We start from the raw sequence: 144,179 nt of genomic DNA, 5'->3' as shown, positions 1-144,179 counted from the left end.
ATGTGGTCGAACCAAGTGGAGCATAACATGGTGAGCACGGGGTGTCCGCGGAATTGGAGAGAGATAGCCATGAACCGAGTTAATTGGAGAAAAATTGTGAGCCATGTTGTAAAGACGTTAAGCCAAAATAAACAAATAAAAATAATTTAATTTGAGTAAACTCAAAAAAACATCCGAAAACAATCGAAAGTTGATAATTTTCAGAATATTTAATTTAAAAACACTGTATCTCGGGAACGATAGCAATTAGCAAAATTTTGCTGTACAACTTTTTTTATTGCAAATCATGGCTACTTTCATAAAATCGGGTCAAAAAACATTTATAACAATAATTTCAACAGTTTTAAAAAATCCAAGTTTTTTTAATTGTAGCTTTTTTTCATTAGTTTCCATTTTGGTATACTGTGCAATAAACTTCAATAGTTGCACGCTGTTATCTTTGAAATAAAATAAAATTTTTCTTCAGTACGTTCTTTCTTCATATAGCCCCAATAATAAATAAAATATTGCGGAAGACACCAAATCAATCGGACCTACAGTTTCTGAGCCATATTTTTTTGAAAATTTTCAAACAATATTTGTTTAGGCACTTTTTTATCCCATCTGTCTATTATACAGGGTCTTTCAGATTAAACGCTCACGCAAAAAATCGAATAGCTCCTTATAAACATTGTTTTTCGCTCCGTCGATGGTAACACTGCATTCCCCACTTCGGGACGATAATATTCGGCTACTCGTTCAGTCTGATCGGATGGTTTTTGGTGTCAAGATGTACAATTTACAAGAACGTGTATTTTTAGTGAAATCGTATTACTCGAGCAACCGAAGCCTTAATGAAACTTTGTCCTCCTATGGTAAAGAATTTCAACATTTCTCGTCGTCGATTACTTCCTCTGGGGGTACGTGAAGGACCGTTTCTATGTTAATAAGCCACAAAATTTGGAGGAACTTAAAGAAGAAATAACTCGGATTTTCAACAGCATCGAAGTCGTAATGTTGGAGTTGTGCATGAAGAATTTTGTTCACCGTTTAAAACGAGTTATCGAAAAAAGAGGTGGTCACATCGAAAATGTCCTAAAATAAGCTTTATTTTCGTTTTTAAAAAAAAAATCGGTTCACTTTTGAAGAAGTTATTAAAATTTGTTGCGTGAGCGTTTAATCTGAAAGACTGTATTAGACTCATTTGGCAATTCAGCTGTAACAGCGCCGAATTTATTCGTGTGAAAACTCGATGTTACAAATTCTCCCTTTTTGGTCATAAAAAAGCGTCTGCAAAATTTGAGCCAAAAAAATACCTAAAAATCGACCTTCGAATTCAAATTGAATCGCTCTGTTATTTAGTAAGTACTGGCTGGTGATGTCCACCGAAGATGATTGGAACGAAACATTCTTCGGTGCAATTTTGGTTGGCACATAACTATTGACCGCTGACTGCAAGAAAGAAAGTTTCACACGAATCAGTCTTCTGCTACTGGGCGGAATCGAATAATACAACGGACTTAGAGAAATATTTTCTATGCACGATACAAACAAGTTGAAATATTGTGATATTGGGCTTCTGTGACGCAAGTCATATAATATGTTATACGAATACATAAAAACTCCCTACATACATCCCATCTGGCCTAATTGACCAATAGACTTTCTGTCGCTCTGTTTAGATATACAACATCGAACAAAAATATACGCTATACTAACATGGTTCCTTAGGCTTCCGACCTCTCTTGGCGCCGGACGGTTTGGGTGTTGTATGAGGCTCAACTGCATAAGTCCAATGTTTAAACGGGTCCGCTGCGGCCTGTTTTGAATAAAAAAAATTCGAATTTCCATCGTTCAACCGTTTCAATTCCAAATCATAAATACCTTATTCATCCTCGTCACCAAAGCATCCCTGGTCTCGATACGCGTCTGCTCGGCGATATGTGTCACAATATTGTCGAACGCTTGGCCAGGCGAATTACCGAACGATTCACGCCAAACCAATTCGTTCAAAAACTGCTGAATTATTTGGCGCGATAACAGCGATAGTGTATTTTGAAACATGCGCGGTACAATGCGGCGCAAATAGTCCATAATGTTAGCATTGCTGTGTTTACCGCTCGCCTCTGAAGGCGATACCTGTTGGACAATCTTATAGCCCATGTTATTCAACGTTCCTTTATCGACAGTGAGGTCGGTCAGAATAACGCTGTCTTTGTGGACCCATCCGCTAAGTGGTTCCAAAATCTTCGAGAATCGTTTCTTATAATTGCGCTCACCATCGCTGAGCGGTTCAACGGCCCGTAAACGCACCAATTTTGCCTCAGGATCAAGCACGCCGAGAACCTCTACCTTAACCTGGCGTTGCTGACCATCCTGGAGAAAAATAAAATAAATACGAAATCGTCTCAAAACCATAAATCGTGTTGTTTAGTACATTCATCACTTACCTGTGTCGTAGTACCGAGTGAAATGACCCCAACTTCTATTTTCTTCCCAATGCCGCCCAGTAGCTTCATGTGGTGACTGAGTGCAACCGTGCAGACCGACCGCAACCAGGTGTACAGCCCCTTCACGTACAGATTATCAACTTTGACCCAGTTGACCACATTCGAAACATTCGTCTGACAGCTCCAGTGATAAATCAGTTTAAGGATAACCGACGGAGGATGCATCGAACCCTCGAACAGTGACCCGTTGAAGACGGAAATAAATCTCGTAGGGCAGCACTCGCTGATCCAAACATACCCTCCCGAGTAGGGGAATTTAGACGCATCCGAGTACATTCCGAGCTTCAGTGCTGTACCCCGATGAATCTGACAGAATTGTTCCGATTTAACCAATCCCTGTTGGATTAGCCACTCGGTGAACTTGGTGGCTGTGTGCATGAGGACATTTTTAACTTTCGCATCCAACTGAGGGCGATCGGCAGGGGCCTTCTCGGATGAACGCAGTGAAGGCCTCGCAATAACCACCAGTGACGGGAAAGTCTTGCCTTGAATTTTACTGAAAGATATTTCTCGGGAATCAGCAGCCGGCTTGCCCGAATCATCCTTCGTAAGATCGACAATAGCCGTCGGTTCTGCTGTAATCTTTTTCTTCTCCTTATCTCCACCGACCAACAAACCCCCAATGGAAGTAGCCTCCGTTGGTCGTACATTGCTGGCTGTAATGCTCTGAGGTTTGTCCTGCTTCTTGAGAGGCTTCGTTTCCACCTTTTTCTCGAGCATTTTTTTCTCTTCTCGCTTTTTGGTCTCCTTAGCGGCCGCTTCTCGCGCCGCTTTTTCTTTCTTCTTCATTTCTAGTCGCTTAGACAGTGGAATGTATTCTTCATCATCGTCGTCCGCAACGAAATCTGCCGAAGGACCAGCTTCCTCTTCAGGCTTATACTCCGACCTGCGGCTCTTCCTTTTGCCACTATCTAGTCCTGTGGGTGATGCAACCCGCTTCATGGATAATGATGGTGTTGCAGGTAGGGACGAGCCTGGCGACGGAGGTGGTTTCTTCTTCGGCAGAGAAGTGATTGGTTTCGATATTTGTTCCAAGCCGGGAACTGGGCCCAACACTTGGTATGCGGTGAACACTTCTCCGGAGAAAATATTCTTCCCGCCAGCATCCTTCACAATGTCTTTCAACTTGTTGCGAATATCATTGTGCTCTTTTTCCGCTTTTTCGTACGCTGCTTTCTGAGCGGGACTCAACTCGTCGGCCCAGTACTCGAGGTGCAATGTAATTTCGTCCTCCGGCAAAGGCGCCATATTTGTTTTTTATCTGCCGACAAAATATGCCTTTTGAAAATTACACTTTTCCGCAAAAGTGTTCTGAAATACCAATTAAAATTAAGTTCAGAGTTGTGTAACTTCACTTAGCTATCGATGGCACACATTTTTATAAAACAATTCACGCAAAAAATATTACTTTTTCACGATACACCAAACTTTTGCAGAGAGTCGCCCGCAACGCTTTTCTCCTGTTGGAAGCAAATACTGTTTTGGCATTTTACAGGGATGGACTGATTGGCACTGTTGTAAATTGAAGTAATAGATTAGTCTAAACCAAGATGCTGAAACGATAGGTGTTTCGCTCTTGAAACTTTCACGACAAGTCGTGGGACGAGTAGCAAGCCGTAACTTTCAGAATTATTTACTTTTTGTTTGGGTGTGTGGTTATGGTTTCATATGAATTCGCTGAAGAAAAAACTCAAGGAAAAAATAAGCAAATATGTATTCTTAAAAAATAGTGCACTCTCTTTCATTCTTTGTGTGGACACCGACTGGACAACATCGGTGCTGGACGAGCTGGACGACGAGGGATCAAGTGGCTATCTCAAGGCAATGAGGGTGGAGGTCTAGTGCAGATGTAGAGTAAAGTTTTTCCAAGGGCCTTTCTCAAGGCTAGAGCCGAATGAACTAAAAAGTTTAAAATCTCTATGATCAAAAACCAAACCAAGCAACCACTCTCTTAATCTAATTTATATCTCAAATATCAGCAGTATTGCCATGGTGTTAACAAAACAAAAAACACAAAATCCAAGGCTCAGGATTTTCCTTAATTAAAACATCCAACGCAACTGGTTACTTTTCTGTAATGTATGATAAATTGGCAACACAAAAGACAACTAATTTTAAAAGTAAACACGAACCTGTTGCAATCATTGTCAACTTTCCATAGCTCTAGCCTTAATGCAAAGCCAATTACTTGTAACAGCCCTTTCCGGATCTTCCATTAAAGCCATAATCAACTTTTTTTTTGTCTCCATCGCCGTAAGCTGATAGTACTCTTTTCCCCGCCGATGGGAGCCAAACAGAAGTACATTTTGCTTGGAAAGAAAGGCATTGATTGCGCGGCTAGAAGCGAGAAGATATACTAAAAACATTCTTCTGCACTGTTGTGATTTGACCGCTTATTGTAGATATCTGGAAAAATAGAAACAATTATGAGAAATTGTTATAATAGACATCCAGAAAATTGCCTAGCTACAATAAAGTGCGAGCAGCTTTTTTGCCAACGAATGCATTTGTCACCAAAAGATATGATTTGTTTTTTCATGAGCAATGGCCAAACAGCAATTTTGACATTGCTGTCCACCTATAGTACAACACCTCGGTCTAAACTGTGCATCATCGCCTTTTTCGGTGCATCATCACTGAAGGTGGCCGTACACTGTTTGTCCGGAGGTCAAATATTTGACACTTTTTGACAGATAAAGTTCGGATTGAAATTACTATCTACCATAACTACCATTTTATTTGCCACTCTTCATTATTAACAGTGGCAAACAATGTCAAACATCGAACATGGAAAAATTCGACTGGAATATTGAGGGTTACCTCACCACGTACCGTTAGGTTTGGCGAAAAGACCGAAAAAATATTTTAGGCATCCAATAACTGAATATTTGTGTGTGGTGTTTCGTGTCAAATATATTTGATCAGTACACGTTCATCAAATTTATCTGTCAAAAAGAGTCAAATGTGTATGGGCACCCTAAGTTCAAATACGAGTGACGAAGCTGGTGGAGTATGCGAATGAAATTGTAGCCTCGTAACCAGTGTTTGGATTTCGATCGAAATCGAATGATACACAATGTAGCATGCAAGTAACCTCTCACGAACATATAACCAAATATGAGTGGATCATTCAGATACTTGTATGAATGACAGTAATCACTTGTGTTACACTAAATGATCAAACCAAGAGAGGAACGAAGACTGTTGTTTGCATATTCGAGCTGTACCAAACTTCGCACACCATTTTCGAAGCCTGCATACAAGTTGAGTATCGTCCCGTTCTATTATAGCGAAATCCACTGCACAGACAAGTGCAAAGCAATAAATGATCCAAAAAAAATTACGTCATCATTCGTTCATCATTTGCGGAGAGCAACGAAAGGAAAAAGAGGTAAAACGAGAGAGTTTTTGTTTCTAACTGGAGCGGTGTTGCTAGTAAAACTATGCGGTCTATATGAATATATATATATATATATATATATATATATATATATATATATATATATATATATATATATATATATATATATATATATATATATATATATATATATATATATATATATATATATATAGACCGCATACATATATATATTTATATATTTCAAGGGATAGCAGCGTTAAAGATGGAAAATATAATCTGACTACCCTTCCCTTAGCCTCTATCGAGCTAAATAATCATATAGTTTGCACTCTCTGAGACTTAAAAATCTGGATCTCCTACATTAGCTGAATATGAATCATTCGCTTTGCGTAGTCCGAACGATCCTGTTGTTTTATGATGCATGGAGAGGTTCGATATGTATATGTTAGAGACAAAAAAGAAAATAAATTTTCTGCACCGAAAGCGTACTTGATGGTTTTGCTTGCGTGCTGGTGTATCATGAAGTTCGAACCAATGCATAGTTGTTTGGTTCTATTTTGTGTCGTGATTTGCAGCACGTAACAACAAAAGAATGCCGCTGGGAGAAAAGATTTCTGTATGATCATATTTGAACGAACGAAAGCGATTTTTGACGTAGGACTACGTCTAACCGGAAGATATAGGGGGTGAAATGGAAATCTAGGCACTGGACAAGTAGGAAAAAAATGCAAGATTTGGAACGCTTATAACTCGAGCATTTCTAAATAGATCGCAAAGGTTTTTGCATCAATTGATAGGAAATATATCTACGCATCTATCATAACGAATAACATTTCATTTTTCTTGAGATAAATAATTGAATAATTGTGAAATATCAAGCATTGTTAAAATGCCCTATGTGCCCATTTTTGATTGGTCCATTTTGTGCTCCTCAAATCGTACCGACCAAAACGGGCAACCAGAGCAGCAGCGAAATAGAATGAAGCACGATTGGAAAGGAAAAAGAAAAAAATGAACGAAACATTGGTCGCAGTCTCACACATGCGTAATTCTCGAGCCAGCCAGTCAGCTTAAAAATCCCCGCTCCGCTGCCGTAACGATCATTCTTTGTGTGGACACCGACTGGACAACATCGTGAGGGACAGTGAGGGATTGAGTGCCTTTCTCAAGGCAAGAGGGCGGAGGTGGTAGCGCTGGAGTAGAGTAATAGAGTAGAGTAGAGTTTTCAAAGTGCCTTTCTCAAGGCTAGAGACGAATGAACTGCAAAAGTTTAAAGTTTCTATAATACAATACCTTCCTTCCTTCCTTCCGTAACGATCATTCTCATCCAAACCGTACACCACATCGGTTCGCATCACAACACATCAACAAACCAACCCAAGCAGCCATGTCCAGACATGGTAAAGGAGGAAAAGTGAAAGGAAAGGCAAAATCCCGCTCGAACCGTGTTGATCTGGAGTTCCCCGCAAGGGTAGCTAGGACGAGCGCGTTAGTACCAGTGCACCAGTCCACCTAGCCGGCGTTATATAGTTTCGGCCGCCGAAGTGATCGAGTTAGCTGGCAAAGCTGCTCGCGACGATAAGAAAACCCGCATTCAGAACAGAACACATTCGGTTCGGTGGACATCAAGACAACAGGCAGTTGCAGCGAGTGGCGAGTGACAAACGCAATCGCAAAACGGCAGCTGGTAGCAGAAAAAAAAAAGTTTGTTCTGTATACAATCTGCTTTGGTGGCAAATCCAGAACAAGGCGGCATCGAGGGCGTTCGAAATGGTTTTTTTCAAAACCACGAGTATAAAAAGTTTTCTAAATTGGAACCATTCCATAAAACAAGGCGCTTATCAGGGCCATTAAACCTTTCAAAAAAGAGTTTACGAAATACAGTTCAATGCTTTCTAAAATAATATCCAAAATAATAATAAAACACAAATTGATTTTTTCATAATTTGTTTGCCAGGATCTGTATGAGTATGTGAATTTGGCAGTTGTTCTGAGCTTATTGATAGTTGGGGACTTTCCTGATTATTCAATTTTCACCAATTCTTTAATTGTTTCCAGATTGAAAGTACAGTAATTTACAATTAGTTCGACATTTAGCTAATTGGACGGACATGTAATGCGACATATTTAGTTGGACATTTTTGTAAACATAGAAATCCAAATTATGACCCCACATTGAAAGTCGACACTGTACCACTGTCATCGCAAATGTTCAATTACAGGTTAAAATCGCCTCCAATGCGACACTGAGTGGTGCTTCGGCACGTCGCATTGAATGTAATTTACTGTACAACATGTCACAAAGCTGGATGGAAAAAAAATTTCCAACTGTGAAAGCTGTGGCGAGTGGCAACAAATCGCTAAACAGGAAGGTTTAGCCGAACAAGATGAGGATATCGAGTGATAACAAAACAATAAACTCTTTAGATTGAAGATAATTTTGTGATCCTGAAAAGGACCCTTTTTAGCCTGCATGTGAATCCAACGAGCGAACAAATCGTAATGAATGTATTTTTCTTCTTCTTCTTCTTTGTTTTTAAGAGGCTTTAAACTTTGCAGTTCATTCGCCTCTAGATGTATTTTTTTGCCATCGCTGCCTTTTAACGCTCATTCGTTCGTCTCGTTGGACTTGCCCCTTTGGCTGAGTCTGCCGATTTGTCTCTATCCTGTGACCGTGTACCGCTAAAGTACAAAATGCGCGAATCCGCTGAAAAATATCTCATTCTCTTTCAAACCGTAAATCAGTGTTGGTGGTGGTTGTATGGCATCGTTTCACATCACATCACATCAACGGATTGGTGCCGGAGCACCAGTATACCTAATAGCGGTTATAGAATTTTGGCCGTCGGAGTGCTCGAGATGGCTTGCAAAGCTGCTCACGACAATAAGAAAACCCGCCTGCAGAGCACAGCCCATTTGGTTCGGTGGCATTAACTAGTTTCAGCGAGTGGCAAACGCAATCGCAAAACGGCAGCAGGTAGAAGAAAGAAAAAGTTTGTTTATACAGACTGCTTTGGTGGCAAAACCAGCCACCGTAAAACACGGCGCTTTTCAGGGCCATCAAACCATTCAAAGAAGAGTTATTAGAAGTTTTTCACAATACCAATGCATTCTAAAGTGACATAATATGACATATGATAAAAACTGATTTTTTTTTGTTTATGCTTGTTCTTGAACTTATTGGTGGTTGGGGTTTTTTAAATTGATCATTCAGTTTTCACAAACCCATGTATGGTTTCCGAATTAAAAGTGGCTTCAAATTACAACACATTGTATGCAGGATGGCATTAACGAATTTTCTCGGTTGCAAGAACTGCTTTCTTTAGTTGATAACTGATGTTGAAAATTGACTGACGTTACATCTGCATTGCATAGAGAAATAACTAAGGAGCAACACGATGAGCTATGTATTTCCTGCTGCTCTGTTCTTATTTTAAAGGACTTTAATCCGAAGGTCAACCGTCCCTGTATTTACTGTTGGTTTTTCAGAACGCTTATAGCTCGTTTATTTCTCGACAGATCGTAGAGTTCGTCTCAGTTCAACCTCAGTTCTTTTTCATTTTTATTTACTTTGTTTGTGGAGGCTACACATCTTACAATTCATTCGTCTCCGAAACCACAGCTTAAGGTACGGTAATGTGCTCAATAGTGAAATATATGATAGTGAACGAGCTGATGACCACCTGTGCATTCCCTATCACAGCCATCATTTTGATTGCACGATATGTGTATACGCCGAAAGATGCCCGACGTTGAACATTTAATAAGTACAAAGCCTTCAGAAAAAAATCAAGAATCATGTTTGTAAAAAAAAACACAAAAACACAACACCAAAGGTTCTTTTCAGAACCCCCAACATGTTCATAAAGAGTAAACAGTAAACTAATCCATTTTTCAGGTAGATAGGTAGGAATTCACGTAGGAGAAGAAAATAGAACAATATATTTAAAATATATATTTAGCAAAAGCTGTCCCCTTTGTATAGTCCTACGTCACTCCGGTTATGTCACCGACATTACCCACCCGTCTTTTTCAGTGAATGGATCAGTTGGCAAACATTGCTCGTAACAATTATCTACGTAAATAAATGCAGTGCAAAATTGTTAATTATGAAGTTAGCTACTACTCCTAAGAAGAAACACTATTTTCAGCGATAAAAAATCGTCTTTTAAATTCCGGAGTTCGTTAATTGGAGCGTGGCCCAGTTAAAAAGCAGTCATCCGTCAAAATTGTATGTTTGTTTTGCTCTGACGTTCCAATGAAATTTAAAAAATTAAAGATTAAAAACATTAGTAGAGTTGTGTTAAGGACATCACCGCATGGTTAACGTAGGACTATGAACTTATTGTATACAATTCGTATTCATTTCAATTTTCTCTTTATTACCTTATACCATGGACAGTAAGATTGAGCGATCTTGGATCGATATACAGAAGATCGATCTTTTCCATTCCGATTTCTGATTTTTCGGATCGATTCTTTGTACTCCGAAAAATCGAGAAAATCGATCTTTTCTTTTAGCTCTTTCCGATCTTTATGATCGTAGATAATTTTTTTTTGTAAATTTGTTTTTCAGTGAACCTTGGTTTTAATCACACCCAAACTCTCTGACAATTTTCATAAACATTGGGTTCCTTTCAAGGTTAGCAAATTAATGCTCGTAAATTTAGGAAACGCAGTTTTGTAGGTTCAGTTATTACAAAACAAGGGGTCACAAGTTATAATTGTGGTAAAAACAAATTCAGCGGAAGCATTCTATTCTAGAACTGGGACTTCTATCTGGATTTCGACTGAATCCCAGACTAATGGCACGGTTAGATTTTATGGGTTATATTGTCAGCGGAGTTCTGTATGCATATCGGTTTTTGAATTTATAATAATAATTTTCAAATGATTGATTAAATTAAATAATTGCATGACGGTACAAGATGAATGCCTTAGGTAATACAATTTTTGTTGGCTTCCTTGTTTCGACCGAAACAACAGTCGACGAAGAGTAGTCTTCAGAAAACACACGCAGCGCTGCGCTTGAGTTCAATTTTCATCAGCGCGCGTTCGAAACAAACACATGTTCTCTCTTGGTACGAAGTGCACAAAATTCATAAACACGACAGCGCAAAATGTACCTGGCGTAGAATTCAGATACTACAAACCTCTTCTTACTTGTGTGATGCGCACCTCATTTCATACACACACATATTAATTCCTAGCGCCCGCTTTGTCTTCGCTCATTCTAAGCAAAGCATAAAAACAACAGCGCGCTTCCATACGAACCGTATACGCTTGTGTGAAGAAAAATATCTCAACAGAGAAAGCAAACCAGATTCAAGCGCGCTGTAAAACAGGTATAGAAATACGGCGCAAAGCAAGATGCAAATTCAGCTCAAAACTCAGCGCAAAAACGGCGCTGACAACAAAACATTTCATCTGTGTTTCGGAGCGTGCTCATCCGCCAGAGCGCAAGTAAACACAAGGAGTGGAAGCTCAACTGAGTACAAAAATATTGTAACACATCAGTACTGAGTTGCATTATGAAGACTGACGGAGAGTGACTCTCACCCGCCTCTGACATTGTCACATTTTCTTTACTCACTTCTACTTAATTGACAAAACAGAACAACCCTTATGTTTCTATAATGAGGCCCCCACATCTGTTTTGCTGGATTGTCAGTATAAGAGTCGAAATAAGAATAAAACGATGACAAACTCAATAATTTAGTTCACTAAACCAGTTCAACAAATAGGTTATTTCCAACGCATGTTTGTATACCCGGTCAATCAAAGTGACAACCTCGGAGGCGATCTGGCGTAGAAGTAATATCCGTACCTCTCAAGCAAAAACTCACAAAAAATATACAGTAGAAGCTCGATTATCCGCAAAAGCGAGTTCTCTAGTAATTGTATGGACTTTCCCAAAATTTGTCATTTAGTAGTAGGTTCTTGCGCTTTTGTTTTGGTCATGGCTTTCACATTATCTGGATATTGGTGTACACGACTTTACAGATGGATAATTTGATGCTTTCTGTATTGATGAAACATCAAACAGATCGCAGTACATTTCATCCGCATTATTTGCTATCCCGTTTCCTGATGTATGATTATGGTTAGTTATAAATATGGGTTTGTGATGAAATATATGTGATTACCTGACATTTATTTGTGTTGCAAATGCTTAGTCTAGTATACATTGAATATTCCACCAGTAAACTGTGCAATTTTAATCCAAGGTTAGAAACTGAAAATTAAAAGGGAAAGGATTGTGTTGAAGTTTATTTTTATAAGATTCGGTCTATTAAGATTTCAATACAACGAATTGAACTTTTGTTTTCCCGCAGCGAAAACAAGTTCTCGATATCTTTGTGGTCGAGAATTTGTTTTCGACGAAGAGAAACAAAAGCTACATATATTTTAATCTAATAAAAACCAAAAAAACCTTACCTCCGAATGGCTTTGTTTCCTCAAGAAGAATGACGACTGCGAAATACGCACATTACAGTTCCTAGAAATGAAAACAATCAAGGTTACACATGCTATGAAGTAAAATGTACGAATCTTTAGTAGGGATGTATATTGCATAAGACATCCGTTTTACAAAGTTTTGGTAATATGTACAAAAAATGCGTACATTTTACCAATGTTTCAACTACTAAAGATTTGGTAGCTGCATTTACTAATGTTTTCCTCCAATGCTTTTATATTGCAATAGTACAATCTAGTACAACCCTATATAAACTGATAATTCAGTTTCGTTTTTTTCTGATGACCCTTGTATTGTTTTGTTTATGTTTCGGTCCATTGTCATAGGTTCATAATCATGAAAGGTTCTCTCGATTTGCTCCAGCTAAGATAACACGAGCCTTGAGGAATACACTTTATTGTTGATAATGGAAGAAACGGAAATATGCAAAATGTAAGCCAAATGTAAACTATAACCTTTATGTGTTTAACATAGCAAAAATTTCAGATGCAATATCAGTCCCTTCAAATATTGTTGCCCGCGGTGTAATATATTATACTGTTCATTGGTTTGTTACAAAGCCGAGAGCCATACACAATGTTCCGAGAGCTTCTACAGAGAAAACGTAATACAGGAAATGGCTCTCACCCGAGGAGACCACCAAGCTGAGCAGTCGACCAGGCAAATGGTCGATATTCTTAAACGTTTGGATCAAACCGAAAGGGAACACGAGGCTTCGGGTGAATCACCTGTTGACGACAACGACGACGATGAAATTGATTCCGATGATGGTGAGGTTGAACCCGAATTAATCGATAGAATGGAAGGAGTGAATCTGAACGACGCTGATGCGATCTGGAACCGTTTGACCGAAGAAGAGCGTAATGAGTTTCGTAGCATGCTTGAAAGCGGAGATGTGAGCCAAATCATGCCCATGCTGGAACCTTGGTGGTTAGTAGACTACAAGGTCGAGCTAGTTCAGTCGATCAGCACGCATACTCTGAGTAAAGGAGAACAAGAACTTATACAAAGGTGTCCACCGATCAAAAAGGGCATCAAGCGATTCAGCACGATTTCAAGCAAGACTCCATCGCCTTCGACAAAATGCAACATGGTCAATGTGCTGGGGGCGTATGTTTTTACATTTCGATATTTCAACGGAGATTTCGAGGGAAGTTTTCAGGAGGCAGCAAATTGTCTGATCTCGATCTGTGGATACCTCAAGCAGAGCACGGTGTATGACTCAGAGCTAGTGGCGATCGAATCTGTGTGCCAAGAATGTCTCCTGGAAAAATTACCAGCTGGTAAAGAAAGTAACTTCCTAGTTAGGCATGATGTAACGAGATTACAGAATGGACCAGCTGATTGTGGAGTCAAGTATAGAAAATATTTCCTACAAGCGGCCCTCTCTGACAGTCATCGATTAATAAACGGTGCAAGAGATGAATGTACGCAGTCGCCATCAACGAAACCAACAAAGGGAACGTTTAGCAGTAAATACAGAGATGAATACAACGGGGAGTTAAAATATTTAGACCCAACCAAGCTTAGAATCTATTTGAAAAAGATTGAATTTATGCTCTCGTTTGTTAGAGACAAATTGTAGAATGTTTGTTTCTGATTGAAGGTACCATTTGTGATGAATCACAGCCCAAAGACTTCTTTAGTTTGTGGGATTCGAGTCGCAAGTGAGGAAAAATATTTTATTTCAATTACAATTCTTTATTCTCTTGTTCTAGCGTCGACTGATGGAAGTTAACTGAAACTTCTCAGTCTGAAAAACTAACTGCCTAAAATATACGATGGTATGTGTGTGCGTGTATACTTGGTGCGAGGGGCTAATCAATTCGAGCGTTTCTTCACAAGTTAATACCCCACTCATTCATATTAGACGCAACTATGAAGTTATCTTTGATTAGCATGCATTAAATCACAGGCCACAGACTGTTCAGTGAGAACATTAGAATAAAATCTAACGATAAAGGCTCCAATTTCTAAGCAGAAATACGATGACTTTTTTAAAAAATAACTTAGAATAATTAAGAAAAATTAATAATAATTAAGAAATTAAGAAAAATCTGGTTCTAAATCCATCTATGTTTGAATTATGGATATGTATTTGGATTGGGCGATCTTTACAAAAAGGTCGATCTCGACTTATCGATTTTCTAAACGGCGTAGGGATCGATTCACTGATTAAATCGGTGCCGGAGAATCGATCTTTGAAAAATCGAATGCCTTTTTTCCAATTTATTTACTTATTCTATATAAGTTTCATATTTCAACATGGAATAAACATTTCACATTTCTATTCAAACATCAAAGGCATTTTATTTAGATTCTCAGCATAAAGGTCTCAAACGGAAATTATTATTAGAAATTTAGTAACTGATATTCGTCCGGAACTCCGCTGACAATAATCCCATAAAATTTAACATTGCCATACATTTAGCATTTAGAATTTAGTCGAAATCTTGCTAGTAGACCGCGTTCTAGAAAAGAACGTTTCGTCTGGACCTGATGTCACTAGTCACCAATTTCGTCACAACTTTCACTGTCAGCCAAGTGAACGTGATGGTTTGAATACCTGTGACCTCTAGTTTTGTAATGACTAAACTTACAAAACTGCTTCTCCTAAATTTACGACGTTTATGACGTTTATGAAATTTGTCAGGTGGAGGAGATGAAATGTTCTCTGAAACCAAATTTACAAAAAAAAAACGTTCTAAGACCAGAAAGGATCGAAAAGAAAAAATCTATTTTCGCGATTTTTTGGAATACAAAGTATCGAAAATCGGAGACGAAAAGATCGATCTACTAAATATCGACCCAAGATCGCCCAATCCAAATATAGATTCAAATCCCCTTGCTTAATTTACTCGCCTATCTACTAAGTGCGTCTATTCATAGTTCTTTGGCCACGTTTCTCTCAGCAAGATACCAGTGAACCGTGGAATGGCGCGGGGAACTCCATTCGTGAAAAACCAATGATAAAAAATTAGGTCTGGGAAGTTTTGTTCAGCCTGTATAGAAAGACGACCCGACTCATAGTTTTGCGGTACGCGGTTAGGTATGAAGCGAACAAGGTATAATGTAATCCGCGATCTTAGTAGTGTCCTTCGTAACAGTATAGACCTAGATCTGTAGGGAAGTAGGGGTCCATGTATGTTTGCAACATCAAAACAGAATCGGGTACTCACGACTATGGATCTCTATAGAATTTGGTGGGGGCTTTTGTCCTGCTGCGATTCATAACGGAAGACCCTGCCCTATGAAGTAGTTTCAAAAAGGCATTTCTTCTCGATTTCTTTGCAAACGGCTTCGATTCGGTGGCTGTCGATTAGGCGACAGCGCGTCAATTATGTTCGACTTTGCATTGTGTCGCTCTCAAGGCAAGACTGCATGTAGCGTGCATGAATGCAGCAGACTACATGTTCCCCCTGTGCACACCCGGCTTAGCATTTGGTTGACATGGTTATTGGTAGAATGCCGCATCGCAGAAGTTTCCTAATGGTGTGAAAGATACGGCTCGCATTTTTCTGAAACAAAATAAAATTGAATAGAGTTTTAATGTAAAGTGACCAGATGGTCAGAGGTCTAACGCGGGACACAAAAAACAAAACGTTATGTATATACGTTATGTGAACATGAACCATAGTTTAGCGGGTCTAAACTGATCAGTATTATTTCTTTCTGAGTATCGGCACTCAGTTGTGATTTTTAGGTGGTTTAGATTTTGTTTACGCCCTAAAATTACTCGCTCAAGCAGAGCATTTACGCCTGGCAAGCACGATTGAAATTCTTCAAATTATCGAATGGAATACTCGAAAATTCCAATTCATTTTCCATCGATTTTAGTGTTAACGTATGCATTCAAAATGGTGATGAAAGATAATTTATAGGAACAAATTTTCTTTAAATCTCACGTTTATTAAGTCTACAACAAAAATGATTCAAGGCTATTGATTCGCAGCAGTAGCACTATCAAGCAACTTGATGATTTTTCTAAACTGCAAGCACCACCCCACAGCGAAGGAGTTGGACATCCTGAGGCACTCTGTGTCCGCCAGACATAGCCGATGTGGTATTTACAATATCATCTCTTTGTCGCTCCTTAAGCCGGGAGATCGAAGCAACCGGTCAAACGGCGGAGAAGAATCTGGCCAAAATGGTCATTTTTATGCGGAAGCGTCAGACGACACCGGCCGTATCTGAGCAGCAGGTAATCACCCAGAAGGAGTAGCTTGAGGTGCTGGTGAAAAACTTCTTTCCGGCGAAAGAAGTGAAAAACTTCTTTTCGTACTCATAATGAAAGACGAGACGTACTTAATGCTAGAATTCAACGAATGGCAGGGGACCGGATACTTTACGTTCCCCAGTTAAGCGATGACGTCGAATATATCATTCACATCAAGTTCTCGAAGAAGGTCCTTCTCTGACAGACGTGAAGGGAATGTCCAAGCCGTTCTTCTTTCGAGTCATATGGTGAACGGGGTACAGGCAATTACGAAGTGCTTGCCAGAGTTGGGAAGGTGATGTGGTCTTTATGCCGAACCTGGGATTAGTCCATTATGTCAAAAGATCACTGAAGGATAGATCGGCTGGAGATAAACATAGTCGCGATGACCACCAACCTTCCCAATATTCCCCAGCTGCGCCCGATAGAAAACTTTTGAGCTAATGGCCAAACTAGAGAGACAAACGACCCCCAAAGCCACGAAAAGGAAAAATAACACGCCGATGTACATCTTTTCATCGGCCATGGTTCAGGTTCCGGCCAACTTCCGTAAGACCGCCCAGCGCTTCATTTACGATACTTCATCACACAACTCTGCCTCTTCCTGTCGAGTTCTAGTTTTTCCGGCTTATTTAAAACGTTAAGCCCTGACCGAGCTAGGGGACCAAATATGAACTTTTCGTCGGACTCACGTTGGTCCCTGCGGATCAATAGGGGACTTTTATAAAAATCATTTTCCAATTTAGTTGCTGTCGCTTCCAGTTCACACTCTCTAAACAAAAAGCCCAATGTCGGTGCGATGGAACCAGCTCAATGTATTAATCTTTGGATGTATTAAAAGCGCTTTTGAACAGTCTGCCAAATAAAAGTTTTTTTTTGAGGTTCATCCATTCAAGAAAATCAACATGATCAAATTGTGATATTGAAATATATTGATATCGCGGGACATTTTCGTTCCTTTTGCCAAATGCGGGACGTTTCGCGGGACGGAATCTTACCCGGGACATTTTGTTGTAATGCGGGACGTCTGGTCAGTTTATTTTAATGATTACGATTTTCTACCAGATTTGATAATTGAAACGATAGAAATTGGAAAAGCTCAACTTTTTGAAGGATTCATAAGGAATACGTGCTTTTTCAAAAAATATGATGGCTTCGTTCTGCACAACAAATGTGTGATCGCACGAGCCACAATATTCCCGTAGGCCCATACTTTGGTTTGTCATTAGATGTGCTTTATCTCTTCAGTTCAGTTCAAAGTCTTTTCTATTTAAATTACAAAAATTGCAAAAAATATATTGTTTCCGATTTTTATACCAGGCTTGAGTACATTAATTTGAGTATTATTCTGCAAGTGACGTGAGATAACAAATTCACACGCTTTATTCTGGAAGTCATCTCTCATTTTAGCTCCTTTTTTATACTCGATTCGAGTACAAGGTACAGTAAAAGCTGTTATGTAATACCGGGACATTTTTCATTACAGATTTACCGGTAATTTTACAATCAAAAACCGGTAATTTCGGTAATTTTGATTTTTACATCATAGATAACATTGGCCTTTATGCCGCTTCAAAATATTACTCGAGAATCAAGACAAGGTCGAAAAACTAGCAGAATTGCGTTGATTTTACGACCTCCGAACTTCAGTTCAAAAATCGATGCTCGAACTGAAAACGAACACAGCATAAGCTTCAGCGATGAAGAACTGACAGCGGTGGAGAAATTGGTTGATGCCTTCGAACCAGTTCTGGGCGATGTTGAACTGCTATGCCGGAAGAACTGTACCCTTGATGAAGCTGATGTCGAATAGCAATTTATGCTAGAACAGCTATCGGAGCCACCATCAGAAATTTCGAAGCAGCTGCTTGAAGCCCTGATTGCAGAAAAACGTTTGGTATATTTAGATTTGTTCGCGTATATAAATAATCATTTTCGTGGTCATGACAAAACTAATGATGACTTCGGTATCTTCTATCAAACGTCACGGACTGCATTGATCAAGCAGGAATTTGAAATTGTTCGTAACATGATGAAATTTGACGATTATGGTATTGATTCGGTAGCTGGACAACAGGACGAAAAAACTACACTAGACAATGCAGAACTTGCAGAACAGTTGAGCATCAAGTAAAAACTTGAACGACGATTGCAGCTATCAAAGCTATCAACCAAGCTCAACGTCTATAAATGGATTGATGAAAACCCTCAGACAAGGCTTTTCGTACAGAGGGCATCAGAGGTGAATACATGTCAATGGTATTCGATGCTCTTCGTACTGTAGGCCCAATATCATTTGACTCTGAACGTGCGTTTTCCTCTTCTGGAAATTTTGTTAATGAGTTCCGATCTAGATTGGAAGGCGACCAAATTAGCATTATTTGTGTTCTTAAGTATTACTTTAGGGGGTCTTCTTTGCCACTTGGTTACGCGTTCGCTTACCAAGCGATCGATCGTGAGTTCAAACTCAGGGCCCTCAATTGACCATCTTTGTGTTGTTATAGAATAACTACGTCCACGCAACCATCATCAGCGATGGAAATCGATCCACGGTCGAAATGAGATCGATTCATCCATACAATGCTCTGCTCTGCAAGACACATCGGGCTGCTGTTCTATAAATAACTCAACAATGATCAATATCAACTGTCTTCGCTGTCCGGTCTGCTGAACAATGGAAGAACAGAAAGAATACCCTTACGCCTAAATGGCTACTACTGTGTGATTTACCATAATGTAATGGAACAGAATACTTAACGCCTAAATGGCTACTACTAACTACTGTGTAATTATAATTTATAGAAACATAACCATATGTACATGTACACGATTAAAACCCGGCTCTGTTACAGCTAAAATGCTAATGAGCCTAATAAATAAATAAATGAGATAAAAAAAAAGTATTACTTTAATCAACTAAGAAGCAAAAACATTAAAAAAAATTCTTATAAACTAATCATTATCAATAAAAGCCGTTTCTTTAAGAAAATGGTTTATTTTAAAGTATGTTTTACCGGTTTTACCGGTAATGGAATTACCGAATAACCGGTTTTGAATTGTGGGACGGTAATGCAATCCCTAACCGGCACCCCATGGGGGTAACACCTGCTCCCTCATTCTGTCTTTAAATATACTTGACACCAACTGAACCAGTTTGAATGTGGCAACCGCCAAATTCTAATTCTAGATGTCATTATTGAATATAGTTCGAATCGCTCAACTGATTCCGGAGATATGGTCGGAACAAGCTCCGGTGAACATGGAATATGGAGAAGGAAGGAATTTGATATTAGGCAAATCCATCATGCGCCTCCTCAAACCACACCACAATTCAATTACTCCATGGAATCTAGGTCCTAGTTTCGATCTTACCATCTTTCACAAAACGTGATCCTGTAATGTAGACCTGGAGATTCCAAAGTCTTAAAAGCACGTTTGACAGAAACTCCACCAATGATAGCCTCTTTTGCAAGGTGAGGTTCTCCTGGGAACCACTCTCACAATTCGATTTCCTTTGGAGCTGCGATGCATCGGAAATGTATGGAAAATATGTCCCAATAGCCTTCAACTAACTGGAAATCATGCCTAGCTTTCTCCACTCAAAGGGTGACGGTCTCACCCCAACAGCATACATTTTTAAGGAGACTATTTCTTTTAACTTATTGCTTTAGCTTAACTCGAATCCCAGTAATAGTTAACAACCCAGGGGACAAACTGAAGAACAACGAAAAAGGATTTGAAACCTCGTTCGAGAATAAAAGCTTAAATTCCACTGCCGAAAAATTACATCCAGTTGCACATTATCAGCACTCGCGTTTGTTTTTAATCATATTTTATCATTTGACGAATCACGGTATATTGGAATTGATTTCAAACTTCTAAAATAATAAATACTAACATGTACAGTGTTCAAAAACATAGTTAATTTGAGTTTTCTAGTAAAGCGGTGCCGGTCTTACCCTCAGTGACGGGCGGTTGTCGGAACAAAGCGAGAAATTGTGTTATCTCACGTCACTCGCGGCGCAGAGTAAGGGGGATTATCTAATGACAAATCATAGCTTTCCAGGTTTGTTCTGCATACGCTGGAGCCTCCGGACCACCTATTTGATTGCGGGATGAATAATGTGTTCATAGACAGATTGGTTCTTCAGGTTCAATTTAGATGACCTGCATATCATGGATACATCGATCTAAAAGGTATGCTGCATCTGTTGATGATTCTGTCAATATACCTGGATACCTGGAGATCAGTGGTCTGTCTAGTATTAGTCCGAGGTGGTTCACCTCATTAGGTCACTGCACAATGAAGTCGCCAATACTACTAGCAATTCTACAGTCTAGTCTTGGCGACATGGAGTGCGAAGACAAAATGGCTTGGTTCTTCGCCTTGTTGATTGCAAATTCTCCAACTCGCGAGATACTCTGTCATAACATCCAAGCCTCCTGCGATTTAAGTGGAAGGGCACGTGTGACGCAACCCTCATAAAAAATTGCCGGATCATCTACGAACTATGACAATAGAATACCATATGAGAGGGGCGGTTTGTCTGATGTTGCTGTTGCCTCAGCGCATTCATCTTTTTGCAAATAATTTTCAACTGAATTCTGAGACGAGATCAGCGGAAGGATTGGTTTCGGCTTCTTTTTAAGCCCTTTAGCTAGTGAAAGGTTTGGGATGGAAATGGATTTTTCGAAGTTTCTGTTGGAAATAATTATTCTTAAGATCTAATATTGTTGCCTGTTTCACTAGAGTGATGCTGATTGACAAGTATTTTTCTTATACCGGTCCCAAGTTCGTTAGTACGGACTACCACGGACCTTCGGTAAATATTACTCAATCTAAAGCCGGGTTCAGACGGTGCGAGTAAGCATACGAGTCGGTCTAGTCAGTTACTGCAGTGCAGCTACTCACACCGTGTGAACACATCATGCCAGTTATTGTCATGTGTGATCCGGCGTGCGAGCTACTTCAAAGTTTTTTGAATTTACTCGCACTTGCATGCTTCACAACGTCAAAAACAGAATTTAGCGTTCGAATCAGTGATGCCAAATGTAATGAAATGTCTCTATTTTTAAGATATTTGAAAATATGTGAAGATATTTATAGACTTGAAAATTATTGGAAAAACAAATAAAACCCTCATAGTTTCTAAACGAAATAATTGTTATTTCGTTTTGCACGCTGGCGGGGCACGCTTTCTTTTTGAGATAGTTTTCTTGAGAATCTCTAATATAGAATCATTATCAGATCACAACTTACAAAAAAAAGTATTGTTCTAAGAAACAGAATACATATTCGATTTAAAAAAGTACATTTTCATTCATTATTAAAATTTTTGAAGCGTATTTATTGCACCTGCAAATCGACTATCATTTTCATTTCACAAAATAAATAAAATTAAAAAAAAAAATCTTTTAGACTACCATTTATAACATCACATCCTTTCGGAATTATCTGAGCTATGGATGTTTTCGAGATTCTAAAAAATATCGACAACAATCCCAACGATATTCCAAAACAAAGGCACATCAATGTCATTTCTAATTTAACTCTTGCAGGTACAGCATCCCTCATGACTGTATCTTGGCGTTGTATTCGTGGAGCAATTAAATCCAACAGTTTTTTCACTTGTTCAGGTGTTATTATCAACACTGCTCTGTAATCTCGGGGATCCTCATCGTAGAGTTCCTTCAATATTGTATTTGTTGCTCCTTTTCTTTGCATCTAATTCCTGGCCCGAATCCTTTTCTCTTTCTGCTTTTTCGGATAGTACCTTCAGTTCAAAGAAATTCAGCACAAAGTATGTATTTTTAAACACGATCAGCGTTTGTTTTGCTATAAAATTGTGTGATGATACATTCAACTGAAAACCTAAGATGAAAACTGCCAATAAAGAAGTCGATTTTGGACCAATCATTTGACAAATTCGGACCTGATTGCTGTTTCTGACTATTTGATGGACATTTGAAAAGTCGCCTGGCATCCCTGGTAAACCCGTGCCGTAGTATCTAGTTTCTCGCCAGCAGCTCACACTGTGTGAACGGACAAGGCGAGTCAACCAATTGTCAAGCGAGTCCACCGGGTCAGTAGCTGCTCATTGTCAAGTCAGCTACTAGCAACGTATAAATGGGCCTTAAGAAGCTGTTTGACTGTGCTATCGATATTGAGATAGGTACTCACCGGATTTTGTTGTAGCGGAACTACTCTGTTACGGTCGGAGACAATCGTTTGCTGGAAGGATTCCAGCGCCTGGCCTATCTTCACAAGGGAGTCCAGAGGATGAAAAATGTTGATGTTGCTATCGACAATCCACTGGAACTCATTCCAGTTGGCTCGAAGGTAATTTCGCCTAGCTTGACACCCAGATTCAACACAACAGGGTTGTGCTCGGAGAATTTCTCCGCAAATATGTTATAATGACCGGACTGGAAATCCTCCGCTAGGGTTATCGGATGCCTATGAATATAATGCTGTTGAAATTTGCCTCGTTGTAAACCGGGATATTTTGGTGCTTAGGGTGGGTACTCGTCGAAGCCTTCATGCAGATCAAGATAAATTTCAGGCGTTTGAGGTATTCCTTGCTTGTTGCTTTGTGTGATTTTCCCCAGTTGGTGAACTTCGGATCAACTTCTTCCATCAACTCGCTATCATCAGGCTTATGGTTTGCTCTACATTTTATGCAGCTGGGGGTCATGTGGCAGTTTTTGGTCAGATAACCAAACAGAAAGTGTTTCATACATTGGGTGGCGTCGTGGTGAATCGGCTTGTACCGGTCCCACTTCACTACAATGTATAATAGAGCCCTTACGTTCAGCAGTTTCCTTAGGCCGGCTCGCTGCTGGTTCGGGTGGGAAGAGCAGAGATGGGGGGATTACGTAGGACCACCTTGAGTGTTTTGTTGGCCTCGATGTTAACGGCCACAATTTAAATTGTTTCAGAATTTATTCGGAGGTTTTCTTGCATAATCAACGACTATGAGGGGTTCGTGAAATCGTTGAGATTTTTTTTTTTAACGTATGTGAGGCTGTATTTGAGGTATTTAAGGCTCTATGTGACGATCTTCCGACACCAGGATCGCTGACTTCTGTACGACATTTTAAGATGATCAGAGCTACCGATTATCTTAAGATGTCCTGCAGGTGTCGGCGATTATCGTTGGTGACAATGTATTTCTCTTTAGCGAAGCGGTCTAGCGGGCTCAATGATGCTCGTAGCGTTGAAAATACCGTCGATGATGGTAAAAATGGGTCAAAATAGATAGTTTTCGAATTTTGTGTTGAATAACTATCATAAATTAGAGTAAAACACAATTTTGATGACGTAGAAATGGTCTCTAATGATGAACACTCGTAAGTGTTCAAGGAATTGTTGAAAAATATTTATTTTTCACTAAACGACAATTAAATGAAAGTTGACCCTATCTCACCCATTAGAGGGGATGACAATGGGTCAAAGTAGTAAATATTAGGCTGTCAATTCATTTGTTCATAAAATTAGTTACAATCATCTGTTTTAAGTCAAATATGCGCCGTTTTGTTCGATGACTTGTTCCCAACGAGATGCCAACTTCATAATACCCCTGTTATAGAAGCTCGCTTCCTTATTGGCAAAAAAACTCGGATAGCCAATTTTCATAGGCCTCTTTTGTGGCTAACTTCTGACTACCTAGCTCGATCGCCATGGACAAAAACAGGTGGTAGTCACTTGGTGCAAGGTCCGGACTATACGGTGGATGCAAAAGAACCTCCCATCCGAGCTCCCGGAGCTTCTGGCGCGTCACCAAAGAAGTGTGTGGCCTGGCGTTGTCCTGATGGAAGACAATGCGGCCTCTGTTTATCAAAGATGGCCTCTTCTTCATGAGTGCTACCTTCAAGCGGTCCAGTTGTTGGCAGTACAGGTCCGAATTGAGCGTTTGGCCATAGGGAAGCAGCTCATAATAGATTATTCCTTGACAATCCCACCAAACACACAGCAGAACCTTCCTGGCCGTTAATGAGGGCTTGGCCACCGTCTGAGTCGCTTCAGCGGGCTTCGACCACGACCGTTTGCGCTTCACGTTGTCGTAATTGACCCACTTTTCATCGCCAGTCACCATCCGCTTCAGAAACGGGTCGATTTTGTTGCGATTCAGCAGCGATTCACATGCGTCGATACGGTCAAAGATGTTTTTTTTTGCGTCAACGTGTGTGGCACCCATACATCGAGCTTCTTTGTGAATTCAAGCTTCTTCAAATGGTTAATAACGGTTTGATGACTTATCCCCAGCTCTTGGCCGATGCTACGGCTACTACTATGCCGTTCTTCCTCGGCTAATTCAGCGATTTTGTCGCAATTTTCGACAACAGGCCTTCCGGAGCGTGGCGCATCTTCGACGACCTCTACACCAGAACGAAAACGTTGAAACCATCGTTGTGCGGTGGAAATGGAAACTGTATCGGGTCCATAAACTGCACAAATTTTATTGGCAGCTTGAGATGCATTTTTGCCTTTGTCATAGTAGTACTGTAAAATATGTCGGATTTTCTCTTTATTTTGCTCCATATTTGCGACACTATAACTCACGAACGACTTAACCAAACAAAACACTGTCAAGGACTATATTATAAAATACCTTTCCAACATGCTATAGTATGACTCGATACAATGAATACAACCAGAACTACGCGTTTACAACGACACCTCGCGGAAATACCGCAGGACTTTTTTGACAGCCTAATATTACTTTCTATTAAGAATTGTGTTTAGAAATCAATTTCTCAATAATTTCAAGATAATTTAACAACATGTAAGAGTCTTGAATAATTATTTGAGTTACGAAAATAGTGTCAATCCACCTAGAAGTGCGATGGAAATGTTTATGTACAGCCATTCCATATCAAACCGATATAGTGGTTCTCAGATTTTAGTGAAAAGTGGTAGTTTTGTTTTTTACCGCAAAACATTAGACCCGTATTTTTTATCATTAGGGTGATCATTTCCATTTTAGCCCATTATGCCCAAAAAATACCATTTTTTTCCCTTTTTTTCCAAAAATATATTTTTTTTAAATTCATAACTTTGGAAATACTGGACCGATTCAGATGATCGACACATCAAATTAAAGCCAAAATTAGCTAGTCTCTTTTGGAAAAATATTACACTTGCAGAAATTTTGAATTTTAGTTTTGTAATTATTGATTGTATTTTTTTATAGTTGTCCAAGGGCGCTATATTTTTTCTTGAAAGCTATGATTTTTTTAGATAACATATTCAAAATTCAGAGATGCGTTATTTTGCGATTTTTCAAAATTAACTGAGGTACCGGAAAATCATTTCACGTTTTTCTCAAAAATAACTTTTTTTTTTAATTCATAACTTTTTAACTACTGGGCCGATTCAGATGATCGATATACCAATTTGAAGCCATATGAAATACCATATATGCATGAAAACTGTATTCTAGTCGCATATATATGTCCAGTCGCATAGGAATGTTGAACGAAAACTGAAAACATGTTAACTTTGCAAAATCACACGAAAACGAAAACTAGCTCATTGGCTTTAATTTGATATATCGATCATCTAAATCGGTCCAGTATTTCAAAAGTCATGAATTTTTGAAAAAGATCATTTTTGGAAAAAAAAAGGGGGAGAAGTTGATTTTTCGGACCACCATAAAATGGAAATGGCCACCCTGATGAAAAAAAAAACGGGTAATGTTTCACGATGAGGAATAAAACTACCAATTTTCATAAAAATCTGACAATCACTATATCGGTTTGGCATGGAATTCAATTTTGTGCTTGACCCATTCTCACTCCCATTCAGTGTAAATGAGATTATATCGAAAATATTGAAATTCGAATGGATTTTTTTTATGTTCAAAATAAGTAATGACTCATCTGGCAAGACTTTACAGAATAATTCTATCCAATATTTACAATTTTAGTAGTTTTGTATAATGCTAGGCATGAGATTCTTTCTGAGGTGTTAATTGATGGCTATTTACACATCAAACTTTGAATTATTAAATTATTAAATAATAACTATGTGTACTACAGTTAAGTATTATGCATTGGAAGTTGTGGAAATATGTCTCTTACTAAACTGTTCAGAGCTTTCAAAAATATTCGCAATATTCGTCAACATATTACTAATAGTAACTTTCTCCATTTTTGACCCAATTTTCAGCCCCATCGACGATAGGGAAAGTGGGGGCATAGTGGTCACCCTAAGGAATGTGCCCATTTCCAGCGTCTACATACCGATTCAATTCCCGTTTCTCGAAGAATATTATAGTTCAACTCATTGTTCTTCAAGATAGCAAACGGCTTTAAATTGAAAAAATCAAGATAGTACACTTTTCATCATTAGAAAAAAAAGTGAAAAATCGAACTTTATTTTTGCTTGGAGGTAAAGTGGTCACCTAGTGGGGGCAAAGTGGACACCCGTCCATATCAAGCTAAATGGGATAGATTTATGCGTTTTTTTTTCGTCCAAATTTGTTCAAGTCGTATTTGTTGTAGTAGGTACATGCATCAAATAAGCTTGGCCTATTCACCTAGAGTCTCAATTTAAATTTTCTCATGCATACAAAAATGTAGTAAGAAACACATACCGTTCCGCATAATGAGGCCTGGTTTAGTTGGAGTCGCATATTTATCCATTGTCATAGCCACAAAAGGATCTTCTTTAAGAGCAGAATGTGATGCGGTATATCAGCTTTAGTAAACAGAACATTGTAAGTTGTTATTCCCCTATGACCACTTTGTCCCCAAACATCAAAATGATTTCTATGCTAATTAATCGCTTAGGTTAAAAAAAATATCTGTTCACCTCTCCTAGAATATGTGAACAGTTGTCCAAACTCATTATTTGTCCAATATATCAGATTGAATAAACTAAATTTCACGAGAAATTCCTTAGATACCATGCGCACAGAACTACGGCCTTATGGCTATCGAGAGAGCAATTTCTGTTTTTATTTATAATTTGATATCCGACAGCTCTACTGAAGTACAGGGTGACTCAAAAGTCATTAAAATCTTCGAACATAAGGTGATTATTATTATGGCAACTATAGTCAATAGTTATATTACCAAACAATCAGGTGACCACTTTGCCCCCCATGACCAATTTGCCCCCTCTACCCTTACCTCTTTTGTCGTTCGTCCACTCCTTCTTCTTGGTTCACGGATGACTTCAACGAGATGTTGTTTAGGTATCTGTCTGCCTGTTTGTGATACATTCTAACGGTACTTGGCCTCTCAGCTCGTCATCAAACGATCGTTTGACTGTATCGTTTACGAATATTGATAGGGGATTTTTTCCCTGTTGGGTATAAATCACTTTGAACTATTGTGATACGCCCCATTTTTTTCTACTGCACTTCAAGCTTTTCTAATGCTTATGCCAATAGGTGTTAGAATAACATGTTTAACCCTTAGAGTACGGAGTGGGGTTTTTTTAGGATTAGTTTTTCTTTAATAACTTCTCGCGTTATGCACAAACTTGTGATTACAGAGCAAATGTTCCGAGGTTTCGCTCTCGGCATTGCAAAACCGACAAATATCATCCTGTACCTAAGTTTCGAAGATGTATTCGCTCGGACAGTGTCCTATTATAAGATCTGTTAGAGAAATCTGAGATCTTTCTCATCAAGACTCAGCAGTCTTAGAGTAACTTTAATACTCGGCGTGATCTTTTTTTCGACTGGTTGAGTTTTAAGCCATTCAGTTGGTCCGATCTTCACATTTCTTCTACTCACTCTACACCCTTTACAGACAGGTGGCTTAGTTGCCGTAAGAGGCAAATACATTCCCAGACAATTTTTGGAGAGCATTTAGAAGCATTAAGAGCTTTAAGTGTCGCATGACTATCTGAGAATATGCATTGCTTATTAAGCAGTTAGATGTCCTTTTGAGGCAGACATTTAAACATTCTATTATTGCAGCAATTTCTGCCTGAAAAGCTGTTGGCCAGTTTCCCATAGCTACAAAGATTTTTGTTCTGGGCCCATACACTCTGGCACCTGTTCTGATTCCCATTTTCGACCCATCAGTATAGAACATCTATTACAAACGATGGAATTGCGATCATCCCATACTAATCGAGAAGATTTGATCACTCTGTATGGAATGTTAGTTTTAGGTACCATCCAATCACGGTTTATTTCCGAGGATGGTCTAACGAGTAAAATAAAGTAAAAAACGAGTAGCAACACATTCCAGTCGCAGCTATAGCCTACTTTCCTTTTTTCACAAGTGATATCCCCTAAAAATCAATAGAGAAGACGCTTACTTTACTATACATCCTCAACACTTAAAAGAGAAGAAAGCCCACGATTACCAACACATATCATTCTATGGTACCCATGGCCATTTCTTTCCAATCACTTCCTAGCTTTCCTAAAGTTGAAATATGTACCTTGTATATTTTTAACCTCATCTTTTCTCTCCGTCCCATACTTAATGTTTCAAATTTTATACATTTTACGTTTTTTATGCATAGCATGTAGATCGTTTCGCTCCTCTAGTCGCTTCCATGATGATAATTTCACACAATGTGTTTCCTTCGATTATGCTTGTTCTCTGGTGATTCATTTTGAACCAATAGTAAACAGTTCAAATGCATCGTTTGTCGGGTTCAATTAATTGCTGCAATGATTGTTGTTGTCAACGAAAGACGTTATTTCGAATCTCATGATATTATGCAGCTTTCCGTTCGTTACTTATCATCTGGAGCGTTCGCACAACGTTTATTGATTCGTTTTATTGTTTTCAAATTTTCTAGGAAAAAAAAAGGTTTATCACCTTAACGTGACCTAACTTTGCGAAAGGTAATTGGAGTAAAGAACAACAACAATACTGATGGATAAACACTACCGGATTCAAAACCAAAAAACAACAACGCACGCTTTTCACTAGTCAGTGTGTGTGTGTGTGTGTACAGTGTTAGTCGTTCACACAACAAAAGTGCTTCAATATGAAGTTACACGGAATTTTGGGTCTCTCGCTTAGTTTATTGCCCTCACAAGGCGCTGCTACTACTTTTTTTTACTAGGCTTCCATTCTCCCGCAAGAAATGTTGCTTTCTCATTGCTACGTTTTGTTTCTTTGCTTTCTAATTAGGCTAGCTGAATACCCTCAGTTCTGTAAATAAGGACTGGCGAATTGGGAAGAACAATTAATACCATGAGGTGTACAAAGATTCAAAGCCACGAAAGTGGTACCGAATGAAACGAGAGTGTAAAGATGTTTCGGACTGTGTTGTTTGGGTTGATTTCTGTTAGTTGAAACAGTCAACAGAAAATATAGAACTAACAAGTAACCTTTAAATAGACCGTAACAGTGCTTCTATATGCGTTAAGAATTAATGATAATAATAATAGATGCTAAATATAAAAAAAAACAAAATAAAAAAGCTACGGTGAAGAGAAATCGTGCTTAAGAGTTAGTGATGAGATTAGAATTTCTGGCTCTTATGGGGTACGATTTTGTTTCACTTTAAATAGCATTAACATTCATATAAAATTGGAATTCTCTCAACGGCTGGAAGCGATAATTTGAACGCTGTTGTTTCTTAATCAGTTATCTGTTCCTACACTTTTTTTTGATAAAAAGGGGAATAGATGTTTGGCACCTACAAAGTATTTTTTAAAGTTTAGATTTCTCTCGCTCTAATAACACTGGCTGAGTATTTCATCCTAAATATACAAAAAAAAACTGACATTTTCGTATCCTTCGGGAGGATATACTTTCGGTACTTTGAAAGAAGACACGGGGAACACTACCGTATCGTTTGATTCGCGCTACGAACAGATCGTTCAACAAATAGTCCTCTCTCTCGATGGAATTGAGAGATAATCGAACCATTCAACAATTTGCTTTCAAGGGCTCTGACGCTCACATTTTTGGAAACATGGCCAATATGGCGGCGCATATTTTCTGGGGATTGGTTTCATCGGGATACATCTGCATCACTGCCTGGACTTGCTCCTCGGGGAAGATACTGGCCAGGTGATAGTGCAGTCGGCGTCGTTGATCCTGCAGTTGCTGATGGGCTTGCGATGGGGGTCCTATTACACCGGATGTGGCGCTGCTCGGATTCCCCACTTGCTGTTGGGGTGGCCACAAGTTGATGTGAGGCTCCGAAGATGATGCTGGTGGCGGACCTGTGTGCCACGGACGGGATGGATCTGGAGCTGAAGCTATGCGTGTGACATTCTGAAAGAAAAAACTCTGGTTCAGTATCGATAGGTTGATGGGTTCAGAATTGCTACAACCTCGTGCAAATCCCATTGGGCTGCTGCTGGGTTTGACCGCGCACCTCCGCTCAATGAAGGCGCCAGTGGTCTGTGTGGCGAAAGTTGCACGGCCGAATGGTGCTGTGATTGGTGCTGACTGACATTTCGCTGCATTTGATAGATTCGGGGGTCGCATCCTGCGGGATTCAGTGTTAGTTGTCGTTGCAGTTTACGGTGTAGATTCACGCTAGGGTCCATGCTGCGATCACATGGATCCACTTGTTGCTGCGGCTGTATTGGTTGCGTCTGTTGTTGCTGTTGTTGCTGCTGCTGTTGCCGATTCCACAGTGATGCACTGTAACTATTCGAATGGTGGAGCTGCTGATTGTATGTCTCCTTAGTGATATTTTCTATGCTATGAGATTTGGGGAATATTTGCGAATCGACTACTGTGTGCGGCAGCGGAAGTGGCGAAATGTCCCAGTTGGAACGGTTTGGGCCTGTCATATAAGGATGCTGTTGTGGCGCGTGATGTGACTGTGATTGATGTAGCTGCTGTTGTAATTGATCCCCCGGATTCATGCTGAATAGGTTACTATTACTGCTGGTGGTCGTACTGTTACTTTCAGGAGGTACATTGGACCTTGTGCGACCTACGATTAAAGCGCATGTTACACAGATTGTTTACATACAGATGTTCTGAATACTTACACAGCGCCTTACGTTTATCATTGATTGGACTAGTTTCACTGCTACTGTTGGACAACGGTACGCTAAGAGACTTGCCTTGAATCACGGTTCTCCCACCGGTTGGACCACTACCAGCTTCACCTACGCTAGCACAGCTTCTGGCCTGCAAGTGGCGGGCAGCGTATTCTGACAGTCGCTCAGTCACCGATTTGTGCGGCATGCTGCCCCGCTCGGGATGATAAAATTTACACTTGTTGCCGTAAGTACATTTCTTCCCGTAGGGGCATGGGGGCGGTGGATCGCCCTTCCGAGGCTGTACACGCAGAAAGTTGTCCAACGTTGGTCCGGAGCGCCCCAGGGGGTCATCGGGGGGCATGAAGCGATCATTCACGAACGAGTACATGAGCACCCGCTCTTCTACCACTTTCTTGAACTCGGAACTCTCCTGCACTAGATCACGATAGTTATCGTTTGACACTACGATACCGTCGTTCTCGGCAGCGAGCTGGAAGAGAGAGATAAACAAACTGTGTTGAAAATCTATAATGAATAAGCGGACTCGGCGAACTTCGTCCCGCCCAAAATTATTTTTTCTGATATTTCCTGAATGAAGTTCAAGTTTTCTTACCGAGCGAACGTTCGTGGGTTTAATCGCAGAACCCTCTAAAGGGCGAACACGAAATTATTGCGACACCGAAAATGTCATGCCAATTTTCTTATAATGTGTAGAATCAAACCAAAATTTTAGGGTAGTTTTATACATGTATTAACTTTAAAAATCAAAAGAAAAGTTAATCGATGGAGCCTTCAGTGTAAAATTGAACGCATTTTCGCTTGATGCCCTCCATCAAAGTATTTACAGTGTCATTCGGTACCAGTTTCTCAGTTTTTTTTCCATTTTCTTAACATGTCCATCTCGTCTTTGACTGTCTTCTTGCTCTTCCGAAGTTCCCGCTTCATTATTGCCCAGTACTGCTCCACAGGGCGCAGCTCCGGACAGTTTGGCGGGTTCATGTCCTTTGGAACAAAATGGGCAGAATTGGCCTCATACCACTCTAGGACACTTTCAGAATAGTGGCATGATGCCAAATCTGGCCAAAATAGCGGAGCTTCGTCGTACTGCTGCAAGAACGGCAAAAGGCGCTTCTCGAGGCACCCAGATTTGTAGATCTCGCCATTTACTGTGCCCTTTGTCACGAAAGGCTCACTCCTCAGTCCGCAAGAGCATATGGCCTGCCAAACGAGATATTTGGAGGCGAACTTCGACATTTTCTTATTCTTAAATTTGTTGTTCACATCAAACTTGCTCTTGCCGGTGAAAAACTCCAACCCCGGAAATCGGCTTTTATATACGTTTCGTCGTCCATCACACAGCAACCATATTTTGTCAGCATCTTCTCGTGGAGCTTCCGTGCCCGAGTTTTAGCCGTCGATTGTTGCCGCTCATCGCGGTTTGGGAAGTTCTGTACCTTGTATGTATGTAGTCCAGCTCTCTTCTTTGCATTCTGGACGTAGTTTTGCGACATGCCGATCTTTTTAGCCAAATCACGGCTTGAGACGTTGGGATTTGCTTTAATCATCCGCTTCACCTTTCCCTCCGTCTTTTTGTTCTCCGGTCTCGGTTTTCTTCCAGCTCCTTTGCCGTGGTCCAACGTCAACCGCTCCTGGAACCGCTTCAACACTCTGGAGACGATTGAATGGTGAATGTTCAACATTTTTCCCATCTACCGGTGCGACAGGTCAGGAAATCCCAGGTGTTTGGAAAGAATTTGTTCTCTCGACTCGCGTTGGTTCACCTCCATTTTCGTTGAATCGAAAAACACGACTTCGAGTTTGACAGCATGTAGACAATACACATCAATGAGAAAGTGTGCAAAATTTGGTTGATTTTTACCCAATTATGCCCTGTTGAATGTGTCGCAATAATTTCGTGTTCGCCCTTTATTGATTGATCTTTACAATTTCCATTTGACTCTTTACAATTCTCATTTACTATAAATTTCCTATTAATTCTACCAAAACTCACCATTATAATGTGAATTTACTTTCAGACAAAATTTTCGCTCAAGATTCTTGATTCATTGGCAAATAACATGTAGGGTAGATAGGGGCAATATGACCAGGCGGGGCGAAATGGGCCACCCTTCGTTTGGGGTTGTTATCGAACCATTAACACTTATTTTCCAACAATTGAGTTAGAAATATGCTTATTAAGTGTCTCCGCAAAAACCGTATTCGAATTCAATTGTTTCAAAAAGATATTGGAACAAAACTCACTCTAACTGATTTTGACGAAAACCATATACGAAAAGCAATCAACAAAATAAGCGCTGTACGCTTCATACTGAAATTTATGACTATGCTCTTTATATCAATTCGTGCTGGTATTATTTTTGCACATTTCCACTGTTTTCTTGCATTGCTTTACCGTTTCATGAAAAAGATCAGTTATTTTTATTGAGCGTAAATATACGGGGCGGAATGGTCATACCTGCTTGGGGCAGTATGACCATGTATTTTTTTCAACATAACCTGTAAATACAGCTGTCAATATTTGTAAACATAGTTGGAAATAGCTAGATGTGAAATCATGCTGCGGAATTATACCAGAACATCCGATCGTAAAAAGTGGTGAAAGAACGGCTTGAACGCGGCAATCGAAGCGGTGAAAAGTGTTACGTCAGTGCGACATGCAGTCTTAGTGCATTGTGTCCCGCGAGAAACACTTGAACGTTATTTACATTGTGCAGATCCTTTGCAGCTCCAGCTGTTCGGATCGTTTGGTAATGTTTTTACGACGGAGCAATATTCTCGCTATGGAACAGCGGTTCTACGGTGTTACGACAAGAGAAATCCGGAAGCTGGCGAATGATTTGGCCGAAAGAAATGACATTCCTCACCCTTCCAATAGCCAAATTAGCCAATCTATGGTTGGCTGGTTTTCGAAAACACCACCCACAACTCTCTCTTCGGACATAAGAAGCAACCTCCGCCGCCAGGGCACAAAGATTCAATCGCATTGCATTCGGGAAATTCTACGATTTACTGGAGGACGTACAACAGAAATACAACATTCCACCAGTATTGCAATTCTACGTCGATGAGAATTCAGTGATTCCAGTAACTATCTCTTGTCAATAGGAGAAGCAAGTAAACTAAAAATTATTATCTCCATTCAACAAGTGCAGACCAGAAATGCCAAAATTCATTGCGCGGAAAAAGGCAGAAGAGCGCTATAACTTTAGCTGAGCGCTAAGTGCTGAACACGGAAAAACAATCATAGAATCTTCCACAGGACTCCCTATGTTGCTACTGTCGGTACAATTCAGTTCCTCTACGGGCGGCGATGGATGGATCCAAGACTATCGATGCCACTAGTTGGTACATAACGGCACAGATATTCTCTGTTCCTGCTTTGAGCAACGAAAAATTGCAGTCCAATCATTTTGATCACATTGTTATATTTTGTACATGCTAACTGAATAAAACCCAATGAAATATACGTGATAGTTGCAAAATAGAATAAACTTTACTTTTATGAACTTGTTATGTTATTTCCTAGCGAAAACATGCTCAAAAGATTCAATCAACTAACATGGTCATATTGCCCCGCATGGTGGCCCATTTTGCCCCGTAGTGCTTTCGATTGACGGAAATGGAACACATTTTTGAAAGTGTAAATTTTCCACATACATCTTTTCTAAAGCATATTCATAAAAATTTACATCGATCAATAAGGTTCCAAAACGTGAGGTTTTAACATGTATAATAATTTATAAATGTTTCTACGTGTTTAGGACGTTTCGTTCTTAGACCATATATGCCCTATCTACCCTATCTCATGACATGAAATACGCGTTTGATACAGAAAAGTAAATTTTCATTCATAATTTTTATTTTCCACCTGAGAATCGAATCATTTTTGGAAAAAAAGGGAAAAGCCGATATTTCGGACCACCCAAAAATGAAAATGGGCATCCTATTGAAAAAATAAAAAATACGGGTCTAATATTTTGCGAAAGGGACTCAAACTACCACTTCTCACGAAAATCTGAGAACCACTATATCGGTTTGGCATGGAATGGTTTTATATAGATAGATAGAAAAAAGAAGGAGTGCCTTATTTGGCCTGAATCCATTTCCACCTTCGAACAAAAATCAATTTTGTTAACGCAATCATCGAATGGACTAACAACGCTTATCATGATGTAGTTTCCGAACACATGGGAATTCAATTTTCCAAATTTTCCGACCTTCATTCAGAGTTTTCCGAAAATTTTCCGATTTTTCTCTCCACTATATAGATATATTGGCAGAGACAAATACAACAAAAATAAAGACGACTCAAATGGAACCATTCCTCCCTAGGGTTAGCAACACATTTGGTCAGAGACGCCAACCTTCCTGATTTATCAGAATTTCCCAGACTTTTTAGCACGCTCCCTGATATCCTGACGAATACTCAATTTATCCTGATTTTTCTGAAATGATCCTGATTTTGGTACTGTTTACGTTATTCGTAATAAATATACTGGTTTCCATGCCAAAGTTTTCTGTCATGATAGTTCTCCGGCTCGCGCTCGCGGAATATATATTACATTAAGTTAAACTTTGTACTTAACTTTTTTATCTCTACTCTCAATTGTTTCGTGGCTTCCCAAAACATTGCCAGAAAATTTCATTAAACCAGATTGTCTGACGAATTTATGAAATTACAACATTACAACGAGATTAAGTTTGAGGAACAACATTGCTTTATTGAGGATAATGTGTATGTAGATGTATCCCCAGAGTTATTAATGTAGGAATACGTTTCAGAGTGTAAAATTACTCAAGAGAAAGCTTTTGAATCCACAGTCGATATGAAAAGATTTTATATGTAATTTGTTCGTCTGATTCAAAGTTGAATAAACATAAAAGATGGGACTACGGTAAATATATCTATAACCGTACTAAATATCATTAAAATTAGGGAAAAGTCTAAAAAAAAAGTCTTCCTCTGCTGATATGCTTTCCTCATTTGTTCAGTAAAGATTTATTCCAAAGCATGGATGATGAGTTCAGTGGAAATTTGAATATTGATTTCTCTGCAAATCTCTGTAGTGATGCTGTAGGTTTATCGGAAAAAATATAAACTATCAAAAAGTCAGGCGAAACACTAGCATTTCCGCTTATGCGAGAATTTATACCAAGCTTGTTAATTCTTTTAAATATCCGGCCTTCGCCCGAAGGAAGGAAGAATTATGGATATAAAATTAAATTATAATGCTTTGATTGAAAATGATGTTTTTGTTTTCCCAAAAATCGATATTAACTTTTGGTTTCAAAGTTTGGAGTAAGTTAGAAGAGCATTTAATCGCAAATCGTACCAGTAATACAAAATGCTACGCGACTATTAGAACGAACGAGTCGTAACTTTGAAATTATGTATATCCTTTCGATATGCGTTAATTTTTCACGAAGTTACAGCATGTCAAAAATCGCTTGGAATTTCCGATTTCGCACTCTGTTCCCCTAATTTTTTTTGTCGAGTGTTGTGCGAGCCGTTCGCCACGAATAATTTATCTCAGTGCATCAGCAAATGCACCCCGATGAATTTATCAACACATCGCTGCAGGCAGTACCATCATGACAGCGAGAAACTGCAGCCGCACGAGGCGAAGAAAAAAAGTGGCCATGTTTGGAATTCTTCACTGTGCTTTCGATGCGTATAGTCGTGAATTTTATCCAATCAAACAAATAAAATGTATTTTACGAAATATATAGTTATAACCAGAAAAGAAAGTTGTTTTCCATCATGATGTGCGATTCCGTGATTCCGTATTAAGTTCCGTGGTATAAATTAAGGAAAAATGTTAAGTCGTGAAACATTACAGTCCACTCGTTAATTAAGCAACAAGTGTAGTCTCAAGACCGCATTCACTGTTTTGTGATATGGTGCATATAGGGTAGATAGGGGCAATATGAAAAGGCGGGGCGAAATGGGTCACCGTTCGTTTGGGCTTGTTATGGAACCAATAACACTTATTTGCCAACAATTGTGTTAGAAATACTCTAATTAAGTATCTCCGTGAAAATCGTATTCAAATTCAATTGTTGTATAAAGATATTGAAAGAAATATCACACTGACTGATTATCACGGAAAACATAAACTTGACTGCGCAAAACAGTCAACGAAATAAGCTCTGTACGCTCCATGCTGAATTTTATTATGAGTTTGCTCTTTATATCAATTCGTACTGGTATTATTTCTGAACACTTTCACTGATTTATTGCGCTGCTTTGCCGTTTCATGTGAAAGATCGGTTAATTTTTATTGAGCGTAAATGTATGAGGCGGAATGGGCATACCTGCTTGGAGCATTATGACCAGGTATTTTTTCAACATAACCTGTAAAAACAGCTCTCAAAATTTGTAAACATAGTTGGAAATAGTTAGGTGTGGAATCATGGTGCAGAATTATATCAGAACATCCGATTGTAAAAAGTGGTCACAGATCAACTTGAATGCGGCCACCGAAGCAGCGAAGAGAAGTACGACAGTGTGACAAGCATCCTTAGTGCATTGTGTCCCGCGAGAAACACTTAAACGTCATTTACGTTGTTTACGTCCTTTGCTGCTCCATATTTGTCAAAAGCAATTAGCCGGAATAGATTGACTGGCTAGTTTTCGAAAGTGTCACCCACAAATCTCACTTCGGACCCCAGAAGCAACCTCCACCGTCAATACTAAATGATTCAATCGCGTTGCAGTCGGGAAATTCTACGATTTACTGGAGGATGCACAGCAGAGATACAACACTCCACCAGAAAGGCAATTCGCCGTCGATAAAACATCAGTGATTCCAGTAACTATCTTTTTTCCATGGGAGCAGCAAGTAAACTAAAAATTATTATCTTTATTCAACAGGTGCAGACCAAAAAATCAAAAATCCTAGCAATGCGGAGAAAAAGGCATATGAGCGCTAGGTGCTGAGCAAGAAATAACCATTATGGAATATTCCACAGGACACCTTATATTGCTACTGTGGGACACAAATCAGATCCTCTACGGGTGACGATAAACGGAACCAATGCTATCGATGCACAGATATTCTCTGTTCCTGATTTGAGCAACATAAAATTGTTGTCCAATCACTTTGATCACTTTGTAGTTTTTTACACATGCAAACAGAATTAAATCCAATGAAATATACGTGAAGGTTGAAAAATAGAATAAGCTTTCGTCTTATGAACATGTTACGTTATTCCTCTACGAAAACATGCTTAAATTATTGAATCAATAAACATGGTCATATTGCCCCACATGGTGGCCCTGTTACGTTAGTTACGGAGTTAGTTCTTGATAATAAAATGAAGTGTCCGTTACCAATCTTTGTGACTTTGTGTCAAAGATATCGATAAATAAATTAGAAATTTAGAAAATTTTCTGAACAAATATACATTGTCGGTGCCATATTCATTACTATATGTTGATATGAACGACACTCATCTGTATTAGCATCAGACGGGAATGCAGTGTAAAATCATCTACAATGTTGTCGAAATGATGAATATCAATTCTCCACCCCCCAAACCGCTAGATCTAATCAAGCTTCATCGCAATACGTACCAATTAGCGAATCAAACAACCACAATTACTACTCCTAATGAGTCAACGAAATTAAAGAGCGCAAGCCCTGCTGAGCAGATGACTAACCATTACTCACCTTCAGAATGTATCTGTCATCGTAGCACACCATACGCTTGCCACCGACCAGCCTGGAGGGCGTAAATACCAGCATCCGTTCCTTCTCGAGCTCATTCAGGATCTCTCCGTCCTTGACCGGATTGTCTGGCCGGGTACTTTCCTTGCGCCACTTGGGCACAAACACCGTAATGTCCCGGTGGCCTCGATTTTTGAACCAATCCACACACAGCCGGATGCCTCGACACGAGAACACTTCCTTATTGCCGTGGCTCATCGCCACATTGCTACCGTCTATCACTATCGGACGGAGAGATTCTTCACTGGCACTGGCGCTAGCTCCGACCAGCGTTGAGCTGCTTCCGGTGCCTTGGTGCAGCAGCAAACCCGGGCTGCCATATTCAGACGTTGGTGCTAGTAGCAGTGGATCGCCAAGACCACCGTCCGTGGTAAACTCTCCGGTTCCTTTGGTACCGGATTGGGATCCTAATTTAATCAACTCGGCAAGCAGCTCATTCTGGGCGGGATTGGGCCCTAGCCGCTGCAGGGCTGCTTGCACCAATCGTTCAGTGTAACCTAATTTCAATGCAAATTCTACGCGTTGTGTGTATCCAGGTGATCGGTCCTGGTATTGCTGTAACTGCTGCTCTGATTGACTGACATACTCGGCAAACTCCTGGCCCAATGTGTCACTGGTTGTGCGAGACACTTGCTGATGGGATAAATCATCACCCTCGCAGTCACTGTCATAGCTGGAGTCCTCTGCTTCGGTCACGCACAGCGAGTCCAGGTATTGCTAGAAAAAAAAAAGAAACAAAAACAACAAATGCATCAATAAACGAAGAAAGCGAACAAATACTTTTAATCGAAACCTTGCTACATGAGCGCAAAGTACACATTTGTAGATCCATTGACAGATGCTTTTTGAGATAGCGATCCTCTCCAGCAGAGGATAAAGAAGGGGGTACGAGCAAACAAAAACGAACACGCTGCCGAAGCCGGATGTTTGCTTCTCGGCATTTGGGAAATGTTAAGATTGTTTTGCGTCGTCACCTGCCGTGTGGATAAGCCCTGGCTAAAGCGTGCTACACAGCCGCTGTTTTGCAATTAGTGTGAGGTGCAAACGATATGGGGGGAGCGTGTTCTTCTTTTTTTTATAGTTACAAGTAAATTCCGCAAAGAATGGAACTTTGAAAGGTGGCGTACTTTGTCAATCAATCTTGATCGAGTAAGGTTCTGCAATTTGATCCAATTAATGAACTATGGAACGGTGCTAGGCACTTGTCAGAATAATTGTATTTAATGGGATGCGAGATAATGAAGAATATAATAATCCAGTGCTTCATATGAGTTAGATGTTTTCCAACATATTCTTCAACTTTTAATTTATTTTTTTTCAATTACATTTTATTTTTTGGCATACTCTAAAATGTCACAATGAACCTCTTAGAAAAATGAAAATCGACTCTCCTCTCAGTAGCTTCGATTCGACTAGGCGTACTTCGGCATTCACCGTCAACATAATTTTTGACTAGAAAATGAATTGACGAGCGTTGAGAACGAGAATGACTGATGAACTGCTCTAGTCAATAATTGACGTGACTAATGAATACAAATCTGCCTCTTAATTCAACAAACTTCAATCCGACTTCTACTTCCTCTTGATACGAATCTCTTTACCCGCGTACACAATTTTATTTTTGCGTCCATATAAAGTGAAACGAAAACTTGATTTCGGATGCAAAAAAGTAGTTACACCATTAATGGACGATTTATTGTCTAGGGGCTGTCCACATACCACGTGGACAACTTTAGGGGGAGTAGGGGTTACGAAAATGTTCACGCTTGTCCATGGTGAGGGGGGAGGGGGTTTTGATAACGTCCACGTGGACACGTTAAGTATTTTTTAAAGTAAAACATTCATGTTAATAGTCAAAATTGAATGAGATCCGTTTTGTATTTATACGATTTTTTGAACTTCACGCCCGCCCTGAGTACTCAGTATTCATCAATAAAAAGACTGAACTGCCTGAGAGTGCTGCTCGGTCAAACATCCATAATTTTTCATATGACAGAACCTCTTTCCTGAAATGTATATTCTGATGGGATCACAGGATCCATCAATCTCTTCCAATCGGTAATAGAGGGCCATTAAATCCGTCAGGATAAAGACACCCAATAACACAAAGAATGTTGGATTTTTTGTAGTATTAAAAATCATCATGCAGGTTGAATTTTGCTCTTGATGACAAAACGGTTTGATTTTTTTTCGAGAACTCTCAAGGATTTCTGAACATTGAAAGGAACAACAAATTCTTCCATGAGTGTACGGGCCGTATCTCTGGAGATCTATTTCTTGCAATGGTGTTGTTCTTCATTGATGTCTGGTAATTTTTGTAATACGCTTCTTTTGAGTTGTCTGGAAAGTTCATGCTGCTACTGCTGATTAATTAAAAGAAAAGATTAATCTTAGTAGATTCGCTACAGATGTCGAAAATCACCGTTCATGAGAAACGAAACATCACGAAAAATATGCATGCAACAATGCATGGACTACATATTAACTTATATTACGGAACCCGATCAGATTTGACATATCGCAATCCGAACGAAATAAACATTTGCATTCTGCATTTCAAGGTTGTAACATTTGCACAATCCGATAAGATTTGACTCGATCAGATTAAGGGGCTTAGAGGCACGAATTTCGGACGTTTCTTCGAGCTCCGAAAAAAGTAAAACAAAGAATATTTTTACCATCCATTATATACTATCTTTCAACAATAAAACAAAAATTGAACGGAAAAAAATCATCCATAATTAGACGCTGATCAAGTGAGGGGGCTCAAAAAAAATTGTGCCATGGCGTACACGATTCCAGCTCTTCTGGTTATCTGAAACAAACAAATCGAACAGATTCTGAATCAGTAAAGATGCCACTATCGGATGAATCTCGGACAAGTCAAAAACGTGTTTTTTGACAAAATGGCGGAGATTTGAAGAAAAAAATGCTGTTCAAAACAGTTTTTTTCGAGTTTCTTGATTTTTTGAAAATATTAAAATTACGAAATAATGATTTTTTATAGATTCATGCGATAGAGAGATGTATACAGATTGTATTCATATAAACATAAATCGGATGAGTAGAACTTGAAATATCGTGTAAGTCCGTTTGAAAAAACATGTTTCGAGAAAAACGCGTTTGAAGTTAATTGTTATGGCCGTACTAGATAAGATATCGCATCACTAAAATGGCTATAACTTGGTAAATAATGAGATTTTCAAAAAGTCTGTTCTATGGTATATTCTTAAATGTCTGAATTAGAAAAATTTGAAGAAAAAAATTGATTTTTTTTCAAATTTCTAGACTAGAATACCCTCCCTCTAATTTCATTTCGGAATAAGGGTTTTTTTACCGAGAAACACTTCAAGGGACTTATCTCATACTGCGATTCGTTTCATAAACGCGACGAAAATACATATTTGTAGCGAATTGTAAAGGGCAAATCATTCGCAAGAATGTTGAGTTAAAAAAAAACTTAGCAAGTGAATGGAACCCCGAAGCAGGTTTTCGCTTAAAGAATGTTATGGCTGGGTCTGGTAGGACTGGAAGGAAATCTGTATCATGAGCTTCTACCAAGCAACTAGTTTCGATGAATTCCAACAAGTATTGTTAGCAGCTGAACGTATTAAAATCAACGATACAGAACGCATCTAGGGCACTTCTAAAACTCCACCCGCCTTACTCACCAGATATTGTATCTTCAGATTATTAACTGTTTAGATTCTTGTAAGAACTTCAACTTACTGCATAGCATTAGTTCTGAGAGGATGGAATTCTCAAGTTACATGAAGGAAGCTGAAATATTCAGGAAAAACCGGTGCATCTATGACCGAAGAGATGTATGTCTACAAAAATATGCTTTTGGTTTTTTCCTTAGAATCGGCATGAATTTTTCAGGACAATATTTAGCATGATTTAACAATTAAGGGTTGTAGGTCAACGGAATTATCGATCACGATGATACTGCAGTTGTTTTGTTTTTACTAGGATCATTAGAGCCATCAGGCACTACCGAACCTGTAAAAGCGAACGTCATTAATGTTTAGACGAGAAAATTCTGTTTTCAAACAAAGTGCTTGATTTCATTGTCTGATTTTTTGAAAACTCAAACATCCAGCCAGCTCCAATAAAAATACTCGAGAATAAGTTCACAATCGATATTCTAAAATGGATATGGAGATGACGTAAATGAAATTCGGAAGAAAATAAAGAGCTCCCGGACAATGTTGAAAAAAATCGAAGATTTCAAGACAAATCGATACCATTGGTAAGGCTATAATTTTTATCAATAAAAATATGGAATAGAAAATATAAACAAACTTAAAATGAAATTTAAGCGAAAAAATAGATTTTCTTGATTTTTTATTCAAAACCGGAGGAATGTCCACGTGGACAACAGGGGGAGGGGTATAAGGAATGTCCACGCTTGTCCACGGAGGGGGAGGGGGGTGTCTAAAATCATGCTTTTTCTGTCCACGTGGTATGTGGACAGCCCCCTACTCACCGTGAACTCAAACCAACGAACTTAGACAGTTATCAGGTATGCTATGAAGGTCCTCGCGTTAGTATTTTTTTCCCCCTTTTGGGTGTGAACTACTGCGCCAATTATTTTGAACTATTGTGGTATACCCCTTTTTATACTACACTTCAAGCTTATCTACTACTTATTGATGAAGGAGTAGACTGAAAGCTATAGCGTGATAGGTGCCAATCGGGAATAATTTGATAAAATTTATAATCCTGATCGGCGACGCAGACCAAATTTCCTTGGGCTCCAGAATAGCTTAATCAAGGTATTGAAGTCTGCGTCTAGTTAGAGCTCCGCAGTTACAGAGCAAATGTTCCGAGGTTTCGCTTTCGGCATTATAAAAGCGACAAATATCATCTTGTGCTAAACCTATGTTCTTAAGATGGTATTTACTCGGGCAGTGTCCTGTTACAAGACCAGTGAATGTGCTGAAGGCTTTCTTATTAGGGCATAGCAGTTGTTGAGTAATTTTAATACTCGGCGTAATAAATTTTTTCCTCTGTTAAATTTTTGCAGCCATCCAATTGGCTGTCACTTCCCGGTCTTTCCATTTTTTCAGCTCGCTTTTCAACACACAGTCAGAAAGTCCACAGAATGGTTCTGGACCAGTGAATGATGAGTTTCAGCCGTTCCATATGTATTTCGAAATGTATTATAAATTTTCCACAATTCTCCCTTAAAAACGAGGACGACACTTAGTTCATGCAAATCTTCGTAGATTCAAATCAAAATATAACATGAATGAAACCATGCAATGTGATTGGTGACACAACAAAACGAATGGCAGAAACCCAAATTCAGCTAAATGACATGAATCAATTTTTCATTTTTTTTTCCGATTTCTTTATTTTTCCTAATTTACATTTTTTCGTTTTCCGAATAAATATGTTTTAATTTATCCTTACATTCTCATGAATATTTCAAGAAAATCGATAATGTGTCATCACCAACGCTTACCAAAATAATTGAGCATTGCATGCGGACTAAGACAAAAATATGATTTTTTTTGATTATTTTTCTAATTTGTTAATTAATTTTTGGCGTATAAGTAAAGATAGTAAAAATTAACTAAAAATAATTCATAGTGTAATATTTACATCGGGAAAATCGACAGTTTCACGTTCGGAACAAGAAAAAGCGCGTAGGAAAATTTTTGGACAATCGCCTCAAAAATCCCACGCCTCTTATCGATAGACAGATAAACAGCTCGGAATTACTCATTTAATATATGTATTCTATGTGATCGAGAAGCTCAAGAATTATCAGACAGCTTATCGAAATAATTGTAGCGGAAGGAAATGCAGGTCCGGAGAAGACCGGAACAATATTAAAGCAATCCGAGTGTTGAACCCAAAATTTCAATGCGACATGTGACATAAAAGTTGTGCAAAAAACTGTTGGATGCAATAGCGAATTCAATTCGGCGAACCGCTTTGGCACGACAAATTTTGCTGCATGGGTTATTAGGTTTCCGAATATCACTCACCAATACATAAACACATAAACAAAATCGAGAAAGGAAAGGGATAGAAAAGAGAAAACAATAAATACAATGGAATGTATTGTAACTATAGATTTCGAAAGGAATAGAAGATTAAAAGGTTATAAAGGAGGCACCCATTACCAAAAAGAACCACGTTCATTACAACTTTGGAGGCATAGGAGACCCAAACACATTATACAATCAAAAACCAATTTTCATACCGAATTATCAAGAACCAGTTGTAAAATATTGTACATGAATAGTGAATAGTAGTAGTTGATATTGTGGATAAATAAGTTGTGTAATTGGCGTTTAAACTGAGCGAAGTGTTTTTAAAAATTAAAATTACCATCCGATTGATTGCGAGGGAGGAATCAATTCACAGGGCAAGTACCCAATACCTGGAGGATACAAAAAGTGAACCAGAGCAACAAACAGAACACGGTGTTCAAGATTCGCACAAGGCAGATGTAGCTTACAAACCCGTTCTGCATTTCGATGGACGACAGGCCAGACCTGCTTGGGGTCTCACGAAGGCCCGACACTGTTTCGATCGGATTTGGCATCCTGCCCGACTGAGAAACGATCTGGCGTACTGATGGCATCCGTACCTCTCAGGATAAAAGTAACGAGTTCAATTCTCACTCCCGAAATTCTTCCAAAAATGGAAGTAAAGTGACGAACGAGCCAAAAAGTTTTGAAGGTGTGTGTTATAGAGTATACAGGAAAAAAATCTGTCCGGCTTGTCTTAGACTGTTACAAACAAGTCGGAGCTTACTAATGCCCATCTGATGAAAAGTTCATGATAAAGGGCATTTTGGGAGTGGTGGTTCAATAAAGGAATGTCAAAACATAACTATATAATAGAGGCGAATGAACTGAAAATTTTTAACCCTCTCAAAGCCAAAAAGAAGAGGAAGAAGTATATAGGTGGTACTTGGCGACCTATTCTATGAGTACAGTCTTCATATGACAATACGGAAAGTTACAATAACCACTATATAACAACCCAGAAAATATGCAAATTGAAGAAATGAATGAGAAATGCAAATTCTTCGCAATAATCCCGAAAGTTTATTCATAGTCGGGATTCTTGTGGTGGGCAGGAATCATTTTTTTTCAATTCTCTTCCGTCCACACTGAATCGAGATGAGATGGGCTATTAATCGGGAATTTCCGTTTGCGTCATCTCGGCTAAATAAAACAAACAGCCTCCTCGTGACGCAAATGGGATGGTTGGATACACCCCTTACAGACAGATTCACTAAAGAATAGGGTAAACGTTGTTGGTTTGTCAGATTTAGGAGATTTTCACGCAACTAGTAAATGCAAATCGTTTTTTCTTCATGAAAATCACATATAATCAAGACGGATTTACCGGATTTCGGAAAAAATCCGGATTTGAAGCGAAATTTCTATTAAAATACAGGAAGTATTTTGAACGAAATAAAAAAGAGACCTATGGCCTAAACACGAGTTATAGATGTGATTGCGGAATAATATTTTTCAGTACATGTCACATAATCCAAAAACTGTTTCCAGATGATAAATTTCTAGAACATAATAAATTTCAAAACAGAGTAAATAAAATTGGTCTATATGTGAACCAAACTTCAGCACATGAGAACATGTATAAGTAAATGCTAGGTTATCCGAAAAACGCCAAACGTTGTTACAGTACGTCTTGTTTGTATTAGGTTTACAAGACTTTAACGAATCTTAAAATATGTGGCAATGTCGTACTATTGGTACAATGTCGGACAAAACATTAAGACAACTCTAATGCAAAAAATTCAAATTAATTTCGAATGGCAATTCAAATATACTAGTATGACAACTTTGAGAAACGCAAGTTTAACGCAATCAAAGCAACTCGTTTTAGCACCGTTGAAAACCGGCGCGACAAAATTTAGGACCAGTTCCTTGTATCGGTTGTTTCGACATATTTTTGAAGAAAATTGATTGTTTCTCGGTGGCATTTTGTGTTTTTCGGATCCTGTTAAAATGACCGCGAATGTTGACTCTGCCATAAAGCGAGCCTCCAATAAAAATCCCTTCAAGGCCTCGAAAAAGATCCGCGATGAATTGAACTTGTCCGTGAGCTCCCGGACAGTTCAGCGGTGGCTGGTGGCTAGGCGGTAAAAGCCCCCGGAAGATCCCAATGCTGACGCCGAAGTATCTGATGGCGCGGCTAAAGTTCGCGAAAGATCACTTCGATTGGATGGGTCCGGAGAAGGAAAAGCAGTGGCGAAATGTACTGTGGTCGGATGAGACGAAGGTAAACCACATCGGCTCGGACAGAAAAACTAAGGTCCATTGCCCAATAGGCTGCGCTTACATGTCACAATATACCAAGGGACATTCAAGCATGGAGGAGGGAACATTATAGTGTGGGGGTGCTTCTCCTACCCTACGGGGCTGGCACCCTGTACTCGATGGATAAGATCATGGATCAGTGCCTCTACGCCCAAATCCCAAGGGATATTACCCCATAGAGAACCTATGGGAGATCGTGAAAAGGTCGGTGAATGAATAATCAGCAACTGTGGGATAGGATCCGGGTTTGTTGGTACGTAACCCCGGTCACCATGTGCCAGAAGCTGGTGGAATCCACGCCGAACCGGGTGTGTGAAGTGATGTGTGTCGAAGGTTACATGACCAAGTACTAACCCTAGATGAATTTCACGGTATGAATTGTCTTGTTTTTTATTTTTTTTAACATTAATTTTAAAACCGTTCCTTATTTTTGTCGCGTCATTTTAGTTGTTAAGTATGTTTAAAACGCATTTTTTAATGAATGGCTACTGTTTTAACTACAGATGTTATAAATTTCTTCGAACAATGAAAATAAATTATTATAAATTGATTGATTGGATTATTTTTCCCAAAATTTGCTACTTTCTTTTTTTTTGCTTGAGCAGTGGTCTTAATGTTTTGTCCGACACTGTATTATGTGGCTGTTGGTGACATATTTGGAAGGCAAATTATCAAAAATCGACTTTTCAGAGTGCCAAAAAGTCAATTTTAAAAAAATCGATATAACAGTGAATCTCGACGTTTAATGCAAAAGATAAACATTTGGCATCAATATTTTTTGAAAACCCCTATTTCCGGTACTAGCACCCCTAAACATCTGGTTTGTCCCAGAAAGCGTAAAAATCGCACAGGTATTCCGGTCTAACAACGCCAAAGCACAGTAGCCTCGACAGATAGTAAAACTCTTTTATCCAATTCTTCCAAACCTCAAACACCACCACGTCACGTCATCAAATTGCATCCGTAACTTCATAACCTCAAACAATTAACACAAGGATGCATTAGCCACTGTGCTGAAAAGCTATATAATAAACAAAAGAACATCTTTAGAAGGTCGTACGCAGGTGCAAGCATTGAGCTTGACGGAGAAGGCAGCGCAAACATAAAAAAAACTTATTCCATTCAAAAATGTGCCATTTGGTGCCTTAGTCAATCATGCGAATTCATTGGGTCAGATCCCCAAACCGGATGTAACTCGAAGCTTTTTGTCTTGATAATCAACTTTTAATTATTCCTAGTTCCCTCCTTCTTCTCCTCCTCTTCCTTGAGTCCATAACTTCTGTGCGGTATAATTACCTTCTGGCTGTAGTTGGTAGCGATAAGCATCTTCTGAAGGTTGCCGTTGGCCGTTACTCGTTTCAAGTAATCCAATTCTCTCGTCAAAATAGGAACTTTCTGTGTCTTCTTTTCAGTCGCAAATTAATATTTATCGTAGGTACAAGATCCGCTTCGCAAATAACCCATTCACTGTTGCTCGGTTGCCGCCTTCGTTTGAATGAGCAGTCCTCCCCAGATCTCAGCGAGTCGAGTCGTGGACGCACAGCAAAGAGGGGGGGGGGGGCTGCTGCGTGTGAGTGTGGCCGCGGGTGTGGATGGTGAAGAGAAGAGGTCAGCGCAGCAACGTCTTAACCGGTTTTCGCGTTGAGGAGGATTCCCAGCCCCAAATGCACACCCCCTCTCAGTTCGCTATGCTTTCCCAAACCAAATAACACAAGATCCGGAGCCGTTGAACCTGCCGCAGTGAAGTTGCCGATGGGAACTAAGCGCGAACCGTTTGCTTCACGCGCAGCCGTAACGAAGCGGGAACGGAAGGTGGGGTGTCGGTCTTCGAGCTTTAAGCGCCAAACAAAAACAGGCAAGCCCTGTAGGTGAAGGGAGGAGGGGATCTAATGACGAGATCTGATCAATCTCAAATGCTCACAGAGCGTCGACACGATGGATGGTTGATGATCTTATTGTTGTTGTGGGGGTTGTTTCGTAGCGGCTCTCTCGCATGCGATTACGTCGACCCAGTAGATTCCAATCTCCGTCGCGGGCGCGTGACGTCAACGGATCACTCTCAATCAAATTCTCATTCACTTCATTCCATATGGGCATAAATAGACACGTTCGTATTTGCATACATCAAAGCACCCCTCTTTATTAGCATTCAATTGATATGTTGGTAGGATGGAAATATTCAACGAAAATATTTACACTACACTTTACTGTACACTTCTCTCGTTACTTATTTTGTTTGCGCTACCGATTCTTCTTCCTTGGTTGATTATTGCTCACGCGGCGAAACAACATCCTCTTTCGGTGCAGCCACACTAGGACTGATTACTTCTCCTTTTCACCGCACTGCACTCACTTTCTAGCCCGTTTTGCATTTAATTTTATGCTTTTTGCATCACTAATTCCGAACGCTCGATTTTTCATGCATTAATATTTCGCATTTCTGTCGAACGGCTGCCGCGGATTCCAGGACCGACTCCACCAAAACTGTCCGTGGTAAACGACGACGACGCGACACACTAGACGAAAGAGAATATATGACAACGAAAAAAAAAACATGAAAACCACCAAATTCAAAATCCAAGTGCGATTTGAACAGCACTTCTTGAGCAACAGAGCACAACTGTTTTCATTCATTTGACGTAGCGAAATTTTAATTCAGCTTTCTCGCCCTCGTTCGGGGAGAATCCGAAGCGGGCCGATTGTGCGATCGTGGGGGTTCGGAAACGTTACCTCTCCCACCGAATCTCGTGGAACTTCGCTCGTTGGATGATTGGAACGGGGATCGAATCAGTTGGCCGCATGCTGTTGACTATGCGATGGAACCATCTACCCGAAAAAAATTGGGCTCGTGGAACCCAAATGACGTCGATTCGGTACGATCGATCTTCGAATTGCAACTAGCATACGATCAAATATTCCTTCAGACTTTCTTCCTCACGACCCATCCAGATCATTTTTCAAACCAGTTTTGGGTTCAATATGTCCGCAGGGATAACAACGCGTTATAACCGACAACAGGTAGACGTATCACCAAACAGTCCGTTGAGAATCTACATCCGCGATCAGCATCATCACCGTTACCCGATGCTATTTTATTTTTTGTGGTCGTTGTCGGTGGTGCCTTGTTTGCGTATCGCATACGACCCTCTTCGCAACCTCGCCGCGCCATGATGGTGAGGTGTGTGCAAGGAACGAAAGATCCCCGCGATGCTCCCCTGTCAGGCTTACGAATTTGATGCAGTTGTGAGGGTAGATGATCGTCAGGTTGGAAGAAGTAAATAGCACATGAAGCTACGTTTTCTCCCGGATCATGACTCTGTCAATTTAGTATGTTGCTTTAATATGCCATAGTAATAACTGAAAGCCGGCGACGCCTTCCTGTTGGTGATGGGGCATCCAACGATGGCTCTGGGTAGTCGCGAATCACACGCAATCACATTGATGTGTGATATTTATCCTTACACAGCGCAAGATCTATCAGCGCAGCTGCTGTTGCGCTGAATTATTGATTGAGCGTGGTGTTGACAGATGATTTTCTTGACATTCGGTCCCAAGCCATAATGCGGGAACTATGTTCGCCCAAAAAATATCTGTAAAGTGAATCGCTCGAAAATGGAAACAGTATTCTAAGATATAACACGATGTTACTATCGGTTTTAAAATCATTGATGATTTGTATGTTTTTTAAGCTCAAGCTTTATGTTCATGAGTCATTTAACGTCTGGAGGCAAAAAAAAGATCTATCTCGAAACCATGTTACTAAAATAAAAATGTTGAGCACTCAAAATGAAGGTCATTTATTGCACTTTAAGGAAAAAATAGCGAAAAACAAATTCCGATTAGGTTTTTTTTTTACATCTCGATTTTTTCTTCGGATACTCATCATATTTTGGTCACTCTGTTGGCTAACCTGGGTGGTCATTTTGTTCCATCATCTTTTCATCTCTGTCGCATCCTAAATCACCTTTCCACTCTTCTTCAACTCCTGTTTGACAATTGCCTAATATTTATCAACTGGGCGGAATTGAGGGCAGTTGGGTGGATTGATGTCCTTTTCGAAAAAATCCACCACGTTGTCTTAATACCACTGTAGTACTTCTCCGTTGTAGTGGCAGCTTGCCAAATCAGTCCAAAACTTGACAGGTTCATTGTGAGCTGTAATGTACGAAAGAATACATTTTTCAAGCACTCCTTCTACATTTCGGATTCCATAGTCTTGCTCTTCACAAACATCATTTTTTTTGATCCGCAGTTGCAAATACCTTACTAGATCCGGAAGGTTGTAGTCTCCCAACACCAGAACACAATCGGCATTGACCAGACCAGGGACTCTCGAATTATTGCGGGCAAGAGATCCCTTTTCTAGAATTAAGTGATACCATCGATCCCCATAGACAAATTTCATTAAAAATTTAATGTTTATTTTATTCATACAAAATATTATCAATTTGACCCCTTGGGATTTTCGTAAAAGTGAGACTTTTATACATGAATGTTAAAGTTTCTGGAACAACTTTTTTCGTTTTCAGAATATACTTTTTTTTTAAATTTTATTCTGATTTCGACAAACACATTAATTTTCAATAAATGTAACATTCAAACCGCCTGACCAATTTTCGATTTTGACGTAGGACTTGCAGGAAGATATGGCGGGTAGAATGAAAATATAAACTCTAAACATGTGAGAAACAATGAGAGATTTCGAACGCTTATAACTCAACCATTTCTTGATCGATCACAAACATGTTTGCATAAACTGTTTGGAAATATTTCAATAACGAAAATTATATATTTGAAAAAAATCTATTTAATGATTGTAGAATGTTAGGCGTTATCCGAACGCGAAAATCCCATGTTTTGATTTGTTCAATTTTTCCCCAAGCTAGCCGTCTATAAGGAGCAAGTGAAGTTACACTAAAGCGCAATTTTTTAAATATCTACACTATTGCGAACAGAGCCAAAGCTACTATCAGGCATCATTCTAAAAAAAAGACAAAGAAGCGGCATAATAAATATTCCCCGTAGCGGTAATTCAGACTCTCAGAATTAACATGTACTGTTGATTGTTCGCTGTCTAGAGCGACACTGAAACGCCAAACTTGCTGAATATCAGTAATTTTTAGTATCTCTTAGTAAAAAATTACATTTCAAACGCTTCAAAACACACTCAGAGCAGCAACAGAAAATTCGAACCGAATCAGATGCGTAGTGATGGCGTCGACAGCAACAACTGCTGAACAAATTTTCACCTTCAATTTTCGAACGAAGAACGCAGCTCTCTGAAAAATATTTTATTCACATCCGGCTTGAAATACGCTGCCCTTTGATGCCGTTTTAAGCCGGCAACAATGCTCGAATTCAAGAAAATAAATTGATCCATCGGAAAAAACTCACCAATAAGTAATTCCCGATTTATCAATCTAGCCAACGGCAGTAAGGCTTTCTGAATGGCCTTTCTCAAGCCCGAGTTTTTAGTTTAGTTTTCCAAATTGGCCTTTTTTGAAGCTAGAGGCGAATGAACTGACTGAATGAACTGTAATTCGAAACATCATTATTGTTACGGACAGCTGAGGCTTATCGCGAATCGAGTTAGAGATCCATAAGATAAGCACTATTTGAGATTATATTTAGAAAAGACCTCCAAGCGAGGTATAGAAACGTTTAGAAAGGACCAATGTAAGGCAATTAAAAGATGTAAGAGCTCAAGTGTTTTGTTAGGCTAGAAAACGCTTGTAGTTCGAAATTATTGCCGGTCATAAATTCAGAATGGACGAATATTTAAATAGCGTCCGGTAAACAATTTAATGCATGCATCATTTAGGATGCATTTTTATTACCCTTTTCCATCCCTAGCTGCGCTCAGCCAGATACACCAGCAGGGTGTAATAAAATAAAAGGATGTTATTTAGAGCGAAGGATGGAAAGGGGAAATCCAAGAATAAGATAGGCGCACCGACGAGGTGCTATAAACTTAAGGTATTTTCTTAGGGTAGTGCAGCCGTCTCAGACTGCACGTTACCATACGCTAGAAGAAGGGACAAGGAAGGTAGATGATCTAAACGAAACCGATATGTTATCGGTTTTCAAGAGAGAGAGAGGAGATGTTCCTCGTCAATCTTAGTTTAAGGAACCATGTATATATTGTGAAACTTTTGAATAAATTTTTTAGTATTGTAACAGAACTCACGCGAAAGCGTTAAAATTTTTCTTTCAATAGAGAAATTTTTCATGGTGGCTCCAGAGAGGAGCAAGTTTTTCCTTTTATTTAAGTACAAAATGTGTTAATTTGCGAACTCTTCTCGGCAGTGGATGCCAGAGGTGATGTTCGTGAAATCTTCTCAGCAGTGAATGCGAGAAGTGTGAATTTGTGAATTCTCAAAGGCAGTGGATGCCTAAAAAGTGCATTTCTTTCGTGAATTTTATCAAAAGGCAGTGGATGCCTAAAAAGTGTATTCGTTTCGCGAATTTTCCTAAGGCAGTGGATGCCTAAAGAGTTTATTATTTTCGCGAATTTTCCTAAGGCAGTGGATGCCTAAAGAGTGTATTATTTTCGCGAACTTTCCTAAGGCAGTGGATGCCTAAAGAGTTTATTATTTTCGCGAATTTTCCTAAGGCAGTGGATGCCTAAAGAGTGTATTATTTTCGCGAACTTTCCTAAGGCAGTGGATGCCTAAAGAGTGTATTATTTTCGCGAACTTTCCTAAGGCAGTGGATGCCTAAAGAGTGTATTATTTTCGCGAACTTTCCTAAGGCAGTGGATGCCTAAAGAGTGTATTATTTTCGCGAACTTTCCTAAGGCAGTGGATGCCTAAAGAGTGTATTATTTTCGCGAACTTTCCTAAGGCAGTGGATGCCTAAAGAGTGTATTATTTTCGCGAACTTTCCTAAGGCAGTGGATGCCTAAAGAGTGTATTATTTTCGCGAACTTTCCTAAGGCAGTGGATGCCTAAAGAGTGTATTCTTTTCGCGAACTTTCCTAAGGCAGTGGATGCCTAAAGAGTGTATTCGTTTCGCGAACTTTACTAAAGCAGTGGATGCTATATACACACATAAATATATGTTAATTCAAGTACCAGAAGGCAGTTATTATAAATATGACCAACTGCCGCAGCAGCACGTGGTCGTGGAGTTAGAAGCAAGAGGTAGCAGCAGTATCCTCGGCACAATCGGAGAGACCATCGCTAGAGATACCAGGAACTGTCAACCAGCGGAACCAGAAGCAAGCGGTGGCATTAGATGCAGCAGCACCAGCATTGGCACTATCAGAAGTGACAAGAACAATCCGAGCCAGAAGGTTTGGACCACTCAAGAACCAGTCGGCACCAGCAGCAGCAGTAGTATCCCAGCACCAGATGAGTTAATCGAAAAACAGGTATAGAATTAATCTATATTAAGAATTATAGGGGTTGCGATAGCAACCATGGGAGTTTTTAAAATAGGGGCCAAGAGAGCAAAGAAATGATAAAGGAATAAATTCGTACGGTCAAGTGAGCCAACATTAAAATATAAACAATAAAATTAGTAGGAATATGGAAAACACATACAAGATGATTACCACTAAATACTTCACACGTAATGTGAAGGGTCACTGTCACCTATGTCACGAGTCTGATGAGGAACAGATGATTTATTGTTGCGAGTGTGAGCGATGGTTCCACTTGAGTTGCACTAATCTAAAGCAAGCCCCTCTAACGGGTGATCGGTGGATCTGTGTCAAATGCACAGATCTAGAATATAATTATTCGAAGAAAGTGCGAATAAGTGACTTAATAGGAATACTCGCTACTAGCATATATCCTAGTGGGTGGGGAAATTATTATAAGGAGGATATGCCAACCAAGCCGCCTCCATTTAGGGTAATTAGTGAATTGCATAGGCGAGTAAATGGCAATTCTGAATCTGAGTTTAGAAACTCAGAGGAATGCCATCAATTAAAAATGCCTCCTCCTTGGAATCCTGATCTAGTTGATTGCAGGAGGAAAGGTAATGATTCAGATGACAAAGTATTTGAATCATCTAAAGTAACCAGATTAATTGCACCTCCTCCGTGGAACCCTAAGTTGGCTAGGTATATGAGGAGGAAAAATGACAATTCATCTGAGTCAGAAGATTCAGATGATGAAGACAAACTTGAAGTGATACAAGTTGAAATGAATGAAAAACTAGGAGATGTTAGTCCTCAGAGCGGTGAAGATGGCTGCTCATTCCCAGTGAGGAAAGAGCCATTTAAAACCATATCAGTCGCAAAACGCGAATCTGATTATGAGAATAGTTTGCCCGCAATAGGCAAAACGGGTATCATCACAGATGTATGGGCTGTGATAGAAGAAAATACGAAAACCTCCACAGAAAGAGGAATTATGGCGGAAAAGAAAAAACCATGCGTGATGCATGAAGTCAGGGCGGATGAGATATCTGCAAATAAAGAAATAGCGGATTCCAATAATGGAAACGCTAAAAATTTTAAGATAGAAAAACTATCTATCAACCTTCAAGATCCAGAATGGGAAAGGCCAGCTACTGGATTAATTAAGAATTCTGTTGCAACACTGATTGTTGAACAGAAAATAAAATACCCAACTGAAAAACGGTTTGAAGAAATAGAACCACCTGTAGCAGTAGAGGAAGTAGTCCTCAGAAATAGAACAAAAATATTAGCAAAATTTTATTTGAAGACGAAAGCCTGGCGTGAAGGTTTTAAAAAATTCCTTAGAAGTGCAAAGTTCATCCCAAAAATTGGGAGCCAATGTAAAACCAAAAGTGTTATCATCAAGATGGATGATTCATCACAAGATGCTAACATACAATTTGAAAACTCAACAAATATAGAGATTTGTGTTATTGAGCCTCCGAGGAAGGTAGCGCCAGAAATAACACCAAAGGAATTGTTTATAAATGAATCTTCATTTCTTCCAAGGAGAAATAATTCCCACAATAGAAAATCATATTCAGTCGATAATTATAGTATTGGAAATCTCGATAAATACTGTACCCCAGATTACCAGTATCCTCGACGTCGTATCAAAAACGACTTCCACTCTGTAACCGCGAGTTACACTATTGTACCATCATTAACGAAATATGATGAATATTCTATTTTGCAAAATTTGTGACATGTTGACAATATTTAGTCATAGGGCAACACATATAAAATAATGCGATCGTTATAGTTAAAAGCCATAGATTCGTATAAAATAGGACTACTTATAACCAAAAAAATTATGGCTCTGAATAACTTTCAAATCTTTAGAAGACTGTTTCCTAAGTATTAGGGGCGTCTATTTACCTGTATGACAACGAGAGCAATACATCTTGAGTTAGCGCAAGATATGAGTTCGGATTCTTTCATTATATGTTTCCGCAATTTGCAAAATTATGGCCCAGATAGGGAAATTATTACCGTAGATCAAAACTATAAACTCTCTAATATAGAGGTTGGAAAGTTTGTTTTTCAACGTTTGTAATATGTTGATATTCTTTATATCTATATAAAGTATAGAAAATCTTAAGCTTGATAAAATATAAAGACGAAAATCTTAAAATGGAAATTTAACAAAACTGTTAACTGAATTAATTAGAAAATATTTTTAGGCAAATGATTTGCTTGAAGTTCAGCAAGTGAGCTGCTGAAAGACTTTAATACAATTTAAGATACAATTGTTTCGTTATAAAATGGACCCAATAAAATGATAACTTGTAAGGTCCAAAATATCAATTAGAGCAAAAAAGAAGAGACTGTCTGGTCAAGCGTCAAGCATTTGGAATGCTCAAAACATTACATAGATGGGTTAAAAGTATAGCAAGTATTCTGCTGAAAAATATACATTGACCACTAAAGAAAAAATTATGGCGCAGCAAGTGATATGCTGAAGCCAGTTTCTATACGAATGATTGGCTCAAAGCTCAGTAAGTGAATTGCTGAAAGGAGCGATATCAACTGTAAATTAGTTGATGGTAGAAAAAATTAAAAATACAGCTATGAAGAATTTGGAAGACTGATTTGTTAGCAAGTGGATTGCTTAACCTTCAGCAAGTGATTTGCTGAAGGGGTCAAAACCAAAAGTTTCTTTTTTAAGCAAGTGAATTGCTTAAAACTCAGCAAGTGGATTGCTGAGAGTAACAACATCACCAGTAAGTCGGTTGATGAAATACAGCATGTGAGATGCTGAAGAAAGATTTTTTAAACAAGTGGTTTGCGAAGCTCAGCATGTGAGTTGCTGAGAATATGATCAATGCATTATTCAAATGAATATTAAAAGCATAGCTTCCAGTCTTAACTGAGGGAAAGATTGGAGATGGTTAACTATACAATGTAGATGACATTATGAGTTATTTGAATACAAGTAACAGGAAAAAAAAATTGAATGAAATTTTTAAATGTATTTCAAAGTATATCACACTATGAGAGCATGAGTTGCATGCATAAAGAAAACGACTTGAAAAAGTTTATGTGAGCTACGATCAGTCGTATTATATGATTAGCCGGAACAGTTACATGAGAACTGAGGCTTTAAAATTGGATTTAGTATTCAGAGACAAACTTTAATGTTAATACTTGCTGAAGGAACGGTAATTGTACTACCAAAAGATTAGCACATTGACTAATTATTTCAAAAGGATGTTTTGAGAAAAACAATATCAGCAATGTAACAAGACAACTAGCAAAGGGATGTTGGATTCAAGATTCCTTTCTTGGCAACGAGATAACTTAGCATTAAAATAGAACGTTGTGTTTGATGAAAGAAAATCTTATAAGAGAAAAGAAAATGTAATTTGCATTTCCTTTAATGGAAAATATTATATAACACTGAACCTCAATGAATAATTTTCCAAAAAGAAACTTGAAGTTAGTTTATATAATTAACGGTTATATCAAATTACTAGTGAGAGCAATTATTCGAAATTTACGAATGTTTACGATTAGTTTGCATAACTGTATGCAGAATAAAAATGAAACAAAAAATACTATTATTAATAAAACAAATAATAAGTTATGTTTTCTAGTATAAACTTGTAAGTGTAAGTGTAAGGAAAAGATAATAATGTGAGTGAAATCAAATCACACAATAAAACACAGAATAAAGCGATACAGCTACAGATGGAAATATGTTCAAGCAAATGTATATGATTTAGAACATGTAGAACGACTATCAAAAATTTAAATTAAAATGTAGAAAAGAATGATAATACTGAAGAATTTGGTAAATCTATGTAGTAGATTTACGGAGTCCGGAATGTTACGGACAGCTGAGGCTTATCGCGAATCGAGTTAGAGATCCATAAGATAAGCACTATTTGAGATTATATTTAGAAAAGACCTCCAAGCGAGGTATAGAAACGTTTAGAAAGGACCAATGTAAGGCAATTAAAAGATGTAAGAGCTCAAGTGTTTTGTTAGGCTAGAAAACGCTTGTAGTTCGAAATTATTGCCGGTCATAAATTCAGAATGGACGAATATTTAAATAGCGTCCGGTAAACAATTTAATGCATGCATCATTTAGGATGCATTTTTATTACCCTTTTCCATCCCTAGCTGCGCTCAGCCAGATACACCAGCAGGGTGTAATAAAATAAAAGGATGTTATTTAGAGCGAAGGATGGAAAGGGGAAATCCAAGAATAAGATAGGCGCACCGACGAGGTGCTATAAACTTAAGGTATTTTCTTAGGGTAGTGCAGCCGTCTCAGACTGCACGTTACCATACGCTAGAAGAAGGGACAAGGAAGGTAGATGATCTAAACGAAACCGATATGTTATCGGTTTTCAAGAGAGAGAGAGGAGATGTTCCTCGTCAATCTTAGTTTAAGGAACCATGTATATATTGTGAAACTTTTGAATAAATTTTTTAGTATTGTAACAGAACTCACGCGAAAGCGTTAAAATTTTTCTTTCAATAGAGAAATTTTTCAATTATCGTAATACTTATGAATCCGAACACGCTCGTAAATTCACAGAAACTCTCTTCCAGCAAACAATTATAAAAATCAATTTGCTGTTGATTACTTCGGATAATATTTCAGAATGTTTCGTTTGAATGTTTTGGTGACCTCGAAAAAAACGCGTTTGCGTGGTTTTGTATAAGCAGATGAAGATGGGTAATTCATGATTCATTCTTGTTCTCGCTAGAACAATAGATGAGATTTGTGTCCTTATTACCAATGCACATAGCGCACTCAGTATGCATCGTGAATTTTTTTTTTCTTGTAATGGGGCCCAAGGCTATTACATGTTTGTTCCCCCACCATGTTTGTTTGAGCCATGATACATTTATTTTGGGTCAATAAGTAACAAACATCACTCATACACCTATTTTTCGGCTGGTTCGTCACTTTTACTTCCATTTTTGGAAGAATATCGGGAGTGAGAATTGAACTCGTGATCTTTGCGTGAGAGGTAAAGACATTACCACCAGGGTTGCCAACTATAATTAGAAAAAATCAGGAAGAATGAAAATAAAAATCAGGATGATTCAGGATAGCTCATAGTGGGTTGTCCGAAAAGTTAATATCGATTTTTGGAAAACAAAAACATTATTTTCAATCAAAGCATTATAATTTAATTTTATATCCATAGTTCTGTTTCGCAATCTTTCGCCATCTTTCACACAGCTTAAATATACTATCCTCCCAGAACATGTTTGTTTCCATTCCGAATCCCACCAGAACAGAGTATATCTTCATTCGGACGAAGACCGGATATGTAAAAGAATTAGTAAGCATGGTATAAATCCTCGCATAAGCAAAAATGCTAGTGTTTCGCCTGACTTTCTGATCGTTTATATTTTTTTCCGAAAAACCTACAGCATCACTACATTCAATTGCAGAAAAATCAATACTCAAATTTTCACCGAATTCATAATCCATGCCTTGGAATATATCTTGACCCAACAAATGAGGAAAGCAAGGACTTGTTGATTTTTTTCTAATTTTCATGATATTTAGTACGGTTATAGATATATTTACCATAGTCTCACCATTAAAGTTTATTCTACTTTGAATCAGACGAACAAATTACATATAAAATCTTGTTATATTGACTGTGGATTAAAAAATTTTCTCTTGAGTAATTTTACACTCTGAAACGTATTCCTACATTGATAACTCTGGAGATACACCTACATTCACATTAACTTTTAGTTTAACTCATAGTAGATATATACATGTGCGAACCGGAAAACTATCATGACAGAAAACATTGGCATGGGAGCGTGCTAAAAAGTCTGGGAAATCCTGAAAAATCAGGAAGGTTGGCATCTCTGGTTACCACTACGCCAGATCGCTCCTCATACACCTATTGTCTTTGGAAAATTTGTCGAGAAATTTTTCGAAATTTTTAGTTTTACGTCATAAAAATAGGTAATTATTCGTATTCGGATCATCTATGGGATTGGGATCCCAACCCTGTTGTCCCTTAAGGGGGTATTCTAGTGTAGAGACACGAATTTCGGACGTTTTTTCGAACTCCGTAAAAATAAAACAAAGAATATTTTTACTATCCATTATATCATTATTCGTTTATCTATCTTTCAACAATAAAACAAAAATAGGACGGAAAAAAAATATTCATAATTAGAATAGTTACATGCTGGTGAAGTGAGGGTGTTCAAAAAAAAGTTGTGCCATGGCGTACACGATTCCAGTCCTTCTGGTTATCTGAAACAAAAAAATCTAACAGATTCTGAATCAGTAAAGATGTCGCTATGGCATGAACCTCGGACAAGTCAAAAACATGGGTTTTAACAAAATGGCGGCCGTTTGAAAACAAAAATGCTGTTTAAAACGTTTTTTTTTTGCGTTTACCGATTTTTTTAAAAATAGTAAAATTAAAAAGTTATAATTTTTTATTGGTTCATGCGATAGAGAGATGTATGCAGATTATTTTCATATAAATTTGACATAAATCGGTTCAGTAGAACTTGAGATATCGTGTACGCCAGTTAGAAAAAAACTAGTTCCGAGAGAAACGCGTTTGAAGTTCATTGTGATGGCCGTAACAGGTTAGATACCACATCACTAAGATGGCTCTAACTAGGTAAATAATAGGATTTTCGATAAGTCCTTTCTAGAGTATATTCTTGAATGCCTAAACTACAGAAATATGGTAAAAAAAATTTCGATTTTTTCAGATTTCTAGACTAGAATACCCCCTTAATCGTGACTCCGGCCCTATACACTGCTCTCATTGTTGAGTTTTCACCCCAGCAGATGTTTGTTAATGGTTTGTTCCAAAAATAATGCATCACGCATTATGGCCTCTCGATGCGTAAAGAAAGATCCAAGAACATACGCTCATTCCATCACCTGCCCTGATGACGATGATGATAAGATAACGAAGCTCCACTTTCACCGAGACCAGCATAACAAGCTATTGTGAATAACGTTCGGAGACGAACCATCAGCCGGCGAATTGCAGTGCGTTTCCACCGAGCGCAGCTTGCCTAACCGAGCACGCGATCTTTTATCCGGATGTTCCCACCACGCACTGCCACCCCTGTCAACGCCGAAAGGTAAAAGTTCACTCTGCAAATATCGAACCGGATCCACCGTAACTTCTGCAGGCGCAACGTGAAGCTTTCGCGGCGAATGTTGCGAAGCTAGGGGAAGAAAGTGTTGAAACCCCGAGATCGTGACATCCGTCTTTTTCCTTGCGCTTTGGGTGTGTAGTACCACCGGTATGCGTACGCATGTGTACGGCTGTCCGCGTCTTCGGCTCCGGATCGTGGAAGAGGGTAGAAAAAGGTACTTTCATGTACTGCTCTGCTGCAGCGTGTTGCAGTATGTACCCCAGGCAAACGGACCTCGCAAGTCCGGAGAAAGTGAAATCCGTGTGGAAAAGCAACAGAAGAAAATATGCTCTCACTAACCTCGCGAGCATCGGTGTGGGTGCTTTACTCAGCCATGCGGATAGAAGCAAATCACTCATGACCAATTTTAACCCGGTCGGTGATTGATTTAAATTTACTACTGAATCGTTTTTATCACTCATAATGTTTAGTTTCGTGTCTTTCGAGCGATATGATGGAATCAAAAGCTATTCTTGGAAACAAAACCACCCCAACAACTGAAAAGGCATTGAAAGCACAAACCGCCACTGATGCCATCTATAAAATCATTAAGTTCGATACTTCTCCTCCAAATAATAGTATGACGTATGACTGCGATCGCGAGCTAAAAAGCGGTGAGTGACAAAACAGCATCAATCCCCCGATTAGAGCAAAGCCTAGCTCCGGGAATGATCTTCTTCCAAAATCGCAGCACAGTGTAAAAAGTCACATCATCTGAGCCAGATTTGCATAAACAAAAGTATACATTTTGTCGGGTGGCGGTGGCTTCAGTTGCGAAACTGAATTAGAAAACCGAGCCTCGACTAAAACACCTTCGGTGAGGCTAAAGTTTTCTCGTCAAAGAATAGAGGAAAAACCAAAATTGAGTTACACGAGTCTCGACATTTCAAAAGTACGTGAATCGTTTGAAAATTCCGTGCTAAAATGAAAACTACTTAATTGTTTAGGGTAAACCTTTTTAATTTTTTATAATAGTTTTCAAAAATAGTCTAGGCCTGTACACCTTATTCGTCCAACACTGCTCGGTCTGGGCCGTGCATGTGGCCAAGTAGGCGGAAAGCTTATTTGTCTTTTGTTTCGCTCGCTCGTATTAATCTTATATTGCTGTACCATGTATATTATACAAATGCTTACCAGTATTTGAGAGTCATGACATTTTCGGTTATGTTATGTCTCTATTGATGCAATAAATCGGGATGACAAAACATGAGCTAAAAATTAATTTTGAGTGTAGCTTGATTCAAACGGATGACAAACACAAACAAACAGAGATGCTACTAACTAAACATAACCTCGATACGCGCCAAAAGTGCCATCTCTCTGACTTTGCACGCACTTTTCAAACGATCCTCGTATGTGTGATTTGATATGTTTGTGACCAGCATTCATCAAATGAAGCACCCCTATCTCGCGAAACCACAGAATCGTTCCGGGTAGTGTACTTTTTCAATTAAAGTCAGTTTAGGGCAAATAGGGCCCAGAACGAGAAAATTGAACTCATTGGCCCATGTTTGTATAGGAGACGTAAACGACAAAATGAACAAAATCGACTTTTCCGCTGTTTCGCATTCTACACAATGTGATACGTTTGCTCAACATGCAAACAAACATTTTTTGTTCGAAAACATTTGAGCAATTTTGAGAAAACGTTTTCGAAAAATCACTGTTTGTCCGCATAACAGACGTTGTTCCATAGAGCTTTCATGCATCTTTCGAAAATCAACAATTGTAAGTATTATGAGCTATAAGCTAAATCTACATTTGAATCACATTCTTTGTAGACATGTCTGTCACGATAGTGTCTTCTTACTTAGTGTTTCCTAATAAATGAATATAAGAAACCATTAAAAAGCTGCTCATATAATTACTATTTTCTGTACACGATGAACAAAGAGAAGCAATTGAATTTTTTAATGTTCTAATTACCTAAATTTCTGCATTTGAATCTTCAAGTAGAGAATGAAACAATCAGATCAGTTGTTAAATTCAAATTAATATTGGTTCTTAGCATTATAACTCCTCGGATTTAACATTGAAATATTCCACATATTCAGCATTGACTCATACCGTTGGTGTAAGTCACTCCACCATCTTTATGCGATTGATCGTGATATCGGTATATCATGTTGCTAAAATTACCAACATTGCAGATTGCCTTTACAAATTCAATTAATTGAAAAAAACACGAACCTGCTGTTCTTATCATATCCTAGAATATTTATATTCAGGAAAAAAGTACTATCATACACTCGTTACAAATCAAGGGCACCTTTTCCAGACATTTCACTAAATTTCTTCCAAACCTTTTTTGATTTTATCCGATAACAACTGAAACTACCGACGGAGACGTTTTGACTATTATCGGAATTGTAAATACTAACGCTACAAACAGAGCAACCTGATGATTACGGACAAATGTTCATTGAAACGATTGATTGTCCGCATAAATAGACGCAAGCGTTTTCCAAATGGAAAAAATATGTTTTAATCCGCAAAATCACCTAGGCCCTCTTTTTGCCGATAATATCATTCAACTGGACAGATCATTTCATCGGAAATTTGCATGGTTATGCTTGTAGGCCAAAAACAACAAGAATGCGTTTTCCCAACACTAATGGTGTTGTCGATTACGTCTCCTATGCAATCATGAGCAGCATAGTAGAGGTTCGAAAATGCGTAGAAGTATTTGGCGTAGGATTACGACTTTCGGGAGCATATTGGGGGCAGCAAATCGGAAATCTAAATATCGGTTACGTTACAAAAAACGTCCAATTATGTGCGCCTTTTTGTGCAGTCAATTCTTGATGGATTTAACAGATTTCTGCAACAATAAATTTGGGCAATCTAACAACAAAAAATCAAAAAGAGGCTTTGAACTTGAGGTTCGCGTTGATGAGAGATACATTTAGGCAGCTCGCAAGGCGTTCCTCTAACACGGACTACAATATGGAACAACGTGCCGAATTCAACACTGTATCCTCTTCAAATCCTACGTCAATCATGTCTCGGAAACGACCCTCCAACTTTTGCAATCAAACATGATTTTCTATCACCTCCGGAACGATTCTAGGTCAACCACCCTGTATACAAGGTATAGACAAACATGAGACTAGCTCAATTTCGTCAGTGTTCAAGTGATCCCAACCCTACGAAATATATACCAATTCAGATGACCTTGTTTGTGAAAAAAAAATTCTCCCTATGGTCGAGTATGCGAAGGTTGCACAACTTAAAGTAAACCAATATCTGGTTCTCACTGGTTTCCGCGTTTCCGCGTGATCGCGATAAACCTAATAGAACAAACAAGCGTATTGGATTGGTAATACCCAAACCGATAACGGTAACCTCTTATCTGTCAATTTAAATTTGAGACAGAAACAACACAACTTCTCCACTGGTTCGGAACAGTCGGGTTAAAATAAATGCGGAAGTTCCGATCCACAGATTTATTGTTACCGCAAAGACTGACACGTTTCATGCGAAAATCGATACGAACGATGATTGCTAGAAAAACTAAAGTGATAAGCATCGTAGCCGTAGGTTTTGGTAGATAATGTAACCATTGCTAGAAGATCGCCACGGCTATCTTTCCAACATATGATATGCAGCAATGTGCAAATACTTGTCTTGTGCCCGATCTTCAGTCCAGCAAAAAAAGACAATAAATCAGCCGCAACTTTTCCAAGTGATTTCCGATAGCCATCGGTTAATGTTCTCTTATCAAGAGAGATCTGCAGAAATCGGATGCTGGTAATACGATGATACGAATGCTGGGCTATACGGTGGATGCATCAAAACTTCCCAACTAAGCTCTCTCATTTTTTTGCCCTCCATCAATGATGTGTGTAGTCTCACGTTGTCATGATGGAAGACAACACCTTTTCCTGTCCTTGATTTCTGGTCGTTTTCTCTTTATCGCTTTGCACGGTGTCTCTGATGGAATAATCCTATTTAAAAAAATATCTTATGATTAAAAAATGAAATTCTCTATCGGCGGGTTTAGAATATTTTTAAAAAGTTTTGGCTTGGCTGGTTTGAATCAAGTTTAATGAGCTAATGAATAATGTTTAATGATTTGCATTTTAAGAATTGGATGTAAATATTCACTCACGAGACACGACACGGGACTTATAGTCCTTACAAACATTGAAAGTGTTAAAATTACCCTTTTCGTCAACCAGTTTCGGGCTCGATGTTGCCCATCTACTGAACAGTAGAGATGGGCAAATCGTTCACGAACGGTACGAAAGAACTAGTTCGCCGAGAAGAGTGTACGAACGGTCGTTCTTTTTCAAAGAACGGTAGTTCTCCCCACGAACTGATTGCGAGTGAACGGTTTGTGAACGAACTGATTCCGAAAGAACGGTTTGCGAGTGAACTGTTGGAGAGCGAACTGATTGAGAGTGAACTGTTTGTGAACGAGCTGTTTGCGAGTGAACCGTATGGGAAAGTACTGATTGAGAGTGAACTGTTTGAGAACGAACTGTTTGCGAAGGAACGAGTGAAGCTGAACTGATTTTCGCTGGACAGAATGGATAAATATAACGAAAACGCTTCTAAGAAACATAAAACGATATTGTCATTTATGAGCAGGGTTTATTTTTGTCAGGTATACTCAATTTCATGTTAAAAATTAAATTAGATTTTCGTAGTTTTGAAGGGAAAACTATATATTTTCAATTTCATGTATTCTTTCAATTCCGCGTAACATGCATATACTTCCTGATTATCAAAAAACCTGGAGAAGCTGGGGCGATTCATGAATTGGGTAAACATAAAATCTAATACTGAGGACAAGTTGAGAAAAAGTTTTTTCGTTGCTTTCAATCCATTTTTTTGCCTATTGCGTGTACGTGATATCGTGATTGTTTGTATGATTGATTGTTAGTAAAAATCGCCGTTATGAAATATGATCTTATATGGAACCTGTGTGTTGTCCAAACAGAAAATATGAAAAGTTGCGCATACTTTGTGCGCATCAAATTATTACATATACTTTTGTCGGTCGATTAATGTATTTTCACATACAGTTTGCTACATTTAAAGAAGCGCTTATCTTTCCCCACTAAATTTCAAATATATAAATCCCATACGTATACTATCCAATCCAACGATATCAATGATTAGCTGTCTATTGGTGGTGGATTCCAGCTAACATTCTATGTTGTTCTCAATACCGCTGAACGAAAGCGCGAAAAAATGGTTCAAAAGAACTGATTCACTTAGATGAACGGTTAGTGACTGAACCGTTCATCAAAGTGAACTGTTTTGCCCATCTCCACTGAACAGTGTCCGACTGATTACGATGGAGTACTAACCAGGGCCCGAAATCTTCGAAGGTGAAAAATGAGGACCGACTCTACTCTCAGCAGCTTCGCTTCGACTAGAACTGCTTCGGCAGTCGCCGCCAACAAAAAGCGACTTGACTAGAAAATGAATTGCGTTGCGTTGACTAGAGAGGATGACTGGTGAACTAGTCCAGTCAGTGCTTATTTTAACTGACTTGACTAATGAATACAAATCTGCTTCTTCGTTCAACTGACTGCAATCCACACTTCCATTTCCCCCTGACACTAATTCATTCCCGCGTACAGATAAAGAGGAACGAAAACATGATTTCTGATGCAAAAAAGAAGTTACCCCATCAATGGACGGTTATTTTTCAAGTATGCTATAAAGGCCCTCGCGTTAGTATTAGTTAGTATTATATATAGCGCACACACACTGCACGTTATTTTATACGTGTAAGTAATTTTCGTGTACGATACAAAATAATCTAGCCCACCTGTAGCGTATGTCAAACCACGTTGAACTCAAATATCGATGCATGCACATGTACATGGGAGAGAGAAAAAGAGGAACGTATTCATTTTGGGGGAAGTCACTTCAAAATGCAATGAGGGCAATTTGACTGGGAAGAATGAAATGATATAGTCGAGTCGGTAGAGGGAGATAGCGACTAAACGCCCGACTGACTGTTCAGTCGTATTGGCGGAGAAACTGCGTGAAGAAGCCAAAAGTCATCACTAACTGACTATGAATATAGTCAGTCAGTTAGTCAGCTGACTATCCTCGGTTGACTATGACTATGCAGAGCCCTGGTACTAACACACATGCGTACCGTTATCATTATTGTCAAAGATGCATTTTGCTAAGTTGTCAAGATCTATAAGTGTTGTATCCTAGTCCCGCGTCGCGTCTCGTGAAAGAATAGTGAAAAATGTCCTTACGTTAGCACAACCAAAACTAAATTGGATGTAACAATCGGTGCGACCAGAGGGCTGATAAGCTGCATATTTTGTGACCAAAATAGAAATCATAACCTTTTTTTGTTTATAAAATATTTCCAAACAAATGCATCAGATTGTATGTTGTACAGTCATAAGATGGTTAAATTATGTTACTAATACACTACTATACTAAGGGGCCTGGCTGGGTAAGGAAGTAAAAAGTACCCTCAAACAAATCACTAGCTTTATGGATAATATTATATTGAATACCAAATAAGAAGTTTTGGCTATTTTGATCTATGAATCTATGGCAAAAAACGTACTTTTAAATTTTTATGCACGCTTCGAGATAAAAATTTGAAAAAAAAAGCTGACTATATCGTAATGCATTGAAATCCGTATACTTAAGCGTTTAAGATATGGAAACTTCAACTACTAAAAAATTGGTTCGACAACTCGCAAGCAGATCGGACAAGTTTTTAATCGATCCAACAAAGGTGTTTTGTTCACATCGAATAATAGTGTTCTTTTTCACCGGTTGCGCTTGCGAGTGGAGCGAAGTTTAAAGTGGTGCGCGCTGAGGATCCAAATCAGACACATTCATCACACACGCCACACAGCCGCGGCAAGTAGAAATTTATTTTTCTTTTGTTTCCCTATCATTCCTTCTATCTTCTGTGCACGATTTACACCATTGTTCAACTTTGTGTTAACCAAATCGGCAAACGTTGGCATTAGGGGTGATCATTATTTCTTATATACCGTTGAACTTTTATTGGAATTTTTTTTTCATTTTATCAATTCATTTAACATAAAATAAATTGAATTTAATATTCGCATCATAACCCTATAAAAAATATTTTTTTCACTCATTTATTTATTTTGATTATCATTATATTCTGTTCATATCGAACAGTTGACCGATTTTTTGATATGGCTGAGGGCGGGAAGGATCCCCCATCGACGCTATTGAATATTTCCGATACCGATCCTCCTCCTGAAGAGCAGGAAGATGAAGCTGAAGTTGAGGAAGAAACTTCTGTATATGAAGTTGGAAGTTCCGAAGATGAGGACATTGACGAAAAACAGGATTTTCGTCCAAAAGAATACCATGAAGGCTCCAAAGGCCCATTCATTGTATACTTTAGACGAAAATCTAAACCTCTCAATGTCATTCGTATCTCGAAGGAACTTACTCAGAAGTTTTCTGCAGTTACCGAGATTACACGGATGGGGCCAGACAAACTACGAGTTGTCGTCTCAAGCAGGACCCAAGCGAACGAAATCACGCGCTGCGACCTCTTTGCGATTGAGTATCGCGTAAAGAGGTCGCAGCGCGTGCCCTGTTGCAACGTCGAAATAGACGGCGTAATAACCGAAAAGGGTTTGACTCGAAAAGAGATTATCGATGGTGTCGGTCGCTTCAAGAACTCTTCACTAAAAACTGTGAAGATTCTTGCATGCGATCGACTGAAATCTGTGTCACAAAAAAATGACAAAAGGGTTCTCAATCGGACAAACTCTTTTCGTGTGACTTTTGAGGGTTCCGCCCTTCCAAACTACGTTGCAATAGGTGCACTTCGTTTACCTGTTCGGTTGTTTGTACCCCGGGTAATGAAATGCAACAAATGTATGCAACTCGGTCACACGGCCGCCTATTGTTGCAATAAAAAACGTTGCGCAGATTGTGGAGAGAGCCATGATGAGAATCCTTGCGCGAAAGAGCACAAGTATCTTCATTGCGGCGGGACTCCTCATGATATTATTCAATGCCCGGTGTACAAACAACGAGGGGAAAAAATCAAGCGTTCCTTAAAGGAACGTTCCAAGCGGACTTATGCAGAAATGCTTAAGAGTTCCGTTCCAACGACTCAGGACAATCCCTACTCCATTCTGCAGAACGACGAGCCTGTTGCTGACGCTCCCAATGCAGGAAGTTCCGGTACATCGCAGGGTGCCGTCAGGAAAAGAAAAATTACTTCTTTTCCTTCACTCCCCAGAAAGACGACCGAAACTTCCCAAGTTGGAATGAAAACTCGAATTGAACGTGCTGAGAATAGACCGAAGCAAGTACCTCCTGGTTTAAGCTGTTCTTCCACGCACCAGGGGTCCTCAACACTTCCCGGAGCAGCACCCACCCGGTCTGTTCCATTTTCGCGGTCGAGGCAACAGCCACAATCTGGTTTGCTTGCGCTTTCTGACCTGGTGGACAACATTTTAAATGCTCTAAATATAAATGACCCTCTTAAAAGCATAGTATTATGTTTGCTTCCGATTGTGAGAACATTTTTGAAAGAAAAATGTGGTTTTTTAGCAGCGTTCATTTCCCTCGATGCCTGATTCAGTGCAAGAGGTCAAGGATTTGACCACTGTAATACAGTGGAATTGAAGAAGCATCATCCCTAAACTAGATCAATTTAAATTTTTAGTTCATAGTTCTAACTGTGATGTATTTTCCCTCTGTGAAACATGGCTTTCTTCAGCCGACGAGCTGAATTTCCACGATTTCAACATTATTCGCCTCGATCGAAATGACTCGTTTGGTGGCGTACTATTGGGGATTAAAAAATGTCACTCCTTCTATAGAGTCACTCTCCCATCGATGATAGGCATTGAAGTTGTCGCTTGCCAGACACAAATCAATGGCAAAGACTTCTGCATTGCCTCGATATATATTCCTCCAAGAACCATGGTCGGCCGCCATCAGTTTTTTGATATCATCGCGGCATTGCCGGAGCCGCGGCTAATCTTAGGTGACATCAACTCCCATGGAACAGCATGGGGGTCACACTATGATGACAGCCGTGCCACGTTGATTTATGATCTGTGCGACAACTTGACAGTTTTAAATACAGGGGAAGCAACTAGGATAGCCAACCCTCCTGCACGGGCAAGTATGCTAGACATATCACTTTGCTCTTCTTCATTATCCCTGGATTGCACGTGGAAGGTAATCCAAGATCCCCACGGTAGTGATCACCTGCCAATAATTTTATCGATCGCCAATGAATCAGGTTCTCGTGAGTCAGTCGATATTGCGTATGACCTCACGAAAAATATTGACTGGAGAAAATTTGCAGAAATAATATCTGAAGCACTTGTTTCAATGCATGAACTTCCTCCACTCGAAGAGTATAACTTTATATCGAGTTTGATTTACGAAAGCGCACTTCAAGCTCAAAAGAAACGTGTTCCTGCTACCACTTTCCGACGTCGTCCTCCATCACTTTGGTGGGACAAGGAGTGCTCAAAAGTCTACCTTGAAAAATCATCCGCTTTCAAAAAATTCAGGAAAACTGGATTAGTGGAATGGTTTCGAAAGTACCAAGCTCTAGAAGCCAAACTAAAAGGTCTGATTAAAGCAAAAAAGCGTGGATATTGGCGGAAGTTCGTTAATGGTTTGTCAAGGGAGACAGCTATGAGCACTCTTTGGAATACGGCTAGGAGAATGCGTGGCCGGAACCATACAAATGAAAGTGAGGAATACTCTGACCGTTGGATTTTCAAATTTGCAAGAAAGGTTTGTCCCGATTCCGTTCCTGCACAAAACGTCGTACGCGACATTCCGCTCCAAGGCGATTATGAGAATTTTTCGATGGTAGAATTCTCAATTGCACTTCTCTCATGTAACAATTCAGCTCCGGGGTCGGACAAGATTAAATTCAACTTATTGAAGAATCTTCCCGACTTGGCAAAACATCGTTTGCTGAACTTGTTCAACAAGTTTCTGGAGCTGAATATAGTCCCGCATGACTGGAGACAAGTGAGAGTGATAGCCATACGAAAACCCAACAAGCCGGCTTGCGATCACAATTCGTATAGGCCGATTGCAATGTTATCCTGTATTCGTAAATTGTTAGAGAAAATGATTCTACTTCGTTTGGACAAGTGGGTTGAAACGAACAATTTGCTGTCAAATACGCAGTTTGGCTTCCGCCGAGGTAAAGGGACGAACGATTGTCTCGCGCTGCTATCTTCTGAAATCCAAATCGCATTTGCTCGCAAAGAACAAATGGCTTCCGTTTTTCTCGATATCAAAGGGGCATTTGATTCAGTTTCCATGGAAATTCTCTCAGAGAAACTTCATAATCGTGGACTTTCACCAATTCTGAATAATTTCCTGTACAATTTACTCTCAGAAAAGCACATGTTTTTCAATCATGGCAGCTTGAAATCTTCTCGTTACAGTTTTATGGGCCTCCCACAAGGCTCCTGCCTAAGCCCCCTCTTGTACAGTTTTTACGTCAATGATATAGATGATTGTCTAACTAGAGATTGCACGTTGAGACAACTTGCAGACGATGGAGTTATTTCCATCACGGGTACTAATCCCGCCGTTCTGCAAAATTCCTTGCAAGATACCCTGAACAACCTGTTCACGTGGGCTCTCAAGCTGGGTATCGAATTCTCTACGGAGAAAACTGAAATGGTCCTTTTTTCTAGGAAGCACGAACCCGCCCAATTCCAGCTTCACCTATCCGGCAAAACGATCAAGCACTCGATGTTTTTCAAATACCTTGGAGTATATTTTGACTCTAAATGTACTTGGGGAATACACATTGCGTATTTGAAACAGAAATGCCAGCAAAGAATCAATTTTCTCCAAACAATAACCGGAACATGGTGGGGTGCCCATCCAGGAGACCTCATTCAGTTATACAAAACAACGATATTATCAGTGTTAGAATATGGCAGTTTTTGCTTCCGATCAGCTGCCAGGATTCATATTCTCAAGCTGGAGAGAATACAATATCGTTGCTTGCGTATAGCCATGGGGTGTTTGCATTCGACACATACGATGAGTCTCGAAGTTTGGGCAGGAGTACCCCCGCTTACTCTTCGGTTCACAGAATTATCTCATCCGTTGCAAGATCATGAATCCATTGGTGATTGATAACTTCGAAAATCTACTCCAACTGACTCCTCAGTCAAGTTTTATGTCTCTATACCATGAGTACCTTACCCATGAAGTGCACCCTTCACCGGGCATCTCCAACCAAGTTTGCTTCCCATACTTTTGCAATTCCTCTGTCAATTTTGATCTGTTCATGCGACAAAAGATCCATGGAATCCCAGATCATCTACGCTCCGATTACATTCCGGAGATATTTTCGGCAGAATATGGGAAAGTTGGATCTGATAAAATGTTCTTTACTGACGGTTCATACATAAACGGGTCCACTGGCTTCGGCATCTTCAATGAAAATTCCAGTGCCTCTTTCAAACTCAAAGATCCTTGTTCCGTGTATGTCGCTGAACTGGGTGCGATATATTACGCATTAGGGATCATTGAAACATTGCCCATCGACCACTATTTTATTTTTTCAGACAGTCTCAGCTCAATAGAGGCAATCCGCTCAATGAAAGTTGATAAACGCTCATCTTATTTTCTAACAAGAATAAGACATCTATTGAGTGTTTTGGTCGAAAAATTATTCAAGATTACCTTAGCATGGGTTCCCTCTCATTGCTCGATTCCGGGGAATGAGAAAGCGGACTCGCTAGCTAAGGTGGGCGCTTCAGAAGGCACACTTTTTGAAAGGCAAATTACTTATAACGAATTTTTTCACATTCCTCGTCAGGACACACTCGTTAGTTGGCAGCGCATGTGGAGTGAAGATGAGTTCGGTCGTTGGTTACACACGATTATCCCTAAGGTTTCGACGAAAGCTTGGTTTAAGGGATTGAATGTCGGTCGTGATTTCATTCGTGTGATATCTCGGCTTATGTCCAATCACTACAACCTAAACGCGCATCTCTATCGAATTGGGCTCGCAACAAACAATCTTTGTGATTGTGGCGATGGCTACCACGACATCGAACATATTGTCTGGTCGTGTATCCGGTTCCATGCTGCTCGCTCTCAGCTCTCTAGAGCACTGAGAGCAAAAGGCAGACAATCGGATATCCCCGTCCGGGATATCTTAGGTAGCCGTGATCCTGATCTTCTGCTTCATCTATACCTGTTCCTCAGGAACGCCGATGTCAACGTTTAATGATTTTTCCTTCGTTGTGTCCCTGTTTCGTATCCCTCCTATTCGATCTATAAACTTTTACTTAGTCGCGGCAATACATACACACACTCTTTACAGATACACGGGCCAAAGGTTGTGCAGTCCACTGATGATTCAACAAAAGCCAAAGGTTGTACCGCTCATGACAACTCTACACGAGCTGATGATTGCGCCGGCTAGTGACCATTCTATCCTGGATTCCTCGAGAAGACGCACCACGCTAGATATGGGGTACAGACTAGGGGGGCGTTGCTGATTAATGGTCAGCTGCATCCCAATAGGAAGTATCCCGTGTCGGGCACAGGTACAGATCATTGAAGACAGCAACATCACAATAACGAAAACACTTGTAATACTAACCTCGAGCCAACCGCGAGTAATCGGTTACATATTACTAACATAGTTATAAGGCAAACATTGTCGAAATATTGAACTCCCGGCCCCGTCAGGTTGACGCCATATGAGCCTTAATAAAAATATATATGTTGGATAAAAAAAAACTACTAAAAAATATTGATAGCATAAAAAATTACCATTCCTATAGTATTAGAAGATTTTCATGTAAGTTATGAATCATAGAATTCCACTAAATCATGTTATATTTGTTCGAAACTTGTAAATTACTTCATTGTGCTGTGTTTTTAAATCTAGACTCTTTTTTTGTTCATGATTTCAATACTGGAAACTGTTGCTTTTAATACCGGGCACTCTTATGCAACTCCTTCAATAATAAATTTCATTTTAAAAGTTTTGCGACATTTCATATTTATGTTTCCGAATTTTTGAGATCCAGTACTGGTTTAATTTCTATTCAAATGAATTCGTATGTGTATTTTGATATTTGTATCTTATTTTGCTGTAGGTATATTTGTGCAAGACTACTGGCCTCAGTAGTCATGCTGTACTGCTGTCCGCTCTCTCTCATTTTCTCTATTTCTTTCTCTTTCTCTCTCTGTCAGAATGAACCGATTGCATTGCAATTTAACAATAAAAATATTAAACCTGAAAAATATCAACAAATGCAAAATTGGATAATTCTACAATTATATCAGATGCCGATATGTTTAATCTTACAAATTCAAATCTACGAACACAATAAAAACATCGATTTCATGAAAATAAATTGGAAACATTATGAAATACGAAAAAAAGTACGCTCAATCCTTGAAAAATTATGAAAACCCATCACAAAAAAACAAACACGAACACATTTAGGGTTTGAAAACCTCATTTCAAAACTCCTAAACTTCGAATTACCGAGAAAAAAATTCCGCACAATGCTTTTGAATTCTGAAAAACAATCACATGCCAAAAACACGAAAATTTAATAAAAAAATATGTTTTAACATGTTAATCTAAAAATAAAAAAAATAAGAAAAAACACTGTGGTAGATTCACTTTAGGTATTTTTTCAAATTTTCATTTCCAAGCCTATTGATGTGTGGTAAAACATTGGTATTACACTACTTGCACAAAATGCTCCGCCATGGGCCACATTGTCTGCCGAATCGATCCAGTAAACGGATCACGCACACGCGGTGGTATCTATCTGGCTTCTCGAACCGAATGGCACGCAACGAAATCGTAAATGATTATTACACAATTTGATACTCTCCGCACACGATGGGTCCTCGCTTCCGGCGCGTGTTTACGAATCAAGCATCAATCATCGTCGGTCAACATCTTATCGGTTGCGAAAACGTAACTTCCATCACTACGAATGGTCGAAAAGCGACAGCAAATATTTACGATCCGCGCGCTGCTTATCAGTTCAGATTTGTGGCTACTATTATGGCTCGTATCGGTTTTCTCACGGCAGGTGTCAGTCTATACGATGAGCGATACAATAAGCTGTCGTCAAATCGGAAGATCGGAACTTCCGCAGGAAGTCCATTTATTATACCCCGTGTCTGTTGCGAACCTGTTGAATCAATTTTAAAATGCTAGATAAGAGCTAGTAGAGTACAACCGTCGTCATCGGTTGTTATCGGTCGACCGGGGTTGAATCAATTGTACTATCAACTCAAGACACGTTTGTCTAGTTTATCACAATGTAGCTTGTTTGCACCGTCATACCATGTGAAACCGTTAGTAGTACGATTAAACCCGATATTGTGAGGCTCAGTTTTTAGAGCCTCACAATATCGTTTTTGGGTACCGAGTAAAGGAAAAATACGTTGGTTGCGTTTGTCATGGATATAAATATGGAGTGGGAACAAGGTTACTTACTATCCTCTTTGTTATATGAAGTAGTTAAAAGAATGATAATGTCAGAAATTCAAAGACAGAAATGCATTGAATTGGAAAATTTTTCTTCAGCTAATCACGCTATTCCTGTTTTCCTATCGAAACCTCAAGTTTTCTTAACGCGGGAAAAGGAGTAGTTTTTTTTTAGACATGTAACCCATTATGGTATATTGACTACGCTTCTTATTTTACTTACAAAACAATTGAAAATGTTCAACAGTTCACTTGAAGAGTTTAATGACATATTAAAAAACAACTTTTTATCAACTTCGACTTCATTCATTGAATTCCATTCGAATGTTCTATCAACCAGGGCTCGGCAAAATCATATTCAACTGAGGATAGTCATGGGACTATGGAGCCATCGGTCTTCGCATTACGAGAGGGCCCGAATTATTGTTGATTCATGTTGACAGAGGAACTGCTGGAAGAAGCAATTGCGATGTGAGATGAGGATGGTCACGCTCACACGCCTATGCTATTCTCACCCAATCTCGTTTCTTTTCTGTAGCCGGACTGAACGGAGAATTTGGAAGATGGATGCCATTGACTATGGATTTGATAGTGGAGAATACGAAATGTTTATAATGGTTTAAAGCAGCTATACTCAACCTGCGGCCCACCAGGTTGACCCGCCTGGCCCATTACCATTTTGTATGTGTAACAATCATGAAAACCTAAGAAATCATCTAAGATACATGAGATGAGAATAATGGAGATCGACCCATTACACATTATTACATATTAGTTAGTTGTCTAATACCCCTTAATGTTAAACAATTATATATCTATTAAATACATTTAATCCGATCATTAGGGCTAACAGTTCGGCTGAAAAGTTTATAAGGTAACACATTCAAACTTTTTTTTTGCAAAATTCAATTTTATTATTCAACATCATTGCCTCAAGCTGGGTATCGAATTCTCTACGGAGAAAACTGAAATGGTCGTTTTTTCTAGGAAGCACGAACCCGCCCAATTCCAGCTTTACCTATCCGGCAAAACGATCCAACTCTCTATGTTTTTCAAATACCTGGGTGTATATTTTGATTCTAAATGTACCTGGGGGAGACACATTGCGTATTTGAAACAGAAATACCAGCAAAGAATCAATTTTCTCCAAACAATAACCGGAACATGGTGGGGTGCCCATCCAGGAGACCTCATTCAGTTGTACAAAACAACGATATTGTCAGTGTTAGAATATGGCAGTTTTTGCTTCCGATCAGCTGCCAGGATTCATATTCTCAAGCTGGAGAGGATACAATATCGTTGCTTGCGTATAGCCATGGGGTGTTTGCATTCGACACATACGATGAGTCTCGAAGTTTTGGCAGGAGTACCCCCGCTTACTCTTCGGTTCACAGAATTATCCTACAGATTTCTCATCCGTTGCAAGATCATGAATCCATTGGTGATTGATAACTTCGAAAATCTACTCCAGCTGACTCCTCAGTCAAGTTTTATGTCTTTATACCATGAGTACCTTACCCACGACGTGCACCCTTCACCAGGCATCTCCAACCAAGTTTGCTTCCCATACTTTTGCAATTCCTCTGTCATTTTTGATCTGTCCATGCGACAAAAAATCCATGGAATACCAGATCACCTACGCTCCAATGTTATTCCGTCGATATTTTCGGAAAAATATGGGAAAGTTGGATCTGATAAAATGTTCTTTACTGACGGTTCATTCATAAACGGGTCCACTGGCTTCGGCATCTTCAATGAAAATTCCAGTGCCTCTTTCAAACTCAAAGATCCTTGTTCCGTGTATGTCGCAGAAATGGGTGCGATATACTATGCTCTAGGGATCATTGAAACACTGCCCATCGACCATTATTTTATTTTTTCAGACAGTCTCAGCTCAATAGAGGCAATCCGCTCAATGAAAGTTGATAAACGCTCATCTTATTTCCTAACAAGAATAAGACATCTATTGAGTGTTTTGGTCGAAAAATTATTCAAGATTACCTTAGCATGGGTTCCCTCTCATTGCTCGATTCCGGGGAATGAGAAAGCGGACTCGCTACCTAAGGTGGGCGCTTCAGAAGGCACACTTTTTGAAAGGCAAATTGCCTATAATGAATTTTTTCACATTCCTCGTCAGGACACACTCGTTAGTTGGCAGCGCATGTGGAGTGAAGATGAGTTCGGTCGTTGGTTACACACGATTATCCCTAAGGTCTCGACGAGTGCATGGTTCAAGGGATTGAATGTAGGTCGTGATTTCATTCGCGTGATATCTCGGCTTATGTCCAATCACTACAACCTAAACGCGCATTTCTATCGTATTGGGCTCGCAACAAACAATCTTTGTGATTGTGGCGATGGCTACCACGACATCGAGCATGTTGTCTGGTCGTGTATCCGGTTCCATGCTGCTCGCTCTCAGCTCTCTAGAGCACTGAGAGCAAAAGGCAGACAATCGGATATCCCCGTCCGGGATATCTTAGGTAGCCGGGATCCTGATCTTCTGCTTCATCTATACCTGTTCCTCAGAAACGCCGATGTCAACGTTTAATGATGTTTCCTTCGTTGTGTCCCCGTTTCATATCCCTCCTATCCGATCGATAAACTTTTACTTAGTCGCGGCAATACATACACACACTCTTTACAGATGCACGGGCCAAAGGTTGTGCAGTCCACTGATCATTCAACAAGAGCCAAAGGTTGTACCGCTCATGACAACTCTACACGAACTGATGATTGCGCCGGCTAGTGACCATTCTATCCTGGATTCCTCGAGTCGAGAAAGACGCACCACACTAGATATGGGGTACAGACTAGGGAGCGTTGCTGATTAATGGTCAGCTGCAACCCAATAGGAAGTAGCCCGTGTCGGGCACATGTATAGAGCATCGAAGACTGCAACATACCAATTATGAGAACACTTGTAATACTAACCTCGAGCCAACCGCGAGTAATCGGTTACATATTACTAACATAGTTGTAAGACAAAAATTGTCAAAATATTGGACTCCCGGCCCCGTCAGGCTAACGCCACATGTGCCTTAATAAAAAATATATTTTGGGAAAAAAAAAATCATTGCCTTCGAGGGCGATACAGTGATTATAGCAATATTGCTACTTTTCGATACCATTTTTATAGTAATCTTTCGATTTTTCCAAAATAGGCCTCAGTTTCGGTAATCACTTCCTCATCGGTCTTAAATTTCTTGCCAGCGAGTATTCTCTGCAGGTTTGCGAACAGAAAATAGTCGCTGGGCCAGATCTGGAGTATACGGTGGATGCGGAAGCAATTCGAAGCCCAATTCATGCAATTTTGCCATCGTTTTCATTGACTTGTGATTTTTCTATTTTTTTTTCACAATAACAAAAGTTGCAACACTCTCAATGCTGTAACTCATGAACCGGTCGATTGCTGTCAAATTTTGACACGTATCCATTGAAATATGGTGCTTTGTGATAGTCAAGTAGATTTTTGCAAGAGGCGCCATCTAGACGTCAACATTATGAAGTTTTCAGCCGAACTGTTATTTTTGTTGAAGTTAGTGAATAAAAATGGAAATATGAAAATGGAAACATTATCTATTTTTTGACATGAGGCTACATTCGTCTTTCAGTAATTGTATCAAATCAGAAAACAGGCCAGGTTTTTAATGAAATAGTTTTGACTTTAATAATTAGTCTAGCTTTGAACGGATTTTGATGGTTTGCATTCCAAAAGAATCGGAAATTCTATGAATTTGTTTTCCGTACATTATACATTACGGTTATGATTAATATTGATGAAAATTGAAAGAAAACACATTTTCATATCGTGTTCCCGTAGCCGAGGTACAATATTTAAACATCACTGCTAATCAGATGAGCGTGAATCGATCCCTCACAATGCAAATGCAGCATTCGTTCTTCTGACAATGTGGGTAGAGAAAATATTGCAATCTAATAGCGATTTCGTTTTTGTTTAGTTTCAACCTAGGTTCGCACTCGGGTTGTGTGGGGAGAATTTCTTCAAAAAGGCCTGATTTAGGTAGAACGAATGAACAGTTAGAAGTGCAACGAAGTACTTTTGAAATCATTTACTGCTGCTTTTGCATTAAAAACAATGTGATAATTGGGTAATTTGTCATCAATTCATAAAATCCGGAAGGTTATGGCATGGTTTAATGAATAGGGGCTTCAGATTCTGGACTGATCAGCTTGTTTACCAGATCAAAACCCTGTCAGGAACTTGTGAGGAGTTATCCGGCGGATGGTAGATGCAGCTTTCAAGCAGTATGAGTCATTTGAAGAGCTTAAACGAACAGTATCCTCTGCGTAGTATCCACACTACAACATGGCGCAGCATGATCATAACCACCCCGAATGGGTTATTTGGACTGATTGAGAACTAACTACGAATTAGAAAATTATCGTAATTCATGTTAAATTGACGTCAATTTTGTAAAGGAGTGAGAGTTTTCCATCTGGTTCTATAGTTATGAAACACTGGAGTTTTAGTTTTTCTAATGTCTGAACACAACAATGAAGTTGAAATGACCAGTCTTTCAAATGAAGATAGTTATTGTATTCTACACTATATACAGTAGAACCCCCATTATCCGCGAGCGGATGATCCGCGGTGCGGATAATCGGGGTTCCACTGTATTTCATTTCATCCAACTTCTTACATATATCTGGAAACTCAAAAAAATGAGGTGTTGTATAGTTGTGAAACGCAGTGAATAACGCACACCACCAAACCGCCTCATTCGTGAACCTCAAAACGTATTACAGAGTCAGGGTGGAACTAACCCAGGTTCAAGAACGAATTCGCCTTAAGCTTCGCTGTATTATATTCAATGAATATAAAAAAGCCATTGGCGACTTCAAATTACCAGCGACCAGACTGTTTAAATTACTTTTCCAAATTGGTCTCTTTTAAGGTTAGAGGCGAATTAACGGATAAATTTTAAAGTCTCTATGATTCAAAACATCATCATCATTACCATTCAAGTCGTATTGCTTCAACTATAAGACAGAAGTTTTTCTCAATGCTAAAGACACACACAGCGCCTTTGTTCGAAGAATGAAAGATAGATATCGCACAATATGGGGCAATTTTGTTCAGTGGGGGCACCGTGTCGATTTGCATGATGTCTGATGAAGGTCATAATTGAATCTGTACTGGGGTGTTCAAAATTTCCAAAACGCGAGTTTTCCGTTCGGGTGGCAAAGTTTCGAGCGTTAATATATGTTTGTCGGTTGAATAAAGTGGTATGTCAATCACTTCATTCGAATTATAGAAGATGTATGACTAATGCTGGCTATTTATTGGCCCGAATACTTTTTCAATAATTCAAAACTGCTTGTAAAGCAAACAATTAACATCACAAAAATCTATAAATATGAGTACCTGCTTAAAAGTCTATCTTAGTCATAATTCTCTAAATAATGTGCTCGCCCTGGTTTTATTTTGCTATTGTGTTGAACTTTTTTTTTCACCACAGAATGCATCTTCTATATATGCAAGTAACAAGTATAGTGTAAAGCAGAATCAAAGCAGAAGAGTAATATTCCATAGGACGTATGTTGTCGGTTTTCATACCGTGGAAATTGTAAGAATGGTTGATTTTTTACTTTATCAAATAGATAACGGTAAAGGTGGAATAAATATAAAATCGCCTGGAGCCGCACTGTGTGTAATATAAGAACAATGTCGCGATATAACGGGTGTTAAATAAAAAATGAGAATTTTTTCAATCACATATAAAAAAAATTATTTTTTTTTCATCGATTTCAGTATTTTTTATTAATAACATAATGTATTTTCTTCAAAAAAATGTCAGTGAATGTTTGAGTAAGGGCCGTGGTCTGCTGTTCGACGCAATATTGTCGCGATGCTCTCACAAGAACGATGTACGGTTCTACGAAACGCATTTCCAGCAAGGAAAAAAGTTCACGGTGGCACATTTTAAGGAAGAAAATGTACCTGTCAGTACGGTATATCGTATCCTGGGTTCCCTGAACGTAGAGCGGAAGGTCGGAAGTGGTCGTCCGGTGACGATAATGATGAAGCAGAGGAAGACATCGTTAAAGAAGCTGTTTGACAACAAGGACGCAACCAGCCTGTGTGACGCCGGTCGGAAATATGGCTGCTCCCACGTATTGATCCATCGGACCCTCAAGATGGAAGGAATCGTCTGCAAGAAGAAGACGAGGTCGCCGGAGTACACGGAGATGCAGATTGAGACGGTTAAATCACAGTGTCGGTGGATGACCAAAAAATACCGCGGGACGTCTTTCGTTCTGGACGACGAAAGCTATTTTCCGCTGTCCAAAACGCATATTCCAGGAAATGATAATTACTATTCCAGCGACAAGTCATCCACACCGCCTGAAGTGAAATACAAGTTCAAGCACAAGTTTGAAAAAAGAGGTTATGTTGTACATCGCCATTTCCGAACGAGGCTTTTCAAAGCCTTGATTTAAGCCGAGCGGTCTGGCAATCAACCAACAAATCTATCGAGAAGAGTGCCTCGATAAAATCCTGCTGCCGTTCCTGAACGAGCATCACGCGGATGGGAAGTACGTCTTCTGGCCGGACAAGGCGTCTTCCCATTACGCCAAGAAGACGCTGGCGTATCTTGAGGAGAAAAAGATAGCGTTCGTGCCGAAAGATCGTAACCCAACAAACTTGCCCCAGTGCCGCCCAATAGAGAATTTCTTTGGCTCACTCAGTGCCCTAGTGTATAAAAACAATTGGAGGGCCAAGGGCACGAAGCAACTGACTACAAGAATCCGGAATTGTATCCAGAAAATGGACGGAAGTGCCGTACAACGTTCTTGTGAGAGCATCGCGACAAAGTTCCGTCGAACAGCAGACCACGGCCCTTACTCAAACATTCACTGACATTTTTTTGAAGAAAATACATTATGTTATTAATAAAAAATACTGAAATCGATGGAAAAAATTTTGTATGTGATTGAAAAAATTCTCATTTTTTATTTAACACCCGTTATACTGAGTGCGTGTTTTGTTCTTGAGAAAACAAGAATGAATCTTGAATCAACCATTTTCAACTGCGTCTACAAAACAACGCAAACGGCCGCTGTCGTTTTAAAAAATTCGATGCATTCTAAAAAGCTATTTTATATTTATTTGAAGCTGAAGAGAGCTTCTGTGAATTGAGTAGTATGTTTGGATTTTTATCGGTATAATCACGTTGTTTTGAACTATAGATGCTTTAAGCTTTCTCAATTAGTTCGGTTCTAGTATTAAAAAAAAACAATTTGAAAAACTCAACTAAAAAACGCCTCGAGAAATACCATTTGGTCGCTAGCTGGATGTTATCAGTCATCGTTAATGACTTATTTGTGATTATTGAAACCTTTCCTTCGTTGTGTTCTTTCACATTCTATTCTATCACTTCGCTATTTTCCTTTTTCTACTGTTTTACTTTCTTTCACTTTTATTTCATTTTAAAACAGTTCACGTCCTATTCGTTTGAAGGTCTACTTGCGAACTGCCATTCCAGTGGTTGTCCTACGTCCATCTTGCGGTTATATATCACAGATATAACCCACTTCTTGTTCTTTTGCATCAGAAATCAAGTTTCACTTTATATGGACGATAAAAAAAAGATTGTTTAAACGGGCTAACGTAAACAGGATACCAGGTATCAAAGATGCCAACCTTCCCGATTTCCCAAGATTTTCCAGATTTGTTGGCACGTTCCCTGATATCCTGATAACCAATCAATCCTGTCTGATTTTTTGAAAATAATCCTGATCTTTCCTGATTTTTGCACTTTTTTTATATGAAAATCATCCGTATACAGAGATTTCATTGTTGGAAATGAGTTGGGTAAACGAAGTAAATCACCATTTACTAACCCCGAAGGCGGTCTTCAACCAAAGAACGTCATATTCTGTGTCCGATGGGATAGAGAATGAATTCTTTATTATGAGCATCTACCAAGTAGTACACCGATAAAATCCCATATGTCTTTTTTTCTGTATTATAGTAACTTTCAGCACTTTTTAGCTGGTTCGTCACTTTACTTCCATTTCGTTGCGTGAAAAATGGCGAAAGATTGTAGGATAAACTGTGCATATAACATTGAGTAAATGTATGTCTGCCTATAAAAAAAGATGCTTTTGTTTTCCCAATAATCGGCACGAATTTTCCGGGACAACCCAACATGAGCTATCCTGATTTTTTTCTGATTTTTATTTTTATTCTTCCTGGTTTTTGAAAATTATAGTTGACAACCCTGCCAGGTATGTTATTCCCCGCTTTTTTCATATATTGGTAGGCAAAGAAAAAAAAACAAAAAAATGACAGACAATATGACAGTTGTACAGTATGTTTAAAATTAGATTCTTTGTATTGGAGAGTGTGTGTATCACACAGGCGATGTAATATACCTGGTATTCTATTTACGTTGTACGCGGGCAACGAGGTATATGTCAGGGTGGAGTAGTAGTGGATTGAAGTCCGGTTGAATGAAGAGGCAGATTAGTATTCATTCGTCACGTCAATAAGAATAACTATTTGCTAGAATTGAATTGACTAGAAATGAATCGACGAGCGTTAAGAGCAAGGATGACTGATGAACTAGTGAAGTTGACGGCGGATGCCGAAGTAAGTGCGCTACACATACAGCGTCACCGTTACCGTCCCGTCAACTATTCTCTTGCACTTATTTTGCCGACGTCAAAGCTACCGGTGATTGTGTATGTGAATGTTACCATACGATTTCCATGGGAGAATATTTGTCATTTCATTCCTATACGTTGATTTCACGGTGACGGGACGTTGTATGTGTAGCGCACTATAGTCCTACTCACAGCGAAGCGAGTCGATTTTCATGTTTTTTCTTCGAAAATGTTGAACCCTGCTATCAACACACGAAGTTCTCGTTTTGCATTGTTTTCGAGACTAACAAAAATGGTTTCACTAAATTGATCATTGTGATCTATGAACTTACGATAAAATCGTTGAAATTTGATGCGCATCGTTTGATAATTAAAACCACAGAAACTTGCACTGCCCAAAGGCCATGTGCTCGGAGACAGTGCAAGAGTTGAGCGCTGAAACGCTCAGCCAGTCATCTCCTCTTGTATGAACCACCTAGATGAGGGTGCGTCTGTGCGTAATGTGGATGAAGGTGCCCTGCACCAGCCACCTCTAGAATTCCGTTGCGTTCACAAGGCCGCAAAAAATATTATTGTTTACACGCTCAAACTACCTCTACCTCCACTTATGTAATTTATGCAGGAAATCCGAATGGAAATTACAGGTACATCTGAATGTTATGACAGTAGCAGGTCAATCTTTACGATCCCTAAATGAATACCCAATAACCGATATGAAAATCTTGAATGTGACTTCATTGATGAACAAGCCTACAAAAACATTACCATAAAATGATCTCGATTCTGTTTACTCTTTGCACATCTCGTTTGTTGCTCCGTATAGTTTTTGCAACGCATACCATCGATCATAGATTCTGAAATATGTACCTAACTATTGTTTCATCCCACTGCACGCAGCAGTGAACCGTTTATAAATTTGCATTTCAGTGAAGTATTGCGTAATAAAAACAAAATGCAAAATTCATTGAAACGATATCGGCGGTCGAACCGAATAGCCTTTCTCCTCCGAGTTGTTGGCACATTGCGTGACTCCGATCATCGTTCTAAACATAGAAGCTGGTGTCATACAGCTCAGCTATACTCGAAGTAGCAATCTCTCATAGCCGTAGTAAACGAACCGTGCAGAATAACCTCTCCGTGTCAAGCGCAAAATTTCGCTGATTTGCCGCCACCATTCAGTTCTCGAGCAAATTTATTCATTTGCTGCCTATAACCTCTCGACAGACGACATGGTGTTGGGTTGTTTGCTGACTGATATGGCAGTCTCAGCAAAGTGAGACGGTGCTGACACGCACCTACCGTCAGACCATCAGCATCTTGTTAAACGGAGATAATTTAGCAGCGTTTTGTTAGAGCTGGAAATATTTCCCAATAGCTTCAGCAAGTTCAACAACAACAACAACAGTCCTCCCTCTCGAAAGTTCATAAAGCCAGTGCAATGTGCCCCGGATTGCATGTCATAAACGTTCGCCCCAAAGCCTCAGCACCCGAAAGCCGCCAATAAACGGACCGGACTGCGAACGATGGAAACATTGCCCCAGAGTCGAAAAACGCAAAAATTAATTCTGTTTGTCCACAAACCGAACTCACCTTCCACTGGGCTGGCTCAATGTCTGGCTAGCTAGCTAAACACTCGATTCGGTTGGGATTGATTTAAAAAACGTCCCATGTACGTACTTTTCTTAAATCTCTAGTCGTTTCTGTTTCTGTTTTATCTACATCGAAAATCAGACATGCTCAGATACAAACATTGTAAAATTGTTAAAATCTACGATGTGCACGAAGTCCTTAAACCTTTTCGTGAACGGAAAACTGTCGGTAGAAGTAGGTTTTATGGTCGGTGAATCCGGGAACCCTGTATTATCCATTAGTTTCATTACTATTTTGCGGTCAGACGATCCCCATTGTTGACTGCGAAATTATCTTGTTCAATTCACTTGTTTATTACTTCCGGTATCATCTTAAATGAAGCGAAACCCAAGAGGACAAAAGAAGAGAATCACTTTCGGATACGAACGAGAAAAAACGAAAAAAAAATATAGGGGGGTTGTGTCCAAGACACGACCATATTGTTGACGAAGGACTACGCGATTATTTTATCCTATTTACTTGTTTATAATTGTTTAGTCCCTGAAGACAAACAATGATATATCACAAGAATGACCACGTATGAGAAATCGTACCTCAATTCTCAGTCAAAACCATCCAAACTTTATGTTTAGTAGGTCACAGAATTCGTTGTTGTATAAAGGTATATTTTTTTTCAATTCGATACCCAGAGAAATAAAACTTGCGGCAACAATGGCAGAGTTTAAGAAAATTTGTATTTCACACGTAAAATCTGTTTTGTAAACAGGTTCCATAATATTTTTGCTTAATAATTTATTAATGTTTATAATTGATTGACATTTACAAAATTCATTTACAGGTAAAACTACCATGTTCGTACTGATGATGATAATGTTTTTTTTTTCTTTGTTGTTAATGTATATTGTAAAAAAAATAATAAGGAGCGTTGTCTACGAAAGTTTGAGCCTCACGCGCGTTTGGTAGGTCTGGACTATGTTAATAGCGAACATTGGCAGAACACTGATACACAATGAAATTTTATATGGGGTCTGAAGTGGAAACTGGAATGGGGATAGCTCATTCAGAATTGTCGTAAACGTCGTGAGTTCTGTTTTTAATAAGATGGTTTTTTTTATCCCATTTATTTATTTATTAGGCTCATTAGCATTTTATCTGTAACAGAGCCGGGTTTTTATCGTGTACATGTACATATGTTAATGTTTTTATAAATTGTAAATTACACAGTAAGTAGTAGTAGCCATTGAGGCGTTAGGTTTTCTGTTCCATTACATTATGGTAAATTACACTGTAGTAGCCATTGAGGCGTAAGGGTATTCTATCTGTTCTTCCATTGTTCAGCAGACCGGACAGCGGAGACAGTTGATATTGATCATTGTTGGGTTATTTATAGAACAGCAGCCCGATGTTTCTTGCAGAGCAGAGCAGTTGTATGGATGAATCGATCTTATTTCGACCGTGGATCGATCTCCATCGCTGATGATGGTTGCGTGGATGTAGTTATTCTATAATAACACAAAAATGGTCAATTGAGGGCCCTGAGTTTGAACTCACGATCGATCGCTTAGTAATCGAACGCGTAACCAAGTGGCTACGGAGACCCCCTTCATAAGATGGTTATATCGAGTATTTTTGAATAGTGGCAGATCTCTAATATGTTCTTAGTTGACACTTTTAGATATTTGGTTAAATTCGCAATCAGTCAACGATCTTCCCGGGTTGGAAATTTTCTTGAAAAGCCTTGGGAAAGCTTTGGATCTGAAGTTGAGACTATGATTATGTCAATGTCGATACGGATAGAAACATTGTTTTTTTTACAGTTTTCGCCAATTTATAATGTTCGATTAATAGAAATTCATGCCTGCAACAGAGTCAGTTTGTTTTTGTTTTTGCTTTATAACGCTGGTCTCTTAACTTTCATGCAAACATAAATACTATCTATAAGATAAATCGACCTGTTCAAACCTTTGTAGGGGTATGAGGTGGGTCATCATCATCTTTTCATCTTTATTTACATACTCATGATACGCACGGGAGCAGATACGAATGGCGATTCAATGTAACTAAGACACGCTATTCATACGAAAAAACAATTTAGTGAGGTGTAGTTGCATTGCTTCCGTATGCTCGAGATTAACGTAGATATCAGTTTGCGACGCGAAACCAAACCACCTGAAACATTCTTGCACGACACTCATTTTCATGTCGAGCCGGGCTACAATAGCCCAGTTTGATGATTCCCTACATAATGATGACGCCTACTTTGCTATGGTGGCATTCACTGCCACAGGAAAGAGCGAGCGAGATATTTGCTCGCTTCCACAGCTAGAGAGAAAACGACGTCCTTATGGTGACGCGGAACAAGCGATATTCGTTGCTAAGAGTATAGAGAAATGCTGACAATTTGTCTTAGCAGAGATCCACTAGTTATACCATAGTGACAGCGTTTAAGTTGCAAATATGTTCTTTTCGTTATCTCCCTTCGTTATTTATATTATCTTCTAAACTCATTCTCAGCGAAAATAATTATTAACGTTAACATTTGGAACCCTTACTGGAAGACGTTGTCCTACGTCAAAAAGGAACGACAACAGCACACGAAATTCATTTGATATACAGGTCGGACTCGATTATATACAATTTTAAACTCGTTTATTTACAGTTCAATTTTTTTTTTAATTCCAAATAAGACTCTTTTCAAGCGAAAATGAAATATTTCAACGTTAAAATGAAAGTTTATTGGCTATTATCAGTATAGTGAAATAAAAATCGTGATTTTTGTAGATTCTAGTTGAAGATTGCTTGTTTTAAATGATATTACAGCGAAATTAAAAAGATCGAAGTTGGGTGTCAAATTACGGATTGTAGAGCGGTTAGAGAGCTTCAATTCGGCTGACAGAAACATTCAAGCTTATTATGTGTTTTTTGGATAAAATTAGGAATAACACATTAGAAATAACTAACTTTGAAGTTTTCCCTTCTAAAATGTTACTTAAATCTACTGATTCGAAAGTTTTACAACTGTATCCTGTATCAAATTTTCTCATCTTTCAAATGGAAGCAACAGAATTGTTCTACGCAGCGTAATTTTGGAATTAGAGCCAGTTTAATTCAAACACAGCTCGAAACAGAGAAAAAAAAGTTCAATAACTCTGTCATTGTTGAAATTCAAACATATGCGTAGAAGGTTTTTTTTTTCATCATATATGATCCTCTATCACCTCCTGAATGAATTCGTATTTTTATATGTGAAAGGTATGTTATGACATTGAGGGGATGAATCAAAAATTAAATTCTTCTTTTATATAAAAAAAAACCAAAAATATTTGCATAAAAACAAAAAAAAATGACTCGACAGAGAAAAAAAGTTCAATAACTCTGTCATTGTTGAAATTTGAACATATCCGTAGAAGGTTTTTTTCATCATATATGATCCTCTATCACCTCCTGAAAGAATTCGTATTTTTACATGTGAAAGGTATGTTATGACTTTGAGGGGATGAATCAAAAATAAAATTATTTTTTATATAAAAAAAAAAACGAAAAATATTTGCATAAAAAACAAAAATAAATGACTCGATTATATGCAGGATTCGATTATATACTGTGAAAAGACATCAGAGACTATATATAATCGAGTCCGCAATGTAATTCACATCTGAAAATAGCGTAGCACCCTATAGACAACCTCGTTGCTAAATTTTAAATATTTTGGGCACGAATTTCGTTGATAATTTTAGTAGTTCTGAAAAGAACTAGTGGTTTGCATGGTTTCGTGCAACTCTATCGTAGACTTGCAAAAATTCAATTATAAAGTTTCAAAATTACGTTGCAGTCTTAAACAAGGTTGTTGACTGCTAGTTGACTGAAGTGAGAATGTAATAGAAATCGCAATTGTCACCCTTCATACCCGTGCCCCGTGCAATAAGTTTCAAACGGGTGGAGCTTAAGTTGCATTTTTCTTCTTTTCCATAATATATGTAACGTCATCGCAAGTAATATGATGACATTTAAGAACACAATGACTGCTGACACAGTCGGCACTCGATATTGATGAAGAAATCCGAATTTTATGAGATTCGAGCGTGTACACCGCATCAATTTGCAGTCGCAATTCTAGCGAACGAGCAGTGCTTGATATTAAGAGAGGCGAATGAACTTCCAAGTTTAAAGCCTCTTAAAAACAAAGAAAGAAAGAAAGAAAACAATGCTTGATGCATACAGGACGAGTTCGTTGTAGTTGATCGCTTATGGTTGCAACTATGCTGTTTCTTAACGACGATCTTAAGATCAGAGGTGACAAATAGGCACGCAATTAATTCATGGTTCGTCATATCATTCTTCCAGTGTTTATTTTAATTTTTTTTTCAAAAAATTCTCAGTGGTAAGAGATGGAATTTATACATCTGAGAAATTACGATTTATATAAAAATCATCGAAATCCGTTAGCAGCAAAAAGAGTTATTGATGTGAAAACTATTGCATAAAAACATCTCATTCACTCGAATATCTAAACAATTTTTTGGGGAATCTTTCGAATTATTTCATTACCAATTATTTATTACGCAGAATAATGAAATCAATTGTTTTTCACAATTTCAAGTAAATTTTTGTAACTGCATTGTGAAATGATTGAAATCGACCTTACGGTTCTTTGAAACCTCAAACAAAATCACTACTCTCGTCAGATCAGTGGCACATAAGACATTATTACCATTCATCGCGGGATCCAGTCAGAGGGGGAGCAACAAGTTTTTTTTTCTTCGTATGTTTCTCTCTCTCTCCCTCATGTGAGTGTTTACAATCGCGGCACGTTCGCAGTGAACCACGGCTTAGGCCGCGGGGATCGCGCTGCGATGTACGAGTGAGTATTAATGCAGCCATATCGCCGATCTCCGAAGCACCCAGCCATGAGTGCGACGATGAGGAGACCAACCGACATCCGGGTTGGAATCTGTGCAATAAAACAACCAACACGAATACCACTACCACTGATAGAACTGGGGGGTTGTAAGCAAAAATCACAACTACAACACCTTTCAGAGCACAGCGATTGGACGAGTCACACGGTGCTGTGAGACTTTTTTGTTGTTGTGTGATTGCCCCCCGTGCTTTGCTGTGATTTAATGACCCGCAGGTTTGGCCGCCACAGTGAAGGTTTTGGACTCATTTCGGAAAACGGATGTATCGAACGAACTTTTCAGCGTAGCAAATAATTTGATTGACCCTCCTTACTTTCGATAAAACATTACTTTGCAAACTATCGTAGTTATCAATCGTGTACTTCAGACCTATAGTATTACAATTGGGCTGATCCCTCCAATCATAGTAAACTACCCCTTCCGATGGTGTGAGGTAACGATTCAAGTATACCGAATTGCTTCACGGGATGGTATTGTCTAAGCCGTTTTGCGGAGACAGACGGAAACAATAAACGCGTTGGAGAAAACCGAAAAAAAACATTGGTGACGAATACGCAAAGCGCGCTGTTGGGGCCTCACCGCGCACAATACGCAACGTGGTTAGATAATTTGAATTACAGCACAATCCGTCACAGTTTGTGCCAACAAACCACGCAACATTTTCGGCTGTTTGTTGGCCATTTGGCCGTCAAAATGTTAGAAATGGTTGTTGCACACTGGACGAAGTTAGAGAATCGTGAGCGAAAATGTAGTGTGAATGGATTAGTAATTATTATTTTTACAAGCCTTATTTGCAATCGAAAGAAATTGAATCTGTTCAAGTAAGCTTTACTAGAATCATGTCAGTGCGAGCATATTTAGTAGAATAATCAATCTACAAGCCCACACATTCATGTGAATAATATATAGAGGTCGTCAGATGTTCTTGTTAGACACAAGACCATCTTTGGATATATTCTAAGAAGGCATTCCCATTCTTCACCGGATCCGTTTCATCGATGATTCATCCACAAAAAAACAGGTTTTAAAAATTAAATATTCTTACGAAATGCACCTGTGCTGACCAGCGGCTTTTAAACCGGTAAGAGAATCTAGCCATTATGTTTCGTTCCTCTCGGTGTCCAAATCGACGCGATTCATTCTAATGAGTCATAAGCTCATACTAGTGAAGTTCAATACAGAAGGCAGGAAATAATCGAAATACGATATTCAAATCATGAAGGGAACCTTCTTTGGGAGAACGATGGATAATTATTCTAGAATCTGGGCTCGTTCCCAGAAGTAGTGATCATTAGGATTTTTAAATAACACTTTACGAGGGACGAGGGACGACAAATGAATGCTTTCATGCGTTGATTGTTCGCTGTCTAGAGCACTGAAATTGAAAAACTGAACTTGTAGTTTTCAATATCTCTTAGCAGAATTATAGCTCCAACGCAGAAAGAAACAGAAGACGAAGAACGGCAACAGAAAATCCGAACCGAATCTATTATATGGTAGTGGCGGAGGCGAAAGCAATAGCACCGAAAAAATGTTCGCCTTCAGTTTTCCACCGAAGAACACAATTCTCAACGCTGAAAAATACCTTACGTCACTTTTATCCCGGAAACAATAATTCAAATCATCCAAATACACACACACACACTCAGTATGAATCGCGATATTTTTCTCGTAGTACACATAGTGCGACTCCAGGCGACTTGCCCTCTACTATTTAATAACGCATAATATCAACAATACGCACAACCTCCACGGTATGAAAACGCAACCTATTTAATATTCTCGTCTGCTTTGATTCTGCTCTGCACTATACTTGTTTCTTGCTCATTCTGAGAATGCATTCTGTGGTGGAAAAAAAATTGTTCAACACAGCAAAATAGAATCTGAGGTTAGCCAGGGCAAGCACAATATTTAGAGAAGTTTAACCGTCAGCCAAAGACATGCATCGACAAATCTTGATATTTACAGATTTTTGTGATTTAAATAGTTTTCAGTTTTGAGCTATTGATACAAGTTTTTGGACCAATAAACAACCAGCAATACTCATACACCTTTCATCTTTCGAATGAAGTGATTGACATACTACTTTGTACAACTGACAAAGAGGTATTGACGCCCGAAACTTTGCACCTCAATCGTAACGCTCTAGTCTTAGAACTTGAGCTTGGGTAGACTGTAAAATTTTGTAGTTGGTCTCCGTAATTGACCTGAACCAGCGAAATTGCACACAGAACACTCATTGTGCAAGTTCCGGTGATTCGAACTTTAAATAGTCAATAACGACGCCGGCCACGTCCTTACAGTCACCAGGGGAAGGGTAGGAATGTTAGTATGATATTCGCCGCCCGAAGGTCAGAAGGGCCGTATCTATAGCGTTGTTTCCTAGCGAATATCAAGTACGGGATAGTTGTTAGTAGGGGTAGGCATAAATCAGGATTCACTGAGGTAAGTGGTGTGATTATGTAAACGGGCCTAACCGAACGACCATTCGTGGAAACAAAATTCTGAAAATCCTATATGTCACAACATGCGACAGAGATTATCTCTAGGTATCCTGAGAAGCAAAACCTGCATAATTAATTGAACTGGAATCGAATATGTACTATTTATTGAATGCACCTTTTCTAATCGCCAGTCGGCAGAGATTTAACTGTGGGTAACCTAAAAGGTAACTAAGATAGCTAATATAGCATCACGGGTGCGCCATCTCATTTCCAATTGCAACGGCGGAGAGTCATTTTTTCGGAAACTTGAGAAGGTAACCGAGATAATTCCTCTAAAATTAATCGGACTGACGATTTATTCCGTTATTCATCGCACATACTCTTTATAGAATTCGAATCGCAACGGCTAAGAGTAATTTTTGGAAACCTAAGAAGGTAACCGAGAGAATTCTTTTAGAAACAATCGACCCAGCGGTATATTTAATTATTCATTACGGGTAAGCTTTTTAGAACTTTATAGAACTTTGAGAAACCTGAAAAGGTAACCGTCAAAATTCCGCTAAAACCAATCGGACCGACGATAAATTCCATTAATCATCGTTATCGAAATCCAATCCCGACGGTAGAAAGGAATGGAAGAATTGGGAATTTATGAGTCAAACAATAATGATTTAAAAAAAAATAAAAAAACGAGGGAATAATTGCAATATTATGGGTATGAGAAAAGAAATCACGCCCAACCCCTCAATAGGACCCATATGTCCCGATCGATTCTCTTCATCGACATTCTCTGCCGTTAATAACTCATCTTTAAAAGCATTTCCGGATGTGTTCGACGATCTGGATTCAAGCAGAGAACCTTATTTATCAAACTACAGTAGAACCCCGATTATCCGCGGAATAGTCTGGCTAGGTCACCGCGAATCACGAAAATCACGGATAACGCAATAAATGACTAAAAAAGAGATGCAAACACAAAAAAAGATATTTCAGCGTGATAACTATGTTTTATCAATACAGGAATCATTAAACTATCCATCTATAAGCTCGTGTACACCAGAAGTCAAATAATGTGAAAGCCATGAGCAAAACAAAAAAGCAAAATTCTACCACTCACTGATAAATTCCGGGAAAGTCCATAGCATTACTATGGAACTCGCTTTAGCGGATAAACCGCACCGCATCATCCGCTCGTGGATAATCGAGGTTCCACTGTATCTGATAAAAATACCGCATAATCCGTCTATTAGGCAGTTTTTGTCGAAAGAGAATGCCGATGAATAGATTCGATTAAAACAGACAGGTCCTACTGAAAAGTCAAGCGTGAAATCCTATCTGATACCATTGCACACCCTACCCAATATATCACTCCCAAACGTAACGCTCTCGTCTTAGAAGTTTTAAACTTACATCTCATTGCGAAAGACTCTTGTATGATTGCTGAAGCGAGACGACTTAAATGATAATGATAATTATGATGTTTTGAATTATAGAGGCTTTGAAATTCATCAGTTCATTCGCCTCTAGTATTGAAAAAGACCAATTTGGAAAACTAAACTGAACAGGTCATTTTGAAAGCCTCGCGGTTGTCTGGTCGCTGGATAGATGACCGATGATTATTTTAAATCATTCATGGGTAAGGGAACCGTAATGTAGAACTTACCGAAAATTTTTAGAGTTTCCGATTCGTTTTAAATGCAAACCATCAAATCCCATTCAGAGCTAAAATAAATATTAACGGTAAAACTATTTCAGAAAAAAACGTGACCTGTTTTCTGTTTCTGAGTTATTGCTGAAGAACGTAGTCTTATATTTTATTCACTAATGTCGGATTAAATATATTTGATAGATATTTAATCTACTATTATCACTTAACGAGACCACTAACTAATGTGTAATAATGGGTAAAGTATCAAACTCCATTATGCTCATCTCATGTTTTCATTTAGGATTTCTCAAGTTTTCGTGATTGTTGCACATACAAAATGGTATCGGGCCAGGTGGGCCAACCAGCAAAGCCCGGGGGCCGCAGATTGAGTATAGCTGTTCTTGATCAATCGAAAGCTAACAGTACCAAACTCACTGGCGGTGGAGCTATTAATTTCAACTCCTCCCGGTTGGCGCCTCTCATCAGATGTGTGGTCGTTCAGGCAATACAGGGTGAATGAAGTTCGCGAGCAGCTCTCAGTCAGTCTAGAACTGTCCTCTGGAGCAGTGGAACCGTAGAAAAAACGATGAAAGTAAACAGAAGAGGATAAAACGGTTGAATTTGTCGCAGCTTTGATTGATTTGATTGATTCCATATTATAAAGTTTATAATTTGATAAATCCCATAGTTTATATAATTTAAACTTAATACTAGTGAAAATAGGGAAACACATATTTGCTTACTATTCAAATGAATTTCAAGTAATTTAACTATTTCTTAGCCTACCTGTAAACCTAGCCTAAAACCAGTGCTAAAGTGAAAGTTCGATTGACATCACTTCTTGCATGAATGGTAGGATATTAGTTTATGTATTAAATGTTTAACATGAAAATCGTGCAAGTACAACATAACGCTTATATCGAAGAATAACAATAGAAGTTGATGAGAAATTAAGAATAATTGAGATTCTAAACGTAAGCATAATTGAATATTCACTGTATATCGTATATTGACTAATACATATTCTAGGATTTTTTTTTCATACATCTCAATAATATTAAAAACCCGGAAGTGCCGTACCGTTCAACAATCGCACTTCTTATGTTGGCATCTCTTGCATACCTTACATACCGTTCGAATGTCCTGATAGTAATAGATACACAAAACTCTTCGCTTACCTGGATAACAAGTCAAATGAAACTGGACGATAATATCTTACTACAGGCCGGACTCGATTATCCGGAGTATTTTATTTTTGATTTTCGGAAATTTTGAATAATTTGTATAATAATTCCATATTGAACAGCCAATATGAAAGGAACAGCCAATGAAAGGGCTTGACTAGTAGGATACAGTTATTTATGAAAACTGCAAATCCAAAATGGCCGCCACCACAAGATGGCGGATTACATATTTTTTCAGAACCCCATCAATATGAGTATCAAATGAAAGGGCTTGACTAGTAGAACACAGTTATTTATAGAAAATGCAAATCCAAGATGGTGGCCACAACAAAATGGTGGATTACATATTTTCTCAGAACGCCAACAATATGGGTATCAAATGAAAGGGCTTGACTAGTAGAATACAGTTATTTATGAAAAATGCAAATCCAAGTCGGACTCCACCACAAGATGGTGCCATATTTTTTTTCCCAACCTCTTCAATATGGGTATCAAATGAAGGGCTTGTAGAACACAGTAGATCATGAAAAATACAAATCCAAGATGGCCGCAGTTCCCAAATAACTGATTACTTTTTAATGGTTTCATTCAGCTTGCCCTGTTTGTATGTATGTTTGAGTGTGCAAATCCAAGATGGCCACCACCACAAGATGGCGCCATATATATTTTTTCACAACCTCATCAATATGGGTATCAAATGAAAGGGCTTGACTAGTAGAACACAGTTATTTATAGAAAATGCAAATCCAAGATGGTGGCCACAACAAAATGGTGGATTACATATTTTCTCAGAACGCCAACAATATGGGTATCAAATGAAAGGGCTTGACTAGTAGAATACAGTTATTTATGAAAAATGCAAATCCAAGTCGGACTCCACCACAAGATGGTGCCATATTTTTTTTCCCAACCTCTTCAATATGGGTATCAAATGAAGGGCTTGTAGAACACAGTAGATCATGAAAAATACAAATCCAAGATGGCCGCAGTTCCCAAATAACTGATTACTTTTTAATGGTTTCATTCAGCTTGCCCTGTTTGTATGTATGTTTGAGTGTTCGTAGGATTGCCCCACATTAATTGAAATTTGACCCCGTTCCTGATCACTGATTGCTCTGAAATTTGGAACATACCGTTAATTCTATTGCCATTATAAAACTGCGTATTCCATGATCTTGAAAAATTCAATTTGGTCGCCGCTAAAAAATGGCTGAATGGCTTGACTTGGAGAATACACTACATTATCAACAACACAAACATGAATGAAGGAACGGATGTGATAACTACTAACTGTTACTTGTCTAATTATTTTCTAGCTTTTAGTACATTAATCCGTATAACCTCAAAAGCTGTTTTATTTATTTTATTTTCTAGTTTTTAGTAAATTATCTGTACCATTAGCATACTAAAATGGTCTCTCTACAATAAAACCATTCAACTTTTTTTAAATGTTTATTTCTTACCTAACTTTCTTCGGAATATTTTAATTATTTATTGTATTCTATTAGACACATCATTTTATTTGATAACAATACAGGGTAACTTCGATATAACGTACATTTTATATTCAAAATTGTACGTTGTATCGAATTGTAAGTTATATCGAAACATAATAAAAACTCAGAAACGTAGCTTATATTACTTTATTGTGTTGCTGTTTGAGTAATGTTAATGGATAAATTCAACTAGAAGACGAAGCCAACCGTTCTCATGATGTTTCTCTTCGTACTGTTGATTAAAATGTGATTCATTCAATCCGGAATCACAAAACAGTTGTATTTCGGGATTGGTTAAAAGTACAAACCAAGGCTCAGTATCAAAATACAAATAATTCATTTTTTATTCAGAAAAATACTATTCAAAAAATTATTCCTTTGGACTTTGAAAATGTGTACGTTATAACGATGGTACGCTATATCGAAGTTTCCCTGTATTGAGGGGAATGCTAAGAATACATAGTCGACTATTTAGTGGCGGCTATCTTTTCGAATTTATGTTGTTCATTATGTAGTCTATTCTCCAAGTCAAGCCAAGCCGTTCAGCCATTTTTTTAGGGGCGGCCAAATTGAATTTTCAAGCAGTTTTATAATGGCAGTATAATTAAAGGTATGTTCCAAATTTCAGAATAATCAGTGATCAGGAACGGGGTCAAATTTCAATTAATGTGGGGCAATCCTACAAACACTCAAACATACATACAAACACTTTGTGGTGGCGGCCATCCTGGATTTGCAATTTTTATAAATAACTGTGTTCTACTAGTCAATCCCTTTCATTTGATACAGGTCAGACTCGATTATATGTGATTCGATTATATACAGTTTGGAAAAAATATGTATTTTTATATTTCAAATATGACTTGTTTCAAGAAGAAATGTAACCTTTCAACGTTAAGGGGTAATTTGAGTGGCTATTACATGTACAGTGGGGTAAAAATAGTGATTTTTGGAGATTTTGATTGATTTTTTACCAGGAATTCTTAATATCGACATTGCATCCAAATTAAGAAAGATAGAATTTGGGTGTCAAAGAACAAATTGTAGAGCGGTTTGAGAGCTTCAATTTAATTGATAGGAACAATCCAATTGAAATTCGAACGTATGCGTAGAAGGATTTTTTTCATCAAATATGATCGCCAATCACCTCCTGAGAGAATCTGGATAAATTTATTTTTTTCATGTTATAAAGGTGTTTTCTGACTTTAAGGGGAAATTTTTTTTTGACTCGATTATCCGGAGAATTCGATTATCCGGAGTGAAAAAAAAAATCAATACTCCGGATAATCGAGTCCGACCTGTACTTGGCAGTTTAATTTTACCTAGTATAAGTTGGATTGTTGGAACGATGGCGCGACAATCTTAGTACAGTAGAACCCCGATTATCCGCGGAAGCAAGTTCCACATTAATTCTTCCACATTCTTGTAAAAGTTGCCCAATACGCAAACTTGGTTGAGCGAAGGAATCAACCTTTCTGAATCTGGATTGGCACTTTATAGAATTGAAGTAGGAAAAAGCGTCGCGAAAATTAGCCTAGTTCCTGGAACTCAATTGACTGCTTTCGCACTAATTTTTTTTACGGAACAAGCCACGAACGGAAGCTGATCAGAGTTATTCCTTCATAAATTGAACTGACTACCTTCGTACTAATTCAGTACGGAACGAGCAACGAGCTGATCAATCTATCGAATATCAACTAAGCGGGAGGATCAACGAGTAGGGGAGAGGGAGGCAAGTTGGCAAGGGAGGCAAGATGACGCATCGGTAATTTGACCCGTTGTAATGAAGATAGCGCCACCTACTTTTCATTAAAGATGCATCATAACAAGGCCAAACTTTGTACTCGATAACTGTGCCGAAAACGTTATCACAAAAAAAGTGAAAAATAAAAATGCGAAAAATCGTGATTTTGTTATTTTTTTCCGTTTTTTCAAATTTCATTATCCACTTTATGAGAAAAGTTAAAATTTCAAAATAATTTTATACATCGTAAAGGTACTCTATTGTACATAATCTGTTTGCTCCCGGCGAGTTTCAATCATGGATTTTTTTTCAGCTAAATTTTTTTATTGAAAAAGTCGGCAAGTTGGCGAACTGCAACATTATGTTAATTTTTGGTTTTTTATTGCAGATGGTTAGAACTTATAAGCGAAAAAGGTATCAATATTGATCGAAGGCTATAGAAGAAGGTTTGTCTGTTCTGGGTGCTCCAAAACAGTTCGGTGTGCCAGAACCAACTTTGAGACGTCATCGACGAAAATATCCAGACATGGAGGTTAGATTTTCAATTCAGCATTTACGTTTCCATGTTCTTCATGCAAGAAATATTAAATCTGTATTAATTTCAGGATATGTCGTCCAATAAATACCGCTTTAAAGCCACATTCAACGAGCGGCCGTACGGCCGTTTTAAAGCCACATTCAGGTCCAGATTCGAAGAATTGCCTATTCGTTTGCGGTTAAAAATGGCATAGAGCACCCTTTCAAAGGAACATGCGCTGGACGGACATGGGTTGAAATGTTTATGAAGGCTCATAAGCTATCTTTGAGAAAGCCAAAAAATACCTCAGCGGCTCGATTAATGGCGTTCAATAAAGAAAATTGTGACTTATTTTTTCGAACTTTGGGAGGTATACAAGCTCAGTATCGTTTTCCTGCGTGTGACATTTACAGTGTTGAGGAAAATGGCATTTCCACTGTTCCAACCAAAGATAAATAAATAATTGTTATTACATTTTGTTGATTTTTAGGTGATCAAAACATATTCGCCAACTTGCCTCCAGGCATTTTTTGCGCAAAGCTTTTGGGTGAACAAGTTTTTAGTTTTTTTGCCCATCCAATAGATAATATTAGGCTGTCAAAAAAGTCCTGCGGTATCTCCGCGAGGTGTCGTTGTAAGCGCATAGTTCTAGTTGTATTCATTGTATCGAGTCATACTATAGCTTGTTGGAAATGTATTTATAGTCCGCGCTATAATATAGTCCTTGACAGTGTTTTGTTTGGTTAAGTCGTTCGTGAGTTATAGTGTCGCAAATATGGAGCAAAATAAAGAGAAAATCCGACATATTTTACAGTACTACTATGACAAAGGCAAAAATGCATCTCAAGCTGCCAATAAAATTCGTGCAGTTTATGGACCCGATACAGTTTCCATTTCCACCGCACAACGATGGTTTCAACGTTTTCGTTCTGGTGTAGAGGTCGTCAAAGATGCGCCACGCTCCGGAAGGCCTGTCGTCGAAAATTGCGACAAAATCGCTGAATTAGCCGAGGAAGAACGGCATAGTAGTAGCCGTAGCATCGGCCAAGAGCTGGGGATAAGTCATCAAACCGTTATTAACCATTTGAAGAAGCTTGGATTCACAAAGAAGCTCGATGTATGGGTGCCACACACGTTGACGCAAAAAAAAACATCTTTGACCGTATCGACGCATGTGAATCGCTGCTGAATCGCAACAAAATCGACCCGTTTCTGAAGCAGATGGTGACTGGCGATGAAAAGTGGGTCAATTACGACAACGTGAAGCACAAACGGTCGTGGTCGAAGCCCGCTGAAGCGACTCAGACGGTGGCCAAGCCCTCATTAACGGCCAGGAAGGTTCTGCTGTGTGTTTGGTGGGATTGTCAAGGAATAATCTATTATGAGCTGCTTCCCTATGGCCAAACGCTCAATTCGGACCTGTACTGCCAACAACTGGACCGCTTGAAGGTAGCACTCATGAAGAAGAGGCCATCTTTGATAAACAGAGGCCGCATTGTCTTCCATCAGGACAACGCCAGGCCACACACTTCTTTGGTGACGCGCCAGAAGCTCCGGGAGCTCGGATGGGAGGTTCTTTTGCATCCGCCGTATAGTCCGGACCTTGCACCAAGTGACTACCACCTGTTTTTATCCATGGCGAACGAGCTAGGTAGTCAGAAGTTAGCCACAAAAGAGGCCTGTGAAAATTGACTATCCGAGTTTTTTGCCAATAAGGAAGCGAGCTTCTATAACAGGGGTATTATGAAGTTGGCATCTCGTTGGGAACAAGTCATCGAACAAAACGGCGCATATTTGACTTAAAACAGATGATTGTAACTAATTTTATGAACAAATGAAAATTAAAAAAAAATACCGCAGGACTTTTTTAACAGCCTAATATGATAGAAAAGACTTCAGGCTATATGAATCAGCATCAACATTAAAAAAAATAATTCCAAGATCCAGGGCTCGCCAAAGCTTAACGTCGCCAACTTGCCTCCCTCTCCCCTACAAGATCTTCACGAACTCCGAGCGCAAATTATACAACTATTGCTGCGAACGTTGGAAGACTTAAACCTGAAGAACTCTCGTCAGTCGATTCAATAGGGGGTTTCGGATGTAATCGTACGACACAATTCCAAAGACTACTTGCTTTATTCAGAGAACCTTGGGTTTTTATACAATTTTTATTCTATCCTAATTCTAGCCTAAATTAAAATCTAATGTGTGATTGACCACATGCAACTCCTGGTTAGAACTTAGCTTTGACTCATAACTGCATTCTAAGGGCAACGAACTTAGCACGATAAGAAATGTGTGCGATCTATTTGGTCCCTTTTCTTTCCGTTATTCTATTGCATTGGGTTTTATTGCACCCGCTACCGATAGGTGAGATTGTTAGTTTAGGATCGTACACACGGTTCGCTCTTATCGAATAGTGTTTTCCTTCTGTCCTTCTTTTGATCATTTAGGATATTAAAATTGAATCGCCTAATTCTTTCGATTTCTTACAATCTACGAAAGATGTACAATGGGCGTTGAACGAAGGCATACCATGAGCTCCACCAGGCTCAGTTGTTGACATGCCCTGTTCGACGTTGGTTTTGTCTGTCTCATCAGATCAGCTCTGCCGTTTTGTAATCGAAATATAAACACGAGACATCGACAAAAAATAAGGACGCATTTTTTCTGTCAGTGAAACACAAACCAGGTGTCGGTTTTATCCTGACTGAAGATGTCGGTGTTACCCCAAATCAGAGTTGCCAACTTTCCAGTTTTTCCTGTATATTGTCAGTTTTTTTCAAGCATGCCAGCGAAATAGCCAAAGGCAAAAAATCTCCAGTTTTTTTAAAATTTTCACAGTTTTATCGAGCTTTTCTATGTTTTCGGAATGTTTGTGTTTTTACTCCTCAAAATAATATATTTTCTTCCACTCGTGAGAATCCGCTCTACCCACATCTCACTTCAATTTCATTACGAAAAAATGAATTCATAATGAAAATTACGTTCCGGTGGCGTTAATACGTAAGTATCAATGCTACGTCTAAGGGTGGGTTTAGACTAGTGATATATTCGTGGGAAGAAATATGATGAGATTTATAGAAATCGCATCAACCGTTTACACTAGCGCGAACTTATATAATGAATATATTCATATTTTCGATTAATTTATTCACCTGAATTAGAACTGCATCCAACTTTAGTGATTTCTAACAAGTGAGAAATTCACCAGCGTTTACATATGCCTGAATTTATTCTATACAATCTATACATACATACCTCGAAGAAGTGTATCATATATATTCTCACCCGTTTACATCTGTTTTCGGGTGAATAAATCCATGTATAGCTATAGATCTCCCTAATGTAAACCCGCCATAACACTGTCAATGTAGGTCCTAATTTTTATTGCTAATTTAATAAAATTAAAAATAAATTTTTACAGCTATTTTCCAGTAAAAAAAATGGAACTTTTTCCACTTTTTTTCATTTTGACGTAGGACTACGTCTAACCGGAAGATATAGGGGGTGAAATGAAAATCTAGGCACTGAACAAGTAGGAAAAAATGCAAGGTTTGGAACGCTTATAACTCGAGCATTTCTCAATAGATCGCAAAGGTTTTTGCATCAATTGATAGGAAATATATCTACGCATCTATCATAACAAATAACATTTCATTTTTCTTGAGATAAATAATTGAATAATTGTGAAATATCAAGCATTGTCCAAATGCACTATGTGCCCATTTTTGATTGGTCCATTTTGTGCTCCTCAAATCGTACCGACCAAAACGGGCAACCAGAGCAGCAGCGAAATACAATGAAGCACGATTGGAAAGGAAAAAGAAAAAAAATTAACGAAACATTGGTCGCAGTCTCACACTTGCGTAATTCTCTAGCCAGCCAGTCAGCTTAAAAATCCCCGCTCCGCTGCCGTAACGATCATTCTCATCCAAACCGTTCTCATCCAAATCTTTTCGCATCACAACACATCAACAAACCAACACAAGCAGCCATGTCTGAACATGGCAAAGGAGGAAAAGTGAAGGAAAAGGCAAAATTCCGCTCGAACCGCGTTGGTCTGCAGTTCCCCGTAGGTGTATCCTCCAATTGCTCCGCAAAGGTAGCTAGGCCGAACGCGTTAGTACCAGTACACCAGTCCACCGGACGCCGAGTTGGCTGGCAAAGCTGCTCACGACGATAAGAAAACCCGCATTCAGAACAGACCACATTCGGTTCGGTGGACATCAAGACAACAACAGGCAGTTGCAGCGAGTGGCGAGTGGCAAACGCAATCGCAAAACGGCAGCAGGTAGCAGAAGAAAAAAGTTTGTTCTTTATACAAACTGCGTTGGTGGCAAATACAGAACAAGGCGGCATCGAGGGCGTTCGAAATGGTTTTTTTTTCAAAACTACGAGTACTAAGTTTCTAAGTTGGAACCATTCCATGAAACACGGCGTTTTTCAGGACCATTAAACCTTCCAAAAAAGAGTTTACGAAATACAGTTCAATGCTTTCTAAAACAATATCCAAAATAATAATAAAACACAAATTGATTTTTTCATAATTTGTTATGATGAGTATAGGAATTTGGAAGTTGTTCTGAGCTTATTGATGGTTGGGGACTTTCCCTGTAATGCGACATATTTAGTTGGAAATTTTTGTAAACATAGAGTTCGGGGTCCAAATTATGACCCCACATTGGTCATTACAGGTTTAAAAAATTACAGTTTTAAAAAAAATTGAGAAAGTTTGTAAAAAAAAACGCAAAAACACAACACCAAAGATTCTTTTCAGAACCCCCAACATGTTCATAAAGAGTAAACAGTAAACTAATCCATTTTTCAGGTAGATAGGTAGGTATTCACGTAGGAGAAGAAAATAAAACAATATATTTAAAACATATATTTAGCAAAAGCTGTCCCCTTTGTATAGTCCTACGTCTTTCCGGTTATGTCCCCGACATTACCCATCCGTCTTTTTTTTTCACCTTTTTTAAATGTTTGGTCGGCATCTCTGGCCCGAATGGACCCCCCGATTGGACTCAAAACAATGTTTTCGAGCATCGATAACAGCAAAATCACCTACTGTCTCACAAAATACACTGAATGATGATCTAAGATGAATTATGCTCAAATTTTCAGAAATTTTTGATATTTTTTCGACTAAAACACTTAAATTCTACTAGCGAGGTTTGACACGGACTAAATACTGTTTGCTGAACGGTTCTGTTTTGTTTGTGTTTTGACAGCAAAGCGACTTCCGCAGCTGTAGGGTGACTCGGAACGTAAGAAATGACAAATCTGTACAGGGGACATCGGAAAATTTGTACAAGTTACTTCTAACTGGAAATATCAGGGGGTGAAACGACTGGAAATAAACTGTGAAACGATTTCAACGCGCGAAGAAATATTCACAAATACAATTTATGAGTTTTCTTGTATGGAGACATTTTATCCACCATCCTAGATATCAATTTAAGCACAAGGCGATGGTTCGCCTCGGAAAGACCCACGCACCATGCCTCGGCGTCATATCGTATGCGTGAAACGAGCTAAACACGTCAACTCCATCCAATATCCCCATACCGTTGGTTGTGAGTGCCCCTTCCAGCAGCTAAAAACCTAGGAACTCGTTTGTGGGAGCAATCCCATTGAAATATGTTCGCTAGGAAAAAGCTGAAGTGCGTTGTCCGTTTTGTGACATCACAAAATTGCGCAACTGACTCAGAAAATAGAACACGGATCTAACACGAAACAAGGAAATCCTCTCGAACAAATAACGACGAAGATGCGCGCGGTTGTTATTCTCGTTCGATCCCGCGGTGCAGAACGTTATTAAAAGTCGTACGTCAGAGTGCGAGCGCGCAATCAGCGCTGCCAGAATCAGGCGAGGCGAGGTTGTCTGTGATTGACCGCACACAGGGGTACCGCCATTATTCTGAGGCTCTCTAGTAGAAAGTGACACACCCATTTCGTGTGATTATTTGCGCTTGCAATATTGGAGATAAATCATAGAATATACCCTTAGAAAAATCCTCGGTCGAAAACTACTAAATACATTTGGTAATGTAAAATTAGTAGAATGTTGACATATTGTCAACAAACCCGCATCACTACCAGAGATTAGTATATTGTACTCGATAACATTAGTAAGCTTGTATATTGTCATATCTGAAAATTGGTGAGAAAAGCGCGTATTAACCATTTTCATTGTTCCCATAAGGCAATACGGAGGTATAATAAGGATATAGTTCTGATACGTGCATTTTCGGCGAGAAAATGTAGCCGATATTGGGCTTCCGAATCATGGTTCTGCTTGACATATGTGTTTATTAGTACGGTCGAAAATGACTATAGATTGGTAGTATTTACCAAAAAATTCGTTATATTTACTAATTATTTCTCTCAGTGTAGTAACGAAAACAACAGGGGTATGACTAAAACGTCAAATCCCTCATATTGCCAGTGTACCCAATATTGCTGCGGTTCACTGACATGTTGGTTCTGTCAATTACTATTGTTTTCAACTCGGTCCGGTTATATAGTCGAATAGTGGTTAACTTTAAACTCCATGTTAAATGTGAACACCTCCATGAGAAACCGAAATATGAAAATCGCTCATGCAGTTAGAAATAAAGCATACTATCTCCGTGATTTCAACGATTTCAATCCTCGCAAATGATATGTTGGTAAACAAATGACGCCATATTGATTTTGATTTTGGATAGCCTATATTCAATTGATGTCTAACCCCTGGAAAACAACGATACATTATAAAAGAATCGGTTTGTAATTCACTCATTTTAGTTTAGAGGCGAATGAACTGAAAAGTTTAAAGCCTCTTTAATCCAACATCATCATCATCACTCATTTTACTAGATAGACCCATGTGAAACGAATGCCTTTCTATTTTAAGAGCGTGAATATTTTTTTTGATAGTCCTATTTGGAATCAGATACAACAATCATTACAATCATCCCATTCAATCATAGAAAGTTTCATATTGCACTCATTTGATACGCATGAAGGAAATTTCGAACATGCAAACAATCGACCAAACAGACCACTAACAGTACCCCAAAACTAAGGACGGTTAATTTCACTTTTAAATCCGGTCCGCACAAGATTACCCGTCCATCATTTCCATCAACAATGGGTCCAGCCCTACCGAAACGGAGCTATGATCGTCACCCACTTGGGCGATGTCGTCAATGTTTACCGCCTGAGAGGGCGAGTGCGTGCAGGGCATCGCCGGACGGGTATCCGCGTCAATGCTTTCTTTCTTTTTCCTCCCTTCGTCGTACTTTGATTTTCTCTTCAAAATGCTTTCTATTTAGTGGTATCGCGAACACTCGGGTTCCGTGATTTTGACATATTGCCTTTTGTGGATAGCCGTAGCCGTAACCATTGTGAGCTTATCCGGTTCAGTTGGGCCGATCCGGCATTTGCCATAAGCGAGTGACTAGTTAAATGAAAGTTTAGATTCGGCATTTTTGTTAGTTTGTTTTGCTCGCTCGTTCGGTTTCCCTCTGTTGTTCCCTGGATTATGATAATTGTAGTTGTTATTTAATGAATACTGGGTCATCTGCACCAAATGATCTTGTTTGATACAGATTGAATAGCTAGTTGCGCATTATTATTACCAAAACAACACGAGGAATCATTACAAATGAAATTTAAATATAAGAGATATAATGTTTCAATTGTTTCAGTAACTGTACTGAGAACGACTTTGATAGAACCCATCGAATTATTCGCTTGAGGAATCGTTTTTGACTCCACTTTTAAAACGCCCACTACGAACTTACATCCAAGCAATTTTTTTGTTTGATTCAAACTTACCTGTATTCGGTTGATTAGATCACCGCACACAAATCCGCCAGCGACCGTTGCGCGTGCTGCCACACCCCCTCCACTCGGCGCTAATCCTTGCGTGTCGCAACCCTTCACCGCGTTCCCCGCTTCATCAGTAATGCTTCCTGATTGCTCACTAATCACCTGGAATATCACGAATTGACTCGCATCCTGGGCACAGGTCGGAGCCAGCTCCGGACCTAATTTCACCCCAAACAACACCGACAACTTTTCCGCGATTGGGCTATGATCTGCGAGATATTTTCGGCGGATCCGAACCGTAAACCTTCCAGCTCCGGATTCGTCTCCTGCTGCTGCACGGTTACACACAGTACCACTACCACTAGAAGTACTACTACTGGGATTCGAATGTTCCATCATCACTCACAACCTTCGCTTGCTACTGACCGCATTCTAATAAGCTTAAGATAACCATCGTCACCTGCCAACACGGAGATCTCCCGATTAAGAACACTAGAAAAGCATTATTATTCTTTGCAATTTTCCACTTTTTGCGACGAAAATATTTTTGATCGATGCTCTCTCTGTTCCTCCGAACTGGTTTCGTTCGCTCACTCATTCAGTCTCTTTTTCAAACACCACATCCCACACTCGGACAAAATACACTGATAAAAATTTAGGTATGAAAAAAAAATTTTAAACACTGTTTCAACTTTAGTTCTTGATGTTCAAAACTATCAAAAACGTATTAATTAGGTTTTTAAATACTCAAACAAAATCTAAACAATTTTCCACTGTGTCCCTAGCAATACAGGACCAAAACAAATACAAGTTTTATCAATGTGACAGCTTCTTATGATTCTCACCCCATGAAAGGTATTACAATCATCAAAATCTCATTGCTAACTTTTCTGTGGTACGCGGATGTGAAAAACCATGAAAACAAAACATAAGATTTCAAAACATCGCCGAATCTGCTCAATTGAATGTTCATTTTCACCGATCCAGGTTGTTATGAATGGGTTCACCTCACTCCATGCCTTCGACGTTTCCTAATAGAAACTGAATTCAAAATGATGAAAAGAACAAACTTTGCATCGACCTTGTACATAATAATGCAATATGCATTGAGAATTGATCCTAACAATCACCTCAGACCTAAACATTGGGATTAATACTGGTATTTACAGTACACACTCGCTAATCGAGGGTTTCCGATTGTGTGCTATTGAATTGTGGGTTCCGTGGGTACCCCGATTAGCGAACTCAATTAAAAATCTGTCATCCGTCAAAACTGCATGTCAGTTTTGCTCTGACATTTCAATGTGAGCATTTGAATTGAGTATTTTGTAGTTCAGCTAATTCATCAGATTCGACACGATCCTTGAAGAAGACTCAACGAGTCATTCTGAAACGCTTTCAAGTCATGAGAATGATACAGAAAAAAAGGAATTGGGTGCCGTGCGAAATAAAATGTATTTTTGTTTGCAAAGAAAACTGATAACTGGAAGATTGTCAAGCTCCGACTCCTGTGGCCAAACTAAATATCCATGATTTTAATGCCATGTTTTCTATTTGGTAACGACAGGAGAAAAACTTGAATGAATAATAATTTTATACTCTCATTGACAGCCTGCCAGGAAAAAAAACAGCTGTGAAAATGTCCCTTGTTGAAGACCTAAACGGGGTAGTTGGCGCTCTTGCTTGTTCCAAAACGTGGACAAAGAAAATTCACTAGCACTGGCGGTGAATTGATGAACAATTTTGAGATTTGTTGAATGGAGTGCTCAGGGAATGGTAGTGTGTTTTTAGAAAGGTTGTCATGTCGCTAAACACACTGATTAAATAAATGGTATAACAGAAGTTTTTTTCTACAACTTCACTTCTTTTCCGAAGACAGACAAGCGTTTACGTGATTTTATCCTAACAACATAGCCTCAATAAATTTAATCCACAAGGCTACTGAATCAGTTATTCTTTGCACGATATTTAAGATTTTCACACCCAAGAATCGAACGAAAAAGTGATTTTTTTTAATTCGTTCATTTTTACAGGCTCAGTTACATAAGTTCAAAGAAGACGAATTCTTAAATACAGTAGAACCCCGAATAACGAAAATCGCGGATAACACAATAAAGGACTAAAAATGAGTTCCAAACTCCAAAGAATGACATTTCAGCATGAAAACTGTTTGTTATCAGTACATAAATTATTAAACTATCAATCTACAAGGTCGTGTACACCAGTGGTCAGATAATGTGAAAGCCACGACCAAAACAAAAATGCATGAGCCTTTCATTCACTGATAAATTCAGGGAAGGTCAATATATTTACTATGAAACTTGCTGTCGCGAATAATCCGCACCGCGGATCATCCGCTCGCGGATAATCGGGGTTCCACTGTATATTTTTAAACAAAAAACAGCAAAATATTTTTTTAAACCTACGGTTAGTAAAGTGGAAAACCGATTACTCGCGTTGAACTCGAGTTTAGAAGGATGACATATTTTTTTAGGAAAAGGATGGGATATAAGAAAATTGTAACAATGTTAACGGTCAGCTAAAAAGTGATAACTGTGACCATTTTAATTCAAAAATGTTGGTGGATGTGTCCTTTGAATCATTTTGATAACAGATTATTACTCTAAAAGATTCATTTGTGACCTCCATCTGCTGTTAAAAAATAACGTACTTCGTAAGTACCTCGAGTGTAAACCGAAAATCTCCTGGCCACCTGAAAAAGAAAACCGGCTTAAATAACGAGCCTCGTTATTTTTTTCGATTTGCAAATTTTCAGGTACAAATTTGATGGCTACACTGAGAGAAATAATTAGTAAATATAACGAATTTTTTGGTAAATACTACCAATCTATAGTCATTTTCGACCGTACTAATAAACACATATGTCAAGCAGAACCATGATTCGGAAGCCCAATATCGGCTACATTTTCTCGCCGAAAATGCACGTATCAGAACTATATCCTTATTATACCTCCGTATTGCCTTATGGGAACAATGAAAATGGTTAATACGCGCTTTTCTCACCAATTTTCAGATATGACAATATATAAGCTTACTAATGTTATCGAGTAAAATATACTAATCTCTGGTAGGGATGCGGGTTTGTTGACAATATGTACAACAAATTTGTACATTCTATTAATTTTGCATTACCAAATGTATTTAGTAGTTTTCGACCGAGGATTTTTCTAAGGGGAAGGATACTCTGAAAATGAACAGACTGCAGATTGCTTTTGACGTGGGATTACGTCTTTCAGGAACAGAGAGCAAATGGAAAAATTAGGTATCAATCGCAATACGAAAAAGGGCCAATTTTGGGCGCTGATCGCTTAGTCATTTCTTTATTAATAATATTTTTATTTCCAAATAACTACCATTGGGTGAAGACCGACTTTAGGAATACATCATAGGGGTTCGTTGAACTTGTTATATGATTTTTGACGTAGGACTACGTCTTTCATTTCTGTACTGGTTTGTAAGTTCAAAGTTTCGAAAACGAGAGCGTTACGTTGGAGGTGCAAGGTTTAGAGCCTTAATACTTTTTTAACGCGGACTACCACCCTTCAGCCCAGAAGACATTAAAGCTGAGCTATTAAAGCTTGGATTGAAGCCTGAGAATGTCTCCCCTATGACTATTAACCCCTTCACGTATAACGTCGAACCACACTCGTGGCGATTAGAATGTACCAGAACGTACAACTTCGAACCCCACTCGGTGTATATCGATGTGAAATGATTACATAGCTTCAGGCGTATGATGTTCGTGAGCTTCGAGCGATACCATACAACAAAAACTATAAATTTCCCGTTGATTTTTCTAAAATATTCAATAAGCTTAAAAAAATGAGTTGATATTAATTTAATAATTTTTAACTTACCAATGAATTGTTCGCTATATAACGCAACTAGTTCACAACATACATTTGCACATCATAGGACGCCCATGTATAATACACACGCTCAGCAGAAATCAGAGGAACGACTCGATGTGCTTATGTTTGACCCGTACTATTGGAAATTAAATCGTACGGCAAAGGATTAATGCTAACATTTGCATTAAAAAAAATGGTGATGGTGATAGAAAAACTAAAACAAATAATTGAGTTTGATAAACTTCCCATGGAAGGTAATTATATTAGCTCACTTGCAAAAAAAATTCTATGCCCTTGCGAGCGGCCTTCCGTGAGTTAACCGGAACATTCGCCATGGCGGATGAAAACATGCGTGTAGGCATGTTTTTGAGTTCTTGAGTTTTATTTATCAATACCTTCTCAGTTTTCTCGACAAAATTGTTGGAGTAGATCTTACGCTTCAGGTTTGTCCAGAAATTCTCGAGGGGACGCAGCTGGGGGACGTTGGGTGGGTTTACCGACTTGGATACCTCATCGATATTCAGCCGCTCCATCTCCTCTAACGATCGCTTCGAGTAGTGGGCCGACACCAGATCCACCCAGAACACTGCGTCTTCGGCCTTATGATATTTCTTGATGAACGACGCAACTTCCGGCAGGCACTTCGTACTATAAATTTCCCCGTTCACGACCAGTCCGGAGCTAAATAAGAGCTGATTGTCAGCCACAGCAGCACCTTCTTGGAGAACTTGGTGTGTGAAATAAACTTCACTTCGGAGCTCACTTCCTTCGTGGAAGTGCCCTGCCAGTCGTCGCCATCCTGGGTGAGATAGGTCTCGTTGTCCATCACCACCGCCACATCGCGATTCGCCGGGGAAATCTGCTTGACCATCCTATTCAGCCGCTGCCGCTGCGTCATTGCCTGCAGCTTCGAGATTAGTGGACGGGACTTCCGCTTCCTGACATGTATGTCCATGTTCGCCAGGTACTTTTTCACGGGTTTGGCACGCAGCGATATAATTTTTTTTTATTTTTTATTTTTTATACGATATTAATCAAACAGATAAAACAACCGTCGATCGCCGTTCGGCCCAGCCCCGCCCCGCAATCCCTCTCAGCCGAATCAAGGAAACGCAAATGGCGCAGGTTGTCACTAGATGAGATGTGAAGTCGTGTTTTCATATATTATGGACTCGGGTATCAGATAGGAGCCTAAAAAGTGGCTTCCACAGTAAAGCAAAAAACTTCGTAGATTCTGGTGGACCGCTAGTTTGCGACATGGTTCAGTATGGTATCGTTAGCTATGGAAATGGGTGCACCGAAAAGGATCATCCTGGTTTGTACACCAACGTTACCGGATACTTCGTGTGGATCCGTGCGGAAGCTTTTATGGGTTTTGGAATTTTGAAAACACAATCTTAGGCTGAACGAAGTGGTTAGGCCCTTGAACTCTTCTTAGAAGAGAACCAAAAGCATTGAGCTTGATATACCTACCAAAAAATGCGTTAGATACACGAAGCAGCTTCTCGAACGTTGCAGAAGGAAGCACAGGAGGAGATGTAGGAAATTCAAAATAGAACTATCGACGGCACTAGTGGTATGACAAACAATTCTTTAAAAAATAATGGTCTATGAGTGATGTTTGTTACTTGCTGACCAAAAAACTTGGTTCTACAGCTCAAAATTGCTTTAAGAGCAAAATGATATAACCACGAAATTCTATGAACCTGCTTTAAAGTTCACCCAGTCATGATTAATCTTCAGAAGGCAACGCGAAGCTGATGTGTAACAAGTTTTTTGTACTCAGTTGAGCTCTCACTCATTGTATAGACATGCGCTCTGGTGAATAAGCACGCTCCGAAACACAAATCAAATGTTGTGAGAAGCGATGTTTAGTATCTGAGTTCTGCGCTGTGTTCATTCGGCGCTGTCTTGTTTATGAATTTGGTTCACTCCGTACCAAGAGAGAATACATGTTTGTTATGAACGCGCGTTGATGAAAATCGAACTCAAGTGTAGCGCAGCATATGTTTCCTGAAGACTGGTCATGATTCTACGATGGGCCAATTTTGCTAGCTCTGACCAATCCTGTTTTTATTTTGCTACCGTGTTGAACGAACGTTCAAAAGTATAAAAATGTTATTGCTTTGTGTACTTTTTTTTATTAGTTCATTTGTCCTGTCGTGTTATCGTCGTCTACTATCGACAGTCAGTCGAACACCAGACGCTTTTCCTGGCCATAATGCACAACACTGCAGTGCAAGCGGTAGCTCTTGGAACAAGTATAGCCCATTTCCATATACAGGTCGGACTCGATTATCCGGACTATTTTTGAATTTTGAATAATTTGTTAATGTTGCATATCGACCTTACGTGCAGTGTAACGACGTTGTCGAATCATTACAACCTAATCCAGCGTAGAACAACCATCAAAAATTGTCTATTGTCCTTCTATGATGTAAAATTAAAATATACTAACTTACTTCCATGTTCGACCTCATAATTGTTACATACAACTAGTTTCGATTATCCGCAGTAGATTTATATACGTTGAAATTCCAAATTTAAATGAATACATTCTATTTCTATTTTTCTATCTTTTTAATTCTATTTTTGATAATATTTGATTTTACGGTTTTCGAATAACTTTTCCAAATTTTGCCGGTTGTGCGACACTAGTAGATAAAGTCCGATTGAGCTGAAATTTTGCATAGGATATTTTTTCGCGGAAATCAGATTTTGGAAGAAGTCCCTTTCGAAAATTCGAAGGTCACATTTTTCACACACATTCATTGAATTTTCGGACGCTTCATCGAAAGTATGCGTTCTTTTACAACTGACAACAGGATATCAGCATTTTCCATGACTTGACAATGGAATCAACCAGAACCTCGTCCTAAGCCTCGGATACCCAAAACATAGCATTTCTAATGTTGTTTCGCTCAACCATGTCATCGAACTCTCCTTGGCATCCAAGAAACTCAAGCATGAGCTTATGCTTGTAATGGACCTTGCCGTTCGAATAATATTTTGGTCCACAAGCTGTAACAAAGCAATGATTTTTTTTTTGATTTTCAAAACATTACCCCTTCCCCCAGAGGGCGCCAGACAATCAGCCCTATTCTGTATTTCGATCGATTCGAAATATTTCGAACGACTTGATAAAATTCCATCCTGTATTTCGTTCGAGTTGTTTTTGCATTTCGTTCGATCTGTTTTTTTTTTTTTGAATAACAAATGGGCAAAACGTTCGAAATAGGGAATGCGAAATTATAACTCGCACGGAATAACGGTTACGAACGAAATGGAAATCCGTCGGAATACAGAATAGAGCTGAATTTCTGACTACGATACTGTAATATACAAATAAATCAGTGCAAATCATACACTCCTATTCTGTATTTCGATCGATTCGATATATTTCGAACGACTTGATAAAATTCAATTCGGTATTCCGCCTGAGTTGTTTTTCCTATTTCGTTCGATCTGTTTCTCTACGAACATTAAATGGGCAAAACGTTCGAAATAGGGAATGCGAAATTTTAACTCGAACGAAACAATGGTTTTGAACGAAATGAAAATCCGTCGGAACACAGAATAGGGCTGATAGTTATATTACGTTTACCGAGAGAATTTTTCTAAATTTTTTTATGATATCCGGAAAATTCGGTTATCCGGAATGAAAATAAAATCAACATTCCGGATAATCGAGTCCGACCTGTAATTAAGTTATGAAGCTATTGCGGTTGAACCTTCCAAATAAACGAATAGGAAAAATGGGTGAGCGATGAAACCAACCGAAGTGGAATAACCAAGATTTGAAAGGTATCATCGGATCACAACTGAGGAATTTCTCATACGAGTGGAATGAAAGGATTAATTTATTTTATTCAATTGTTTATTGATAGCCCATTAAGAATACACAAATGTTTGAATTAAAAATATATATTTTTCGGTTAGCTACGGATTTTATTGTATCGGGATTTTTTTTATTTCTCTCAAATATTGTATTCATATATACATATCTTTATTTTGATTTCAATTTCGATAATTTATTGATTCATTATTCACAAACCCATGAGAACCCAGAACAATAAGCTTTGAAGATCCAAATGATTTCAATTGAACATAAATTGCATTCCTTGCATTCTAACTGATTTCAGTAATTCGAAATAAAAAATTTAAAGTAAAAATGTTAAAAAAAAACTAAAAGCACTATGATGAAATACACGTCCTCAACGTAATTCCTCTAACGCAAGAAAATCGTCACTTTGCAATTTTGGCGTCCCATCAACTATATACAACACTCAGTTCAACCTCACGCATGAACAAACGTTACAAAATCCAATACTCGTTTTCTGTTCGTACTCGGAAACGACCTTTTTCCTCGTTAGAGGAACTTCACTTCGGCTAGTTTTTTTTTATAGGGGAAAGGGGTATGGTTCAGCTTTATTTCCACTCACAGTTCTTCAAAACTACAAGAGTTAAATATACAACAACCTAATAAATTATCCCTATCTTAAGATTATTGTGATACTGTGTATTCACTCTCATCAACGGATATCGCGAGAAGGATCCCCTCCTCTGATGATGAAAAGATCATAGCACTCACGGACTAATTCAGTTACTTCACAAAATAATAATTCTATATAAAATGCCTCTCATTTACCATAGTTGCCCCATCGCACCGGGAGCTTGTGGCGCAGAGTATGGCCTAATATCACATTTTTTTACTTCTTTCACGTTCTCCTCACGAAATTCAATACTTGTTCATTTTGACGTTGACTATTTACATTATTGAACAAAGCCCAGAAGTTTCGAGCCCGTTTTCAACCCGAGGTTTCTGGATGAAATCAATGCCTTTCATACTCGGCTTAAAAACATATGAAATATCAGTCGGTTCTTCTTCGGTCGTCGCGACCGGTTCTTTATTTTTATCATCTACTTCTTCATCTTCATGCACCACCATTGTCAGCTGATTGCTGCTGTTCTGGCTGTTCTCGGTATGTCCCTGCATATCATCCAGGTTACCGTACAGCAGATCGTCATTACTGTTTTCGCTGTACATTCCGGTGCCTCCACCACTGATGAGCACAGCAATGGAGCTGCCACCGAATGTATTGCCACTACTATTTGCACTAACGCTAACACTATTGCTACTGGTGCTTGTGCTGGTGCTGCTGCTGGTAGTTGTTTTTGCTTTTGTGATATTGATTTTAATCTTATTAGTTAATACGCCTGTCGAGGGAGTGTCCTGAAGTTCCATATTGCCATCGATCGACGGCTTTAGCTGGGCCTGGCTGGTACTCTCTAGAGCTGACACTGGCGATGGGACGGCTTCCACGTCGACCGTGTCTTGCAAATAGAAAAAGAAATAAAATATGTTACTATCTATTTGTTGCATATAAAATATTCAGCGAAACGGACTATATGGAATGCAGAGTTCCATGGAAAGCAATGACAAAATACTTGTCAAACATACCTGCTTCCTTTGCAACCTCTATAATCATCGAAGACTCGATCGTTCCGACATCCTCAAAAAGCGCATCCTCCTCATCGATCTCGTCATCGTCTTTTGGTTCTTCCTTCACCTTTACCAGGGCCTCATCCTTCGCCTTAGTAGCTTCCACACTGCATGAAGTATCCATTTCTTCACTCTCATCCAAATCATTGACGTCAATCTTTTCGATGGATGGTTCTTGAATGGCGATGTCATCGTCAATCCTAGTTTCAATGATCCTAGGCTGTTGAACTACTTTGTTACTGCTAGCTTCTTGCTGACAGGTGGTGGAGTCCGCCGAACCATTACAACTGTTTCCTTCGTCCAGCATCACGTTAGAAGGAATTTGGGAACCATCCGCTGTGGACAACGAATCCAATGTTTCAATATCGTCATCGTCGGGAATCTCGGTAACGACATCCGCGGTCGGTGGGAGCACAATAACATCATCGTCGTCATCCAGGGTGATTTCCGCTTGGATGGGGCCGCTAATGTCCTCCTGCTTGATTTTCACCTCATCATCATCAACCAACTTGCTCTGGTCTCCCTCCTCATTGGTAGCATTCAAAGCCGTCTCGTCGAGCGTCAATGATGCCTTATAGTCTTCATAGCACAGAGGGTGGTAAGTGTTTTCGTCGACGCGAATTGCATTTCTCAGATGCCATTCTTCAATTTCCTCATTGTAGAACTGCTCAAATTCGTCGTGGCACATGTGACAGCGCTTATCCAACTCGTTAGAACCAGCCGGGCAACTAGGCGATGGGGAATCGGGCCCAGTGCGTCCACTCTGTTCTCCATCCCCGTTGAAATCGGTTTGTTCAGTCTGCTGCGTTTCGAACCAATTCTTTTCGCGCTCGTCTAGATCTTCAATTTCCTCGTATTGGATCCAATCGGCCACATTGTAGTACCACTTGCGTGAGTGTGCCTTCCGTGTCGAGTCCCTGTCACGACGGTTCTGTCTGAAATGCCAATCCAAATGCTGGCTGTATTTCATCGTTTGCTCGGGCGGGAATCGAACACCACAACTGCTACACTGCATCCCGGTGTACAGCTGGGCAATGATCGACGGCTGGCGCCGTTTTAGTGTTTCGAGTTTGTTCAAATAAACTGGCTCAATTTCCAAAAAGTCTTCCTCGAGTGCTTTGTCCAATTTGCTTGCTGCTGAGGTGGAAGCCGAAGCGCTGCTGCTCGTTGGGGCAGTAGTGCTTTTAGTAATTATGCCGGCGGCGACGATCTTTTTGTAGAGTTCATCGATGTTGATGTTCTGGAGAAGGGGTAAATTGAGTGGCGTGGGAGTGGCATTGGATGCCGGATTAGGCACGGGTGGGGTCGCGATGTTCGGTTTATCTTCAGATTGAATCTGATAGCCTGCCAAATTGTTGGACACATTGACAGCAGAAGACGAATGCGGCATCAGATTGGTAATATAATCCAATCCGGTTGTCGACTGTGTAGGAGCGAAGGGCGGCTGCTGCATGGCTGCTGCAGCTGGGAACAATCCAGGCACTGGCGGTGGAACTGTTGTGATCGGTGGCATAACATTCGTGATAGAAGAAACAAATGGCGGCAGCAAACTTTGATCTCGTGGCGGAGTCCGAAGATCACGATGGAGCGGTGTTCGGACCATGTCTCGCAAATAAACCCGACCAGGAACCACCAATTTGGGAACGGCAGTGAATCGAATGTAGAAATCTTTGCCTCTAAGTTTGAATACTTTTGGAAGTCCACCATACTCAACGGGATAGGGTTGGTCATTGATAATAACGGTGAGAAGGAAATCAGCAAACTGAAGCTTGTGAATTTGGCCTTGTATTTCGAACATTTGCACTTGAGCATCCAGGAACACAGGGATAATGGTTTCAGCGTTAACGATCATGTTTATTTTACCGGCGACTAAATCATTGCGACTATTACCAATTTTTACCTGTGGCGCTGGACCACTAATTTTGAAGACACGAGTTACCCCATCCAGCGTGATGTTCGACGGGGGATCTCCGAAGTAGCACTCATACCAACTGTTGTCGATGTACAGCTCTCGAGTGGGAGAACCCAGCTTCATTTGATATACCTTTCCTTCGATAGTGATCGACTTATAGCACTCGTTAAAACTCAACTCAAACGAATCACGATCATCAACGACGACCATTCGGGACCCCTTCTGGAAGCCAATCTCCTTCGGCTCATCCCAGCTCATGAAGATGACGGCAATATCATCGTAGAAACGGATCTCCCGCTGGACGCCATCGATGTTGATTGTACGCACGCTGTCATTCAGCTTAGCTACCCCCGGTATCAAGACCGTCGCCGGAGGAACGCTAGTGTTGATTGGAATAGGCGGGAATCGAGGACCTATCGGATGAACCATCTGGCTTTGATCCATCACCGGGAATGGTGGCTGCTCCCACGGATTTAACATTGGCCCAGGGGGACGATTGTTGATGATGGGTACAACAGTCGCGATTACAGGCGGAGGTGCCGCTATGGGACCACGATTTCCCCAGGGTTGCTGATTGAAGCGACTTTCCCTTTGACGACGTGGATCTGTAAATAAACGAGAAAGGGGAATGTAATTAACAAATGTGTCCAATGCCCATTGTCAGATAAAGCATGCCTAATATCTTATAATTTTTTATTTGGCTCCGGTTAGGTACTGCTGGATGTACACTCTGTCCAACTTCTATAAAACCACCCTTAATATATTCCATTGTAACACAATCAGTTAGAATTTCAACAAGATATATTCACACATTGTTGAATGCGTAGAATAAATTATATTTCACGTCAGTTTCGTTTGTTTATTTGTTGAGCTTAAATATGATCATTTCAGCTGTCCAGTTTCTATAAGACCATTTCAAAATTCGTAAGTATTATCAATGAAAAATTCAAAACAATTAGCAGATTTAGGAGTTTGGCTCCTTTAAACTTATGTAACTGAGCCTGTAAACATAAACGATTTAATAAAAAAAAATAGCAGATTTACATGTCAGTAATTGGTAACCTTGCCATTTCGGTTAATAACCCGGAAAATTCTTGTTGGCATACTATTTATCAAATTCTGCAAATCGGATTTCTTGATATTTGCCCATGTCTCCGATATTGCGGTCTTGAGCTTATCAATCGTGGTGTATCGCTTTCCCTCAATGTGAATTCTGCATACAAGGTTCCCCCTAAGGTTTTCAACAGGATTCAAGTCTGGAGAGCGAGACGGCCAGTTTCTGGTCCTTAATCCATTGTTACTATTCCTTGCTGGTATGAATAGTAGCATTGTTTTACTGGAATATGAATTTTTGCGACGATATCTTGCGGTAGGTAGGAAGGAGAGAAGATTCCAGAACATGTATGTTATTCTTGCTATTCATTTTGAATTATGTGAAAGCTATCTTTAGATATCTTAAGTTGCACAGAATCCCGCCAAAACGATGCTTCCAAACCGAGCTTCTACCAAAATTCCTGGTTGAAAAATACTGTTCATCCTTCCGTAAAACACGCCAGTACCTGTTGAAACCATTAGGACCATACAAATTGAACTTTTTTTCGTCACTGAAAATAATCTATACATTGAAGAACTATTCGTTATGGTATACAACAAAATGTATTCTTTTGAAAACATTTTTCGGCATAACATATCATGCCCCACTGTCAAGCTTTGGCAAAACTAAGACATCTTCCGATGTGAGATGGTGTAAGATTAGGAGCTTAAACCTTTGAAGTCCTCTTTATGTAAGGATTTTTTACCAAAACTTGATGAATTGTCTCCCGGGAAGCATTTAAATTCAAAGATTGCTTTATTTACATAGGCGATTCTGAAGTATTCGAAGCTGTTCTAACTTTTTTCACACTCATTCCGGTCAAAGAGTTTCGATTTACGTGGAGCTCTTTTCTTCTTACCGTATCCTTGAGCATTCGCCAAATAATTGAACACTACTTGATGGGATCGTCCAATCCGACGAGCAATTTCTCTGATACCAACATTTTCTTGGTAAAATGCATCGATTTGTCTTTCTTCTCCCTCTGTGAGCACAGCACACACATATGAAACTCATACAATGTATGGTAGTCACCAATATCAATACACTAGAATATAAATTAAATCATTGTTTGGTTATAATGGCACAGAGCAGCAAGAGCATCAGCTGGTCTTATAGAAGTTGGACAGAGTGTACGTAAACGTCAGCAATGATTTATTACATTCAAATAAATAAAAAAGGAACTAATAAATTCTAGAATCAGAGTCAGTGCGTCAAATGCCTGAGCTGTTCAGAACGCAGCTCAGAACGAACCACGAACTGGTGAAACTCTACGGCAAACCCAAAAACTAAAACATCGTCTAGGTGGAACGAGTATGACGAACATTTTGCGAATCGAATCCGGTAATAACATTAGGAATAGGTACCCCAGCGAGCGAGATGATCAAACCTGATGGAACAAAGAATGTACCGAGTGTATTGGCAAACTGATTTCTTCTCCCGAGGGGTGTTATATCAGTGTTAATTGAAAAAAATACCAACAAACGAAAACCAGAAATTATACCATAGTCCTCAGCGTTCCAAAAATAGGCCACCCTTTCCAAAGAAAGACTGTCGATCTAACAAACAATATTTTTACTTTTGTCGATAGATATCACATTCAAACTAGGTGTTTAGCAAGGAAAGGATTAAGATTAGGAAGGAATCTACATTTATGGATGGAACTAAATTTTGTATGAGAGCATATTCAATATGACAATGAAATAACACTCACCCCGCTGCTGGCGCAAATCAGCGGCAGTTGCATTGGCAAACGACGCTTCGAATTTTGCCTTAGCGTCGACAATTGGTGTAATTTTACCCCGGAAATCATTCTTTTGCGCAGAAACTTCTGGGCCGGCGACGGCCTGTTTGTTCTCTGCCTCACTATTGAGGATTGCATTGCTCGCAACCGCATCGTCATTGGATGGTGAACCGCTGAGCGCCTCATCGGGGCCAGTACAGTTGCCGAGATTGCTGTTAATGATCATAGGGCCTGTTTGATTGCGCTTCATCATCTCCATCCGCTGCGCTTGACGAATCTTTTGTGTTTCGTTCAGCTGGATGACTTGTTTCATCAGAATATTGTACTGCTCCGAAGTGATTTCACCCTTTTCCATCTGTTCCTGTGCCTGGGCAATGATGGTCTTGATGTTGGCATTCATACCATCCTGCGAGTTGTCGTCATATGAAGTCTCCTGCAACTGTGGCTGTGGCACCTGACGCAGATCAACATCCATCGGTTTGGGTTGATGGAGTGTTCGACGTTGTTCAAATGTTTCATCTAGAATCAAGCATATTGTGTGCTGAGGACTGGGTTTGATTTACGACGGTCAATTCTCAACTTACCCGATGGTTTGTTGGGTTGCAATGGGCGTACCGACTTATCACGGTCCTTATTTTTGGTAGCCTCAGCGATCTTTGCTCGTACAGCCTCCAGTGCCGCCTTTGAAGAAGGAGCCGCCACCACTGACGGGAGTTGTTTTTCCGGCGATTCACTCAGCATGCCAGACGATACCATCGTTCTTGGTGCATCCGAAATAATTGGCGGAGGCGGTGGAAGAGGCGTAGAAACATCAACTGTATTGATTGGACCAGAAAACTTTCTAAGATCGACATCCTGATCACCGAACAAACTGAATGAGGTGGAAAAAAAATATTTGTGATATGATCATTGAGATTTAACGGAGCTTTTCAACGTACCGATCGATCTTCCCCGATTTACTTTTTTTGGCAATCGGTTCCTCAAGTCTGCCGATGCCAACGCTGCTTCTCCGCTTGTTGATATCAATGGGAGTGGGCACAATCGAAACTGTACTTACTAGTGTTGTGGTATCTATTTCTGCATTAGGTTCGAGGTCGCCATCGGATTTGACTGCTGGTAATCCACCCGTTGACGATGACACCGCATTGCTCTCGGACACGTCCTTCAGCATCACCACCGGCGGAGGTATTCGAAGATCTACATCTTTGATAAGAACAGTCTTATGCTCGACGCTTAAGTCTTCCTCCTGAACTTTATCTGTAATGATTCGAGTGAAATTTTGCGAATTTTCGGCTTTTAAGAACATTGTCGGATAATAGATTGGGTGACTTTTCGAGGAGAGACACGAGTTGAACGATAGCACCAAGACGTAGAGGAACGGGATATTCACAACTAACAATTCGGAACAAACGAAGTCCTTGCTCTTTTCCTTCCAGTGATCCTCCGCTGATGGCAAGTGTTGTTCCCTTACGCGATCTGGCACTTTGTAGTGTCAACTTTTATGTTCGGTGATAGAAATTGTCTTTATTTGAAATTATTTTTTCTTATTCTAATCAGTTGTAATTATTTTACGATAAGAGCGAGAAGAGAAATAATTTCATAATAGACAATAACCAAAACACTTACGCACTGTAAGCCTGCTGATGAAAATAGCTCCTGTTCCGATTCAAACATAAATTTGCTATCCCTCACACATACACATACACACACACACACGGATCGAACCACCCGATCGAACAGAATCCAATTAGAATGAATCACAAGAAATTTTGAACTTCTCCGTAGGAACAATTTCACAAGAAAAGTCGGCTCTATAAGGAAAACGGATGAATCGAATTTGTTGAGATGCTCTAAAATAGCAGAAAGGCATATAGGAAGTACCGACTTTTCTTTTATTTCAGAAAGCGAATGAATTAATGGAAGATTTAGACACACACACACATACGTCACACCGGGGTATTATTAGATCCAATCGAAAAATCGCGAGAAGATTTACTGCAATCTCAAGAGAAAGTGAAAAAGAAAAACTACAAATTGATCCAAATGCCCGCTGGGTGTTCACTCATCAAAGAATTATTTATTTTGCAACAGATTAAATAGTTTAACGCTCTAGTAGTCTTATGCTCGCTAGTAGTAGAGATAGCTCTATTATCATTTAAACCATCGTTTATATGATAATCGACCTTGGGCGGCACATTTTCGGATAGTACATTCAATGTCCTCTGATCGCTGCGTGAAATCACCACTTGTGGGAGGACAATGTTAGCGTAGAGAATGATATGTCTGTTCAGCAGTATCACTGTAATGCACTTCCTCAGTACACTAGAACTTAAACTAGATAGTGAAGGTAGTAAATTGTGCTGACTCTTACTTTGTTCGGTTAGTGGCTTGGTAACTATCATTGCCTGCTGTTTGGGTGGAAGCAGTGGTGCGTCCAATCTCAGTTTTTTCTCCGGCATCAGCAAACGAAGATCGACGTCCTTCGTCTCGTTCGTCACGCCCATCAGATGTTCGCTGCTGGACGTTGATGAAACCGATGTGTTTTCTGGACTTTTCGAGGTTTCGTCAGAACGCCTCTTGCCACTTTTGCTTGACTTCCCTTCGCGCTGCTTTGAGCTCTTCTCGCTTCGAGATTGTATTTTCTCCAAGGGTGCTGATTTCTTTTTGACAGGGGAAGTGCTTTTTGGTGGAGATGAATCTAATGGTGAATATTTCTTCCTATCCAAAAACTGAGATGACCTCGCGGTCGAGCTCTTGCCGGACTTCACACTCGATTCGTCTTTTTTGTCGCGTTTCCTAGCGATATCACTGTCACTGCGGGATTTGTGTGATGGTGTTGCTGTGCCACTGTTAGTAGAAGTAGTTGTGCTCGACACTTTCTTACGATCGGCATCGCCAGATCCTTGAGTTTTCACCCGAGGATCGACTCGCTTAGGAATCCTACCTAACCGCTCTCGTATACTGAGCGGTTTGCCCGATGGATCAAACGCAACCGGCTGGGGAGGAACTTGCACGCCACCGACAACCGTCGTTGGTGTGGAGTTTGTGCTGGCAGCTGCCATTTGAGCCGCAAGTTGGGCTTGCTGACGTGCCAAACGGGGATCGCGGGATTTCACTAGATTTATCATTGCAGGGTTGGGTGGAACAATTCGACCTCTCGGGGGTGGAACGGCTGAAGTGGTTTGCGATGGTCCGATCGGTTGGGGCGTACGCTTGGGGTCCGGAATTGGCTGCAATGAGAAAAAAACGAGAGTTACAATTTTACATAAACTCAATTTAGTAGAATGAAGAATACGAGTGTAATTCGTCTCATGATTTGCTATTCATAGGTCTACTTCGCTTCCATCTTAAAGACTTCATGCTTGTTCAGTATGTTCGTCGAATCTATGCGGTTGTATGTCTTCTATCAGCCATCACAGCAAGGAGTCATGCTAATTATTTTATAAAACCACACTTTTTCTAAACAAATTTTTCATGTCTATTGAACTTGTTCAAGGTATTTCTTTCAAATTCCATTTTCAAATACTTGACCTGTGTGACCGTGAAGGAGCGCGATAGTGCTTTTGCTTGCTATATATTACGCTAACATTTCTGACTTGGCACCTTTTAACGTAGGATTTAGGCTTTCGGGAACATATTGAAGGTACAACTAGAAAAGTCTAGATTCTATTGCTTGTTGTTCGTTCTTTTTTCGATGGATTTAAAAGATTTTTACACCAATCTAAATGAGTCCATATAAACCCAATCGCATTTTTGGCATATATTCACAAAACTTGCTCCGCACTCAAGCGCACTCAATATCCACATTTTCGAGTTCAGTTATTTTTTTGATTCTTCATTTTTGAGGCTTTCAGCCTTCTGGACTGGTTCGTCTCAGCAAAAACGAAAAACGGCTGAAACCATGCCACGATGTGCGCTTACTATAAAAGTTAACACATTTTACATGTGTTTGATGTGTTCGACTGAATTGCGAACCTCGCACAAGTCACAAAAATGACTAAAGGGTCCCCTGTTGAAGTTGTGAGACATGTTGTAGTAACCGGCCACTTAACCTGACCTTAACCTGACCAACAGACCATTTCTCCGCCGAAGAAGTTTTGAAGGTGTTCGCGATCATTATTAGGTCCTTTTAAATCAAATTTACTCGATGTGTCCTCAATTTTTATCAATGACTTTTTCAAGACGGCCTTGAAAGCTGAAACACACTATTTGAAGGTAGTCCTCCGACATCGACTGCCGCGCGTTATGACAGATTTCAAGGTCTTCACACTAGCGTGAGATGTTTTGCCGGTTTGTGCTTCAACATACGCCCAATCCAACGAATCTAACGGATTAAGTTTCGGACTGCTAGGGGCTACAAATCTTTTTGACAAAACATCATGTTTTCCATCAGTCATCGTTGGGTCCGATTTGGCAGGTTACATGGCGCTCCATCCTATTGTAGGACAACGTATTGATTCTCAGAAAAAAATGGCCTTCATCCAGGGAAGTACTTTGTCCTTCAAAATATCGATATACACTTTGGTATTTATTTTAACACCAGCGTCAATGAAAACAGGAGACATTTTCAAACCGTTGTACGCCATCGAGCCTTACATCGTTGTTTGGCTTGGAACTTAAACTTTACTTCCTCCGGAACATTCTCAAATTTCTTCGTTGAAATAAATCGGTTTGTGCGGCTGTGTCCAACAGTCGATGTGTCGATATTGGACAGCTTTTCGTCGAAGAACAGGATTATCATTTTTTCCTGCTTCAACAGAGAAAGCAATCTTTCAGCACCTCACACAGTGTTCAGTATCCTTTTTTCAGTATATATTGCTGAATTGGCAGCGATATACAGGGCGCTGGACAGAGTCGCCTCACGACCTGTTGAACACTATTACATTGTAGGGGATAGTCTTAGCTCTGTCGAAGCTATCCGTTCAGTGAGGCCGGAAAAGCACTCGCCGTACTTCCCTGAGAGAATACGAGAAATGTTGAGTGCTTTATCCAGACGCTTTTGTCATCACCTTTGTCTGGTCCCTTCACATTGCTCAATTCCGGGTAATGAGAGGGCTGGCTCATTAGCAAAGGTGGGTGCAATTGAAGGCGATATTTATCAGCGTCAAATCGCCTTCAATGAATTTTATTCTTTAGTCCGTAAAAATACCATCGCTAACTGGTAACGCAAATGAAACGAAGATGAATTGGGCCGGTGGCTTCACTCGATTAAGGTTAAGTTAAGATTAGCGTAAGGTTAGCCTCAAACCATGGTTCAAAAGTCTGGACTTGAGTCATCACTTTATTCGCACCTTCTCCTGACTCATGTCCAATCACTGTTCGTTAGACGCGCTACTCTTTCGTATTAATCTTGCCGAGAACAAACTTTATGTTTGTGGCCAAGGTTACCACGACATCGAGCACGTTGTTTGGTGTATCTTGTCGCCAGATTGAATTTAGAAAAATCCCTTCGGGCCCGAGGAAGACAGCCCAATGTGCCGATGAGAGATGTGTTGGCTCAGTTAGACCTTGATTACATGTCCAAAATATATGTTTTCCTTAAAGCTATCGATCTTCGTTTGTGATTGTCCCTATATCCTTATACCCTCCTTTTCTTCCACTGCGAGTTATAGAACCCCTTGGTATAAACAGTAGATTAAGTTGAAATGTAAATACACTATAGATATACGAATAGATTTAAGAATTGAGTGTGATTATCAACATTGTTACTATCCTTATATCCCATCCTTTTCATGAAAAAAAATATGTCACCCTTCCAAACTTGAGTAGACCGCTAGTAATCTGTTTTCTACCATACTAGTCTTAGATTTAATAAAATGATTATGTATACAGTAGAACCTCGATTATTCGCGAGCGAATGATCTGCGATGCGCACCTCTAGACATCGTTCGTTCAACGAAAACCAACCAGCACCGAACAAGCGTTCAACAAAGCATGCATACAGAACCATACTCATCATTTTGTGCTATTCTTCAAAGAAACGATTGCGAAAAAAGGTGCACTACTTTCTCATCCTTGGATTAAGCGCAGCTATTATCCTAAATGGAGAAAGTTTTGCTACTGGCAAGAGAAACCCAATCACATACAAAATTCCAGAACGACATTTACTTTCTTGGTGACTAAATAAACGAATGATTCATTATGATCAAGATTAGCGCAAATACCATCCTTGCTGAAATCAGTTTAGCGATTGGTAGACGAACCCAAACAACTCACGACATTCCAGCACGACATTCACTGCTTCGCTTGATGCGATGTCAAAGGCACCAACAAAGCTCTTATGATGACGGAAAACAAGCGATGTTAACTGCTTCGAATAAAGAAAAAGCTCAAATATTCCTCTTCCGCAACCTCCATCTTTGTTTATAGGGTAAGTGATCTTGGTTTGTCCAATTTTGGGGTGTTTTTACGCAACTAGTAAAATCGATTTTTCTTCGTGAAAATCACATATAATCGATATAAGTTTGGGTTTGTTGAAAAGCCCCAAGTCTCTTGTTGCTAGTACTACCATAAGGCGTTGAAATTATGAAAATGTTTATGTTTTTTAACGATTATCCTCAAAGAGAAATTATGATTATGGTTTGACCACCTCTGATCATGGTTTGTCCAAAAAATGATCATGGTTTGTCTGGTTTTAGAAATCACCATTTTTGAATGAAAAAATTCGAATTCTCAAGTAGGTGTTGCATTTATCATTGTTAGAGTTCACTGTCATCATATTGATCCATTCATAATTTAGAGTCTCTTCAGAATATTGCCTTTTCTTGGGCATTTTAAAAGTATTCACCTCAACACACTCAACACAGAGAGACTTTGTTTCTGCTATGCGCGAAGAACACCATAAACAAACTGCAGCGCGCCAAGCAGTTGCCATAGAAATTATGTGGACAAAACAACATTAATGGATCGGACAACTCAGATCAGAAATGAGGTCATCGAAATGCGTTAATAACATGGTTTAGCTATGTAAATCTGATACAAATGGTGTGCAAGCATGATGTTTACAATATTTGTAAGTGTTATAATCCAGAAATAGGCTGACTACGTGCCAAATATTCATCTGGTGATTGATTAAAAGTTAGCTCAAATGAGGGGCGCATTGACACCAATAGAAGGTGTATTTTATAATCCTTTAAAACATGTGAATCATGTGTTATATCTGTAAAAATATACTATTAAAACTTTTGTAAATCATGAAAAAGACAATTTTATTTATATGTTTTGAAACATTCGAATACCTGATTTGACAGAAGTGTACTGAATTAGAGCATTCAAAACTTGGACTGGACAAACCAAAATCATTTACCTTATTTATTATCGTGGCTGCATAATTTTCACCACTAAACAACCACTCATCACAGCCGCGAAATATTAAGTGATTGTTGCATCGCGGCAGGACCAATGTGCACGGGATCAGATACAAATGGGGCTTCAGTGTAGCGAAGATGTGCTATTTGTACATACGTGTTATGAAGTACGCACGTACGCACACTAAGCCATATATAGATGGATTAAGGCAACTAAATATTCACACAATTATCTCCGCTTTTCGCTCTTTCTATTAATATTTCTGGTCTCGTTTAGCTTTGCTTTCATCCTAGGCGGAGATAGTTTCGCTACTGTCATGCGAAACTAAATCACACTAAAAATTCCTGAACAGTTATTTTTTTGGTGAGCCGATGATAGCCTAGTTTGATGATTCCCCTCAGAATTGTGTAGTTCAGAACCTTAATGGAATGACGTCAGTTTGATGTAATGATTGCAATGCCAGAGACATCAGCGTCCACAGCTCAATCCGAAACGAAGACATGTGATGACGCAAAACAAGGAAGAACAAGCGATGTTCATTGATTCGTATCTAGTACGATACTGAATGTTTGCCTCAGAGAGATCCGATATTTATGCTCTAGGCCGATATTATCCTTCGCTCTTCTTTTTCTTCTTCTTCTTTTTTTTGCTCACGGAGACTTTAAATCATTCGCCTTCGTTGATCGCCAAAAAGTTGCTCGTTATAGACGACATGGGTAGGGAAGCTCACAAATGGGCAGAACAAATGTATGGGAAAATGGAAATGCTTCTAGTTTTCATCAATTTAAATCGTTTACACACCAGGGGATTGTAATATACAGCATCCACAACAAACCTTAGGGATGTTCCGATTCGTTTGATATGCAAATCGTCAAAATTCGTTCCCGGCAGAAAGTTTACTAACGTTAACTTTATTCCATATAAACGTGAGCACCCTGAAAAACGTAGTTCTACGTCTACGACTGAGACTCTTTTTATATAATTATTATTGGGGGCGAGAACCGACACTGATATTGTGAAAATGGTCTTGATATGGGCTGAATGAAAAGCATAATAAGAACAATTCGGGACTGAATGTGTTAAAGATGGAATATGGGTTTTGCAACTTTTAGTCCTCTCGAATGAAAATTTGCACCTTGGGGCCATCATCGTCTGCACAAACTGCTGCCTTTTCCAGTATCTGGCCATTGAAGTAACAGGTGACAGGACTCCGGTGAGGCCTAATGAACGTCAATACACGTTTTTTCGGGCATTCGTTAATGTATAGTTATTCGTTCATATTGTTGGTTGAGGTGAAAATCGAAGTCTGGATCTTTGCCAGATTATCAGCTTACCGGCAAATTTACCCGCAAAAAATATATATGTCCATAAGAATGCATCCGTTGAATTTTGTCAACGTCCGGTGATACAGCCTTCAGGCTCACGTGTTTAACGTAATGTTTTACTTTACGGTTTTTTTTTTAGTTTGTTAGCCACATCCACGTCCTAAAGCTCTAAATTCGCTTTCGTTTCATGAAAAACACTTCTGATGCTGTTTCCGTTCCACTGTACCGCTTAGACGCCTTTATTGAGTCTTCTGGGAAACAGACAAACATTCATAGAAAAAGTTTCAGCTGTCTATATTTGGCTATTTTCCACCCATTTGTGATCTTTGTACACGACCTTGTCAGTAATCATAACTTGTATGCAGAATTAATTCCTTCTTTCCTCTTCCTCCGCAAGGTATTTTGAGAAAATACCATCTTTTTCAAAATTTCGCACAGTATTTCAATATGAAGACTTGACAAACTGCTGTCAACAATTCGAGAAACGATTATACACGACGTATAGAAAGGGCAATATGGTTAAGTATGCAATCAACCGAATCTTGTATGCATGGAGATTTAGGTTCTTGCCTATAATTCAGTGTGAACTGGTCTGGTATGATCTGTTCAATTGTTTCCATCGACACGTTACCAAGCTTTGTAGCTTGATTACCAAAAAATCACGAATAACATAGAAAAGAAAGACGAAACCGCTGACGTATTGTCGTAATTGTCGTACCATCGTCTGAATTGATGGTCCCTGTATAAGATATGCAATGAAAATGTAAAATGAAAAAAAAAACACTCCGATTGTCGCTTTTGTGTATACAAATGAGTCGAACACACAGGTAACCTTGGATGAGAGAAAAAGTATGCATTACCTCTTTGGAAACGCTGGCGGTTTGCAGCACAAGTTGCTTCTCTTGTTCCTCTATGCGTTTCTTTGTAGCGAGAAGTTCCAACTCGAGCTTTCTGGCTTGGAGCTCCAACAGTTCACGCTGCTTGTCGCGAAGTTGTTGTTGCATGTCCATGCTTGGCTCAGCTACCTGCGCAATAGACATTTACAACCACGTGTTAGACTCATTTCTATCACACTGACACAACTGGAGGCGTTCTAGTTACCTTATTCTTTAAGAACATGGGATTCACATGGATGGCCGGTGATTTAGTTTTCAATTGGGCCGTGATTGGCCAGCCAGGATCAATTGAATTGATCTTTATGTCCAAGGTGTACAGTTTGGACTGTGGGAAGACGTCGTTCCATGTCTGGCGCAGACTGAACATTTTCTCACGGACTCGTTCGTTAACCTGATGAATGTACCAAATAGAAAAAAGAAACAATATCAGTTAATATATTTTATAACAAACTGAAATGTACGTACCGTTTCGAATACTCCACAGAACATGCCCACAATAACTTGGCTGAAAAGCGATTGGTACTGTTTGCCGACGTTCTTTACTATTGAATCGACGAGATACAGTATGGGAAGTTTAACGTCGGGCTGTACCTAATTTGGAAAATGTAAGATATGAATAAGAAACAAATTTCGTCAATTTGCCGTGTTGAATGCTACGTCCCAGTGGTAATGACTTAGCATCGCAGCAATTCGAAGCTACACTGATAGTTCACAACCGAAATTGATCGCGTGATATAGCGTTTCAGGAATTGGCGAATTATTTGTATACACGACACGACATCAATTACGCGATTTTCCCAACTTCTCCGATGATTGATATCGAAAAAAAACATAACTGAATGAACAAGATTTCGTAAAGGTCACGCTGTCATCATGAAGTGAAAAAATAATGGAGAAAGGGCGAAGAAAATTCTCAACATTATTTCAAATAATTCTCGCAAATTATGTCCCTTCGAAAACGATTTGAATTTGAGATTTATATAAACTTGATGTAAATTGAATCTAAGCGAATTTATCTAAGAATATGAGAAATTATAATTGAATTAAAAAGCTTTGGTAAACAGTTTTCCAACTGTATCTCGATTGTATTGCTTTACAACACAATTTACCATTGATAGTTGTGAGAACGTTTTGCCTCAAAATAAATTAGAAGCAAAGATAACACAAACTCACATGTGAAGATTTCAACAAATTATCCAAAAATGAAAATATAAATTTAAATCGTTATGCAAAAATTATGTGTACAAACTAAAATTTATAGAATGTATCGTATTCATCGCAAACATTTTTTTTTAAATTAACCTGTCCCCGTCTTATCAATTGAAAGAGGTTTAGATTGCAAATGTTTTATTATACTAATCTTCGCACTATCCGAAGTATCTGAAAATGGAAATAGATCATGTTTTCCATTGTCCAATAATGGTTTTTCTAAGACCAAAACATTTAATCACTTCCCAGTATACTGGAAAGCTGATGTAATGATCTCGTTTACTTACGGTTAGTAAATTTAATCTGTCAGTTTCATTCGTTTCTATCACAGGAGAAAATGAGAAAATATTATGTTCTATCACAGGTTGTGCTAATGTTTGATGGGGTTGATCAATTATTTTTGCTCTCACGAATAATGGTACGAACTCATTCCGCTGCGCTACGAAACATTCCTTGTGTTTTTGATCTAACTAACTGAACTATCAATTCATATCAACAACGCGCATAGTTTGCTTATAACTCAATCTACAACAGTCAATATCTCAACATGGAAACAATGACTCCATTACTTATTTCAGTGCTTTGTACTACTACTATGACAATTTTGATAAATGTAACTACTACTTGGAGAATGCGTCGCAACGTGATTTACTGTAAACCGCAACATCCACGTGGAATGTTTATTATTGCCTGAATGTTTTATGAGCAATCTTAGCCTCAAATCTACTCTTAATTGTATGAACGTTCAATAAACGTTATGTATATGTATTAACCTTAGCAAGATGTTTCTCAACGGCTGTCACGATAACTAAAGCGTAGTCCAAATTTTCCTCAGCAAGAATTGTTAGCATATTGATCAGCGGTTTACTGTTTACATTCAAGTCCGCTAGACTAGACAGATACTCAGTCTCAATTTCCTTCGCCCGTTTATCCACAGCTGCCTGATCCAACGCAGCCGCCATAATTGCACTATTATTTGTCAGCTTTTCACTGTTACTAGTTGTTTTGCCGCCGTCGTCTCTGCAAACGATGCTCGCAACAAGCTCTCAGTACACTGAAATTCCACTGTTTCTGGGAATTTTGCTTTAGCAAATCAGCGAAGGGTAACTTCCCTTGCCTAGTCACTCACACACTCGCGCTCTTTCGCTTTGTTGTTAACGTTTGTTATATTAAATCTGTTCAATAGAATAAATTTGGATCCCAGTTATTCTGAAACTGTCTTTAGTTGTGCTGTAAATAGAAGAAAAAACGCAGATTAAAATAGTATTGCGTAATAAGTTTTGTTCATAAATGAAAAAAAAAATATTCAATTCAATTCACAAGGCACTAGGCAGTTGTGAATACGAAAATATTTTCATCTCGGACACCAGAATCGTCGACTGCTCAATTATCATTTTTACACAAATAAAATTCGCCTTTCCAAGCGTTAGTTAACCAGCTCGTAAGATCTACACTAAAGCTTCAAAACACTAATGTTTAAATTGCCACGTATTCGGTTAACCATTAGCCAATCTCAAATCATCAACGATCGAAAAACAGAAGAGCAAGAACGAAAAGCAAATTGGAGTTCCGCCATCTTTTTCCTATCCGACGACATAATGAAAATGAGTCACGAGTCTCGAACACAATAATTTTTTTTCTCATTACCGAAATATCAAATAGCTGTGAAACTACAATATTGAAACACTCAATCAACGTACCTTTTTCGTAGCACAAATTCATTGTCTTCTAATAATTCAGTTGCTTCATCCCATAACCATTTTCAATCATTTTTCACTGCTCTTTATTCGCGTGTACTACGTTCAATGTTCAATCACTTAATGTCGACTAGTTCGATCATGTCGATTTCGGGACTTCGAAGCAGAGATGCCAGATTATTTTTCACGAATGTCTGTAAAAATATTCAAGTAAATTCGCGACATCTACACGTGTTTTGAATTAGAATGAAGCCGAGATGAAGAATAGAAGGTGGAAAGATTCACGGGTTTTGGTTGTGTTGAACTTTGATTGTGTTATACTTATGACAGACATACAGCTGTACTACCGTTGTACTTCGAAAATTGTATGTCTGACACCATGTACAGCGCTAAAACCATGCAAGCAACTCGGTACAATCGCTGTACCTGTACCGACCTGTTTTACCGCTGTACATGGCTACAGTTGTACTGTGCGCAGCGCCATAGATGGTTAGTGGTAGCATGCATGGTAGCATGAACAAAACGAATCAAAACATTTGGTATACATTCTTTTCATTGACTTTCTCTTGAGTTAATAACTCAGAGTGGAAACATATTTGTTGTGTTCGATAGTTTAGACGCTAAATAAAAACCTTTTTCATTGAAATATTGGTGAAAATACAATGCAATAAATTCAAACTTCTATTTGTCAGGCTGACATGCGGTACAATGTACAACCAAAGTATGTGTGTAACGAAACCACTGGGCAGTCTCGTTTGACAGCTGGGTGAGTTCCGCACAACCCTGTTTTTTCATGCTAAACGTCAAGCGGAGCTTAGCAGACAACTTCATTTGAAACGTGACAAAGTGCAGATAGAGTTTGAAAACGTGTTACGACTTGATTTGGAAAAAAAATTCGCCTTTGAAAATTCGCAAGTTCAGTTAATTTATTTTGTTTGTGGTAAACTTAAAGTAAAGTCAAGTTAAAGTCAGTATAGGTAAACATTGAGCCTCAAACGATAAAATAACAATCAAGTAGAGTCAATCTATACTAATTCTTATTTATTTATGTTCAGTTATCATAATTTACAAGATAATAGATAGTCAGTGAGGTTTCGGGTAGATCATCGAAAAAAGAACACGACAATGTAAGTGTACATGTTATCGAAAAAAAACATGAAACCAATCCAAATATACTTTCAGCTTTGAAGCTGCATAAAAGCTGCTATCAGAACGTCTTTTCGTCTGCCTGAAAACCTATCCGAACAATGTGTGTCATGCTATCGTGGTACCTGTACAACGCTGTACACGTACAGCGCTAGTACAGTTGTATGTCTGTCCATGGTATTATGCTTATGACAGACATACAACTGTACTACCGTTGTACTTCGAAAATTGTATGTCTGTCACCATGTACAGCGCTAAAACCATGCAAACAACTCGGTACAATCGCTGTACCTGTACCGACCGGTTTCACCGCTGTACATGGCTACAGTTGTACTGTGCGCAGCGCCATAGACGGTTAGTGGTGGGTAGCATGAACAAACCGAATCAAAACACTTGGTAAAATTCTTTTCATTGACTTCCTCTTGAGTTAATAACTCACATTGGAAACTTGTTTGTTGTGTTTGATAGTTTAGACGCTAAATAAAAACCTTTTTCATTGAAATATGTGGTGAAAATTGGTCGAATTCCTGATTGTCAGTTTGACATGCGGTACAATGAACAACCAAAGTATGTCTGTCATGCTACGATTGTACTCGTACAACGCTGTACACGTACAGCGCTAGTACAGCTGCATGTCTGTCCCTGGTATTAGTAGCCAGGAAGATAGGAAGTTCACATACCATGCATACCAGTCAGTTACTCAAATGGTTCAAAATTGAATGTGTCAACGAATAACGTTGAAAGAGGATATACAGAAGCTAATTACAGATTTCCAAATCATATTTTTTGCATTATAATATGTTCTAAAATGTTTAATTTTTTCTTTGATTTCAGAAATAGTATTCTAATGTCAGCTATGTTTGGATTCTAGAGCAATTTCATGGAAGTTTGACATTTGTCAGCAATTGTAATTACTTTTTTCGCAATTAGGGTGCTGAAAACCTCAGTCGTCTAAAACTAAGACGCAAGCGGAAAACTTTTCGTCTCAATCTAAGTCATACGGAGTCAATTAAATTTTTTTTCCAAGTTCATTTTCATGAAAAAAACATGCAACCTTTTTTCCCATGCACTGTCAAATGTTTATCCGTCAAAGGAACAAAAGATTGTATGACTCTTTGTTCGTTTACGTGTTTGGTCGACTTAACGAGAAGTAAAATTGAATTGAAATTAACACTTCAAAAATACTGAAAAATCTGTTTCTGTTAAAATGTCGGGCCCTTATGATTTTCAACGCTAGCATCAATTTAGGAAAAAAAAAACCAGTTCGTTCATTTAATTTGCTTATTTTTTCTTTTAATAACAACACTTTTCCTATGTAGTGGACTATTATAAGAAAAGTAACATACACAAACAAAATCTATGACGTCACAGATTTAAAAAATCTTCCCACCTTTCATTTTCCATCTAGGAATGAATCAATGTACTTTTTATTAGTATTTAAATTATTGGAATTTGAATGAAAATTCATAAGGTGGCCATGTACTGGTTGACCGGAGGCCAAATGTTTGACACTTTTTGACTGATAAAATTTGGTTTGAAATTTGTACGAACACTCTTTCGTTTGCCACTTTTCAAATATGTTTTGACAAAGCGGATTCCCCCAGGCACATTGATTTTGAAGTCCGTGTTAAAGGTAGGTTTAGAGTTCCCGTGAACGTGAACGTGGACAAACTCTTTTTTGTTAATAATTCATCAGTCCATACATAAAACGCAAGGAAAACATCTGGAAACGATAGGAAGAACATTTTCTAGTTGAAAAACATTTTTTTTTTTTTTTCTCTATTATAGTGACTTTCAGCACATTCGGCTGGTTCGTCACTTTTACTTCCATTTTTGGAAGAATGTCGGGAGTGAGAATTGAACTCGTGATCTCTGCGTGAGAGGTATGGATGTTACCACTACGCCAGATCGCCTCCTTGAAAAACATGTTTAAACACAATTCATATTGATAAAAGTGGATTAATTCAATATTTCACAACGATTCTGAATTTCCACCGTGGAATCGAGATGTTGGTGAACTCACCAAAGTTCACCGACTTCGGTGAACGTGAACGTGAAAACAGTGGTGAATATGGACGTTAAAATATTTCTTCGTTCATGTTCACGTTCGAATGTCCCATGGCATTCTGAAAATTATTTCACCGTGAACTGTAAAATGATATGTTTAGCAATTCTCAAGTTTTCAATGAAAATTTTGATATGGATGCAATTTCATTCAATCGGATCTCTGCGCGGGTTGAAAAATTTCGTTGCATCAGGTTGATTTGTGAACAACTTTATATTTTATCCGAATTACTTCATTAAAGATCAATGTTTATTTACTTCACGTTTACTGCCGAACTTTTAATATGAACGTTAACGTGAACAAAATCATTCTATTCACCACGATTTTTCGAGTTGTTTGTACGCAACGTAGTTCACCGTGAAATGATCGTGCTATTCCACCACCTGTTCAAGTACACGTTCACGGGAACTCTAAACCAGGCTTTAGGGAAACACAACTCGGAAACACAAAAAATATACCCCCGACTTGCATGTATATTTGCAAAGTGGAATTCCACAGGTACATCGATTTTGTAGTCTGTGTTGGGGAAACCGTAAATCGAGCCAATCAAAATTTGGCAGTGAGGGCGTTTAGAAAACGCTTGACATTTTACAGTTATTCAATTGTTCATTAAAAATAACATTTTATGATTTGTGATAGACGCGTACAAATATTTCCTATCAATTGATGCAAACGTCTTTCCGATCTGTTAAGAAATGTTCGAGTTATAAGCATTTGAAATACGGGTAGGGTAGGGTTTGCAGAACAAATGTATGGGAAAAAAGCAAATTCTTCCAGTTTTTATGAATTTAAACCGTTTAGAGATTAGCGAATTGTAATGTAATGTATATCAAACAAATCTTAGAGAATTTCCGATTCGATTGGTATGCAAATCATGAGAATTCGTTCACAGTGAGAATAGTTATTAACGTTAACTTTATTTCATAAAAATGTGACCTATTTTCTGAATGGCACCCTTCCTGAAATACGTAGTTCTACGTCAAAATGTCTTCACAATCATATCGGAGGAAACTAAAATTCATAACTTACTTTTGAACGAAGTTTGATAGCTTATTCAATATTTATTCTAATCGGTATTATTATATTGACATTTCATCAGACTTACCTTGAGGTATTGAAGCTTATTTCAATAAATGTGAACAAAGAATATTTTACGCAATTTCCAGCTAATTTTAGTGAGTTTAGAAAAGATGATTGATTTGATAAATCGTTGATTGAGTTAATATAGCACCTGTTCTTCAACAAAAACGGAACTGTGATAACTCAATTTGTTTATTTCAGCTTTAAAGTTTTGGTTGTAACTCAAATCATATCTATACAACTAATCATCGGAACGATATGTAACCGGAAAACCTTCGATTTGTGAAGTGGTCGTTTGAAAGATCTAGTTAAATCTATTGTATAGTATAGGCCCAAAATAATAAAAAATGCAATGTCACAATCATTCGAATTCTGGAGAGCAAATGAACTGATGTCTACTACAGACAATATGTATTCAGACCATTTACAGTTTTTCCGAATTTGAAGTAAAAGTTGCTCTATTGTTGAATTCATTCTATATGCTTGATTTTCTGCTTAGAAAAGTTTGAAAAACGCAGGTGATTGACCCCGAAACAAAAGACTCCGTTGATTACGTGGACTACGTTGATCACGCTATCATACTGGAATGTCTTCAAATTTTTAATAATGTTTTCAAAATGTCTTCAAAATGAAGACATGTCTTAAAACCTGGCTGATACTGACTGTTAAATCCGTTGCTCCGTTCTTGAGTTAAATCGTGAGTTTGACTTTTGTCAGCAATTGTAATTACTTTTTTCACAATTAGGGTGCTGAAAACTTCAGTCGTCCAAAACTAAGACGCAAGCGGAAAACTTTTAGTCTCAAAATAAAAGTCATACGGAGTCAATTAAATTTATTTTTCAAGTTCATTTTACATGAAAAAAACTTGCAACCTTTTTTCCCATGCACTGTCAAATGTTTATCCGTCAACAAAAATTTGTGTGACTCTGACTTTGTTCGTTCACGTTTTTGGTTGACGTAACGAGAAGTAAAATTGAATTGAAATTAAGTTTAGAACACTTCAAAAATACTGAAATTTCAGTTTCTGTTAAAATATCGGGCCCTTATGATTTTGAACGCTACTGGCTAGAAACTAGTTCGTTCATTTAATTTGCTTATTTTTACTTTTAATAACAACACTTTTCCTATGTAGTGGACTATTATAAGGAAAGTAACATACATAAACAAAATCTGTGACGTAACAGATTTAAAAAATCTTCCCACCTTTCATTGTCCATCTCGGGTTTAGTATTCCCGTGAACGTGAACATGGGAAGATGGTGGAATAGTACGATTATTTCACGTTGAGCCACATTGCGAACAAACAACTCAAGAATAAAATGCTTCTGTTCACGTTCACGTTCATATCAAAATTCCAGTAAACGTGAAGTAAATAAACATCGAGCTTCAATAAAGCAATTCGTATAAAATATACAGTTGTTCACGGATCAACCCGAAGCAACGAAAATATTCAATCCGTACAGAGATCCGATTGAATGGAATTACATCCATATCAAAATTTTCATTGAAAACTCGAGAATTGCTAAACATATCATTTTACAGTTCACGGTGAAATAAATGGTGAGTTCACCAACATCTCGATTGCACGAGGGAAATGCAGAATCGTTGTGAAATATTGAATTGATTCACTTTTATCAAAATGGATTGTGTATAAATCGTTTCAAGATGCTTTCCTAGCGTTTTATATAGGGACTGATATGTTAATAATTTATCAACAAAGAAGTGTTTGTACACGTTCACGTTTACGGAAATTCTAAACCTGCCTTTTCTTGCAATCGGCCGGTGTAATACACTGTGCGTAATAAAGAAAATACCTTCCTTTTTTCATTTTCATAATATCTAAACAAATCGTGAAAAACCGCTTATTTTGCTATACATCGCTGGATTTATTCATAACATCTCTTCAGAACTATGCCGCGTTCATATTCTCGTTCCCCATCGCGATCAAAAAATCTTCACGCCGAAGGTCGCGTTCTAAATCTCGTGAAAGGGATAAATATTCTAGTAGGAAAGACTATCAGCGATACCGACCCTTGGAAGATCGTTCCTCGAATTCCCGTTCGCTGGCCAGCTCATCATCGCGGAGTAATAGTCACCAGTCTCATCGCAATCAACATAAACATTCAAGCAGCAAGAATGATTACCGACGAAGGAGTCGCTCGAGAAATCGTGAGGGACGTGACCGCGATCGAAAGAGGTCAAAGTCACGGGAAAAATACACTCGCAAGCGGGCTAGCTCTAGCAGTTCTAGTAGCAACAGTGGCAGTAGCAGCAGTACCAGCAGTAGCAGTAGCAGTTCTGGAAACTCAAGCTCACCGGCACGTTCAGATGAAGCGAACATAAACGAAAAAGAGTTTATATTTAAATCATTGGTTGATAATCCGGATTCGCAGCTCGACAAAGCATCAGTGTTGGCAAAAATAGATGCAGATGAGTTCGTACCACAATCCTTCGAATCTTCTAAAAAGCCCGCCCCAAATCCTGTAACTGGAAGTATCGTTATTGATTTGGCTGCTCAAACGATAAAAGTGCCGAAACCAGATGAGGAACTAGCGGAAGATCCGCTGTTTCATCCAAATGTAAGTCTTTGTATATTGCAACCATGGCAAAAAATATAACACCCACATTTTTCCAGTTTTTCGGTAGCGACGATGAAAGAATGACTCGGTGGGTTCGCAAGCTGTTGACTATGAGACAAAATGTTTAAGAACAAAAAAAATGAGACATCTGCTTTAAACGGCCATTTATTCATCACTCTACACAATAAAATCTATTTCAACCTAAAACATGTCAGAGCCCGTTTTTCGTGCCTTAGTCCATGCTTCATCTGGCGTTTGCGATTCTTCCGTCGATGATTCCTTTGGCGAACCATCTTCTTCCAATTTTCCACTGCTGAAATCATCGATGATTTTTTGTGCGTATAGGGCATTGAACAGATCTTGGCTGGTAAATTCCGACTGAACCACGTCCGGTGCCCGATATGATACGTATGGCTTGAACTTACAACCATCAAGATTCGGCACAACCAGTTCGGGGATCTTTTCTGGAATTTCAATATACTGACCGTTGCGAGATACCCCAGTGTCTCGTACTCCACGTTTATCAATCGGCATGTCTGGATAGAGTTGGGGATTGGCGGCACGCAGTTTTTTGAACACGCGCGTTCCTCGCTTGTTGTATAGTAAAAACTTGCGGAAGTTGTGTTTTCCAGCAACTGCGGCCGAAGTTCCGATGCAACGCTTCAACATGTGGAACATGTTTGTTAATGTAGGACTTTCAATTAGATATCCTGATGGATGTTTACAATTTTTTCGATTCTTCAACAACGTTTGACATTTGTGATGTAATTATTTACTATGTTTTGACCAAGGTGAAATAAGGTGGAACGATTAGTCAGAATCGCTGCTCAGCCAATGCGACATCTAACTAATTGGACAGACCTGTAATGCGACACGTTTAATTGAACATCCTCCAATGCAACACTGAGGGGTGCCTCGGCATTTACTGTACTTGTAAATTACGGTACTTGAGTTCGAATTGACAGCGACAAAACGTATTCACAAACACACGGCTAGAGTTTTCCGAGGAAGAGGACAACAAATGAAACTTTCATCAACTTGTGAATGGCGTTCACTCACAAAACTTCGTCTTGAATAGTTCAAATTAAGATTTTTGGTAAATTTGTTAGAGTCTATTTTTTGACTCATTTTGAAGTGAAGATTGTTTTTTAAATTTTTATATTTGTCGCTATTCTTAAAGTTACAAGTCACCCGCAGGGTTACCATAATAAAATCTGTGTTTATGGTCCCAAAAAAATTTTTTATCTGAGTTTTTTCTCAGAAAATCTGTATCGAAATCTGTATTAACCCTTTGCGGTCGTTTGTCGGCTGTCAGCCATCACAGCAAAAAAGTATACTAATATTATAATCAATGCAACAATGTCTTGTGAATTTTAACTGTTTTTTTTTTAAACTTTTTCAAGACAAATTTTAATGTCTAGTAAATTTTATATGAAATTTATATGAGGAAAGGATCAATGAATGTAATGCGGCACTGTGTAAATGTAAAGGGCATTGTTCTGAATGTTCAAACAGAAAGATAAAAGGCGGAAGACACCAAACTAATTATTTATGCGGAAGATATCACACGAAGAAAAATTATAGCATTTTCTTAACATAAACATAAAACACTTTTTAGTAAATTCCTGTCAAAAGTCTGCAAAAAATAAAAAAAATTTTGTTCATCTTTCAAAATCTCACAAAGTTATACATTACGCGTGTCGAAATTTAGTACGACCGCAAAGGGTAAAATTTATAAGTTCAATTTTGTAGCATAATTTTAACTTTGATTGGCAAAGATATTATGATTTTGACGATGTTGATGCTATCCACGTAAAATATTTGCGATCTAACGCAAAACGTAAACGATCGGTGAGACATCTGGATTTGGTTTTTGAACTAAGAAAATGATGATAAGGTAACCTTAAACTCAAAAACAAATCACGTATATTTTACTTCCGGAGTTTCCAAGGTAGTTCTCGCATGCAGGAACCATGTATTTTTCAACTTGTTTTTGATTCTGCTCTCGAATTTTCTTTTTTGGTTCAACCATTGTCAACATTTATATAATTTTCACTACTGAAAGAAAACTTGTTATATATAACATTGCGCAGAATAAAATTTCTTCCAAACTCATCGCAATCAAATTATATTTTATGATTATAACACTGTGATTTATGAAAAGAACTACAAACCTTCCATAAACTCACA

The 144,179-nt window shown here is 38.9% G+C and overlaps 6 protein-coding genes and 1 long non-coding RNA gene across 12 annotated transcripts in view; 2 read left to right on the top strand and 5 right to left on the bottom strand.

The window, feature by feature from the left end:
* LOC129779937 (uncharacterized) overlaps nt 1-3,985 on the bottom strand; it is a 10,322-nt gene extending 6,337 nt beyond the window's left edge. Inside the window, exons 1-4 of one of the 4 annotated variants that reach the window (XM_055787725.1) lie at nt 3,898-3,985; nt 2,430-3,800; nt 1,864-2,355; nt 1,699-1,798 (exon numbers count right to left, since the gene is read on the bottom strand). In XM_055787725.1, coding sequence (XP_055643700.1) covers nt 1,699-1,798; nt 1,864-2,355; nt 2,430-3,737 — 1,900 coding nt within the window. In that variant the 5' untranslated portion in view covers nt 3,738-3,800; nt 3,898-3,985. Of the gene's footprint in view, nt 1-1,698; nt 1,799-1,863; nt 2,356-2,429 lie in introns of all 4 variants that reach the window. The other 3 variants (XM_055787727.1, XM_055787726.1, XM_055787724.1) reach the window with 3 other exon arrangements.
* A 7,914-nt stretch (nt 3,986-11,899) lies between these two features.
* LOC129779944 (uncharacterized) lies at nt 11,900-12,554 on the bottom strand. 2 transcript variants are annotated; one of them, XR_008743806.1, is made up of 4 exons: nt 12,479-12,554; nt 12,292-12,352; nt 12,000-12,088; nt 11,900-11,940 (listed from the first exon to the last, which is right to left on the bottom strand). It is a non-coding gene; the product is annotated as an uncharacterized LOC129779944 (long non-coding RNA). The 2 variants fall into 2 exon arrangements; XR_008743805.1 differs by having other exon boundaries at nt 12,292-12,504.
* Nucleotides 11,938-14,293, top strand: LOC129779939 (zinc finger HIT domain-containing protein 2). The gene is made up of 3 exons (XM_055787728.1): nt 11,938-11,956; nt 12,658-12,763; nt 12,818-14,293. Exons 2-3 carry the CDS (start codon nt 12,738-12,740, stop codon nt 13,914-13,916), a joined length of 1,125 nt encoding a protein of 374 aa, XP_055643703.1. The 5' UTR covers nt 11,938-11,956; nt 12,658-12,737; the 3' UTR covers nt 13,917-14,293.
* A 14,654-nt stretch (nt 14,294-28,947) lies between these two features.
* Nucleotides 28,948-109,188, bottom strand: LOC129776989 (probable ribonuclease ZC3H12C). Of its 2 annotated transcripts, none has more exons than XM_055782997.1 (5): nt 108,571-109,188; nt 39,172-39,945; nt 31,484-31,967; nt 30,812-31,425; nt 28,948-30,752 (listed from the first exon to the last, which is right to left on the bottom strand). In XM_055782997.1, exons 1-5 carry the CDS (start codon nt 108,961-108,963, stop codon nt 30,432-30,434), a joined length of 2,586 nt encoding a protein of 861 aa, XP_055638972.1. In that variant the 5' UTR covers nt 108,964-109,188; the 3' UTR covers nt 28,948-30,431. The 2 variants fall into 2 exon arrangements, with proteins under 2 accessions (XP_055638972.1, XP_055638973.1); XM_055782998.1 differs by lacking the exon at nt 108,571-109,188 and adding an exon at nt 48,837-50,168.
* Nucleotides 109,189-116,327: 7,139 nt separating this feature from the next.
* Nucleotides 116,328-135,261, bottom strand: LOC129776214 (uncharacterized). Its single transcript, XM_055781726.1, has 11 exons — nt 135,124-135,261; nt 134,197-134,653; nt 132,680-132,805; nt 132,420-132,605; nt 132,179-132,343; nt 125,057-125,915; nt 123,624-123,942; nt 123,270-123,556; nt 122,656-123,204; nt 117,898-120,456; nt 116,328-117,770 (listed from the first exon to the last, which is right to left on the bottom strand). The coding sequence occupies exons 2-11, from the start codon at nt 134,383-134,385 to the stop codon at nt 117,205-117,207; spliced, it is 5,805 nt and encodes a 1,934-aa protein (XP_055637701.1). The 5' UTR covers nt 134,386-134,653; nt 135,124-135,261; the 3' UTR covers nt 116,328-117,204.
* A 5,719-nt stretch (nt 135,262-140,980) lies between these two features.
* Nucleotides 140,981-142,196, top strand: LOC129776540 (serine/Arginine-related protein 53). The gene is given in 3 exon segments (XM_055782249.1): nt 140,981-141,358; nt 141,361-141,989; nt 142,046-142,196. Coding segments are annotated over 3 exon segments (738 nt in total). The 5' UTR covers nt 140,981-141,321; the 3' UTR covers nt 142,118-142,196.
* On the bottom strand, nt 142,139-142,822 carry LOC129776541 (39S ribosomal protein L41, mitochondrial). The gene has a single exon (XM_055782250.1). The coding sequence runs from the start codon at nt 142,665-142,667 to the stop codon at nt 142,191-142,193; it is 477 nt and encodes a 158-aa protein (XP_055638225.1). The 5' UTR covers nt 142,668-142,822; the 3' UTR covers nt 142,139-142,190.
* Nucleotides 142,823-144,179: the final 1,357 nt, after the last annotated feature.

The sequence above is a fragment of the Toxorhynchites rutilus genome, chromosome 3 (genome assembly GCF_029784135.1).
Source record: "Toxorhynchites rutilus septentrionalis strain SRP chromosome 3, ASM2978413v1, whole genome shotgun sequence".
Lineage (NCBI taxonomy): Eukaryota > Metazoa > Arthropoda > Insecta > Diptera > Culicidae > Toxorhynchites > Toxorhynchites rutilus.
The sequence above is the reverse complement of the archived record's forward strand: the minus strand, read 5'-3'. Positions and strand labels throughout refer to the sequence as shown.

Coding starts and splice junctions, on each gene's coding strand:
- LOC129776214 (XM_055781726.1), bottom strand. CDS start 134,385: ATGGCGGCTGCGTTGGATCAGGCAGCTGTGGATAAACGGGCGAAGGAA. Junction 132,806..134,196: donor TTGAGAAACATCTTGCTAAG/GTTAATACATAT, acceptor TTTCCAAATTAG/GTACAGCCCGACGTTAAACT. Junction 125,916..132,178: donor CCGCCAGCGTTTCCAAAGAG/GTAATGCATACT, acceptor TTCTCATTGCAG/CCAATTCCGGACCCCAAGCG.
- LOC129776989 (XM_055782997.1), bottom strand. CDS start 108,963: ATGATGGAACATTCGAATCCCAGTAGTAGTACTTCTAGTGGTAGTGGT. Junction 31,968..39,171: donor ATGACAGATACATTCTGAAG/GTGAGTAATGGT, acceptor TCTCTCTTCCAG/CTCGCTGCCGAGAACGACGG. Junction 30,753..30,811: donor CCCAATGGGATTTGCACGAG/GTTGTAGCAATT, acceptor TTTTTCTTTCAG/AATGTCACACGCATAGCTTC.
- LOC129779939 (XM_055787728.1), top strand. CDS start 12,738: ATGGAAGAAACGGAAATATGCAAAAT. Junction 12,764..12,817: donor GAAACGGAAATATGCAAAAT/GTAAGCCAAATG, acceptor CAAAAATTTCAG/ATGCAATATCAGTCCCTTCA.
- LOC129776541 (XM_055782250.1), bottom strand. CDS start 142,667: ATGTTCCACATGTTGAAGCGTTGCATCGGAACTTCGGCCGCAGTTGCT.